This window comes from Gopherus flavomarginatus, chromosome 10 (genome assembly GCF_025201925.1).
Source record: "Gopherus flavomarginatus isolate rGopFla2 chromosome 10, rGopFla2.mat.asm, whole genome shotgun sequence".
Classification (NCBI taxonomy): domain Eukaryota; kingdom Metazoa; phylum Chordata; order Testudines; family Testudinidae; genus Gopherus; species Gopherus flavomarginatus.
The window spans coordinates 4,216,683-4,360,861 of NC_066626.1; the positions used below are offsets into that span (position 1 = coordinate 4,216,683).

General features: G+C 44.9%; 1 protein-coding gene and 1 long non-coding RNA gene across 5 annotated transcripts; one reads left to right on the top strand and one right to left on the bottom strand.

The window, feature by feature from the left end:
- Positions 1 to 44,377: 44,377 nt before the first annotated feature.
- NDUFA10 (NADH:ubiquinone oxidoreductase subunit A10) lies at positions 44,378 to 106,623 on the bottom strand. Of its 4 annotated transcripts, none has more exons than XR_007776496.1 (11): positions 106,513 to 106,623; positions 102,651 to 102,819; positions 101,784 to 101,999; positions 99,704 to 99,790; positions 92,634 to 92,755; positions 89,086 to 89,165; positions 83,091 to 83,145; positions 73,053 to 73,138; positions 59,995 to 60,103; positions 56,399 to 56,471; positions 54,434 to 54,993 (listed from the first exon to the last, which is right to left on the bottom strand). XR_007776496.1 is itself a non-coding variant. In XM_050969417.1 (11 exons), the coding sequence occupies exons 1-10, from the start codon at positions 106,591 to 106,593 to the stop codon at positions 56,469 to 56,471; spliced, it is 1,008 nt and encodes a 335-aa protein (XP_050825374.1). In that variant the 5' UTR covers positions 106,594 to 106,623; the 3' UTR covers positions 54,434 to 54,993; positions 56,420 to 56,468. The 4 variants fall into 4 exon arrangements, 3 of the variants coding, with proteins under 3 accessions (XP_050825371.1, XP_050825374.1, XP_050825373.1); XM_050969417.1 differs by having other exon boundaries at positions 56,420 to 56,471; XM_050969414.1 differs by lacking the exons at positions 54,434 to 54,993; positions 56,399 to 56,471 and adding an exon at positions 44,378 to 44,825.
- A 70-nt stretch (positions 106,624 to 106,693) lies between these two features.
- LOC127058941 (uncharacterized) lies at positions 106,694 to 118,534 on the top strand. The gene is made up of 3 exons (XR_007776502.1): positions 106,694 to 106,754; positions 118,170 to 118,282; positions 118,408 to 118,534. It is a non-coding gene; the product is annotated as an uncharacterized LOC127058941 (long non-coding RNA).
- Positions 118,535 to 144,179: the final 25,645 nt, after the last annotated feature.

Genomic DNA, 144,179 nt, shown 5'->3' on the forward strand with positions numbered 1-144,179 from the left:
ACTGACGAGCTGCTAAATTCTTTTTTTCTCACTGCTAAATGAGATTAACCTCTAGTTACCTATGGATAGGAACCAATTTTGCTGGAGTACCGACAGAAAAAAATTAGTGGGTGCTTAGCGCCTACCAGCAGCCAAGCACCCCCCATCCCCGGCCCCCAGCGCCTCTCACTTGCCCTTGGCCTTGCTGATGAGCTCCTCCTCCTCCCTCCGAGCACCTCCTGCCTGCGGTGATCAGCTGTTCCGCACCAGGCAGGAGGCGCTGGGAGGGGCAGGGATGGGGCGCTTGGGGGGGAGAAGAGGTGGGGAAGAGGTTGGGCAGGGATGGAGCGTGGGAGGGAGGAGGTGGTGGTGGGGCCTTGGGGAAGGGACAGAGCAGAGGAAGGTGTGGAGCAGGTCAGGAAGAGGCAGGGGGGTGGAGCAGGGGCAGGAAGAGGCATGGGGTGGAAGTTTGAGGGAAGGGGTGGAGGGGAGGTTGAGGGGGAATTGAGCACCCCTCAGGTAGAGAGGAAGTCAGTGCCTGTGCTCTCCACGACACCCAGTGGAGAGCCAATACAACAAACACAACCCAAAGGAGTTGCTGAAACACTAGGAAAAGTCAAAGGCCTAGGCTGGGGCACTCCCTCTGCTCTGCTAATTTACTGGTGCTGGAATTACGTTGCCTGAACTTTTCCACCAATTGTCCTCAATGCCTATAAGAGCCACAACCCAGCAATGCTGAGACAAACAGCGCTCTGATGCGAGGTTGATTCAGTGGAGTATTTGGGCAGGGCTTCCTGGGAGGAGGCAAAAGGGCCAGCTTGAGAGGGTCCCCCAATCGAGTGGCATTGGGACCTGGCACATGGGGTCCCAAGTCCACTCAGGTTTGGCCTGGCTGCCATGACAGAAGAGAGGCCAGGCCAGGCTTGAGGAGTGCTACGAGGCCTGGAACTGGGAGCTGGGCCCAGCCCCACAGGATGGGAGCTGTCCCTGCAGGGTGAGTGTGGGGTGAGCCTGCTCTGCAGCTCACTTCCCACCACCCACATTTCCCCTAATTTTTTGGGAAGAGTAAGGGGACCGCTGAACATCTCTGTGTGGCCCTGGATCCAGGATAGATCCAGAGACACTCTTGGGATTGGATGTGACTGGCAGCAAAGCTTTCTGCTCGCGTAGGTATTTGTAATCTCATTCCAGTGGAAACAAGTCAGAATTCAGGACTGGTTTTCAAATGCATCTGATCAAAGGGCAACTGCGCTTTAGGATCTGTCTACACTGCAATCGGGAGATGTGACTGCAGCACAAGTACACACACCCTAACTAGCCTTGATCTAGCCAGCCTGCTAAAACTAGTAGCAAACCTATGGCAGCTTGATCTTAGGAGCTTGTGTGTTCAGGAGCTTAGCAGGAGCATGCCCTCCCACCCCCTCGCAATCAGTGGGAGCACAGAACTCCTCTGGGGCTGAGGCAGATAGAGCGAGCTCCACTGGCCATGGGGACGCAGTGGGGACAACCAGCTCCTTCAGCTGCAGGGGATGGAGGGAGGAGAGCCAGCTCCTTTGGCCATGGGGAGGGGGAAGGAAGGACAGCCAGCTCTTCGGGGCGTGGAAAAGAGCCAGCTCCTCTGGCTGCAGGGAGCACAGAAAGTCCTCCTCCAAAAGTGGCCAAATTTGTATGCCTGTGCATGCCCCTGTCGGTTAGCCCGTGCAGTTGCAGCCACACTGCTATTTTTAGAAAGTTAAATGGATCTAAGCTGGCTCCAGTTTTCCTACACGTGCTGCAATCACACCTCCCGATTGCTCCGCAGACATACCTCAGTCTGCTGGTATGACCTGTGTTTCCTCTCCCCGGAGGTGGGTTGCACATGCCCAGATGCTCCGCTAGTGATTTGAACTCTGAAACTCTCTGGGCTGGAAGGGTCAGAACACACTGCTTGCATGGAGTGTCCTGCAGAAAAGTTCCGGCTGTGCAGTTCTCCAGCCTTAGCCCCTGCAGTGGAGTGGGTACGCGGTCCTCAAGAACTTGCAAGGAACCAAGGCTAACCACCCAACTCCAAGGGGTCCCTTGGGGGGGGGGTAACCCTAGATTTCTGGTAGGCTAAAGCTAACCTTGTATGGCTGCTACACCTGTGCTTGGTTCTGCTGGCCCCATCCCTGCAGTGGCTATTTATCTTATCTTTGTCTCACCATAGCACCTAGGAGCTGTAGACCAGGGCCCTATTTTGCTGGGTGCTATGCAGACACGGAACAAAAATCTGGCCCTGCCCCAAAGAGCTGAGCATTGATGTACGAGGAAAAGACAACAGGTGGCGACAGACAGGCATGGGAGGACAAGGACATGATGAGACAAGACTGGGCAGCATGATGGGTGGTGGTGTCAGTACTGGCTTCTCTCTCAGGAGGTGGAGGCTGCCTGGGAGTAGGCTGCGGCCTCTCCTCAGGCTGATGGATGGCTAAATTAACCATACAGACAGATGTACTCCTACGCCAGGTGGCGGTTGCTCGCTCCACCGCTCATGCACATAGCTAAGTTAAGCACATCCCCTCTGACATATGAACGGGCTACCCACAGTCAGTGTGCAAAGCCGTCAAAGCCACATCTGGCACACAGCAATGTGCTGCTAGCCATTGCACCAGTGGGCTAGCTACCAGAGCTCTTCCGTGCCAGCCAGTTACCCTTCCACTGAGTCCAAGTGCATTCAGGGGAAATAGAGGTCTGTGCTGAATATCTACCCACTAGCACAAGAACACTTGTTTAAATTATCTTCCCCTCCGTGTATATTCCATAGGGGGCTTAATTCCCAATTTAGTCTCGCCATAGACAAAAAGGGACAGTATTACGGGCACCAGAATGAAGGGAGAGCATCTCCCACATGAGAAGAAAATAGAGGCACTATTTTTTTTTCTGAAGACAAATTAAAATGATGTATCCTTCCCTGGAGGCACATGTACATGTACAACATTCACAAGAGTGAGGCACATGCATCCTGGGTAAAGCAGCTCTCTATTACGACACCTCACTCCGAGACAAAGGGTTATCCTGAGATGATTCTCAGCAATCAGTGAAGCCCTCCGGGCAGATCTAGGTAAGAATTATAGGTCTGTCTTTTCCACAGTTTCATTAAAACACCTCCTGAATACTTCCAGGGCTGCAGTAAATCTCCACACAGAGCATTTGGTTTAAAAAAACCTGTACTGGTATCATTAATTAGTTAATGTTTGTAAAGAACAGAGGATGGACAAGCACTATGAGGTGAGAATTACGGCAAGTAAAGGAGTTTGGCACCCAGCTCCCAGTGAAAATCATCAGAGAAGTCCAAGGCTACAAAAATAAACGTTAGCTAGGGAGACTGCAGGCATGGCGATCAGAGAGATTTTGGCAGGGGCAGAGATGCTATTGAAGAGAGGAAGCAGCGGTATCACCAACCAAAGCAGCCAAAAATCAGGAGGCGGGCCCAAATCATGACATTTTAAAGAAATACCTTTGAGGTTCTTGTTATTGGCCTCCTGTTAGTCTTTAAGGTGCCACCGGACTCCTTGTTGCTTTTGTGGATACAGACTAACATGTCTACCTCCTGATACTTGACACTCAGGTGATGTTCATAAGCTTTTCTCATGACCATGAGAGCTAGAAACATCTTTTTATAAAAAAATGAAAGGGAAGATTCTCCTGTAATCACATGACTGCAGGTGCTGGGGCTTTACCAAATAAAGCAAATATCGCAAGACTTGGGATCAGATCAAATCAAACATAGTGCAATAACCAGAGCTTAAAACTAACCTCGAACAAGTCAGGAAACACTTGTGATTCCTTTGGCATTTTGATCTCAACAGGAGGTGCTGACTCAGCCTCATCCGAATATGCCTAACACCACAACATCCCCCATTGCAAGATTTATCCTTCACAAAACAGGTAAACAGACAGGAAAGCAAGTCATGGAGAGGTCCACTAGGAACAAAAGACCAAGCCCCAGGGCTATGTAGAGGCACCAAAGGGTAAGCATCTCGGTGGCAGACTCCTGCGCAGAGCAATAACTCGCTGGCTCTGCACTGTGTCCTCTCTCAGACAGGGAAACAATAGACACCTCTGCAAAAATATTCCCCATCAACAGCTGGTAATCCACCTCTGACCCTCAACCCACATTCACCCCATTCAAGTTGGGCATCTCCGAACGTGAAATTCCTTCAGCACCAGCGCTCATTAAACTTGATGTCTGCAATCTCTCACAAATAAGCGGCACCGCTGACTATAATTCAATTACTAAGTTCCGTTAGTCAGCTGCATTGGCTTGCTCTGTAAAGTTTATATATATGGGAATGGGTGAAAAGCTAAGCCTAAACAAACTGCTGGTTTTTGATCCCTTCAAGCCCAACCTGAACACAGTAAGTTCTATCTGTCCAACAGAGCTACTTCTTTTTGGATCCCTCTATATCAGACTACAAATTGTGACACCACAGGGCAAACCTGATTTTCAGAGGGTGAGCACCCAAAACTCCAGCTGAAAGCACTCAGAGGTGTAGGTGTCAGCTCCTCTGAAAATAAGACCCCATTGCACTGTACGACTGTGACCCAGGACTCTCAATGCCAACTGGCAAGGGGTTACAGAAATCTCATGAGTCAGCATGTACATTCTGCTCCATGAAGCAATGTCATGTGAGGTCTCAAATTAAAGCTGGCCTCACACAGGCTATTAATATATGTATGAAATGTTTGTACAGATACTATGTACATATATACATTGAAACTGTTCTTACAGTCTGTGCAAGGTATTAGTTATCATTAAGGCTACATTTTAGTCACGGGTATTTTTAATAAAAGTCACGGGCAGTAAATAAAACTTCACAGCCCGTGACCTGTCCATAACTCTACTATGTACCCCTTACTAAATTTAGCGGCCTGGGGGTGCCACAGGTGCTGGGGAAGGGCAGCCCAAGGGGTGCCGTGGGTGCTGGAGGTGGCGTGGCCCAGGACCCCTGCAGGTGCTCAGCAGGGGAGGGGAGGAAGTTGGCAAGGCTGGCAAGTTCCCTATCTGGCTCCCACAACTCCCTGGAAGCTGTGACATCCCCCCACTCAGCTCGTAGGTGCAGGCATGGCCAGGAAGCTCTGCACGCTGCCTCCGCCCCAAGTGCTGGCTCCGCAGCTCCCATTGGTTGCGGTAACTGCAGGTGAAGGCAGTGTGCAGAGCTGCCTGGCCACTGCCTCTGCGCACTGCCTTCACCTGCAGTTACCGCGACCAATGGGAGCTGCGGAGCCAACACTTGGGGTGAGGCAGCGTGCAGAGTTTCCTGGCCATGCCTGCACCTAGGAGCTGAACGAGGGAAATATCACTGCTTCTGTGGAGCCCTCCAAGGTAAACGCTGCCTGGAACCCACCTCACCCCGTCACATGCCCCAACCCCCTGCTCCCTCCCACACCCAAACTCCTACTGATGCTGGGGAGAGTGGGGGGTGCAGTGGGCCAAGACTGCCCCAGCAATGGCCAGTGCCACTGGCCCAGGGGCTGCCTGAGCTGCTCAGATGGTCCCTGGGCCAGGTGCACCAGCCACAGCAGAAGTCACAGAGGTTATGGAAAGTCACGGTGACCTCCATGACAAACTTACAGCCTTAGTTCTCATCAGCAGAGGTGAAAAACAGGTTTTTGGTCAGACAAGAGATGTTCATTCACCTAGCTTTGTTGAGATGTAAATTATGCATTGTAAGCTTACACAATGGATACCCATTTACATATGAAATCAGTAATGAGATGTGAAGTCAACAGGGACATAACACACAGGAAAAAACAAGCCACAGGCGGTTGTCCTGGCTGTGTGCGAAGACAATGAACTTTAGGGAGGTGTATTTAGGAAGCAAAGGAGACACTCCAGCACCCTGCACCTAGGAAGTAAACCATGTGTTAACATTCATGAAAACAGGATCTCAGCCAGCCTGGGTTGAAAATGCAGCAGAGGGCTTTTGGTGACATAAACTTCTTGCTTCAACTGTTAGTTAAGTTTAGTCTCTAGAAAAGGATATTATGATTTGGTGTCATCTATAACCCTTTGTTTCCAGTATCCTTACTCACTATCACGTGAATCTTTGATAATAAATCTATTCTTGTTTTCACTATAAATACATCTAAGTGCTGATACATTAAGCAAAGTGCTGATCCTGAGTTGAATCATAGAAGCTGGTATGTATGGGGTTCCTTTGGGAACAGCAGTCATGGCAATTCTGTGAGAAGCCAGTGTCAGGGGCTGGATATCCTGGGGAATGCTTCAAAGGGGCTCAGGGACTGAGGTGCACTTATTATTATGCTGCAAGGTGTTGACAGGGCTGGCACAGCCCAGGGAAGAGTGCCTGAGTGGCTAACAGGCTGGTGGTGTTAGCGAGCTAACACCCAGCCAGGCTCAAGCAAGACTCCCTTATGCTGGAGGCAGAGGGTAACAAGTCGACTCAGATTCTGGGTTTCTTGAGAACTCTCATAGCTACATGAGCAAGGGCCTGCTAGCTGATTTGCCTGTGACAGGACCAGTCTCTAGAGCTGCATCCCTGGAGTACAGGCTGGTGGAAGTGTTGGGGTTTGGGTTCAAGTTAGCCAGAGGGGAAGGGATAGCTCAGTGGTTTGAGCACTGGTCTGCTAAACCCAGCGTTGTGAGCTCAATCCTTGAGGGGGCCACTTAGGGATCTGGGGCAAAAATTGGTCCTGCTGGTAAAGGCAGGGGACTGGACTCAATGACCTTTCAAGGTCCCTTCCAGTTCTAGGAGATTGGTATATCTCCAATTATTACCAGTCATTGTGGTCCAAACTGGAATATCAGTCTGAAACCAAACAAATCCTAATTAAGTCACACTCATATACATCATCAATTTAGGGACTGATCACTCATAAGCTGAGTAGTAATTCACTCTTCAAGCAGACCTGGCCTGCATGTGGAGAACTGCATTATTAGGGCAGAAGCCACCAGATGATGCTGTTACAAACAGTCTTACAATTTCTTTTCCTTCATATGAGAACAGTGGGAAGTCTTGGAAGAAATGCTGTATTGTTGTTAGTTTTGTGATGTTTGGGGAAAGTGGTTGCAAACAGCAAGAATTTCTGCTTTAATCTCTCTAACAAGAGTTGATTCTTAGCACAGAGTTGTTCACTGGGGATGGGACTCTGGTGTTTGACTGAGATTCCTGAATGAGGAGTTTCCCTGCATGCCATTGGTGACCAGCTCTGTTCCAGGACTGGTGTACATACTATAAATAAACTAGAGATACTAAGGATATAACCTAAGCTATCTTAGGTGTCTGTGTACAAATTCAAAGAGCCTGGGAAACAAGTAGGAAGAATTGGAAGTCCTGGCACCAGGAGTGGCGCCAGGGTTTCTGGTGCCCTAGGCAGAATTCAGGGGGTGGCATTTTGTGCGCTCCCCAGGGGGCACGTGGCAGTTCCAGTTCCACTCCCATCATGCCGCCAAAGAAGGACTCTCCACTGAAATGCCTCAGGCGACAGCGGCAGTCATTGAGCTGCTCAGTTGCCTGCCACTGTTTTCCGCAGCACGTCGGCAGAAGGTCCTTCTTCGGCAGCACGACGGGAGCGGAACCGGAAGCTCCTGTGTGCCCCGTGAGGAACACACAAAATGCTGCCCCCTGAATCCTGGCGCTTAGGCGACCACCTAGGGTCACCTAATGGAAGCGCCGACCCTGCCTGGCACAGTCAAGGAACTGTGATGTGATTAGAATAACAGAGACTTGGTGATGTAACTCACATGACTGGAGCACTGTCATGGATGGGAATAAATTGTTCAGGAAGGACAGGCAAGGGAGAAAAGGTGGTGGAGTTGCACTGTATGTAAGAAAGCAGTATGATTGCTCAGAGCTCCAGTATGAAACTGGAGAAAAGCCTGTTGAGAGTCTTTGGGTTAAGGTTAGAGGTGTCTCCTATAAACCACCAGACCAGGAGGATGAGGTGGACGAGGCTTTCGTCAGACAACTAACAGAAGTTTCCAGATCACAGGCCCTGGTTCTGATGGAGCACTTCAATCAATACCGCAGTGCACAGACAATCCAGGAAATTTTTGGGAAGTGTTGGGGACAACTTCCTGGAGCAAGTATTGGAGGAACCAATTAGGGGCCATGCTACTCTTGACCTGCTCCTCACAAACAGGGAAGAATTGGTAGGGGAAGCAGAAGTGGGTGGCAACCTGGACAGCAGTGACCATGAGATGATCGAGTTCAGGATCCTGACAAAAGGAAAAAAGAAAAGCAGCAGAATATGGATCCTGGACTTCAGAAAAGCAGATATTGACTGCCTCAGGGAACCGATGGGCAGGATTTCCTGGGAGCCTAATATGATGGGGAAAGAAGTCCAGGAGAGCTGGCTGTATTTTAAAGAAGTCTTATTGAGGGCTCAGGAACAAATCATCCCGATGTGCAAAAAGAATAACAAATATGGCAGGCTACCAGATTGGCTTAACAGTGAAATCTTCAGTGAGCTTAAAGAGAAAAAGGAAGCTTACAAGACGTGGAAACTTGGCAGGAGAGAGATCACTTGATTATTGCCTGTTAGGTTCGCTCCCTCCGGGACACCTGGCACTGGCCACTGTATGCAGACAGGATGCTGGGCTGGATGGACCCTTGGTCTGACCCAGTATGGTCACTATTATGTTCTTATGTTCTTATGACTTGGGAGGAGTATAAAAATATTGCTCAAGCATGCGGAGGTGTAATCAGGAAGGCCAAAGCACAACTGGAGTTCCAGTTAGCGAGGGATGTGAAAGATAACAAGAAGGGTTTCTACAGGTATGTTATCAACAAAAAGAAGGTCAGGGAAAGTGTGGGACCTCTACTGAACTGGGGAGGCAACCTAGTGACATGATGTGGAAAAAGCTGAAGTACTCAATGCTTTTTTTGCCTCTGTTTTCACAGACAAGGTTAGCTCCTAGACTGCTCAACTGGGCAGCACAGTATGGTGAAGAGGTGAGCAGCCCGCTGTGGTGAAAGAACAGGTTAAGGACTGTTTAGAAAAGCTGGACATGCACAAGTCCATGGGGCCGGATGCAATACATCTGAGGGTCCTGAGGGAGTTGGCTAATGTGATTGCAGAGCCATTAGCCATTATCTTTGAAAACTTGTGATTGGGGGAGGTCCCAGATGATTGAAAAAAGGCAAATGTAGTGCCCATCTTTAAAAAAGGGAAGAAGGAGAACCTGGGGAACTACAGACCTGTCAGCCTCACCTCTGTCCCTGGAAAAATCATGGAGCAGTTCCTCAAGGAATCAATTTTGAAGCACTTGGAGGAGAGGAAGGTGATCAGAAAAAGTCAACATGGATTCACCAAGGGCAAGTCGTACCTGACCAACTTGATTGCCTTCTATGATGAGATAACTGGCTCTGGGGATGAAGGGAAAGCGGTGGATGTGATGTACCTTGACTTTAGCAAAGTTTTTGATACAGTGTCCCACAGTATTCTTTCCAGTAAGTTAAAGAAGTATGGATTGGATGAATGGACTATAAGGTGGATAGAAAGCTGGTTAGATTGTTGGGCTCAATGGGTAGTGATCAACGGCTCAATGTCTAGTTGGCAGCCGGTATCAAGCAAAGTGCCTCAGGGGTCGGAACCAGGGGTCGGTCCTGGGGTTGGTTTTGTTCAATATCTTCGTTAATGATCTGAAGAAAAGGATCTGGGGATTACAAGTGAACAAGAAGCTGGACATTAGTCAACAGTGTGCCATTGTTGTCAAGAAGGCTAATGGCATATTGGGCTGCATTAGTAGGAGCGTTGCCAGCAGATCGAGGGAAGTGATTATTCCCCTCTATTCAGAACTGGTGAGGCCACATCTGGAGTATTGCGTCCAGTTTTGGAGGCCCCACTACAGAAAGGATGTGGACAAATTGGGGAGAGTCCAGCAGAGGGCAACAAAAATGATTAGGGGGCTGGGGCACATGACTTATGAGGAGAGGCTGAGGGAACTGGGCTTATTAAGTCTGCAGAAGAGAAGAGTGAGGGGGGATTTGATAGCAGCCTTCAACTACCTGAAGAGAGGTTCCAAAGAGGATGGAGTTCGGCTGTTCTCAGTAGTGGCAGATGACAGAACAAGGAGTAATGGTCTCAAGTTGCAATGTGGGAGGTCTAGGTTGGATATTAGGAAAAACTATTTCACCAGGAGAGTTGTGAAGCACTGGAATGGGTAACCATCTTTAGAGGTTTTTAAGGTCTGGCTTGACAAAGCCCTGGCTGGGATGATTTAGCTGGATTGGTCCTGCTTTGAGCAGGGGGTTGGACTAGATGACCTCCTGAGGTCTCTTCCAACCCTAATCGTCTATGATCTATGATATACCCATATTTCTCCTCCAGTGGGAACCTGACATGCAAGTTCCCAACATCTGCTCCTGCTTGGCAAAGAGATGACAGCATTACTCAGCATCAGCACAGATCATAGAATCTAGCACTTAGTAATTTGGGACAGTCTGGTACTATTTGAAATTACTAGTTATTTAACCGTAGCTGGCTTAGCAATGACCTCAGGAAGAAGCCAGACAGTTGGAGTGATCCAAGATAGCACAGAGTTGGGTATTTAGATTTTGGTACCCAGTCTGCTGGCAGGCCCTGCATTGTAGTTTGCTCTTTCCGATTTCAAGAGTGGTACTTTGGCAATTATGCTGAAGAATTGGAAGGCACTGAGTAGTTGCTGGAACATTGTTCCAGGAAGCACAATTCATTTATCAAAGTGCTTGCAGCTCCTGGTTCAAGGCAGGTGAAGTAATAATAAATATAGAGAGCAAAGAAATTAAATCTTAATCCAGAGCAGTTTAATAAATAAAAGGCTATTAAAAAATTAGTGCAGATCTTTGGCTTGTGCCAGCTCCTACTTCTTTAGAAGCAGCTTTAGGTGCTGGTAGTGAGCATTCAGATCTCCCCGGAACACCCTGAACAGCTCAGATTACCAGATGGAACCTTTGTAATTTACATTGCAAAATCAAAACCTTGCAAATTTCAAACTGTGATCCAATTTCAGAACAGTTTTTCTAGGCAATATTTCTCCTGACATCACAAATTCTCCAGAACATTTGTGCTTCTTGCAGTTGTTTTGTTCAAGTTTTAAAATTTCATCTGTGATAAACACTCATGACTTTGCCCTCCAAAATGTCATTTCAGAGCTGCCTGTATTTCTACTTGCGTATATGGTCCTATCACAATATACTTATCAGAGATTTTGTTCCCCAGTCTGCACATAGGGTTTAATGCCAATATGGAGCAAAAACTCAGAGATAGAAAAGCTCCCTGAGGCCATTCCTTGTAGCACCCTCTGGCATTCCATGCCCTACCTGCAGACATTCTTCTTCTCAAACTAATTTTTACTTAAAAAACAATATAAAGCAAAAATCAAACAAACAAAAAAATCCTGCATGCACATTTGCATTTGCTGTTTTGATGGCGGTACTGACAGCTCTGACAATGAACAGAATAAGCATAGCAAAGGAAACAGCAGCATAAACATCTCCAAGCAGGTCGTGGAGGGATAAGGTATAGCAGTGAGCAGTTTGATAGTTCAGGTCCCATGCCCACTCACCACTTGCCTCCTCAGCTGAAACTCTAATGGTGCTGCCTGAAGCCGTGAGTTCTGTATGGTGGACATTTGCCCACTAAGAGATTGATAGGGACTCATTTAACATAGGCCACTGAACAGCCATCAGTAGCTAACCATATGGGGACATTCCCAAGCCGGGTTGCATTCGTACTGACTGTGATGGGGTGTACCACCCTCACAGTGGGCCTGAAGGGGATAATGAGAGCCTGTGGTTGCAATCAGCCCTGCACTGCTACACCTCAGTCGGTGTCCAGGTTGGGGTTGACTAGAAAGGACAGCAGATGGATGGCTGTCATGCAGCAGGAGAAGGCTGGCCTGCCTACTGAATCCTCGGAGCCTTGTGACCAACTGGGGAGAAGGGGCCAGCTGATGGAGAAGCTGGCTATTCTCTACAACAGGCCTACGCTACACTCCAAGGAGAAGAGCTGGATGCTTGAGAAGAAAGCCAGAAGGACTGTTTGGAATACAGCCCTGCTGCTGCTACAGGGAGCGACTCGGAGGGAGCGCCTCAGTCACTACCTAGGAAGCAGCCCCAAGGAGCCACCAATCCACAGTGGCATTCACGGGTCTGTGGGAGGGGATGACAAGCTGGAAAGGACAGGAGCCACCCAGGGAAGTGCTGGGGGGTTGAAGGAAGAGTCCATACCCCTCTAACCAGGGTCCCTGGGCTGGACACAGAGGAGGGTGGGCCTGGGTTCAATTATCTACTCCAGCCCCAGACCAGAAGTACAGGCTTCAAGACTGAGATTGGCCAAGAACAGTGGGTCCCAGATTGGAGCAGAGGGACTGGCATAGAGTCCATGAGACTCTGAGTTTGCCTGGTTTGTTGGACTATTGGAAGGGTGGGACTATAGGGGACTCCCCGCTAAATGCCGAGTTGAAAGAAGCAACAGAGCATTGCAGGGGGCATTAAAGGAAGAGAGCCTGTTATGGCTTGCCTGGCCACCAGGAGGTGCTCTGGCCAGGAGTCACACGCTTACATGGACCGTCTAGAGGTTAAAACTTCCATGCAATTTTCATATGTGTGCAGCATAAATAAATACAGTCCTGTTGTAAAATTAGTGCTGACACAAAGAACCCACCTGATTGTTTATTAAAATGCACTGGAAGATAATTGCATCGCAGCCTTTTGATTCTCCAGGGTTTGTGCTGGGATGCAGGAATGCAACATCGAAAGATAGGAAATAAAAGGGTGCGGGACACTAAAAACATCTTTGAAGATCAGGCAACAGATGACACACTCTCAACTATAGCAAAACGCTCAATGCCAAAAACATCCATAGAAAGGCTAATATCCCCTAGAGACAACCAATAGAGAAACAGTCAGTGCTGTTTGTATTCCTATGGAGAACAAACACCTCCAAATCTATCAGTCCTCTAGATTATTCCATGTATAACCAGAACCCTCTCCTAAGACAATTGTCTCATTCACATACAGCAAGGGTCCTTGAAATAGAGGGTAGGGGACACCGCTGCGTAGTTGTTAAACACATCTCTGTGTAATGAGTGTAAACAGATGTAATACATTATAGAATTATGTAATATGAGGGTTGGAAGGGACTACAAGAGGTCATCTAGTCCAACCCCCTGCTCAAGCAGCACCACTCCCCAGAGAGATTTTTACCCCAGTTGGCCCCGTCAAGGATTGGGCTCACAACCCTGGGTTTAGCAGGTCAGTGCTCAAGCCTCCCCTCCTCAGGAACAGGCAGTGACATTCTTGCACAGGTTAAGGACCACTGGGGATGCCCAAACATAAAGACTTTCCTTAAATGCCTTCATTAAAAGGAGGATGGATTTGAAGACAGCTTTTCTGATTGGGAGGGAAGCTGCAAGAGAGAGGTTCAAGGAGCAAGGATCAGTTTAAGAGCAGAATCTTCCCAAAGTTCAGAAGGGTTTGGCTCATTAGTGAGATAAGGACCAGCCCCCAAAATTAGGCTCTGATTCCAGCTCATCTTTAGTCACTATTGAGTCTCAATAGGCCAACATTCACCTGCAGATGTACAGTGAGAAAGGAGAGTGACTGGGTCAGCCCACCAGCAGTGAGCTTCCAGACATGAATGCCAAAGATCAAGTGTTTTCTACACTTCCTTGCATCGGTTCACGTCCAGAATGGATCCACTGAAGAGTTCTTCAACACCTGGTGCCCAATGCTAGACCCTGTGATACTCCTCATGTGACGGAAAGAAACACTTGCTCCCAACCTCACTGAAAATAGGGGGCCTGCCACTGGTGTGCAGTACAGTTTAAGGGGGAGGGATAGCTCAGTGGTTTGAGCACTGGCCTGCTAAACCCATGAGTTCAATCCTTGAGGGGGCCACTTAGGGATCTGGGGCAAAAATTGGTCCTGCTAGTGAAGGCAGGGGGCTGGACTTGATGACCCTTCAAGGTCCCTTCCAGTTCTAGGAGACTGGTATATCTCCAATTATTATTATTTTATTTATTATTTACTACAGTGAGAATCGTGGCTGCAACCAGCCCTGTGACACGCAGGGCCTGGCAGAGCTTGTCCTCCCCTACCCCACAAACGGTTCCACCGCCGTTTGTACTTTTTGTAAGCAGTCAGACTTGGTGCAGGGACTTATGGAAGATGGAATTCAGCCTCCAACCCCTGGAAAGGGTGCAAGGTGCTCCTCTATGGCTACTCAGCATCCCTTTTAGGTTTGGCTCAATGAAGCCGAGTAAGAGAAGACCCATTGAGCACCATTCCGCAGCCCATCTCCAACCGCCCCCATGGATTGGCCTGGAGAACCTCCTTTACAGTGCACAGTAGGTGCAGCTACTGTTCTGAGTGATTGTTCCCCTGACAGCATTTTCTCTGTGCAGTTCTATGGCTGGGGTAAGAGGTACATTCATTCAACCCTGTTTAGATGTTTTGCATGTTGCCAACAGTGAATATAGCACCCTGCCCATTTGCACACTTGATTACTGCTGTATTTGCACAGCTTATTACTGCCCTAGTCATACAGTAAATCACCACTGTTTTGTTGCTATCTTAACGTGTGAATTTAAAATATTTATCACACACACACACACTGATGTTACACAAATGTTTGGGACCATTTTAAGCTATCTGCCTTTATTTCATTTGGTCCATTTAGAAAATGACTTTATTTAGTAACTAGAAGCAACATGAAAAATACAGAACACCACCCGCACTACGCCTACAGGTCAGCAACCCTAAAGTAAGGGTCTTGTGTAGGGCTTGCTTGCTTGAGATCAGATATTGTCTGCAGTGTAGTGGGGGAGATGCCCCATTTTTTTAAAAAGAAGCTCAGAATTGGAGAATAAGAAACACCTAATTGCCTCATTATCTGGTTGCACACAAACTGGTTCCCACGAGCTGTGTAGGTTTGGGAAGCTGCACCGTAGAACGGTACTTACATGACATATTGTATCCACCTGAAAACTGACATTGCAGCCTTTGGTGGGTGGAACAATATGTGAATTCCAAGGGGAAGGTGTGTTGGAAAGGAAGAAATGGGGCTGCTCCTGCATTTAGGAAGAGCAGGATTTTCTAAATGGGTTAGCACCCGTGGTTTGCATTTCTCAGGTCTGTCTGAGACTATAGTATTCCGAGTCCAACTGCATATCTTCTTCTTATTAGAAGAAGGTCTGCCTTGCAAATTGTCAAATGTGGGTGCCTATAGTTTGACTCCAAAATCCAGATGTAAGCATCTAAATAGAAAGAGGCCTGGCTGCTGAGTAGAGTTGCCAACTTTCTAATCGACAAAACCGAACACCATAGCTTGGCTCCTTCACCCAAGGCCCCGCCCCCACTCACTACATTCCCTCTCCCTCCCTGGCTCGCTCTCCCCCACCCTCACTCACTGAGCTGGGGCAGGAGGGTGGGGTGCAGGAGGAGGTAAGGGCTCTAGCTGGGGGTGCAGACTCTGGGGTGGGGCCAGGGATGAGGGGTTTGGAGTGCAGGAGGGGTCTCCAGGCTGGGGGCTGGAGACAAGGGATTCTGAGTGCGGAAGGGAGCTGCAGGTTGAGACAGGAAATTAAGGTGTGTGAGAGGGTATGGGTTCTGGGCTAGGGGGGTAGGCTCTGGGCTGGGGCCCAAGATGAGGGGTTCAGGAGGGGCCTCTGGACTGGGGCAGGAGGTTGGGGTTCAGGATGGGTGAGGGCTCCAGCCGAGGATGCAGCCTCTGGGCTGGGGCCAGGGATGCGAGGTTTAGGGTGCAGGATGGAGCTCCGGGTTTGGGAGGGCTCAGAGCTGAAGCACGGGCTTACCTCGGGTATCTCCCAGTAGTGGCACAGGAGGCTAAGGCAGGCTCCTGCCTGTCTTGGTTCTGCACTGCACCCTGGAGGTGGCCAGCAGGTCCAACTCCTAGGTGGTGGGGTGAGGAGGCTCCGTGCGCTGCTCCCGCTCTCAGGCACCACTCCCCCAGCTCCCAATGGCTGTGGTTCCTGGCCAATGGGAGTGCAGAGCCAGTGCTCAGGGTGGGGTCTGGGCATGGAGACCCATGGACCCTCTGCTTAGGGGCGCGGTGCGGTGCCAGGAGAGGCAGGGACTAACCTGCCTTAGACCCGTAGCACCACCGACCGGACTTTTAACAGCCTAGTTGGCAGTGCTGGCTGGAGCCACCAAGGTCCCTTTTCTGGCTGAAAACAGGACACCTGGCAACTCTATTGCTGAGCACCTGCAGGGCCAGTGCAGCTAGTGCAGGAGCTAAGCACCTCTGAAAATCAGACCACTTTTATTTAGGAACCTAAACATTGATATAGGCACATTTTATTTACTGCTGTAAACTGTCTCTGAACATCATTGGGACCAGGAAGAGCCTCCATGCTGCACCCAACCTACAGTTCCCATGGTGCCTTGGGGAAGAGAAAGACTTCTGCAGGAGGAGCTGTGGTGGACTCCCTCTTGGTGGGGAGCTGAGATCCTGGCCAGAGGAGTGGAGATTGCTGTGTGGAGCTCTGTCAAAGCCAGCAGCTGGGTCTGAGAAACTGCTGGGGCTTTAAGCAAGCAGGTAGCCCCGGAGGCTATTGCTGGCCTTCACGGGAGCCAGGGCAGAGACTGATGCGGTGCCCAGAACTGGCTGAGGTGGGCTTGCATGAAGGCAGTGAGAGTCACCACCCCCTTGTTTGTTTGACAAAGTGCATGCGGGGAAGGGGGACAGCAAGAGGTGTCCTTGAGCCTGGGCGGAGAGGGAGTGCTGTTATCATCTAACCAGAACCCAGGGTTACTGACCTCTGCTGATAACGACTCCCATCTCCAGCATGGAATGACCCCATGGGAGAATCGCTCTCCCCTTGTTGCATTGGCTGGTCTGCTTTACTGGACCCACAGCGTGCTGTCCTAGGCTTCAAAATCTTCACAAGCGCCAACGCAAGTGTCTAGAACTCTGGCAGTCAGAGGAGTGCACACTCTGGGGTGGGGTAACTGGCATGAGGGGGCAGTTGGTTACATTTTATTTACTGCTGTAAACTGCCTTTTATTAATCAATTTACTGAAATGCCCCCTGCTGATTTACAGGGGTTGTGACATTTTAATTAAGCTCAGTCTGTTACCTCATGGTTTTCTAGGTGGATAAGTAAAGGTGTGTCTAAGGTAGTCTAAGAGGATATTGGTTGTCTGTTGGTTATAACTGATACTTCTGAGCTAGACCCATTGCATCGATCAGCTCAGGTTTACTCCTGGAGGATCCTTTAGGATCAGTTTCCTTTACAAGTAAAAGGACTGCAGCAGAGGGGTGGACAGAGGATTCCCACCTACCCAGCATCACCACTGGGATACTCAGGATCTCCTTTACTGTTAGGGTGACCAGATGTCCCGTTTTTATAGCAACAGTCTCATTTGTGGGGATTTTTTCTTATATAGGTGCCTATTACCTCTCACCCCCGTCCTGTTTTTTCACAGTTGCTATCTGGTCACCCTATTTACTGTTGAGGGGAGTGTTGCCTACTCCCAAGTAACCCAGGGAGGCAACGGTGGGAGGGAGCTTACACGGAGTTACGAGCTGAAATTTAGGTGCCTGGGTTTGATCATTTTGATCAGAATTTTTCACTGCCTAACCTACATTAATTTAGGAATAAACTAGCCCCACTTAATTCCTCTTTCACAGCCCTGCTAATAAAACTTGGTTCACTGATATAAATACCCCAAATCTTACAGTAGTTTTGGATTTTCATATTTGTTTGCTTTATTTTGCTTCATTGTTGGGCTTTTTTATTATTATTTATTTGTTTATTAATTTGTAAGTTAGGAATTGCAGAAGCTAAGGTTTCATCTCCACTATTAAGCTCAGCACATCACATATGTGGGGGTCTCTTTTCCTTTTATTTTCCTGGTTAAATGTGTACTTAGTTTACTGTTTTTATCATCAAACATACACTACGTGGGTGGTATATGTCTGCATACCCAGGCCTAACCCAGTAGCTCTGTGCCCCCCGTGGCTAGTCCATATGTAGCAGCTGATGAGCCTGCTACTGGATTTGAGTTACGGTGTCTGGTTCTGTTGTTCAGGCAGTTAAAGCCTTAAGCATTTCAATCTGGGGACATGGACTCACTTCAAATACCAGAAGGCAAATAAAAAAGAATCCAAAGTGTGTGTCTCTCTCAGAATGGTGGGGGTGGAGTCCGACTCATGTTTCTTGGATGCCTGGGGTTGGCCACACCGAATTGGGGAACTGTTAGAAGCATAAGAAAGTAACATCCCACCACGCACAAATTTATACATGGGAACCAGGTCTAGGCCCAAAGCAAACCCCTGGATAATTCCCCTGCCCCCCGGCCTCTAGAGAAATGCAGCTAGGCCAGAGTTGCCATGTTTGGGTCCCAATCTCAGCACTTCCTTTTTGGGCCTCACATTGGAAGCTGGTTTTAGATCTTTGTTGGAGGGCTGAGAGAGTCAAAGGGCACCTGGGCATTGGAGCTGGAGGTGTTACTGGACATACCAAAGGCCGTGGTGGATTCTCCATCGCTGAAAATTTGTAAATCAAGAGTGGATGTTTCTCTGAAAGATGTGCCCTAGGAATTATTGTCGGGCAGATCTCTGGCCTGTGTTATACAGAAGGTCAGAATAGATTATCACAATGGTCCCTTCTGGCCTTGGAATCTACGAATACCTGCACTAGTTCTAGGGGAGCAAGCATGCTAAAAATAAAAGAGTAACTATGGTGGCATAAGTGGTAAACCCTAGTGTATCTCTAGGGTTTCAGAGAGGAGTGTATTCAGGGTGGCTGCCCATCCAGCCTCCTGTGCTGCCATGGCTATGCTTTTGTTTTTTGCTGACTAGCTCAGTCAGCTGCAAATTATACCTCCAACTCCAGCGTAGATGGACCCAAACACCCTGGCGTCTAGCTTTGCCTCTAGTGCTACGAACGACATTTATCACAGCCATTTTGGCAAAAGGTCTGTTTGACTCATCAGTTGAGACTGAGCCATTATTCTTTTTCCTTTAGAAGTGGAATTGCAATAGCGAGAAATATATGAATTCCATTATGTCTATGAATTTTCTAGCACTTTGGGGAGCTACAGGTGAAACAAAAAACAAAAATCTCCACAACTCTCAATCCCTGAAGGCTAAATGTAGTGAATTAAACACAAGGCTTTTACCTGGGTGCTTCAGAGAAAAAAATATACCCATGAGCAAATATATTCCTACACAAGGCAAATATCCCAGAGTGAATTGGCTACATCAGAATACTCTTAAAGCGTTTTTAGGAGCGGTTTTCAAAACAAGGGTTTATTCATAAATAAGGAACCTGTACTGAGTTTTTCTTAAGGGGCTCCAGCATCCCAGAGGCCTCCTTAAGCATAAATAAGAACATGTGCTGCTATATGATAATGGGAAGGTGTCACAGATTATAGCATGCTTTCTTCTAACACTGAAGGAAAACAGTATAATTTCCAAGCTGTTTCTTTTTCTCTGCTTCACTGTAGAGCTGCTGCCTAGATCCTTCCCAATCCCCACTTTGCATGGCTTTCTGTAGATGTAAAGAAACAGTACACATATTTTCGGACATGCTGAGAGAACATCTGTAAGGCAGTCTATGCTTTTAGCTCCGCTGGTCGGTGCCGTAAGCAGAAGGTCTCAGGTTCAACCCTCCTGAAAGTCATGTGGGAGAACCCAGCATGGGGCCTTCAGATCTCTGAGTTCTGAGGCAATCGGTGGGATCTGCAACCGATGTTATGATTATAGCTACAGACTTGACTCACGCTGGGGCAACTCTTGAATTTCATACTCAGCTTTATACGCAGGCAAAACGTTCAGCACACTTCGCTCAGATTTTTGGCTTAAAAGAGAAAAAACACTTCATTCCTGAAATATGCCATTCGCACAGAACTCCAAGAGTTCTGATTTGGATGGGACAGCAAAATTCCGAGAACCCAGCAGGCCACAGTAACTTCTTTAACAGCGATTGGAAGGGGTACAAACCGAAACAGTGTTTTTAGAGATTGCAAGTATCCCATTATGGGCCAAACCCCCAACTGGTGTAAATCCATGCAGCTCTACTAGAGCCAATCGTATCCATTGGGACTGCTCCATTGAAGTTGAAGGGTGAGCTCTCCAGCTGCTGTAAAACAGCATAGGTACCCTGAAACCCATGGAGCTACGCTCATTTACACCAGCCGAGTATCTGGCTGCATGTTATCGCATACCAACAGGGTCTTTGGGAGAGGCTATAACCAGAAAGTTGCATCCAGGAGTTTTGTGAGTTGCAGCTGTTGTGCAACTGATCTCGGCTCCCCTAGGACTCTCAGAATTGCCTTTCCTGATGCTCCATGCACTGAGCTGCAACAAGTCTTAGCCAGATAGGAACGGGCCTTTTCTCCTGGAGTAGTCCAGAGGAATGAAAGCAAGCAGGACAGACAGTCAGCAAATGCTCTGCTTTCATTCAGACTCCATCACTAGTTCACTGAGGGTACTTCTACACTGCAGAAAACACGGCAGCGAGTCTCAGAACTCAGGACAACTGACTCAGGCTTGCAGGGTTCATGCTCAGGGGCTAAAAATAGCAGTGTCAGGTCCCCCTCGGCTCACAGAATCACTGCTACAGGGACTTTTTATTTTTAAAGTGTAGACGTACTTTTAGTGGCCAGGAGTTACTTCATCTTCTACCTCAGTTTCCCCATCTATAAAACCTTTCTGACAGGTGTGAGGACTAGCTAATGTCTATACCACATGTGGACAACTTCGGTGCTAAGTATTATGGCCAAAATCTTCAGAGTGAAAGCCCACAGTGAGGCATCAAAATCCATGTGTAGGCGCCTACAGAAGTGGCCTTCTTGTCAGAGGTGAACCGATAGCAGCAGCGAGGAATACACGCACAAGTAAGGACAACTTGCCTGGGGAAAGGCTTGCAGGACCCAGGCCCCAGTTTGAGGGGAAAGCAAGCAAACCTGTGAGGTCTGTGTACATTTTTCCAAGAGGCCTCACGTTCATTTGAGCTTCACAGACCTTCCATGAGCGTTTAGGCAAACCTGGGGTGGGTTTCAAGTTTGTAACCAAACTAGATGAGGTAAGTCAGTATATTTGCTTTAATCCCTAGTTTACAGATAGAAAAACCAAGGCGCAGAGAGACTAAAAGACATGAAGACCCAGACGAATTAAGGTATAAACACATCTGAGGATCTGGCCCAAGTGACTTGGCTACCGTCACACAAGCGGTCTGCAGCCAAGCCGAGAATACTGTAGGCTGCAAGGCTCCAGACTTGCTGCTTGCAGCCCAAGAAAGACCATCCATCTTTCCAGAGTTGCCTTTTCCTCGGATTTCACTGCAAATATTTCACACAGCTCCACCATATTCCCAGTTCATCAATGTTTTGCCTGTCGTTTTTATTCACTAAAATGCTCTTTAAAATGTAAAGTAAACCAAAGCCTTTCGGATCCTGTTCCCAATTAGGCCCAAATATTCCCCCAAACATGGGGAAATTCTCTCTGTAAAGTACTTTTATCATAGTATCTGAGCGCCTCCCAGTCTTCAGTGAATTTATACTCCCAACACCCCTGTGATGAAGGGCCGCACTATGGTCCCCATGTCAGAGGGAGAACTGAGATACAGAGGCAAATCCCTTGAGGAGCCAGTCCTGAGTGGCTCGCTCCAGGTCACTCGGAAAGTCTGTAGTGGACAAAGGAACTAAATTCTGGGCTCCTAAGTCACAGGCTAGTGCCCCCAATGCTGCTGAGACCCCAGCCACTCCAACCTTCTACTCATGCCACCAGCATCCTGCAGAAGATGGGGCAAGCCTGTCCTATGTCAGACACTCAGGTGCAGTGGAACAATGAATTTTATGTGTGGCCAAAATGGCTGTACAATGGCCATTCCTGCAAACATCTACCTAGGGGAAAGATACAGTTCTACTGTGGCCTTAAGAATAGAGGATTTTTAAGCAGGGGCAATTTTTAAAGTGACTCTATACTAATTGCTGAGTTCTGTTCCCAACATGCAGCACAGACCCTTACCGTGGACAGACCCGAAGGGGACTTCAAGGGAACTGGGCATTGGATCACTGGGCTGGGTAGCTGGCATGGGCTGTTTTGATGCATCCTGCTGCCCTCAATCATTTGAAGAGCACGTCTAGGCAGACCACATCAGACACGATCAATTCCTTCTATTTTCCATGGCAAAAACCTGGTGACTGCTGGGCTTCCCATCCCATTCACTAGCCTGGATAAGCTAGCGAGCAAGAATCTACAGGTATATTCCACACTCCCCATGGCCCGAGGAGAGGAGGGCTGCAGAATGTCATGCAGCAGGAATTTGCTCCCAGTCCACATCACACCTGCCCGCAGGCCTGATGGAATCTCATGCACTGCACGGTGTTGACGTAATTGAGCAGTTTACCCCTCAGTGAGTCCTCCTGGGGCACCGGCCACAAGGGCAGGGAGACTGTACTAACCATTTTAGTCACCCTTGGGCTGGGGGAATGGCCCCTTACACAGGTTGGGTAAAGAAGGAAAGTTCCGTTTGTATATGGATTGTTCAGTTAAGTGAACCGTTCCAGACCCAGCCTTTTGGGTGCTGTGCATAGTTATGTTGCCACGGCTGACAGGCATCAGTTATGCTGGGGGCTTGTGTACGTCATTTCATAGACCAAACACTAAGGCTAGTTGTAGCGCAAGTTGATCCCTGCCTGGCCCTCCTAGGGGACATCAGGATTAGAGATTTCATTCCTTTCTGGTTCAAGGCATCCCACAGAAGGAAGTGGTGAATTTTGGCTGGGTTTTAGGTTGTCACTGCAACTAATTTCCAAGAAGATTCCCTGGAATAAAACCACCCAATTCGCTTTGGCCCTTCTCATGATGAATTCCTACAAATATTCTAGGGAAGTAGTTGGCTGGCAGAGATGTTCACCAAACAGGGAAATCAACGTGAACGCTAAAGAATAATTATGGAAAGCAAATCTGAAGTTTAGAAATAGGAATATTCACAGTCAGGCTTCTGGTGTCAGAGTTACAGGTGCAACCATTTCTACCAGGTCTTGTCAGCAGCAAAAAGGGCCATTCAGTTCTGTAGGGGTTCCTTCTAAAGCCAAACAACACCAGCTCAAGCCCCCAGCCAGAAATCTGGGAAATATATATATACCATCTTATGTGCCCTTGGTAGGCAATACTTCCCCCCTCATAAGCATTGAGTGCAGGGGTTTAAAACCAAGAGAACTTTACTAGGTGGGGAGGGAGAGGGAAAAGCACACGGACAACAGAATGAATTTGGGAAAACAAGCAATTAATAAATGAACAGTTTTAGGTAAGACTCCCCCGGCCACCTTGGGTGTCTCGGCAACAGTCCCAACAACCTCACTCCTTCTCTGATAGTTGTAAGTGGCTGATGCATTCTACCATATCCCTGCTCCCTACTCATTGTTTGTTGTCCTAGAGTGGTAGAGTCCAAGGATTCTAGCAGGTCAGTGGCATCTGGGATGCCATGGGGGCTCTCCCATGTAACCCAGCTGAGGTGATTTCAGCTTTAATTGCTGGGAAGGGAAGCTTAAACCAGAATCTCATAGGTAGGCTCATCGGTCAGGTAAGCTCTTTACCATTCACTGTTTTGCTGCATTCGCTACTTAACTCTTTAGAGAGAAATAAGTGGTATATAGGATCCTTAACAGAGTACTCACCCACAAAGAGTCCCATGGGAGCAGAACCAGAGCCTACTGTTGCCAAGATCCCTTACCCAATCATGCCCAATTACAGTTTCAGTCAGGGTGACTCCTCATCCCCGGCACATTTGGTGCAGTTCTCTGACCCCTTCATTTCCCGTCAGGGGCAACAGCATTTTATTGCCCCCAGGCTCAAAACTTAAGTGTATGTTAACCAAAAATGCATCAAATTGTCACATAGGTGCGGCCCCCTCAGTCATTTCCCCTTGTTCCCCAACAGATGGCAGCAGAGAGCTCCCTGCCCTGTGTAGTCTCCCTTCATCTGGCGTTCCCAAGCAGTTTTGAACCATTCTTCTCCCTGTATGTTAGGGTGCCAGACAGCAAGTGTGAAAAATCGGGACAGAGGGTGGGGGGTAATAGGTGCCTATATAAGAAAAAGCTCCAAATATCGGGACCGTCCCTATAAAATCGGGACATGTGGTCACCCTACTGTATGTCAACAGGTGTCAATAGTGAGCTCTCTACTCTTGAAGGCTTCAGGCTACAGGACATTACATATGTCATACCAATGCCATGGTTAGGTCACCAACAGTGGGAATTAAACCTAGGACATCTGGTTCTCAATGCCTGAGTCTCTCCTGTCTGAGCTAAAAACACTTGTGTCTGTTAGCCAAGCTGGGAGCAGACACATCAATCTCTAGGTGGCCTAGATACCACCAGAGAGAGGAAGAATGCTATACCAACTGGGCACAGTTTTTGTGCATGAATATAACATGTGAACAGAAGCCAGACCACATGACCTGTATCAAATCAAACCAACACAGCTCAAATTTCAATTAATGAGCACTCAAAAAGAACAGCTCACCGGCAGTCCAGGGAGCAAAACGGATTCATAAACATTATTTGGTGAATAGCTATGGAGGAATTAGTATTTAAATTAGATCAGCCCCAAGCAAGACCCCACCGAACTAGGCGCTACGCAAACCTGAAGGAAAGACACAATTCCTGACACAGAAAGCTTAAATCTGAGCAGAAAAATGGAGTCAGTGACTTGCTAAGAACGATTTACTGTCCCATAATAAATCTCATAGCCATGGTTTTAATTTTCCTCTTCTGCTTTTGCAATCTCAAACCAAAGCTTAGCGACTTCTTAGCCACTGCTCCTTGCCTTTCTACTAATGGTGAGCTCAGACCAGGCTGGCTCAAGAGAGCTGGCTGTATTCCCCTCACCTGAGAAGGGAGCAGGGAAGAGGCAGGAAGGGGAAGTTTACGCGGAAATGGTTGAATCATTAGTGGATTGTGGTTTACTCTAAGGTGCCCAAACCCCACTGAACAGCAGGGGGAATTGGGATCAGATTTTCAACAGCACCTAAGTGACTTCGCGGGTACTTTGAAAATCCCAGCCCATGGAGATAATCTTCACAGGAACTAATATTCATAATCACATATATATATAACTGGCACCAACACTTTTCCATGCATCTACAATTTACATGAGCTAGATTACTGTAAAGCTCACCTACAATTCTTTACTGGCATTTTGCCTAACCATTGTTGTGACTCCTTCCACTAGGTCACTGGTTACTCAGTAGTATTTCCAAAGAGTTTTTGAGGGCAGCCTTGTTATCTTGAGCATCCTACACAGCTATGACTTTAGAAAGGGAAGAACTAGCTGAGGTCATATAAGCCAGCCCTAAATCACTACAGGGTTGTTTTTTTTAAAGCTGGTCAAATAAAATGTTTTGAAAAAGCATATTAAAGCCCTGGCTGGTTTCTCCAGAGAGCGATCAAGATAATTTTCCTTGGCCAGAGCGTGGTAGCAGGGTCAGGCTGTCAGCTTCTATTAAGATTCAGATTTGCGTCATTGCATGCAAAGTGCTTGGCTGTATTGCTTCTCATTAGATTGCTGTAGGATAAATCTAATCATTAACTTACTACACTTGGCTGATTTTAAGGTTAGAAACCTAGCTCTCCAGCTGCCCCAGCGGGACTGTAACTACACTGAGTTCCCATTAGGAATGACAGCTTTACAGGAACATTACCTGTATTTCTCTGTAATGGCAAACAAGCTGATGTCTGACAAGATCAACCTTGCAAAGGAGCTGCCGTGGTTTGCCACCGCAGGAGCCAGTGGGGTCCGTCTTCAATGCACACTTAACACAGACTCTTACCCATGGTTTAGCCCAATCTCCCCTAATAGCCACACACAAGCACTTTTACCCGGCTCAGTATGGCATTGAATCTGGGCTTGCTTGCTCAGATGGGGGTGTACGTTTGGAGCTCAGGATACAGCGGAAGCCTGGGTCACAGAGCTCAGGTTGTGATAGTCCTCCAAGGCCTTCCCACCATTTCCCCAGGACTGTAGTTCCTGCCTTTCCACCTCCTCACTTCCTGTGCAACTCTCCAGTTCAAATACACCTGGTTGGTGGTCATGCCCCTCAGTGTGCACAGCCTGTCCCATTCCCTCACAGCTCGCTTGTCCCGTGATGCTGCCCAGGAGCTCCTCATCCCAGGAGGCTGCCAGTTGGCCAGAGGAGCACACCCAGGGACCGCTGCTGTGGGTCCAGTCATTGCCACGCTTGCAGGAGATGCACCCAAGAATCAGCTGCTCTACAACCGCATTGCTGAGAGGCTGGAGGAGGAGAAGACGAAGTTGTCTGCACCTCTGTGCCCAGAGAGAAATGAAAGACTGCTAGGGCATATGTTGCAAGGCAAAGGACCCCAGTGACAAATCTGGATTCCCTCATTCACCTGCCCCTACTAAGAGTAATTGGACCAGGTGCTCAGTCCTGCCCCAAGCCCGGTGCCCAGTGCCTGGCTTGATGGGCTTTTAAAGTGAATCAATCTGATTTTTAGACTGGGAGAGAAGGACCGGCACAGCCAGAGGAGACCTGGGCAGCTGAGGGAGCAGGAACAGCCCCCAGACCAGATCATGCAGCCAGGCAGACTGGAGGATGCCCTCCAGCCCATAGACCTGTCTGGGGAAGGGCTTGGGGAACAGAACAGAGAGGAAGCAGCTTCAGAGGCAGAGTCACAGCTGGGTAAGAAGCCCCCACCAATTCTGTTATAGCCTGGCGGGGAGGTCCAGCAGAAGTCGAAGCATCTTGCCTGTTTATGACCAATGGAATTATTGTCATGGAGGATAGTAAGTGTGATGGAGTGGACTTTGCTTCAGTTGAGAGCAGAAGTCACGCCCTTACCATGGCCCCCTTTCTCCCCCCTATAATGTGTGATCGAAGATGGATTCCAAGTGGGAGGGAAATTACGTGCACCCAGTGATTTACTCTAGCTGGGGTTGACCTGCTGACTGCTAAATGAAGACATTTCTGTACAAGGAGTCAGTGCATGGCCCAGTAGGGTGTAAATCTACAGCACTCGGGTGTGCTGCAAGCTAAGTGTCTGTGCAGACCCTGCTGCTCTGCACCGAAAGTTCCCCAGTGTACTTTGACTGACTCCTGTTTGAAGCAGCAGTACGCAAAAAAGGTGCAGGTGTCTGGGCTGGGGGTATGGAGACCCGATATCCAGATTTCATAGGCAAAGTCCTGATTTTGGGGTCTTTGTCTTATACAGGCTCCTATTATCCCCCACTCCTATCCCGATTTTTCACATTTGCAGTCTGGTCACCCTAGGCGTGGAGACCCTGCGGCTGGGCTCTGGGAGGGAAGGGTTCAGGTGTCTGGGCTGGGGGGCACCCCGTGAATGGGCTCTGTGGTGGGGAGGGGGCAGAGAAACAGGAACTGGGTTGTCCTAGTGGTTTCTTTAACTCTCAACTCTTGGGGGGATTTTTATTTGTGTCTATATTGTTACAGACATACTTACTGACTGATATTTCAAAATAAATTACCAAAATAATTGAAACTGGCACAATTATATTGCGTTATTTTGACAAATAAAATATGCAGAGTTTTGCAGAATTATAAAATATTGTGCACAGAATTTTTAATTTTGATGGGGCAGAATTCCCCCAGGAGTAAGATTACATATCTCTTTACATGTCACTAAAATCCAACCCATCAGTTTGTCCCAGTCCTTAACTTGTTGGTCTTTTCCTGTCCTTATCTTTGTCTTGGGTACTAGCATTTCAGGTACGGGGCTGTGAAGTCACCTCTGAGGTTTGTACTAGGGTATATCCTGTCCTTTTTTGGGGAACACGCCTGTACTGGCCTATTAGCGTGACACTTCACCTGAGTGCTATGGTAAAAAAAACCTCTTATGTCCTGAGCCTGATGGCTTTCCTATTTACTGCAGGTAAAACTTACTTCAGCTAATGCAGGGTATTATGGGATACAGAATTATAAAAGATATAGGCTAATTTGCGCTATATAATTGTTTTTAATATTATATGTTTAATGCATACTAATATAGATGGTGCAAATACTACATATAATTATGCGCTAGTCAGCATATATTGGGCAACAGATGCAGCAGATTCTGAACGGGCAACTGTGCAGAGTTAAATAAAAGTCTACCGCGAAGATAAAAATATCAATGTGTGGCCTTGCTGTGACGCAGAATGCTTAAAAAGGAGAAACTTTTCTGTCTTTCCATGGACATAAAAAACCCCACGCTTGGCCGTGGCAGGGCCTTCCACCTCTGTTGGCCTGAGGCAACCACCGAAGACCCCAAATTACGGGAGGAAAGGAAAGGAAAAGGATGAGGGATGACCTGCTCTAAGAAATGCAGAATTTCAGCTATAGGCTGGACCAGCCCATGAATTCCAGAAGCACCAGCTGGCGTGGGAGAAGGAGTGGTAGGAGATGGACCAACAGCGCACTCCTAGTTCAGTTTCAGAGTGGCTTATTTTGGTTTAATTTAAGTGGATTCCTAAACAGTTCAAGATAAACTGAAATAAGCCTGGTTTAAGCTGAAATCAGGGCTGCCACGCTGCCTTTTGCCTCGCTTTCACTAAACCAGTTTAAAAGTCACACCTTAAGTTAAACCAGTGCCTCTTTCTGTATCGATCAGGCCTTAGGCACCGGTTTAAGCTAAACCAAAACAAGCCACTTTTAAAGCAAAATCAGAGTGTTCAAACAGGGGTGTGCATCAGTTTAACTGGATGGGTTTTCAAAACAATGTCATCGATACCCGGTGCAACGTCTGGGAGTAAACAAGTCCATAGGCTCCCTACAGAACTTCGGAAGGGAAAGGTAGATCCTCACACTCATCCACTAAGCCCCAGGCAGAAGGGGAAGCCAAGTACATATGTCACAGTCACTGTCACAGGTTGCCGCAATGGCACTCGGAAATGAAATTTCACACTTGGGTTTCTGTTTGATGACATTGACAGAAAACCAGGCCACATGCTCCCCTGTGAAGCGGCTCTGACAGACCCAGGTGAGCTGCTCTGAGCTGGGGGCTTGATGGCGAAAGTGGAGGGCTGTATTTTGTGGCAGGGATACAGCAGACATTGCACAATACAGCGCTGTATTTCCTATGCTGTAAGTATTTCTGACAACGGGTTCCTGACACTAGAACTTCAGTCTTCAGGCCTGCTCCAAAGCCCATTGAAAATCTTCCCCCATGATTGTTACATTCACTTACGTGCATTGATATAGATGTAGCATTATGAATATCTTCCTGTTAGCAGCTGGCTAGTCCCCTGATCTTTAAAGAAACACACACATACTACACACCCCAGAAATTAACTGAACAAACATTTCAAGCCGGGACAATCAGGTTAGTGCTTGAAATGCTGACGCTTTCCGAGGTATTAGTCTGTCTGGCCTGATCGCTTTCATGGAAGGTTTAAAAATAAGCGCTTACTTCTGGCAAAGCATAATGCACCATGTCAGATCCATTATACAAACCTAGTTATTTACTGCTTCCCCAGCTGAAGCACAGTAATCCTCTGTTCCTAACTGCCTGCTGAATAAATGGCCTTCGTTTTTACATAAGTACCAGGCAGATATCCTTCCCACGACAGCAGATTTACTACCACAAATCTCTGATCATTAACAGCTCACAGGTTCTGAGCCTTCCAGAAATTCTCAGCAGCATGGAAAGTAGGTCCATACGCAGACGCTCTTGGGAATGTAGCAGCAAGAATTGCCACTCTGCATTCTCCAGTCTTATAGAACTGATGCTTGTCCTACTTTCACACACCACTTCCTGAACCAGTCCCAGGTTTGGCTCTGGTTAAATACAAAGCTTAGGGCCTGATCCTCTGCCAGTATAAATCTGCATAGCTCCTGGAGCTATGTGATTTTATGCCAGCTAAGGGTCTGTCCCCTGGTCTCTAGTTTTTAAATCAAAGAACTGGTGTTCAAGACATCTGAAGTTTATTCCCAGCTCTGTCACAGATCTCTTGTGTGATGTTGCCCACTGGCATCCTTCTCCATTAGATTGACATAACATGCTTACCTGCAACAGATGATGTGAGACTAACAATTGAGCTTTGCCACGTGTACCAAGTGTCTGATAAAAGACAGTCTCGAACAAACTGTGCACTCGGCCCGTGGTGAAATACGACCCATTGCAACCTCAGGAAGTTCTTTCTGATGTGTTTTAATGTATCTACTTTATGAGTGAGCCCACCACAACCACCACCTTCTTCTGCATCTCCTCTTCTCCTCTAGCAACAGATATACATTTAAAAACAGTGGGCCAGATTCTCAGATGGTGTAAATTGGTGTTGGCGTTAATGGAGATACTGTGATGTACACCAGCTGGGGATCTGACCCATTGGCTCCAATGGAAGAACAGCAATTTACACTAGCCTGGGATGTAGACATTGCATTTTTCCTCAGAGGAGCTTTGAGCAATTAACAAAGAGTAGTTCTCCCAACCCCCTCTGACATGAGGAAATAGTCATACTCCCCTTGTACAGACGGGAAAACAGACATTAACCAGTTAAATGCCCTTGCCAATTTCAAGCAGCAAATTGACTGCACAGCCAGGTATAGAACCCAGATGACTTCCAGCCCTTTACTTCCCCCCACAGATTCTATCTGAGGTCTCAAGCACTTGGAGTGTTGGGAAAAAGCCCAACAATGACCCAGCAAAAGGCGATGTTACATTCTCAGCACCTTTCTATTGCATTTACCGATCAGTAGACTTGGTCCTGCTGACATTAATTTAAACCTGTTTAGCTGAACTCAAAGTGGGTCTGGGCCTGGATTTTCAGTACAATTTTTTCCCGTATTTTTTCTCTTTAAAGATATCCTGCATTTAACAAATATACTTGAACAGACTTTTGTTCCAACACCAAAGGACAGTGACTGGGATTCTCCTGCTCTTCAGTGTTGATAGGCCATTCTTGAGTTCATGCTATAAAATAGCATTTAGCAATTACTCTGTCGTTTTTCCCTTGGGAGACAATGGGCCACAAGAAGACCTTAGGCATTTTATTGTTTTTAAAACCTTCAATATTATACAAGGTCAAAAAAAATCCACCAATATTTTTTTAAAGGAAAATGCCCTTTTGATTAAAAAAACCCAAAACTTTTTAATGAAAAGTTTTTGTTTTTCAACCAAAAATTTCCGAATTTTGTGATGTTTTTAAAAATTGTTTCAGTGCAGGGGGGGGGAAATCACTTTCTTGCTTTATTACTCCTGTTTTAGGGGTATGAAAAGTTTCAAAAAAGGAAAGAGAGAGAGAGAGAGTCTTTTTTCTCTTGCAAAGTAAAACAATTTGTAATGGTATAATCCTTCTGCCAGGAGGTGTTAGCAGCAACAAAGACAGGATACAATATCTAGGGGTTCCCTTTCAGCATTACAGAACAGAACCAGCTCACGATCTCATGCAGGAACCTGGAGAACCTAAACAACCACCCACTAGGTGCCTTGAAGAATCAATGCTTCTCCACTTGCAAGTTTTGAGTCGATGTGTAAAAAAAATCTTGTAGTAAGGGGAGAGGAAACACAACATTAGGCTGGGAAAATACTGCAACAATGACTTAGAAAGTATGCTAAATGAAGTAAGGGGGCCCACCCCACCATACCTGGGGGGGGTTTGCTTCAGTTTCTCACCTTATGATGTGAAAGTTGAGTGGACAACTCCCCCTTTCCTCTTGCTGCTACCCCCTGTCCAGACCCATAGCACAATGACCACCTAGCCCAGTGATAAATTATCACAGTGCTGGGGCTGTTGGGTAGAGGGTGCCCTGCAGCCAATACACTGCCTTCTGTTGTGAGGCTGTGTCCTGAGCCTCCACCACCTAGCCCTGTCCACAGTGATTTCAACAGGCAGTGCAGAACTTCATTCCTGCTGCCTCCTCCACATTCTCTCACTGCAGCACCATCTGCCTAGACCTGCTCACAGAATATCAGGGGTGGAAGGGACCTCAGGAAGTCATCTAGTCCAACCCCTGCTCAAAGCAGGGCCAATCCCCAGACAGATTTTTACTCCAGTTCCCTAAATGGCCCCCTCAAGGATTGAACTCACAACCCTGGGTTTAGCAGGCCAATGCTCAAACCACTGAGCTATCCCTACCCCCCAGTGGGCAATTGGATTTGTTCTTGTAAGGTCACAGTCGCCTGAGGGAAGTGTGTTCCTCTCCACCATTGCTACTCTCCCACCCCCAGACCTGCAGGGTGTCTACTGCACAGTGGCAACATGGAGACTCTTTTCTGGGCAGGGATGTGCACCCACCTGCCTCCCCACTTCTGCACATTTTAGGCCTTCGGGCAGGGTTGAGCCATCACAGCTACTGGAGGGAGAGTTCAGAGGTGACTTGGTCACAATCTTTAAATATCTACCTGGGGAGAAGATTGCTGGTAGGAGAGCTCTCGTTACTCTATCACACAAAGGCATAATACGATACAATGGCTGGAACAAATTCAGATTAGAAATAAGGCACAATTTTAACAATGCGGTAATTAATCACCAGAGCCACTTATGTAGGGATGTGATAAATTGTCCGTCACTTGGAGACTTGAAATCCAGACTGGGTTCCTTGCTAAGAGAGAGGCGGGAGTAGTTCACCCCCTACTGCTAGGGCTTGTGATTGGAGGAGCCGCTTGGTGACATTCTCCGGCCTGCATTACGGAGAAAAGCAGACGACATGATCACAGTCGTTCCTTCTGGCTTGAAAAATATCTGGAGCACAGGGAAGCAGTTGGAGCACAATATGTTTGATGATTCACAACCTGGCAGTAAATTATTTGAAAAAGTGCAGTTCCTATGAATATTTTGCAAAACACTTTCAAATCCTCAGGAGGAAGGTGTCAGCGTCGTACGTGCAAAGAGGAATTAATTAAGCCTTTCCGTACCACCATCTTATAGGTCAGCAGCCTAGAGATGGGGAAACAGACCTTGGTACTTCTGCACGGTGATAAAAACCCCACAGCAACAAGTCTCTGAATCCAGGGCCGCTCAGGCTGCGGGGCTAGAATTGTAGCGTAGCTATTTGGGTTTGGGCTGGAGCCTGGGCTCTGAGACCACCTCTACTCCCTGTCCCCGGGGTCCCAGAGCCAGGGCTCCAGTCTGAGTGCAAACGTCCACACTGCAGTTTTACAGCTCCACAGTCTGAGCCCTGTGAGTCCGAGTCAGCTGAACTGGGCCTGCTGCGGGGCTTTTATGGCTGTACAGCCCCACAGATGTCTAGGGCAGCATTTTCAAGTGTCTGTTATTTCTGGTGCCCAGCCTGAGTTTGTCAGAGTTGTGACCCAACAACTGAATTACTGGAGCATTAGACCCTGGGTATTTCATAGGTCCCAAGGCCAGAAGGGACCATCATGATCATTTAGCCTGACTTCCTGTATAACCCAGGCCACGGAATTCCACCAAGTGATGCCTGCGGTGGAAAGAATTGTTCTTCCCACTATCAAGCCAATAACCTGGAAGTGCACGACAACAGCATGGCTTGACAGAGCCATCCAAACTTGAATTGGACAGGGAAAGCGATGGGGCATCCCCCATTAGCGACTGTTAATCTGTGCCAGTGGTTAATTACCCTCACCGCTAACACTAGGTGGTGTATCTATTCGTATTTCAGGTTGGGCACCCAGGGTGGCCTTAGTGGGCACTTCGGGCCTTAATGACTCACACTTTGCCAGAGCTGCATAAAACACATAGGCAGCCCGACTCCCCTAGCCCTGTTCTAAGCACCAAACCCCACTCCCTCCTCATAAACCAAAAGGATTTATATTGCAGGAGACTATGCTGTCATTCAGTTCAAAGTGCTCTCCAGTTTAAACTCTTTCTTTAAGGGTAATTTGTTTCAGTTCTGAAGCAGCTGCTGCTAATTATGCCGCTAGGAAATATTATGCATTAACATTACTCAACTCCCTTTGGCCAGGTTGCCATGAAATGCTATTCCATTCGAAAGATCCAGCCCCAAATGTTTTCTGATCTCCAGATAAAATCCTACGTAAACAAGGGAGAGGCAGTGTCATGGCATGCACTATGGTGAAAGAGGTGACATCACAGGGCTGGCTCAGCTCACTGACTGTTCAACAGAACAAACACCACACCCCAAAAGACCCACGGACCGTTAAACCTTCACAGTGGTTAGACAGCTGGCGTGCTCTGATCACTGTCTGTCATGCTGACCAACGCGGTCTCATGATTTCCTTGTTCTCTCCAATTTGTCTGTCTGTCTCCATCTGTTGTCTCTTGTCGTATCCTATGTACAGCACCTAGCACAACAGGGTCCTACTCTATGGCTGGGGCTCCTGGGCACCACAGTTATACAAAGAAATAATAAATAATAATAATAATAATAATGCCATTCCACTAGTGAGCTTAAAAATCTGAAGACAGGCATCTTCCTTCCTTAACCAAAACAGGCTACGATCCCTGGTGCTGAAAATTCAGGCACGCCCTCACCCTGAAAACAAGAAATATTTTTAGTGGAAAACATTAACTCTTCATTATGCTCTTAGCAAAGTCGGAGTCATGAAGTGAAGCACTTGTTAAGTGCTTGGCTGGATCGGGGCCTTATTTACTTGTTCATCAGCACCTCAGTGAACAGGTGTAACTCACTGAATCATGGATCAGTGTGTGTCACATGTCACCTTCCGAGGTTGTGAGCCTGTTACAGCCCTCAGCAACAGATCCTGCCTCTTTAACTTAATCTCTTCGCGCGGGCCAGCCCTAGTTCAATCCCCAGTGTCATTCAATATGGCGGCTGGAGAGGAAAGTCTTTAACGTTCTTGAATAAGAGGACTTTTCCCTACAGTTTAGGAGACGGTCATGTGCATGTATATTCTGCTCAAGGAGGTGACGCTACCCATGCTTATGGGCAGGAACATGGTTTCTACCACATGGAACAAGGAGCTGGTGAAAGGGATATGAAAACTTTGGCCTCAAACCAGCAAGTGAGTCACCACAGGCTGACCCCTCTGGCCATACAGAGCTCAGGAGGGGTTTGCCTGCTTGGAGCAGCTTGCAGGACAGGGGCAGTAGCTTTCTCATGCGGCCTTCAGAGCCCCTCTGTCCTTTGGTGCCACCAGTCCTCCCACTGAGCGAGATTGGCATAATATAGCACAGACACAACTGCGACATACCAGGCTTCAATCCAGATCAATGAGTAGCTGTGTTACCCCTGCCCTGTAACCTGGCCTGCCTTTTACACTGCTTTGCTGCTGTAGCCTCCAGCCTGGGCTGCTCACAAACAGCCTCCAGCCCGTCAGTCAGTCTCGGATGCATCTGTGTGTGTGCTGCAGCCAGCCAGCCACACCTCGGCTCTTACCAGCCTTGGTTATACTGCAGGGTGACCCCAAGTCACTCCCCATCCCAGATTTCCCCCCAGAACTGTATGGCCTGTACTGCCCAGCCCTCTCCTGGACAATACAAGTTTATATAAAATCCGTTATTTCTTTAATAGAAATAACATGCACACAACTTGCCACCCAAATAGAGTTTCCCAGAGTTTTCAATTAAAAAGACTGGATTAGATAAAACAGTGAAACAAGTTTGTTAACTACAGATAGAGAGATTTCAGAGAGTGCAAGTAATGAGGCAGAAAAGTTAGCAACAAAAAAAGAAAGATAAAATGCAACTGGTGCCTAACAAACTATGTTAAAGGTTTTCTCACCACATGCTCTCAGCAGTCTTACTGACCAAGCTTCTTAGGTCAGGACCCCTTCTCCCAGACTTCAACATATGCTGCCTTTGTTGCTTCTCATGCCATGAATGCAATAGGCAGCAGGGGGTATCTTGGTGTGTTTGCACCTCCTTTATATAGTTTCAGTCCCTCTTTTGAAAAACATTCTCAGTTGGGGACCAAGAGACAAAAGATCTATATGGAAGGATGTTCCCTGATGCTTTTTTCTCACCTTTTGAGCCTCCTTTTTCTCCCCTTTCTGCCTATTTACTGCATACATGCAAATTAAGCAGAGCACACACTCCTTTGTTTGAGACATCTGTTTGCCAACCTCAGTTTGGCACCTGTGATAATAACTCCACACAGTGGAATCTTATAACTCCCCATACAATGTTGCCACACATTTTATTAGGACAATATTGACCAGCAAATGATGAGTTTTCAAATGATACCTCACAAGGCATACTTTGTAGAATGATTATCACAACAGTGGGTAGGGTGTGGACACGGGGGTACATTCTGTCACAGTCACCTGTCCTTTGGTGCCACCTGTCTTCCCGTGGATTACACGGATATAACACAACACAGACACTATACATCTCATATTATAATAGAGCTTACGGGCCCCATTGTGCTAGGTGATCTATAGATACGTGGGCAATAGGCCTGGCCACCAAGAGCTTACAGTCTAAACCGACAAGAGTGGGAAGGGAAACAGAAGGGGAGTGACTTACATGTGGTCAACGGCAGAGCCAGGAATAGAACCCAGGTCTTCTAGCCCAGGGCCTACCCACTGGACCACACTGCCTCTTTTCCTGCAGTTCTTGTAATTATCTGGGAAGTAGATTTCAATGCATCATATTCAGAGAGGAAAAAAATAGTATAAGAAATGGACACTGTCTCTGGAGGCAGGAAACACAGGGCTGCTGGAGATGCTGGCTGAGGGCAGATCGAGTTAGGGGGATGTGCATTTGGGGAGTTTTCCTGATTTGTTTTGTATGAAGCATTTGCACAGACTCAGCTCCAGCATCCGTCCAGGTGACATCCTAGCCCCAAAGGGGTGTATAAAGAGAATTCTTTGGCAAATCCAGGGAACAAACACGTGAAGTAGATGTTACGAAGTGTTCCTGGGTGGGCTATTTGGCACCTGCCAAATCTGAGCACAGGCACGGGGACTTCCTCTCTATCCGGGGGGAAGTTTGACACCGCCCCCCCCGGCTGCAGGCCCTGCCCCCACTCCACCACTTCCCACAAGCCTCCACCCCTGCTCTGACTCTTCCCATTCCACTCCCCACCCCGTGTGTGCCCTGTCCCCTGCTTCTCCCCTTGCCTCCCAGCACCTCCTGCATGCCACGGAACAGCTGATTGCAGCAGTGGGAGAGAGGGGGCAGAGTTGATCAGCTAGGCTACCAGTGGGCAAGAGGTGCTGGGGGAAGGGGGGGAACATGGCTGCCGGTGGGTGCTAAGCACCCGCTAATTCTTTTCCGTGGGTGCTCCAGAGTTGGAGTCTGCGCCTATGACACTACAGCCAGAGGAGAAGCAAATTCCTTGGATGAGCCCTGTGTCACACCAAGCGAAGACAACTGAAAATCCGTGCTCCAAGAGCTGCAAAAGCCTCATGTGTGGTTACAGAGCAGGGAAGAGAACTGGCACTGGGATTGGGCTACAGCACCATTAGCTGTTCGGTTGCTGGTTCAAATCCAAGCAATGGCAGGAGGTGTTGGAAGCTGTTCGGAGCTGACAGCTGGTCAGCGGCCTATGGAAAGCATGCTGGGCCGTGTTCCTAATGGACTTAACAATAGGCCATCTCAGCAGTAAGAATCACCTCGGCACCAAACTCCACAGGGCTCTTACAAATGAGAGTGGCAGAGCTGGGAGCCGACACTGCTAGCGCCCAGTGTGGATCGGGTTTGAGGACTTCAGCTGCCCATGCTATAAAACTCAGTACTGAATTCACTGGGAAATCCAAAGGCAGAGAAACAGGACCCAGCCTGACAATCCTAACCCAGCACCACCCTCCTCTAGAAAAACAGGACTGCAGTGACACCTAGTGGGTGCTGGGGAAGAGCCACATTTACTCCTGGAAGGCAATGGTAAGAGCTGCCCCGACACAGGTTTGCTTTCAGTCATGAGTACTGACCAGGACAAAAGCCCTGCTCTCTCATCTTCTGTCAGATCAAGGTAGGCGAGTTGGGGGGAAAAGGGCGGGTGCTTTGCAACCGTGAGCACTAAAAGCAGGAACATCCATCCAGCATGGAGGCAAGCATGTTGCTTGGCACTGTGCCACTAAATCCACAGCCAATGGAGATATACCTGTCTCCTAGAACTGGAAGGGACCCCAAAGGGTCATCAAGTCCAACCCCCTGCCTTCACTAGCAGGACCAAGTACTGATTTTGCCCCAGATCCCTAAGTGGCCCCCTCAAGGATTGAACTTACAAGCCTGGGTTTAGCAGGCCAATGTGCAAACCACTTAGCTGTCTGACCCAGCAGCAGCAAACATGGGCATGAAGGAGAGAATTCAGCTTTCAGGCACATTGACCAAAGGACACAGGCCTTAGCTCCTTCCCAGACGCGTTGTCTGGGATTATCTCTCCAGGGCAGTGCTGTGTACCAAATGCACCGGCATTTGCAGGAGAGGGGCAGGGGTTTGTGTCTTTCCTTTAGGGAGACAGCATACGTGGGGCTGGTTAGGGAGCCTTGCTATCTCTGGCCGTGCTCTGGACACACTAAGCTAGCGGTCCCCAAACCTTTTTCGTCTGGCACGGGCCATGGTGGCAGATGAGCATCCGCCAAAATGCCGCCAAATTTTGGCGTCATCCAGAGGCATCACTGCCGAAATGCTGCTGAATTTTGCTAATAGAGATGGCGTCGTCTTGTGCACTCCCAGAGTGTGGGTATTGGCTGACCCCTGACATCGTGTTAAGGTGGAGGGCGGAGGGTGGCAGAGATGCACAAAGAAAGAAGCCCACCAGCGACAGAACCAGCAGGAGATCTAGGCACTGGGAGGTTAAGCGCAGGCTACAGCCTGTTGTGATCTTGCTGTGAATATGCTTTTGGAAAGCAAAAAATTTCAGCTGGCAGCTCAGCGAAGCAGAACCTGCCCATGTTGTGCTCCCCAGGTGCCTCTCGAGCAAACACCACGATGCTATCTGCCTAATAACTAGAGGCGGAACCTGCCGTCTTATCAGGGTTAAAAGGGTCAGATCAAACTAAGTGGTTCTTGCTGACGGCTTGTGAGGGGGAAATGGTTTCCCTTTTCTCAGAAGAGCTCCCTAGCGTGTGGCACCTGTGCTCATTTTGCTAGCACGATAGCCATCTCCAGCCTGTGAAGCAATAACTGCTGCTCTGCACCCTGCCAAGCAGCTGCTGGAGGGGCAGGGTGGGGTCCTACACGCAATACTTAAAGCTAGGATTCAGGTAGTAGCCGTGTTAGTCTGTAGCCGCGAAAAGAACAGGAGGACTTGTGGCACCTTAGAGACTAACACATTTATTTGAGGATAAGCTTTCTTGGGCTACAGCCCACTTCATCAGATGCATAGAATGGAACATACAGAGAACATGAAAAAGTGGAAATTGCCATACCAACTCTAAGAGGCTAATTAATTAAGATGAACAATTAATTATCAGCAGGAGGCAAAAAAAACTTCCTGGCAATGCCCTCACAGTGCTCCCAGCTGGAGGGAACCTACTCTGCAGATAAGGATACTCTCATCTTCCACAGACCAGACAGGTCTTAGCCCCCAGATGATTTGTTCAGGTCAATCAGGGTGAGGATGTATGTGACTGGGAGACCCTGCCACCACCTGGAATTCTGCAGGCCCTTACAAAGACACTTGTGTACTTCTTTTAAAGCTAAGTATTTTATTGCATAGGGTCTTGTTACACTAGAAGATCTTGCAGTGCTCCTTTGGAAAGCTGTGCTCATGTAACAGATTGGTACCACTGAAGGATATTGGTAAATTCCTCTGCATTCCCATAGCACATATTATCCCAATGCTTTAGACCAGTGGTCCCCAAACTTTTTACATTACTCCCCCACCCTCCTTGCCTGTAATGTGATCTGTCCACTGGCCCTGGGAACGGTGGTGGGAGCCTGGGCCAGGAGCAGGGCCGTGGTTGGGGGCTGAGGCAGAGCCCGGAGTTGTGGCTGGGCTGGGAGCCAGGGGCTGAACCAGGGCTGTGGCTGTTAGTGTGGGCCAAGCCAAGGCCGGGCCATGGCTGAGTGGTGCTCCCTCCTCACCCCCTATGGGGGCTAGCCCAGGCCCTGTTGCACCCCCCTGTGATGAGGTGTGGGTACTGCATCTAGTGCAGGGTGGGGGCTCCCCATCCTCCTTGCATGCAAGGGGGTGTTCCCAAGCCACGAAATAAGTTCATTGCACTGTTTTAGGTCCCAGAGTTACAAGGCCTAAGAACCAGCGTTCATAGGATTGCCCTTATCCGTAGGGTGATCAGGCCTAATAGCTAGAGTCCACTGGCTTGCCCTTATCTGTAGGGCAGTAAGACCTAGTGGCCAGAGTCAATTGGGGTTGCTCTTATCTGCAGGGCAGTAAGACCTAGTGGCCAGACTCAAGGACAATGAGCCTCACCTAGGGGTGTGTGGCAGCCAGAATAGGGGGACCTGAGCCCCCTATACTTCATTGGGTCCCAGCCCAGGGCCTGGTCAGTGGCAAGGGACTCCGCCACAGAGTCAATGGGGATCCAATTGCAACACGTGGACAGTTGTCAGCCCTGCGGCTGGTGTCCCCCATGGGCTACTTCCTACTCTGTTCCTTGTAGTCGTGGTCCAGACATCTTGAGACTCATCGGTACAGATGGCTCCTAGAGATCCTGGGTTCTCCTGGATGTCTGCATCTCCGCCTGGGTCTCGGCGTTCCTGGCTCCCGCTGTCGGTGCTTCCTGGGCTGGAGCCTGTACTATGCAAGCGTCCTTGTCCTTCAGCTGTCTGTCCAGACTGAACTGAGCTGCTCCTCTTTATACTACTGCTGCACTTGGAGCATGCTCAGTATGGCTTGGTGGGCATGGCTTCCTCAGCCCACAATGTTGATCTCTCTCAGTCTAGTGCAGGTGAGTACACCCCATCATTCCCCAAATATTCTTCCTTGCCCCCCTAGGGGGGTGCACCCCACTGTTTGGGGCTCACTGCTTTAGACAGTAGTTTTACCACCTTTCATATATGGAGAAATCCAACAGAGAATAAAGGCCTGATTTTCAGAACTGCAGAGCACCCGTAACTCCAGCTGAGATCAATGAGAGCTGTGGATGCTTAACAGCTCTGAAAATCAGGTCCAAAATTATCTGCCCAAGATCCCACATAACCCAAAGAAAAGAACAGAAAAAGAAGGAAGCCCTGATTCCACATGGTTTTAAGTAACTTCTATGTCTTAAAACCAGGTCTCATGTAGCTAGGCTGTATGCAATCGTCTCCCATGAAGTGTAATCACAGCACATTAATCCTGAGCGTAAAAGACTCTCCTAATAACAGATGGCCAAAAAATGGTGTGGTTCTCCCAACAGGAGGAGTTGAGACCTCTGACCTCAGTACACTTGTGGTTTTACCCCCCAAGGCTTGAACTGAGAGCTCCCTATTTACCACTCCCCTACTTAGCCTCTGCTACACTTGTTTCTATCAACCCATGCACAAATGGTGTTTTGCCAATTCCTTTGTAAAGAACATCCCTAGCCCTCTAGGATGTGTTGTGGGTCTAAATTACATTCTCTCTGGGCAGGTCTACGCTACCGCTGTAACTTACGTTGCTCAGCGTGGTGAAAAAGACACGTCCCCGAGCGACGCAAGTTACACCGACTGAAGCGCTGTCCACACCATCGCTCTGCCTGCAGGAGATGCTCTCCCATCCGCACAGAGCATCTTCACCAGACATGCTACGGCAGAGCAGCTTCTCTTGTAGACCTGCCCCCGAGCAAGCCTTTCTGCAGAGAGGCATGGTTTGAATTCGGTCTGTGGTTGGGGTACCGCAGGTTTGTTTTCTGTTCTATTTCAGCAGAGGAGAGTTTATCACTGCATTTGCTCTCACCAAAAAAGCTGTGTGGTTAACATCAAAACCATCTCATCAGAAAACAACAGGAGGCACCTTAAGACAGGGAGCAGAGTAACTCATTGGATCCCATAGCCATGGCCCTAAGCCAAGTGTCATTGCTCATTCTCTAAAAGGGAAACAGTTTTTTAGGAAGGAGGGAAGATGTGGAATTCAAACGTCAAGCTGTTATACAGTGTTTGCTCTATGGTTCAATGCCGCAAGATTTCAACTCTCCATCAGCTGACACGGAAACTACTAATGGACAGTTCAAGTGCGAAAACACAAGCCAGTTGTCAACTGCAGGGCTGGTTGGAGTGGGAGGGTTTACTGGGAACCCAGAACTCCATAAACCCATGTGAACTAAGGTCATGTCTACACTACCACTTACGTTGGTATAATTTATGTTGCTCAGGGGTGTGAATAAGCCAACCACTGAGCAAGGTATGTTACACTGACCTAAGCACCAGTGTGGACAGTGCTATGTTGGCAGGATAGTGTCTCCTGCCGACATAATTACTCCACCCCGAGTACTGGGAGAGGTCTCTGATGGGAGTTGCACTGCAATAAGCTCTCTAGTGTAGCCATAGCCTTTTGTTTTAAAATTGGACAGGGACTGGCATCAACTCAGATTTTTAAACAGACAGAAAGGCCCATTGCGATCATCTAGTCTGAACTCCTGGAGAACACAGGCTAGGGAACTTCACTCAGCGATTGGTTCGGTTCATATCTGTAGCATTTTGGAGATCTTAAACTCCAATGGCATTTGCACTCTGTGACTGGCAAGAAGTCTTGGTGACAGCGCAGACTAAAGCTGATATTGCACAGACGCTGGATAATACACAACAAACTAACAGATGGTGTCTTGATGGCTGTAGATACTTAACCTTTTCAAATCTACTAAAAGGCAGGACAGAGTTGACTAGGGAACTGTAAGTTGATGTTGGCATGACACTGAATGCTAATCCATGGAATTAAAATCTAAATACCTTTTTCAGTGTTGGTTCAGAGGGAATTCTTTTCCCAGTAAGGACAAAGTAACAGCAAAGAGAGAGACGTCAGAATCAGGAGGAGGGACATTGCTTTTCTTATATATTTAGTTTACAGTCTTTGAAGCTCCAGTGAAATCTGGAGAGGTTTGTGTCATAATGTGAGCTGTGTGCGCATTTTCTTCTGATTGGAATTACGTTCTATCTAAAGCAGGGCTTGGGGGATATGCACTTCTTCAAACAAGACTCTTGGAATTTTAGGGGAAGATTTGTTTCTTTGCTTCTGACCGCTCCACACCACAGAAAGACAGAGCACCCACCCTGGAAAATTAAACAAAGCACCTTTTCCAGCATTCCAAATACCAGAACTTCACATTCCAGCCGAGGAGCTTACACCACACTTGCACACGCAATGCCAAATAAGTTACCGACGTCCACAGAACACAGAGGACTAGCTTACGGAAACAGTGTTGGACCGCTCAAAAAAGGACTTGTAAGGTCATAGAAAGCCCAGCAGATGTCATCTCTCCTCCACCCCTCCTTAATGATTGCTTGTAGGGTGGCACTCAAAGCACGGAAGGAAAAGCTAGTAAAATACATCCCTAGCACACTCACTGCTCAGCTTGCATCTCATCTGCAAGGCTAATACAAGGTCCAGGTGGCAAGAGCGGCCTCAAAACTGGCCCATGCTGATGTGAGAGCTGGCACACAGCCATCTGGATAGGTGTGAGGACTACGGAAGTGTGTGACTGTGTTGCCAATTCCTGCTGCACTCTTTGGCCACTACACCTGCCTATCTCCTGCGGCAGTCAAGTTTCTGAGTGGTACCTGCATATGCACATTTCCAGAGGGGGAAATGCCAAGCTCCAGCCTTGAGGTTGGAGGATCCGTTGAGGCCCACAGCCTGAGAGCTCTGCAGTGCTCCAGGCCGGTCTGGAACAGGGAACTGTGGCCCAGGTGGTTGGACACATGCATTTGTCACTAAGGACTTTCCTGCTTTACTTGCACATCTGACATTATGCTGGAACTGCAGAAGCTGATCTGAAAGCCACAGCATGAACGGGGCATTAGTAATACACTACCAAATGGAGCAAAACAGCTGATTTTTGATCAGCCCAAGGAAATAGGCCGGAAGTGGGCTTGCCTATCTCAACATCTAACTGGGCCCCCAAGGCCGTTTTCAAAGAAGCCTTTTCACAGTAGGGTTGGTGCAGGAAAAGGGCCAGACGTGGTTGCTTAGACAAAAGCATTGCTCTAAATGTTGGAGTGCCTGGCAGCACTTTCATTCAATGATTAAAGTACTTGGCCCCTAGCTGGAAATGCAGAATTACAAAAGCCTGAATCTGGGCAGCGCTGCTAGAACTAATGCCAAGAAGTCTAATTTTTATGATTGGTAACTAAAGCCAAATGAATCATTTATTTAAAAGAACTCTGGAACTTAGATTTTTAGAGACATGTAAAATAATGATGACTTTTACTTTGCCTTTTACACTCCAACATTTTGATTTATGGTTTTATATTAGAGAAAGAAATTCATACTCAGCCGCTGGCAATTATGATGAAATCTTTACAGCTGTAAGTGCAACGAATACTTTGTTGTTTAAATGTGACCGCTACTCATTTCCCCTCACTCTTGGTGGCTTTTTTTTTTTTTTAAAATGTATATATACTTGTTTGCTTTGATGTCAATACCTATGAAAGACCAATTTACAGAAATACAGCTGCAGCAGAATGGTGTGTCTAACAGAACTGTTTGCGATGGAGATGGAAATATAAATTGGAAAAATCATAAGGATACAGGTTTTATTTCTTTTCAGTCAAACAATCACAATCCTGTATAATACGAAGCCCCAGTTTTGATGGTGATTCCATGTTGATCTTAGAAAGGCTACCACTGCAGTGTCAGATTATTACAATTATTGGGGATCATTCTAAAACAAAAATGAGCTGAATCCACAAGGAGGCAAGAAGTTTCCTTGAATTAAATATTACGGGGGGGGGTTGTCTTACTTTGAGGCCATTCTCTTACACTCTATTTTCCGAATCATTTACACGGTGTCCTTTGTGCTCCATATACAGTAAATGGTGAGCAAAGAGATTGAAAGCAGCTTCTTCATCATTCAAGTTCTGTGGTCATTTGGTGTTAGGGCTTCAAAGTGCGGCAGGTTTCATTTCAGCCAGATCCACTTGTCCCCCACCTCGGAGTTGTAACCTTTGTCAAAATTGCGACCAGGAAGCTAGAAAAAACAAACAACCTCAGTCAGGGCTAGGCCATTTATGATAAACCATTTTTTCTTCTTCTTCTGCACTTCACCCCCGAACACCTTTGGCCATGTTTTCAATTTAAAAAAAGACTAGTGATTTTTGGGTGCCCAATTTTCAGCACTTTCTAAAAAACCTCTTTAAAGTAACTTCAATTTCAACTTCAACTTCTCCACAATGAGAAGTTGCTTTAAAAACCAGTGGCCAATATGTCTCTTGGTTGACAGCTTCAGAAACCTGGACACCTTCCTATGATAGCCTAATGAGTAGTTGTAATGAGAGGGGATCCTAAACGTTTAAAGGGTTCATTGTCGTTTGACTCACAGAAATGGAGTAGAGTGTAGCTACTAATCCCAAAATAAACGAAAATGAAAATACAACGATGGCCCAGTCAATTATTACAGGAAAACTAATCCATTTAACACACATTAATATTCAGCCTTTTTATGCAGATCTAACTTGAATTCAGTAAAACAGAAAACTTTTTCAAGGGGTCAGTATTTTCACTGCATTTAACGGACAGCTGTTTCCTAATTTTCATGGCAGCTAAAGTTCCTCATACCATTTATTCAGGTCTCAACGACTTCATCTGAAAATAAAGCGAAGACAACCTTCGGTTGGGACACAACACAATCTTATTACCATATGCTACTTATACACAGTGTAATGCATTCCCAAATAGAATTATGTATTACTTAACACACCATCTCTTTAAATGGAAACCAGTCTTCTGGATAGATTTTAGACAGCTTTCCCCTTAACATTCTAGAAAGTTCAGTTCTGCCCAAGCATATCACGTCCCCTTCATGTGAGATCCCAATGGACTCTCCAGCTGGCATGATCCAACTTTTTAGGTAGTTCTGGTGAGAGACTCATCTAAAAACAGCTCTGGCTGACAATTTCTGTGGTATAGCCCAGGTCCAACCCTCTGGGATGTGTCAGCCTAACACCGAAAGGGAAAGGGAAACTGATCAGGACTTGAAGTTGACAGGTAAGAGGAATGAGTGGAGAGAACCATGTGAAAACCAAGCAACAGGAGGGATGGGCAGAGAAAAGGGGAGAGGCCAGGACTGCTAGGAAAGGGAAGCAACTGTGGGATCCATGTCTGAGGTGGACAGGGGGTTAGCAGACCTTCTGAGTGTGAGAAAGCGCATGGAAAATTCAAGTGCAATATTAAAAAAGACAATCCCTTGATGGACAGTCTCATGCAATTTCTCAGTACACACACAACTCTTCTACTTCAAGAACTACTTCCTGCATGGCGGCGGAAGGAAAGAAGCGCAGGCAGCCTTGCTGAGCAATGCCAGGACAGCACAGTCCTGCGTCCTGTTCATGTGCACAGGCAGGGAACCAAAGCATTACCCAGCCTACATTTTCAGTATTCAGGAACAGCACAAAACCACCTCACGGGACACCGTGAGAAATCCCACTACAATACAGAATTCAATTTCAAGCTACTAAGATTCTGGGGGGAGGCAGTGGGGTGTTTCTTTTGAGTATCAGCATTTTTAAAGGATTACAAATCACAGTGTCTAATGCCAAGCCTACACTGGGAAAGGTTATCCTGCCAACTGGCAAAAAGGTGTCTGGCTGTCAAACCTTATTTCACTTCCCCAATGAAAGATGGTACATCAACAAATGCACTTTTATGCCGCTATAACTGCGGCTATCTTAGGCCTATGGTCAGTATAGAAACATAAGAAAAGTTACACCTCTATCCAATATTAATAAACTAGTGGAAGTTTTAATGTAGACCCAGTGTAAACTATCAGAGGGGTCGCCGTGTTAGTCTGGATCTGTAAAAGCAGCAATGAGTCCTGTGGCACCTTATAGACTAACAGACGTTTTGGAGCATGAGCTTTTGTGGGTGAATACCCACTTCGTCAGATGCATGTAGTGGAAATTTCCAGGGGCAGGTATATATATGCAGGCAAGCTAGAGATAATGAAGTTAGTTCAATCAGGGAGGATGAGGCCCTGTTCTAGCAGTTGAGGTGTGAAAACCAAGGGAGGAGAAACTGGTTTTGTAGTTGACTAGCCATTCACAGTCTTTGTTTAATCCTGAGCTGATGGTGTCAAATTTGCAGATGAACTGAAGCTCAGCAGTTTCTGTTTGAAGTCTGGTCCTGAAGTTTTTTTTGCTGCAGGATGGCAACCTTAAGGTCTGCTATAGTGTGGCCAGGGAGGTTGAAGTGTTCTCCTACAGGTTTTTGTATATTGCCATTCCTAATATCTGATTTGTGTCCACTTATCCTTTTCCGTAGGGACTGTCCAGTTTGGCTGATGTACATAGCAGAGGGGCATTGCTGGCATATGATGGCATAGATTACATTGGTGGATGTGCAGGTGAATGAACCGGTGATGGCGTGGCTGATCTGGTTAGGTCTTGTGATGGTGTCGCTGGTGTAGATATGTGGGCAGATCTGGCATTGAGGTTTGTTGCATGGATTGGTTCCTGAGCTAGAGTTACTATGGTGCAGTGTGCAGTTACTGGTGAGAATATGTTTCAGGTTGGCAGGTTGTCTGTGGGCGAGTGTAAACTGACCCACCCAGTAGAGAGACAAGGTGGGTGAGGTAAAATCTGATTGGACCAGCTTCTGTTGATGAGAGAGAGATAAGCTTTCAAAAACTTACACAGGAGCTCTTCTTCAGGTCTTGGGACCAACACATCTAGAATACTGCATGTATTCAGTAGACACATACTGAGGCCTGAGTTTACAAGCTGATCCATATGAGTGAAACCAGACATAAAATAACTACTTTGGCAACAAATCCCCCAAATTCAGTGAGACGTCAAACAGAGGGAAATACATTTCAGCCTTTTTTAAACTCTGAGCTGTTGTTAATTTCTCTGAAGGAGGCACGGGCAATGGTCTAAGAATGCCAGAAGTTCTCAGGGTCCTCTTTGCAGGATCCATCAGATAACAAAAGCCATCTCTCTCTCTAAAGAGTTGGTACATAACTAACATCAAATATACAAAGCACATCACAGGTCCGTAAGATGATGCTCAGCACGTGAAGAAAACGAAACACTGTAAAAATCTACTGTGACCTCAATGATTTTTTAAAAAATGCCAAACATTGATCTGCGATGTACAAACTCTTCCCTGCCTCGTTTCCCCACACAGACAGTGGTGATACAGCAAGAACCACAGGCTTATCGTTTTTCTTGTTTAAAGAACAAATGAAGTCTGAAGAAAGAACTATTTAAAGTAAGTGCACCCGTTCATAGCATGGGAAGAGGGGTGCAATTAGGTATTGATGTGGTCAATAGATAAATATTCTGTGGCGTAGCAAACTATTTAACAAAAATGGCCTCATCCTGGATTAAGGTCAGAAAGCAAGCAACATCTGTTACGACAGAGATCAAGTGAGTCACAAAACGTTTCCGTGTTTTGAACACAAACACACCCACCCACCCCACCTAGTAGAAACTATTACAAGTCACCCTTGATCAGATTCTCTAAGGTTTTTAATTTAAAAAAGTTGCTTTTTAATGTCTCGTCTAAATATCAGATGCAATCACGTAGTCCTGTTAACAGCAACTCCTGCTGACTGAAGAGTAGATCTGTGATAGCATAAGTCATTTGTTTCCATCTCTGCAACACAAATTTACAGTGGAAAGCTGGAGAAAAAAAAATCTATTAAGGCATCAGGCCTGCTGTGTCCAGCCTGCATCTATTAATTCTAGCATAAAAATTGCTCTCCCCAGCTTTGTTAAGGTAGATTTAAAGAAATTCCCAGATGATGATAATCAGATTATTAAAGCAATGGGGGAAGAGGGGAGAGGCGGGAAGGGGGGGGTCATCTCTGGGGGGAGAAAACATGAATTTTATTATTTCATTTCTCAGTAAATATCCACTCTAAAAAAACCCATACTGTATTCTCCACCACAATTCAAATTACCCAGTACAAAGATGCCATGTGTTTTTTGTTAGAGATATAAAGTACATGAAAGCCATTGTTATAATACAGGTGTCGGCAACCTTTCAGAAGTGGTGTGCCGAGTCTTCATTTATTCACTCTAATTTAAGGTTTTGTGTGCCAGTAACTCATTTTAACGTTTTTAGAAGGTCTCTTTTTATAAGTCTATAATATATAACTAAACTATTGTCGTATGTAAAGTAAATAAGGTTTTTAAAACGTTTAAGAAGCTTCATTTAAAAGTAAATTAAAATGCAGAGTCCCCCAGATCGGTGGCCAGGACCCGGGCAGCGTGAGTACCACTGAAAATCAGCTCGCATGCCGCTTTCAGCACCCGTGCCATAGGTTGCCTACCCCTGTTATAATATGTATTCATCAAAGGAGGGTTATTCAGTCAGACTTTTGGCAAAGACATTTGTTAAAATACAGAGCCAAGATTATATAAATTTGGGGACATATTACTAAACAGGCTCTTAAATTGCTAACAACTCAAAGGGAAACGAATAGAATTAAATGAAGCCACATATGTAGTAAGCCATGCCATGTAGCAACAGCTCTGAAAACAAACCTGCAGCAATGAAGTGGATGCAAGGGGACTTATCTGAAAAAGTGATGTAATTCCAAAATTATTATAGAAATATATATGGTTTGTTCTGAGCACACTTCACAGAGGATGCCACCTTCCTCTGAATGCAGAATAATCGAGAAAATCTTTTCCAGTGATTCTAGTGAAGTCCTTTTAGGTCATTTAAACATGCATTTAAAAATAACTAGTGGGTAAGTACAGTTTAGTCAAAAGTCAACTTTTTCTCTTTATGTAAAAGGCAGAAGCAGAGCAGGATTTGTACTTGAAACACACTGCATCTCAGTCCCATTATCCCCTCCCCCCACACTGGGCTCCTAGGAGGGGGTTGCACCTTACCTACCCACACCTTTTTGGTCAGAGGTGGGGGAGGATCGCCCTGACTACCCGCTACATCCTCTTTTGTTAGGAGTTAGAAAAGTTTTAAGTCTCATGGAGAACAAGCAGAGTTTCTCAGAGAGTAGTAATGAAAATCAGTTAATCCACACCATTAATGAGAGTGGCTGGCCTTTTCACGGTACTGCTCTGTGCTTGAGAAAACTGGTCAATTTCACTAAGGCTTGAATTAGACTAAAGGGAAGATGCAGCTGACTGGCAAGTAAAAATCAGAGCAGGCATCTCCTCATACAAATAAGAGGGAAACATTTAGGGCCAGGATCCTGTCCCAATTAAATCTGTTTTGTGATGACATGAATGGCCAACCAAAGAATCCCCAGTTTAGAGGATTTCTCCAGTGGGGCAGGAGCTGAACCTATGGTGTGTCGCCAGGGAAAGGGGCGTAGCTGGAACACTGCTATCTCTGCCTATCCCCAACTATTTAATTACCCCTGGGAACAAAGGCAACCTGAAGTGCCATGATTAGGAAGGGAGGAGAGGTATGAAACGCAGAAAAAGCCACCTGTGTCCCTTTAATTCCTCCTGGGCCTTGCACTGCACACAGCATGGCCAGATCTGTGGACTGTGTCATTACTAAGGTTCCCAAGTAGAAAAGGATTGTGGGGTGCAGTTTATCTTCATATACAAATCCCAGAACCCACCTTCTGATAAAGTAAACAAAGCCAAGTTATCTGTAGTACTGCAACAACATCTAGCGGGCTTGGCCAGATGCTGTGCCAACACAGAAAACAAGCGTCTGCCTTAAAGGGCTTCCAATCAAACACGAGATGGGATGACAGACACACGTGACCAATGGAAACACCCAACGGATCATTCTAATACATCTCCCTTGCGAAGCAGAAATGTGCCTTCCAGCACAGACAGTGCTGAGTAATGCAAAACAGAACTGTGAGACTGGGTCAGACCAATGGTCCATCTAGCCCAGTATCCTGTCTTCCGACAGTAGCCAGTGCCAGGTGCCCCAGAGGGAATGAATAGAACAGGTAATCACCAAGTGATCCATCCCCAACAAAGCCTTTTCTACTATCCTGGCAGAGAGAAGTACGACACCAGGAATCAAGCCTGGATCTCCTATGTAACTCTGCACTGAATTAATCAAACTTGACCACAGGGCCCATCTTAACAAGAGTATGTGACACATCAACTCCTCAAACTGAACTGCTGCTCCGAAGACAGAAGTGACTCATACAAAGGAATTAATTTGCTCAGATTTTTAAAAAGCAAATTACATAAAAAATAAAAGATCACTTTACTAATTAACTTAAAAACTATCACAGAAGTGTGTGTCAAGACCATGAATATGATGAAATGCCTCTTTAAAATGGTATAGAATAACGAACAGCTTCAATGAGGTGTTTACTGTACACTACAGTTGCATTACACAGATCCTCCAAAAAACTGAAAATCAGAAAAGCGTAGCCAGAGCTGCCTGAGAGTTTAAACAATCTGGAAATATCTAAATCCATCATGGAGTTTGGAGCCTGTCTTATTCTCCGGAATTTCTGGACCAAAGAGAAGAACTATTCTCCTTCCCCCAACTCCTTGGCTGCTTTCATTAACTGCTGTGCTTAACAACTAGGACAGGTCCATAAATATCAGGTTTTGAACACTGTTGATCAAAGAGTATTTAAAAACACAAGACATCACTCTGCAAAGCACGGAGGCTTTTACCAATCTCCAAGCCTTTTCATTTGCTGACCATTTATAGTAAGTACCATAGCAGCACCTGTCATTGCTGCTATTAGTTAAGGTCTAGTGCTGTTTCCATTAGAAGCCTGGTTTTCAGAGGTTTATAGCTAAGGTGGTTTATTTTAGCTGGCTGTAAATTAAAGTGCAAGCTTTTCACTTCAGATACCGTTTCTTCTTAGAACGCTTTAAACATTGGTTGTGCTGGACTTTTTGGGGTAGGCTTGGTATTACTTGCTCCAGTGCAAAATTATCTAACAGAAAATAAAAAATCCGTGAGCTAGATACACACGCTTCAGAAGAATAGCACACTAATTAGGATGCTAATTTTTAAGGCGCTGCTACAGTTCCTGATTTTGGCAGAACTCCCAACGAAGTCAAGGGGTTTTTTAGCCTGAATAATGAGTGCTGACCTAATATTAAAGTAATCTATTCTTCACTGAAGTAAAAAAAAGTTACAATATGAACAGATGAGCCACTGTCCTGCTAAGCTGACAGGCTCATTATTAGAATAGTTATTAATGATCTCTGGTTTCCTCTAGGTTCTTAATGCATAAAATGTGTCAAGATTCTCATCAGTGATTTGATTTTGGGGGTCCAACTCAACAACATCTTAAAGGGCCCTGATTTTCAGTCACCTCTATTGCTAGCTTCGTACGCTTGGCCTAATACATGTGTACATAGGCATGAAAAGGGTGATCTAAGCTGCAGTTATGATGCCAATATAAGCAAGAGTAATGTCAGGGCAATCCAAACATTTTCTATATTTTTGCTAAAAAATAAAGAAAATGAAATGCATACAATTTTTTTTCTAAGTAACACGGATGTTTGCCACACTTCTTTTGCTGACATGTTCTGAAATTTTACATAGATACATGTATGTAACTGCATATAAACTGAGCTGTACTGTAAAGATTTTGGTCATCAATTGGAAATTATGAGACTTCTCTGCTGGCATATCCAAAATGCTGAAAAACAACATATATGGTACCAGCAGCATAAGAGTACAATGCCAGGTGAAATATTTTCCATCCAATGCTCATATTGGGTCAACTGTCAGAAAACTACTTGAGGCCCTTTAAGGGTGCTGAGAAGAGTCATTAACAATGACATCTCTGGGACTCCTTGTTTGTTTTCTTTCACCAATTAACTTACCAAACGTGCTCAAATTAATAGTTGATTTCTCCAACTATCAGCACTATAGACAACTTAGAGCAGAGCTGTGTTCTTGCTTTTACAACATTGCAATCATAAAGATTCAGGCAGCAGATTTTAGCTGATTAAGAGAGAGATTAGTAACAAAATTATACACTTCTGTAACGACAAATCTCTACACCATCTATTCAAGGCACTCACATGCAAGGCAGGACAGAATCCACCCTGCTCTCTCTTTGTAGAACAGTGTTAATAGTAAACATTGACTTTAGGTCAGTAAGACAATACCTAGCTCTTACTCAGCTCTTACCAGTAGATCTCAAAGCACTTTACAATGGAGAGCAGTATCATTATCCCCATTTTACAGGTGGGGAAACTGACGCACAGGGAAGTGCAGTGTCTTGCTGCAGGTCGCCCATCAGGCCAGTGGCAGAGTGGGGAGCAGACCCAGATCCCCACATGACGCCACAGGAAGACGCTATAGAGCCAAATGACTAGTGCCAGGCTGAATAAAGTATAACTGGGTATTTATTTTTCTGATCAGTCGGTACTAAAATGCATCTGAAGCCTCTTGCCTTTAGGCTTACTTATGGTTAGTGTCACATTAACGTATTTTAGCAAGGTAGCAGCAGGCTTTAGAAATGCCAATTTTAACCCCAGAAAGTTAGCTCTATACATAATTCAGTTTGTGTGTTGTCGGAAGTGCTTCTTGTCAGTGAGAGCTCCAAAACAATGTTCCCCACAAACCAAGGAATTCAGAAATTAGAACTGACCCTTCAGTTTTAGGCTATGCAAAACCCAGCATACAAACTATGCAATATTTTAAATTCCTGGAGAGCCCTGCAGAATCCAGCCTTACAGAGCAAGTCAGGAATAACCAAAGGGAAAATAACGAGGCCAGTGTCCTTTGGACAGTAAAGAATCTAAAAAAAGGCAGCCTGAAGTCTTTCCCCATTCCAAGAAATAGAGTCCTGTCTAAGAGATACTACGATCATAACCAAATCTTGTCCTCCCCGATTCTGCTGAAGGCCTCCTGGGTGGCCCAAAGGAGGGGCGTGGGAGCTCTCTGACCCCAGAAGTGAAATAGCCAAGGTTTTAATCTTTAACAAAACTTTCTTCGCAGCTATTTGTTTGAGTTAAATAGGCATATCTGAGGAATCACCTCTCCCCTCACCATACTGCCACAGCAGTGGTCAGTAGAAACACTCAAGCTGTATCTCCTTTGTTATAAAGAGGCACTCTGTGAGAGCTACAGAATTCTGAAACTTGCTTGGTCCAATATAGCCTGAATTTGGTGACTTTACAGGCATGTTGCAAAAGACATCCGCTCACCAGTGTCGTTGGAGGGGGCTGACTGCACGCTTCTTCCAACGATGAAGAGAGATTGGTTTTTCTTTTAGGTTTCTTGCTGACCGGGTTCCTGTTCGAAATGATTATTTTAATGGTGCTGGCATTTTATTGTATTAGTAATGATGTCCCAAAAAAGTTCTGAAGCAGTCTGCCAAGCCTTCAAACTCATCATTTACACTGGTTTCACTTCCTTTGTACTCTACTTTATAATCCTACTATTTCTTTAGCTGTCTAAAGATTCTTCCAGGGAAAACAAGGCAGGTAAGATTTAAACTTCTAAAGCAAAAAGCAACAAAGAACAAACAAATCTTTTATGTTACATTTTACAAGTAGTGAAAGAAAAGCACAGAACACCCATTTTCCCCCTCTGCAGGTCAGCTTTAAAGATAGTTTGGTAGTTCATTGGAAATCTACTAGTTTTTGTTTGTTAGACTCTTAAGGATATTTTATCAGACAACAGTCTTTTCACATAATATGCACAAACATTAAATTTGATGTCAAGAACAATTTTATTTACTGGAATCTGCTAAAAAAATAATGTTGAAGACACAAATATTTCACAAAGCAGAACACTTAGAAATCAGAGCCTTTTTCTTGTTTATTGCACGTCTGTCTTTATTAAACTTTTCTTCTCAGCTCTGAGAACAGACAGTGCTCTGTATTAAAGCTGTCAAATATCTCCATTAAAATAAAAAATGGAAAGGGAGACCTTGATCCAGAAAAATGAAAACAACTTAAGATGGCAAAGGAAAAAATAGCAGGGGAGAGAAAACAGAAGATGGTGTTGCCATAGCAGCTGTCTTTGATAAAGTCATACATAAGGAGGGAGGGAGTTACCCTAACAATAATTAGCCTTCTTAATTTTGGAAAAACAGAGAGAGGCTAAACTGAAACACAATTTACAATGTAATTACTTACATTAAAGAAAGAGCTGCAGTGTTCTGAAAACATGACAATGTTTGGCTTGGAAAGAATTTTTTCTTTTCAATGTTCTGAGGACATTTTCTGTGTAGGTAACATGCTGTTTGTCTCAATCACCATATCTAAAATCTGAGACCAATGGCCAAAATGTTTATTACTCCACAGTACAATTATTTTGGTGTTAACCCTACATTTATTATTCTGCCACAATCTCCTTGTTGCACACCCTGACTCTGGAATCCCCAGCATCTAAAGTATTTTCTCTGTGGTGTCCTTGTATTTATTGTAAAGAGAGGATTAGTATGGAAGCCCTGAGCCTCTGTACTAATGAAGAAGGATGGGACGATTGGAGGCCTGCCTGGGTGTTTATTTCCACTCTAGGCATCATCCCCATCCCAACCAGAGCTGCCAGCAAGTGTCCGAGTAGCACTTCACACACAGTGAGGGCCCATGCTGTATCTTCTTTTAGTTAACTCACTTCTTGGGCTAGTATTATTATACAATAAAAATACATCTCTTTATAGAAGTCTTATCTGTGGGGTTTGGGTTTTTTTTCTGGGGAGGGAGGAGTAGGCATTCAGTGAAACTGAAAGGCGGGAAATTCAAAACTGATCAAAAGAAATACTTGTTCACCCATGTAATTAGACTGTGGAACTCATTGCCACAGGATGTAATTGAACAAGATCCTAAGAGGGAACGGACATTTGTATGGATGACAAGAATATCCACAGTTATGTCAGTTAATACTTAAATAAATGGGAAGGGATATTAAACTTCACGTTTCAGGGCTTAAGCCAGATCTCTAATAGGGATCAAGACAAGAGTTACAGGGAGACAAGTTATCCTACATTCGTCTGCTGAATGGTTTCTCAGACCCTCCTCTAAAGGAGCTAGTTTAGGTACTGTAGGAGACAGGACACTGGACTAGACAGACCACAGGTCTGATCTTCTAATGCAATAGCTATGTTTTCTTCTTGTTCATAGACGAATGAGAAGGGAGACGTCCATCTATTGTAATTATAACATACATTCCAGAAAAGAGACAAATTGCTGGGCTGCATGGTTATTAATTCAGAGCTGCACTTTCAGAGAAATCCCAAGTGAACTTGACACACTGAAAATGATTTTCCATGCTGTTTACAGCCCTGAACAATGTACAGGGAGCAGTGGACTTCAGTACCAGCCTCAGACTCAAGGATGACTAGTGATAATTAGCCCCCACTAATTTTATTTGGCTCTCAATTAACAGCAATATCAAAGGTTTTCTAAGAGTGTGTGTAGGGGAAACACTGACTAGTCTTCCTTTGATCTGCAGTGAGAAGAGAAGAATTATCCAGCTCTGGTTTCTGAGGTACAAATGCTGCTTGCATTAACGTTTCCCTTCAAATAATTATCTGCCTAATTTTGGGAGAAGAGAGAGGACACGTCTGGAGGGATGAGAAAAGAAGTCCCTAGAAGGTTCCAGCAGGACTCTCTGATTCAGTTTGGGAGCGTGAACTGTAGTGTTATTTGATTTCTTCCCCTCTGTGGATACCTCTAAGTAATCTAGCATTACCCTCAGGAAGGCTGAGGACTTTGGCGTATTCTCTGTCAGAAGCTGTCTATCACTGGAAAGAGAGAAGGGGCACTTGTTAAAGAATTCTCAAGTCTTCTGCTGCTTCCTGTCAGAATTAACATGCTAATCTTCCAGTGATCTACATGACTTGACACAAAGTTATTTCTTTTACTGAGTTTCCTTTTACCTCCCAACACACATCTTTAAATTTTATAAAAAGCTGCTGAACCAAGCCAGATACTTACTTAAAAGTAAAAGAAAGATGCAGCAAGTCTTGTTTCAGAGAGATCATTTAACAACAACAAAAAAGAAAAAAAATTGAAGGAAGGAAGTTATATATAAGGGTAGAATCCCAATCAATGGAGGTTTTTAAGATCTGGTTGGACAAAACACCAATTGGGGTGGTCTAGGTTTATTTGGTCCTGCCTTAGTGCAGGGGGCTGGACTTGATGACTTCTCAAGCTCCCGTCCAGACCTATATTTCTATGACCGTTTGAAGGTAAAAACAAAAATCTTATGCAGCTGCCTCACTACCGTAAAAAAACAAGGTAGCTATGCCTTAAACCTTGTTCTTAGGAAGGTGTTTTTACAGGTCCTCAAACCTAATGAGAATTTGAACGAAAAATAATTTGTCTATAATTTAAGAAACCTTGAAACTGCCATTATTAAACAGCAAAACAACATGCATGCGCTGGTCTGGAAAGCCTAGAGGTTAGTGATCTATTTGTAAGCCTTGGGACTGATGATTAGATCCAGGGTTGTGATTTTGCCTGAACCCTTGAGGGTGGGGAAGAGAAGCACTGGGGGAAAAAAAACCAGCCACATGTGAAAGATTTATGAAACATAGGACACATACTGTGCAACTCCCTTTGTAAGTGTATTATTTCCACTAAGTGACTAGGCCTACAAGCTCAGACTTTCTGTAGCACTGTGCTCTGTTATGCCCCCTCCATGACACTGGCTCTAGGCTTCCCTAGCCACTCATGGCTCTTGTGTGGCCCCCTAACTCCAGGGGTGTTTCCTAGCGTAGGAGGAGCTGGTTGGCTGGAGGAGGAGATGCTTCTAATGCCGCACCTCTGCAGGAACAGGCCTGTGAGGGAAGGAGGGACGCTACCCAGGAGCAGACAGGTTTCAGATGGGAGTGGGAGGAGGAAGGAGGCAGCTGCTGGGTCACATTTGCAGGAGGGAAGTGGGGAGGAAGGAAAAAAAAAAGAGCTCAGCGGTTGAAGGCCAGATTGTGGGCAGATACATCATTTGGGTAGGAATCCTTCTTTAGAGAGGCCACGTGAGAGAACAGAAGGGTTACGACTATCATTTAAACACATTGGCCAAGCAAAAAGAAAAAGACGAAGAGAAAAAGCAGTAGGATATGGCCTCAGTACAGGAAAGTACTTAAGCACAGTCTCAGCTGGAGGGTTTTGGTCCCTTAGACTATCATGCCTTCCTTGATTGGCATCATGGAGAAATGGTGTGACTTGAGCTTCCTGTCTTCCTTTCCGGAAGGCTTGCATGGTTCTTCCTCCCAAAAATCCTTCCATCATATCTGGGAAGTGGATCTCACTATTTGAAAGCCAATTTCCAACTCAGACAGGGCACTCTTGCCTTGTTGCCAAACACAAGATTGTCAGCTACACAAGTTAGGAAAAAAGCGTATCTAGAACTAGCATCCCTAGTTCCCAATATGCTGCACTGCGGTCAGCTACTGAGGCAGCTCAACGCACACCTACTATTCTGAACTCCATCACAATGTGATCCTTTAGCAAGGAAAGCCTGTTTCTTAGGCAGAACAGGCACAGTAGGTACAGATGGATACTGCACTGTTGAGAGCGCACATACCAGAGCAACACCCTTAAATATGCAATGATGCACACAAAGGTTTCTGTTTCATGTTGAAACACAAGAATCCTAATAATTCTTCGAACAAATATACTTAGTCATCAAGTCCAACGTTTCAGATTCATGCTGGAAATCATGCCAAAAGCTACCATAAAAGGTATTTAATTCTGGAAATATTTTTTCCTCAAACTTATTAGGGAGTATTCAAAGCCACCAACTGACTTGAACTTATGCAACTGCGAGAAGCCTTCTGCTATTCTAACTCAATTTACAAGCTGTAGAGAATGCTTTCTAATAGAGATCTCAGAAGATGTGGAACTGTATGAACCCAGAGCACTTCTCTCTACAGCCAGGTATGTACAGACTGAGGAAGAGCAGAGAAGGGGTAATATTTATTGGAAATTCTAAACCTAATGCACAGATTCCCCTTCCCCCCCTAATAGTTTGCACTCTTCAAATGGGTCTCAAAGACCAGAATTTTACATTAATTATACATACCACAAGTGATTTTTCTAACCCTGCTAGTGCACTAATTAAACTGTTTTGACTCTGCAGATCATAGTTTACTACAACTTCCAAATACACTTTCCTTGGACTTTTACCTGCCCTAGTTTCCCCAAGCAGTCAGCAGAGAAAACGTTTCCATGCAATCTAAAAAGATAGAGACACCAGCATCAGCTGGCTGTTCAATTAGTACAAACTAAGAATTTACAGAACCAAGTCCTACAGAAATTCTGCAGAGTACCTTGAAGAGCAAGTGATGTTAATTTTCGCTAAGTCCCACAAGACCCAACACGGATCATACCACAGACTGACTGCATAAAAGGTAGGAAGCCAATTACAAGCCATTATCTCCAAAACCTGCATGGCAAGCAGCTAATTTGTTTGGGAGTCTCTGGGTATGTCTACACTGAAATTAGATGCAAGCCGTCTGACTCAGGCTTACGAGACTCTGTCTAAGGGAACCCTTGCAGGGTCCTAGAGCCCACGTTCCAGCCTGAGCTCAAATGTTTACACCTCAGTTAAAGGGCCCCTTAGAGCTGAGCCCGAGTCAGCTGCCACAGGCCAGCCATATCGTGTGTGGGCTGCAGGAAAGGTGCAGCATATTGCACGTTTATAGGAACATGTTTATTTAAAGCAACAACATTTCACTGAACCAATGAAATATTCACATCCTCAGCATCTACTTTTCGAAAGCAACAAGTACTTCATAGTTGTATCAAAAAAGGTGTTTCAACAGAGATTCAATTTTCTCTTTGGACTTTGAGTATTTTAGATTTATCAGAGGGCAGAAAGGTGAATATAAAAAGGATTTATCTTTTAGTCCAAATTTAGAGAAAAAAGAGTCAGCTTATAGCCCTAATAATTTGCTTCATTATTTCCCCTAAATAGGAGCTAGATTTTAAGAAAAGTTGGGTTCTATACAAAGCTAGTACATATGATAAGAGGCCCCTCTCCTGGAAAAACATCAGCGTATTATGCATAAAATTGACATAACTGAGTTATGCAGTGTGGCTGCAGTGGTGCTTGTCCTGGGATAATAGGGAGACAAGGTGGGTGAGGTAACAGCATTTATGGGATCAACTTCTGTTGGTGAGAAAGAAGCTTTTGAGCTACACAAAGCACTTTATACGCGGGCTCACACCTTTACAGGGTTGGGGCCAGATTCTGGAATATCTTCTCCATTCCCCAAACTTTTCCTGTCCACAACATTTTCACCCCCTACAGATATTGCTTACCGATCTGTATTGGTAATATAGTTTATCAAATTCATTGCCTCCAACTGTGATTTCTGGGATGTAGCGAGGGATAGTTGTAGGGTTCACCACTTTATGTTTGTCCTCCATACTAAAAAAAGAAAGAAATAAAGAAAAAAAAAACAGTTATGTCTATCCTTCTTGGAAATAAATCAATCAACTTTGCAATTCAGAGACATACATTAATGCAAAACAGAAATGCATTAATAATCTGGATGCAAAGGACAATAAAGAAGTCATTACTTCAGGAAAAGCAAATGCAAAAAAATTGATTTTTTTAAATATTTTAACTATATTTCTGCAGATGCAGGGTTCTCTTTTGGCTATATTGTATGCATGAACAGACTGCCTGCTGCACTCTTCCCTACCCCATTTCAGTATAGCCCTTTTCCCATTTGGCCTTTATTTGAAAGAAAGGCTAACTCTTCTAATGGTAGCTCTGCAGTTGCTGGAAGCCTGGTGTGTCAGAAAGCTGCAGCTACTTGCTTCTATGAAACATTTCAATGTTGTAACTCAGTAACAGATATAAATAAAACAGATGGATTTTTTGTACTCTGTTAATGTTTTGCAAACACCGTCCATGCTCTGGCATTTCATTTTCAGTGGAAGGATGCTTTTCTCATCAATCTTAATCTATATTTCCATCTTTAGTGAAATGGACAAATCACACATCTATGGCTCTGTCCCAGACACAATTTGAGCTTAACAGAACAGCTTCATATTGTTCTTTTTTTTTAATCCAGTTTGCTTAAATTGTGTAAATTAAGTTTAGCCCAGCTCATGAAACTAACAGATCTTACTCACACTTTCTTGAGAATGTATTAAATGATTTTGAATGCATTTAATACATTCTCATTTCTTAAGGGCTCAAGAACAAGTGAAGGAATAGGTCTCTTCTTCCATTACAAGGCTATAAATATTCTTCTATTACTTTTTCAGTAACAGTTTGTATTAAAATGTTTTTAAATGGACCTGGCAACATACCAGGTGATACATGTGCACAGCAACAAGAACACAACACAACAAGAACTGGCCCAATGGTAGCTCTTGACATGGTCACATACAACACCCGCTTCAATTACTGGCAATCTCCCAACCGGTGGGATCTGAGGCTAGAGTAGAGGAAATATGCTCAATGTGTAGAGGGAATGCTACCATTCTTCACAGCAAAACTCTGTTTTACCGCTGTGTGGAGCTACAGTGTTCCTTAGGTTGGCTCAGATGATGTTTGTCAATCCTTCTCTAGCCTCTCTCAACAAGATGTCATGGCAAAGGGTCATGGGAAAGAAAACAACAAGAGGGGAGACTAGAAAGACAAGTGCCAATGACAGCAATATGTTTTTGAGCTATCCACAACTGCCCAATTGTGATGGAATGCACCCCATATTCGCAACCTATACACCATTGTAATAATCTTTGTGCAAAATATGCCTTGTGACGTATCACTTGAAAAGTAGTCACTCTCTGGTCAATAACATCATGATGAAACGTGTGTAGCAACATTATATATAAAGTTATGAACTCTTCCTGAATGATGTTGGTAGCATATATTCAAACTCATGTAGCCCCAGTTAGGCTAGACTGGTCAAGCAGGTCTTAAAGAAATGTGTGTTTACCTCAATTTACATGTAAGTTGTAAACAGAATCCTCAGATAGTGAGAGGGAGAAGACAGGAGACACGGAAAATCTGCATTTCAGCACAGGTGAGAAGAAACTGCGTGCAACCTCTTTCACCACCAGACACCACGTTGCCTTCTTTACTGTCTGAATGAACTTTAACTAGGGGTAATCCTCAGTACAATGTATTTCAAAGGGTGACTGAACTATGAAAGTGAGGGGCAAAACACCCCAAGTTCTCTCTCCCTCTCCATCTCTCTCTCTCCACCTTAGATGACAAAAGAAACAAGTGCTGGACTTTGGAGAATTTGGTCAACAATGTTAGTGGGAATGGACTTCACCTTGACCCAAGTCTAGTTTGTTGTTAAGTTTATAAAACATTTTATCTTTATTTCTCTTGTAACCATTTCTCACTTTAATGCCTTATACAGGTACTCACTTAAGCTCTCCCTTTACAGTTAAATAAACTTGTTTTATTCGTTAATTAAAACAAATCCAGTGTCGTCTTTAAACAGAATTGTGTAGGTAATGCCACTTAGAGTAGCAAACTGCTGTATATAGATCCACTCAGAGAGGCACTGGATCTAATTTATCTGGACTGTCCAAGAGAGGGACACATGTTTTATGGGGGAAACCCAGGACTGGCAGCATGTTGGGGTCACCTTGCAGGCAGCAACCAAGGCTGCTAGAAGCCAGAGTGCAGCTGGTGAGTTGCAGGGGGGTGGAGGGGGGCACAGAATTGCTGGACTGGGACTGTGGCTCTACAGACACTCGGTGTTACAAGCATGCTGTCCGCGAGTGGCCCAGGTGGGAGCTACAGCAGCAAAGCACTGTGAAGCACCCAAGTTGCAGGGCAGGAGATGATACAGCCCCTCACTGGTCAGGATTGCACCCCAGAATGTCATACAAATGAACTCCTAACAAGTCCTCTTTCCCATATGAGGAGAAGGATAGGGCTGGGGGAAAGATTAGGTGCTAATTGGACAAGACACTCGGAAGAAGACAGAAGCAAGAGAAGTTACTGACTTTTGTAGAAGTGGCCCGGTTTTTGGAACTTCATATCTCAAAAAATCGTTATGCCCATAAACTGGATAGTGCATCCTGGGGATATAGATAACACTGTTCTGAGTAGCATAACCCTGCATTTCCATACTTTAATAGCTGCTCCAGGTGTTTTGAAAGTTTTGAAGTTGAAACAGTTTTAAAATATATATTGCATTAATTTACTCTCTTGCTATATTCCTACATCAAGTTCATCACTTTGTCATGTTTCATCATAAGATTCATATAAAAAATTGCCAAGTAGACAAGTGAACCTAAACAGAAAAAAAATATTAGATTCATGCCCATCTCCCCAAGAGTCCTATCTGAAATGTTTTAGTTAATTAACCCTCAATGTTACACGCAACAAGCAGTAACGGAATTTCAACTGGAAACATGATTTTGAAGTCAGTCATGTCCCTTTACCAGAATAGGAATTGCTGTGCTATTAGGATTTTGCTGCAGTTCACCTCTGACTACCACAGATATAAGCAGCAATCCACCACAAAAGGGATACTCTATGGCAACACTAAGCATATTCAAAAACCTAACATTGACTTGAAGAGCTTAAGAAACTGCTAGAAAAGCACAACTATTTAGATGAAGAAACTATATACAGAGGAACAGTGCCATCTATATAAAGTCTGAGGAAATCACACCAATCATGGCATTGCAATTGACAATGAATTCAAGAACAGAGGTACACAAACACAGCTGTGCTTTTGGTTTTCAGGGATTGTCATTTCTTTAGAAACATTTACACCAGCATGCAAAGGAGTAAACACGGTGCAGAAAAGGGTAACTCAATTACAATTACTACTGTTAATCATTTGTATTATAGTAGTGCTCCAAGAGTTCAAATCAGGACCTCGCTGTGCTCAATGCTGTTTAGAACATAGGAGAACACAGTCTCTGCTTACTTAGCTACCTAATTCACAACTGAATATAAACCCAAATGGTTTGTGAGTTAAGATATAAATCTACACGCCACTCTATTACAGATAGATAATGTAAAAAGAACTCTGAACTGACAACCTGAATATTATTCCAAGATCAAAAAATGAATAAAAAAAATGCTCATTTTTCAAAGTTAGGATGAAATAATGTCAAAGAAATTCTCCTACAATTGAAAAAACTGTTCATACTACTTGCTATAAAACTGTGGTTTCCCCTTAATCAGAGATCAATTTTTTCCCTTCCAATTTAGTATATTGGGGCAGGAGAGGACTGGTACTTTGTTTTTTGGGATTTTTTTTTTAGAACAGGTTTGGGGGTTTAAAACCCTATCTGCAAAATAACGTTTACAAGGAAAACCAGAGGAATCCTAGGTGTAACAAGGAAGATAGGTTTCCAAAGCCAGCACCATCCACAAGTTACAGGACAGGAAGATGGGCCCTCCAGCCAAGACAAATATGGGTCTATTAGGAGCCACGCTGCCAATGACTCTCCCCACACCTGCACCTTCATCTACCCCAAGAGAAGCAGAAACTGAAGACAGAGTAAGTTCTGCCTGGAAGAACAGTATAAAAATCGCATGTGATTCCCACTGTGAATTCCACTGGCTCAGCAAAGAGCATTTCTGTCCTTGCCATATGTTAAATCTGGTCCATATAGGTTCTGTAGAACAGCAACAAGCCATTAAAGTGGAATTAACTTAGCCTCCTCCCATGGAGAAGGGATCTCTCCAAGTAGTGATTCTTTTCACATCTATGCCCAGCCCCTCTTAAGGGAAGTCTGCCAGCTCTATAGAATGTAAACTCTCTGAGGCAGGGGCCATCTTTTTGGTCTGCATTTGTACAGAACTTACCAAAATTAGGTCTCTGAGACCCATGATTAGGTCTCTGAAGCACCTGTTTACAAGACATCAAACCATGGCTATTGACATCAATAGGACTTTGCACATGGTTAGCGTTAGGCATGGTGCTTAAGTACCTTTCTGCCCTGGGGCCTAAAAGCTCTGGCTTTATATCATCCTCCAATTTATCAACAGCAGTGTCTCATTCTAACAGCAGCACTAACCCTCGGCCAAACCACAGCAGACATCCTGGGCTTTGCAGGTTAGCTTCCCAGAGGGAGCAACACTCAGTCTGGGAATATTTCAGCTGTAATTTATTTACACACGAGTCCAGCAACAGAGGATACTCCTTTGTCGGCCCCAGAGTGGGCTATCGCAATGGGCTCTACAAGGGACTAGGCATTAACTCCAGTCAGAAGCTAAAGCTAGAGCAGAATCCAACAGCCCACATGTTAAGTAAGTAGGTCACTGGGAGCCCATGACACGAATGCTCATAAGATGCACTTCAGACCCATTGGTTTCAGGAGTTTAAAGGTGTTAGTGCTGCCCTAAATGGCATGGGATCTGCCCACTTGAGAGAGAACCTCTCTCTGTTTCAGGCAGCAATCACACTCGGGCTTCCCTTTGGGTGTGATTCAAAGCCTGTTGAAGTCAATGGGAGTCTTGGAATATAGGAATGGGAGATACTGGTAAAGCATTCTCTGAGAGGGCCCTTGACTTCTGATCCCCTTTCCCCACCCACACTGAAATAGTCAGGATCTTTTACCTTCAGGCTATGGTGCAGAGGCCCGTCATTCCCACACCCAACAAGAGTTTGGGATGGAAAGAGGACAGGGAGGTAAGATTTTATTACACAGGGTTTGTTTTGTGTGGAAATGGTCCGCCCTTTTGTTTAACTTATTTATTATTTGCATATTATTTGTTGGGAATCATTAAGAAAGAGATAGATGATAAAACTGAAAATATCGTATTGCTGCTATATAAATCCCTGGTATGCCCACATCTTGAATACTGTGTGCACATGTGGTCACACCATCTCAAAAAATATACATTGGAATTGGAAAAGATACAGAAAAGTGCAACAAAAATGACTAAGGGTATGGAACGGCTGCCGTATGAGGAGAGATTAATAAGACTGGGACTTTTCAGCTTGGAAAAGAAATGACTAAGGCGGGATATGTTTGAGGTCTATAAAATCATGACTGGTGTGGACAAAGTAAATCAGGAAGTGTTATTTCCTCCTCCTCATAACACAAGAACTAGGTTCCACCAAACGAAATTAATAGGCAGCAGGTTTAAAACAAATAAAAGAAAGCATCTTTTCACACAATGCACAGTCAACCTGTGGAAATCCTTGCCAGAAGATATTTGTGAAGGCTAAGACTATACCAGGGTTCAAAAAATAACTTGATAAATTCATGGAGGATAGGTCCATCAATGGCTATTAGCCAGGATGGGCAGATGGTGTCCCTAGCCTATGGTTGCCAGAAGCTGAGAATGGGCAACTGGGGATGGATCACTTGATGATTCCCTGTTCTGTTCATTCCCTCTGGATACTGGGCTGGATGGACCTTTGGTCTCACCCAGTATGGCTGTTTTTATTCATAACAGCCATGTTGTGCTGGCCTTTGCACAAACTCAGTTAAAGACAGTCCCTGCCCCAAAGAGCTTGCAATCTAAGAATTCAAGTCAGATAAAGGTGAGAGGGGAAATGGAGGCACAGAGGTGGGAAGTGACTTGCTCAAGGTCTTCCTTCAGGCCACTACCAGAGCTGGGAATAGAACCCAGGTCTCGTTTCCCAGTCCTGTGCCCTAGCCACCAGCTCTGCTGCGTCCATGTATTTTAGTAAATGACAGGGAGCCTAGAACAGACTTCCTTCATATTAAATTAAACTAAAGAGACTAGTGTTGCTCTATACAAGCTGGAAGGAATTTGGTGCGAATTATTGTGATGTAAAATTATAAAATGCATTGTGCTGTATTTGAGAATTAACTTTATGGACAGGACTATATGATGGTGTTGTCTGCAATAGCAGGGGACTGGACTTGGTGATCCAAGAGGTCACTTTGAGACTTATAACCTATGTAACTCCACGACAGAATGAGGCTTTAACTTAATAGCTTATCCCTTTTAATGTCCACACGGGGGCAGCATGTGCACGAACATGGACAGCAGCTCACCCAGCACAGGAGAAATATATAAGTAGATTCTTCCATAACAAATAAAAGCTTTTAACACTTGGCAAGTCACACATAAGTAGGGCTTGTGCAACCAGGGCAGGCTCCTTGAGTTCTGCTGAGGGAAAAACTCCATAGTTTTTTAACTCTGGGAATTCAAGAAAGGAGCATGCTGTAGATTACAGGATGTAAGGGATTTATTAATATCATTGGTGGCTAGAGCTATATATACAGCTGTATTATTAACTGGTTTATTATATACATTATATTTTAAATGTTGATCATACTTTAGTTATTGCCAATTTTAAATGCTCACAGTATGCATGGACACATAGGGATGAGCGCAGGGTCAGCTTTAGGAACTGCAGGGCCCGATTCAAATACCCAGGGCTTCGGTGGCACTTCAGTGGTGGGGGGTGCACTCCGGGTCTTCGGCGGCACTGAGGGACCGCCCTCCACCACTGAAGACCCAGAGCGGACCCCATGCCGCTGAAGACCCGGAGCGGACTGCCACCAGGTGAGTAAAAAAAAATTAGAAAGGCACCTAAGGCACGAGGCCCGATTCTGGGGAATTGGGGGAATCAGCCTAAAGCCGACCCTAGATGAGAGGAGGTGGTGGCTGAGTGGGAGGCGCAGGGCCACATAAAGACAGGGGGAAGAGATGGCTGAGTGGGGGGTGCAGGGACACATGGGGACAGGGGCAGGTGTGATTGACTGAATGAGAGAGGCTAGAGGTCAGCTCACTAACAATCCCTCCCCACCACCAAAAAAACCTGTTCCAGCCAACCACCCTCCAAGTTCACACGCAGGCTCCTGCCCAGCAATTACTGCCTTCTCCCTCAGGACCTCCATTACCCCTGACTCCCACAAGCCTTTGCACTGCTTCTGAGGGGTGCAGGAAATATGTTTCTGTATTGTAGTTTACATGAATTATTACTCAGATCTGTATTAATATGCCTAGTAAGGAATCTATTTGTCAAAAAGCATTTCCTGAATCTTTTTTGTTGTCTGTATTGTTCCAGACATACTTGCTGACAGATATTTTGAAGTAAATTACCAAAATAATTGAAACTGGTGTGATCATACTGTGTTATTTTTGACAAAAAAAATATAGAATTTTAAAATATTGAGTGCAGAATTTTTATATTTTTGGCACAGAATTCCCACAGGAATAAACCACACTGCTCAGTGTTGTGAAATATTAAATTCACACCCCTGAAAGACATACTTCATAGAATCATTGACTTTAAAGTCAGGAGGGCCATTATGAGAATCTACTCTGACCTCCTGCACAACACAGGGCACAGAACCTCACCCACCCACTTCTGTATCAAACCCTTAATCTATGTCTGAGCTATTGGAGTCCTCAAATCACGGTTTAAAGACTTCAAGATGCAGAGCCCCACGCTGCAGAAGACGATGACCCCCCCCCCCACCCGCCCAGATCCTCTGCCAATATGCCCTGGAGGAAAATTGCTTTCCGACCCCAAATATGGTGATCAGCTAAACCCTGAGCATGTAGGCAAGACTCATCGACCAGACACCTCAAAACGAATTCTCTGTAGTAACTCAGATCCCACCCCATCTAACACCTCTTCACAGGTCATTGGGCATATTTACTGCTAATAGTCAAAGATCAATTAATTGCCAAAATTAGGCTATTCCCCTCCACAAACTTATCAAGCTTAGTCTTGAAGCCAGATATGTCTTTTGCCCCCACTGCTCCCCTTGGAAGACTGTTCCAGAACTTCACTCCTCTGATGGTTAGAAACCTTTGTCTAATTTCAAGTCTAAACTTTCTGATGGCCAGTTTATATCCATTTGTTCTTGTGTCCACATTGGTACTGAGCTTAAATAATGCCTCTCCGTCCCTGGTATTTATCCCTCTGATATATTTATAGAGAGCAATCATCCCTCTCCTCAGCCTTCTTTTGGTTAGGCTAAACAAGCCAAGTTCTTTGAGTCTCCTTTCATAAGACAGGTTTTCCATTTCTCAGATCATCCTAGCAGCCCTTCTCTGTACCTGTTCCAGTTTGAATTTATCCTTCTTAAACATGGGAGACCAGAACTGCACACAGCATTCCAGATGAGGTCTCACCAGTGCTTTGTATAACAGTACTAACACCTCCTTATCTCTAATAGAAATACCTCGCCTGATACATCCCAAGACCGCATTAGCTTTTTTCACAGCCAGATCACACTGGTGGCTCATAATCATCCTGTGATCAATCAATACTCTGAGATCTTTCTTCTTCTCTGTTACTTCCAAGTGATATGTCCCCAATTTATAAACAAAATTCTTGTTATTAATCCCTAAATGCATGACCTTGCACTTTTCACTATTAAATTTCATCCTATTACTATTACTCCAGTTTACAAGGTCATCCAGCTCTTCCTGTATGATATCCTGGTCCTTCTATGTGCTGGCAATACCTCCCAGCTTTGTGTCATCCACAAACTTTATTAGCACATTCCCACTTTTTGTGCCAAGGTCAGTAATAAAAAAATTAAATAAAATTGGTCCCCAAATTGATCCCTGAGGAACTCCACTAGTAACCTCCCTCCAGCCTAACAGTTCACCTTTCAGTATGACCCATTGTAGTCTCCCCTTTAACAAGTTCCTTATCTACTTTTCAATTTTCATATTGATGACCATCTTTTCCAATTTAGTTGTTAATTCCCCATATGGAACCGTATCAGATGCCTTACTGAAACTGAGGTAAATTAGATCCACTGCATTTCCTTTGTCTAAAAGATTGGTTACCTTCTCAAAGAAGGAGATCAGATTGGTTTTGCACGATCTACCTTTTGTAAAACCATGTTGTATTTTCTCCCAATTACCACTGACCTCAATGTCCTTAACTACTTTCTACTTCAAAATGTTTTTTCCAAGACTTTGCGTACTACAAATGTCAAACTACTTAAGCCAACCACAGCCCTATCATCGACATCAGTAGGTTGGTCGATGGAAGAAATCTTCCTAGCTACTGTCTCTTGGAGAAGTGGATTTACTACAGCAATAGAAGAACCTGTTCCATCACTGTAGTGTCTTTTACAGTGCTATAGTGGTGCAGCTCTAGCATTTCTAGTGCAGACACAGTCACCGTTTCAAACAGTCCATCAGCCTAGATTCTACAACACACAATGTTTTTGTGGATGACTTAAAGGGAAAGCAGTTTAAAAAAAAAACAAAAGGGGAAGCTCCCGGAAAAGTGTCAGCATGATCATTTATAAACTAGCAAATTACTTTTTACTTAGGCCTGGTCTACACTAGGAATTTACTTTAGTATAGCTAGGTCTCTCCGGAGTGTGGATTTTTCACACTATTAAGAGATGTAGTTATACTGACCCAACCCCCTGTGTAGACAGCACTAGGTCGATGGAAGAAATCTTCGGGAGCCTCTCCAGGAGCTAGATTAACTATGCCGACAAGAGAACCTCTCTCATCAGCACCGCAGCTGTGCTGCTGTAGCACTGTAAGAGTAGACAATCTTAAGAGATGCAGCATGTTGCACAAACACTGAACACTCTTGTAAATGGAATTTAAAAACAAAAGATTGTCTTCATGAAGGCAGACAGTATGATTTTTAGTAAGCCACAGAGGACAGTAAAACTCATATACAGAATATTTCTGTTAGTAACTGGTTGTGATATCGTAACTGTACAGCCAGAGTTGTTTGCCATGAACAATTAAGAACAAATCAAGTACCTTGAATGAAAGCACGGACATATAAGGAAACTCTTTCTTTCCTACCTTCAATAAAGAACCATTAAGCAATGTAATTTGCTGCCTTTCATATTGTGAAGCGGTCCTCACAATAAAACTTAAAACATTATCCATTTTATTTGAATGCTTACCTTTAATTCCCTCCTACGCTTTGTGCAATAACAATTACCCGTTATCACTTTTAGTATGAAGGAATAGATTTAGTGCTTTCCATTAACAAAAACTAACATTATGGTACTTTGCATCTTTCAAAACAAAACAAAACTCGCTTTTGAAAGCTGTCCTGGATGCAAGTGGCCAGCTGATTTTGTTTTGAAATACTGTGTGAAAATTCTAATTAGATGTATAAAGGCCACTCAAGTCATTTTTAGATTTGGTCTTTTACTCTTCATTGCTTATAAATCTACTGTAGACGTTTGAACGTTTTTCCCTTTAAAATGATTGTCTCTTTCAATTTACATGCAGATGACACAGAAGTAGCAATTTTCTTTAAAGAGCACCTTCATCTACCCAGATATGTGCCTTTGTGAATCTACAGTGGTAGTTTGTTAACTGCTGCAGCCAATATAGGGAGAATGCTATGCTGTGTGCTTATGTAAGAGCTACAAAAGCAGTAACTTGAAGGAGGAGAATTTTTAGTGTGGAAACAGCAAATTTATTTCTTTTAAAAAGGACAATCTAAACATCGAGAATATAGGACTTTCATCATATAACTACGTGAAAAGGCAAAAGTCATCTTCCTCATAATGAAATAGTATCCTCCAACATCGGTATGCATTTGAACTAAGGGCACAGGATAAGGGCTAACAATCTACAATGTTTAAAGGATATAATCTCTTGAGAGGGTATTAGTATTCATCATTGACCATTTAAAATCAATATTTAGAAAAAAATGCAAAGATATGCTCTAGAAATTATTTTAGGGCAGTTCTCGGCCTGTGTTATACCGGATGTCAGACTGGACGATCACAATGGTCTCGCCTGGTCTTGGAATCTATGACACTATGAATAAGAGGATGAAATTCAGAAAGGAAAAATATCAAGAAAAATCTGTCCATGGATCTACTTGCCTGTGGAATAGTATTCCCAAGAGAACTGGACCAATTCACTATTTAAATCTATACTGGCAGAAAACACTAGTAAATTTACCCCAGGGCAATTCTGCACATGAAAGGAGAGGGACTAGATGATCTGTTAGAGTGTTTCCAGCTCTAGAGTTGGTTCGCAGGTAGCAAAAATCAGCGCAAAATGGCTGTCATTTCAAAAATAAACTGAGGTATTAAACTGAATTTGTGCCCACGTTTAACCGAACTAAGGGCAATTTCCCTGGAGAGGGTTGTGTTTGCCAGCATGTGCAGTCAGAGAGTCACAACTCTTATGCACCTATAGATATGACCCTACCATGCTATATCTCCCTTTTCGACAACTGACAGAGCCTGGAACCAGCCGTCCACTCTCAGACAGAACTCCCACTGAAGTCAGTGAGAGCACTCCTTGAGTAGGAAGGGCACCAAGAGGACCAAAGTTAGTCAGCAAAGCAGTCAATCCCCTGCTCCTATCTCAGCATACGTGCACTGGATCTCTCTTCGGACAAACGGAATGTCCAGGCAGTTAACTGGATCTGTCAGGTACTCTTTGCACTAGTATCAATACCTCCCACTCTACTGAAGATCTTAAATGTAGATATGCACTGACAATCTGGCCTAAAAAAGAAGGATCCCATTGACAGAATCAGAAGAGAGAAGACTTTTCTGAAATAATCTATCTCTATTGATCCAATTAAACAGAAGCCTTTTAAAAAATGTCCTGAAAGAGCAATATTCTAAAATCTTGGAATAATTGAGCATGAATGACACCAAACCTGCAATATTCTAAAACACAGATTAGATTAAGGCTCTTTATCTAGGATTATTTACTGGAAAAACAGTATTGATTAATGGTGTTCCTGTCAACCATCCAAGTTGGCATAAGCTGCATTTCTTTTCCTACATTCCTTTTAGATTCCTTGTTGGTTGCTCTCCCTGAATAGCAGAGATCTGAAAACGGAACTGGAAGTGCAGCACACAAGGTCTTAACAGGGCTCCCCCCTGACCTCCAAACCTTTAAGATTGGGTCCATTATAATTTAACAGCAACATATCTCAGCAAGCTTTAGTATACCGTCACCACCCAACAAAAGGCGACAGTGAAAGATACAGGGTAGCTAACTGCAAATTGCAGCACTTGTTTTTTAAGTTTTCAGGCTCTCATCTTGGCATGGTTACTGTTTAGGGACAAGAGTACTTGCACATTAAACACAATTTCGCAAAGCTCAAAAAGCCACAGTTCATGGCAAAGCTCTTATATTATGAAATAAGAATAGGATTCTGTGGTTTAGGGATTGATTAACGGGGTATGGTACCTTCATCTGTGGGTCTCTGGCTGAATCTAGTTCAAGTTGATAGTAACCAAAAAGCCACCACCATCCGATGTCTGGCTTACTAAAGTTGGTGGTCCCCAGACCAGACTAGTGGCAACCATCCTCTCATAAAAGGCTACCTATACTATGGATTTCTGCTATCATTGTTTACCTCTGACAAAGTATAAAACTAAGTCTTGGTGCAAATATGCATTTTATTTTTAAATGCAAAGACAATAAAAGTTTCCCCTCTGCGGCAACACTGAATAGGATTAGGTTTACTTACTAAAGCCTCAAGTGATGGAAACTAACATCATCTTGTTCCAGCCAAGGTCCCTTATCAAACTTCAGATATTCAATATCTTCAATTACCTGAAAGAGGGGCATACGTTACAATTACAAGAGTTTATTAAAATTTATATCCTCAGTCAAGAAAAATAAAAGTCAGTCAAGCAAACAATACATACAACTAAACAACAAAGCCATCCCAATATGTGATTTGCTATCACCTTCCAACAGTAATGCAAAATGTTAGTAACAATCACACGTTCAGAACACCCCAAAGGCAGTGACAGGAGTCCTTGAGGAGCTCTTGCTGAGTTCACTTACTGATGCTTTACGTCCCTAAGGAGGACTAGGTGGGGAATACTTAGAGTGGTGGTAGGGGCTTTGTTTGTGCTGCTCTCAAAACACTCCACGGTGACTGACTATGATGTTGACTAGATGCACACGTAGTCCAGACTGCAGCTGTTACAGAGACATCCCTTAAGACAGGATCTATTAACGGATATTTTCTATGTCCTTGTAAGGAGGAGAGGATGGAAGATGATAAAATACTGGTAGGATCTGATGAGAAACACTCAAATGAAAAAGAGGCCCATTCAATTACATTATGTAATTCAGGGGTGGCCAACCTGAGCCTGAGAAGGAGCCAGAATTTACTAATGTACATTGTCAAAGAACCACAGTAATACATCAGCTCCCCACCAGCTCTTCCCCCACCCCCCAGCGCCTCCCCCTCCCTCCCCACACAGCTGTTCCATGGCGTGCAGGAGGCTCTGGGGGAGAGCAGGGAGGAGCGAGGGCATGGCAGGCTCAGCGGAGGGGGTGGAGTGGGGGCAGGGCCGGGGGCAGATCCAGGGGTTGAGCAGTGAGCACCCCCAGCATATTGGAAAGTTGGTGCCTGTAGCTCCAGCCCCCGAGTCAGTGCCTATAGAAGGATCTGCATATTAAACATCTGAAGAGCCGCATATGGTTCTGGAGCCACAGGTTGGCCACCCCTGATGTAACGGCAGACAGCTAAAAAAAGTGACAATTTTTAAAGTGCTTATATACCAATGCCAGAAGTCTAAATAATAAGATGAGAGCACTACAGTACCTCGTATTAAATGAGATATTGATATAATAGACATCACAGAAACTTGGTGGAATGAAAATAATCAATGAGATACAGTAATATCAGTTTATAAAATATACCAGCAGGACAAAACAGGTCATGCTAGTGGGGGAGTGGCACTATATGTGGGAAAAAGCATAGAATCAAATGAAGTCAAAATCTTAAATGAATCAAACTGTACCATAGAATCTCTACAGATAGTAATTCCATGCTCGAAGAAGAAGAATATAGTAGCAGAGATATATTACTGACCATTTGACCAGGATGGTGACAGTGACAGCGAAATGCTCAGGAAGATTAGGGAGGCTATACAAACAAAAAAAAAATCAGTAATAATGGGGGATTTCAACTATCCCCACATACACGGGGTACATGTCACCTCAGAATGGGATGCAGAGATAAAGTTTCTGACACTTTAAATGACTGCTTCTTGGAGCAGCTAGTCCTGGAACTCGCAAGCGGAAAGGCAGTTACTGATTTAGTCTTAAGTGGAGCACAGGATTTGGTCCAAGAGGTGCATATAGCTGGACTGCTTGGTAATAATGATCATAATATAATCAAATTTTAACATCCCTGCAGCAAGGAAACCACCACAGCAGTCCAACACTGTAGCATTTAATTTCAGAAAGGAGGACTACACAAAAATGTGGAAGTTAGTCAAACAAGGGACGTTGTGAAGACCAAGACTATAACAGGATTCAAAAAGGAACTACATAAATTCATGGAGGATAGGCCCATCAGTGGCTATTAGTCAGGATGGGCAGGGATGGCATCCCTAGCCTCTGTTTGTCAGAAGCTGGGAATGGGTAACTGAGGATGGATCACATGATGATTACCTATTCTATTCATTCCCTCTTGGGCACCTAGCATCGGCCGCTCTTGGCAGACAGGATACTGGGCTAGATGGACCTTTAATCTGACCCAGTATGGCTGTTCTTATGAGGTGGGGATTAACAGCTGGGGAAAATTTGGGAGGATGCAGTGAAGAGGGTTGTTCCTAACAGGCCTTTCAGGAATACCCTTTAGATAAGTGGCTTTCAACCTTTCCAGACTAATGTACCCCTTTCAGGAATCTGATTTGTCTTGTATAACCCCAAGTTTCATCTCACTTAAAAACTACTTGCTTACAAAATCAGACATAAAAATACAAACATGTCACAGTATACAATTATTGAAAAACGGTTTGCTCTCTCATTTTTACCATATAATTATAAAATAAATCAATTGGAATATAAATATTATACTTAAATTTCCGTGTATAGTATATGGCAGCGGTAGGCAAACTATGGCTCGGCTGCCGAAGGCGGCACGCGAGCTGATTTTCAATGGCTCTCACACTGCCCGGTCCTGGCCATCTGTACGGGCGACTCTGCATTTTAATTTAATTTTAAATGAAGTTTCTTAAACATTTTAAAAGCCTTATTTACTTTACATACAACAACAGTTTAGTTCTATATTATAGACTTATAGAAAGAGACCTTCTAAAAACGTTAAAATGTATTAGTGGCACGTAAAACCTTAAATTAGAGTGACGAAATGAAGATTCGGCACAGCACTTCTGAAAGGTTGCCGACCCCTGGTATATAGAGAAGTATAAACATGTCATTGTCTGTATGAAATTTTAGTTTGTACTGACTTTGCTAGTGCTTTTTGTGTAGCCTGTTATAAAACTAGACAAATATCTAGATGAGTTGATGTATCAACTGGTAGACCTCTGTGTCCCTCCAAGGGTACATGCACCCCTGACTGAGAACCATTGCTTTAGATGAAACAGTTAGCAATATATCTACAAGGCCAGAACCTGAGCGGGTATAATTGTTATAGCTCCACTGACTTGAAGGGATCGATAATCTACAGCAGCAGAGTTTCCAGCCCACTTGTATTTATCTATCTATTTTCTGACACTTACTTACACAACAGACAGTTCTATTCTATGCTACATAGTATGACACACTATGTCCATATGAGCTGTATGGTAATCACTTCCCTGTATCTCACAGAGCATCAAATGCTTCTTGGCATTTAAACAGAAAGGGCTGGCACAGATATCCATTGTTTATATTACAAAAGGCTGTTTATTACCTAAACAATTCTGCTTTGTTCCTCACGTTAAGCAGGAACAAGAGTTAATTTACACAGGTCTGACTAACTGAATGATCATCATTTGACTGAGCACTGTCGTGTACATTTCTCTTAAGACCATCTAGTTGATGTAAACGTAGCTGGTTGATGTGCAATAATAGTCTCAAAACCTGACAAAATCTAAAGAAAACCCTGAATCCTCTATGCCCACTGTTGATCTGTTACTAACTGCAATACTGGCAAGAAAAGGGGCTAAATTAACTGCGCCAAAAAGTCTATGATGTCTATGATTTATAAAGCATGTACCTTAGCATTATATAATATCCTATATTTCACTGCCTTTCGTTTCACTAAATATTTCTTGGGGAATGGTATGGCAAGTTAGTTTCAATGCCCCTTCCTTATTCTTAATGTTAGATTCCAAATACTCAAATTAGATACCATATGTTTCACTTGACAAATGCGAAAGCAATTATTTTTCACGCCGAGGTAACCCTTTAATCACTGTCATTTAATGGCTGGTGAAAGCGCCCTCGCATTAATTTTTAAAAACATCATGAATCAGCATGTGTGAAATCAATTAGTATTCTAATCAGCTGCATTTACTCAAGTGACTTTAGGAAAGAGCATCTTTTCAGCAGCTTCTTATCCATATCACATCATTGTATTACTGTGGGTGGGTGACAGTGCGCATGTGCATGTATTTTTGTCTACAGAATCTACAGACTACAAAGGATTTTGTCAGTCTTCCACCACCTTTTAAGGAAAATTTCACTTTGATAGGCAACAACCTCAAAAAGGGAAAATATAGCATAAGTTCCTTCTAAGCAGAATTAATATCCATGTTTGTGGTTCCCACTTGGCATCTAACTTGCTAAATTGTATGCTATTCTTGCAGTCCGTGATTGCAAATAATAAATTCCTACTCTACTCCAGATCTGCTCAAATCCAGAATAAAATAGGCGTGACATGGGTCATCAACACACTCCCTTGCCATGTACTGTGATGACATAATACCACTGGCCTGGAGGAATATCTGCTTGAGCAAGAAGAGCTTTAGACTACTTTAAACCCCGATTTACAGGATTAAAACAAAACTGTCAGCAATGGGATTTGCTAAAAGTTACGAGGAAGGAATAGAAGGGAAATAATTTTTTTTCTCCTAAAACCTCTCCACTTCCCTATCGAGCCTGTGACTACCTCCACAGCCATACAACCTGGGATCATCTTTTGATTCCTCCCACCCCTCCCACACAAACAGGTCCTGTCAAATCTTGCTGCATCTTCCTCTGCAACATGCTGAAAATCCAACTGTTTCTTTCATCAACACCCTGATTATTTCCTCTCGTTTATTACAGCCTCCACCTCCCTTGCATATCTGCATATCTTTCCTTAGTGTGCTCAAAACTACTGAACATGTTATTCCTTGCCTGTTGATCTGACCCCATCACAATCCTTCTTGAATCTCTTCGCTTACACCACATTGTCCAACACCTCAGATTTAAGACCTTTTTCTTTTGCGTTTACGGGTCATCTGACCTCCTCTCATATTCTCCAGCCCCACCTCCATCAATGACATCTATCTTGTTACCCTATTAATCTCAATGCTACCTTTTTTATCCTGCTCTGTGGGTGCTCTACCCATTGTGGCTCACTAAGGGTTTGTCTACACTGGCATTTCGTCGTCAAAACTTTTGTTGTTCAGGGGTATTTAAGAAAAAACATCCCCAAACAAGAGAAGTTTTACCGACGAAAAGAACCGGTGTGAAAAGCACTTTGTGGGCAGTTCTAAGCAAGCTTTCAATGACTGCTATTACACATCTTTATCTCTACAATAATTATTTTGACAATCATTTAATAACCACCAACATGAGATGCAAATCATTGCTTAGAAATGTGTATTCTGGGGAAATGGTTAACACACTCCATTATCATACGCACACTGAAACAACCAGCCTTGTTTGTGATTTTGAAATCAAGCTGCCTGACAAGCTCCTCAATCAACCACTTAAATCAGATTTTCTTAAATAGCCTTTGCTTATTCAGTGTTAGGGAATCTGGTTACAACACAGTAGTACCCAACACACATCTGTATTACCAACATAAAATGGACTAAAATGTGCAGCAAAGTGTAGTAACAGGGATAATGAAGCCCAAGGCTTTCACACAACTCAATACCACAGTTGAACAGTTCAGACCCCACTACACCAGCAGTTCTCAATTAGCACACAGCTGCAGCCCAGCTGTGTGCTAAAAAAATTCAAAATTTGCTGCTCTGACCTAAAGGGGGCGGGGCTGGCTGAGGGGCCCACAGCGTCTACCAACCTGCTGGAGCGCTCCTGACACCAGGGGGAAGGAGAGTGGGTCTCTGGGCAGGTTTGGGGGAGAGAGGTGTTCTGGACAGTGAGGGGGTGGGAGGTGCTGGGAACTAGGGGTTTGTGGTGGTGCTGTAGCACCCCAAGGTTTTAGGCTGCCCAGCCCCACAGCTCCGCTCTTGGCTCCTTTATGGAGGGGTCTCTGGGCGGGGAGGGGAAGAGGGAGGGCGCACTGGACATAGGGAGTGGGGGGGGTGGGCTTTGAGAGGGGCACTGCGGTTCTCAACCTGCGGCCCACAATGATAAACAGGTTGAGAACCACTGCTCTACACCTAACTGTGTTGAGCATGACCATGAGGTAACTAGCTTCCCCAACCCAAGATTTTAATAGAGTTGACAGGACAAAAATAATGCCAGTTTGCTCATCCCACCAAAACTAATCAATAAGAGAGGGGAGATTGGACCAAATTATTAGACTTTACCATCTGGATTAAACAGTTAAACATGCATCACCTGGGATGAGGTTTCATTTGACACTTTTTTCCATGAGATGCAGCTAAAACCCTAGGCTGCAATACCTGTGAATCAGATACATCTACCAATTGGAGGTAGGTATTACATCATATGCCTCCCATTCTCTGCCTTGTACTGCTCCTGGTCAAAACACAAACTCACGTCATTCCGCAATTCAGAAAGTGGAATTTATACACATATTAGCTAACATGAATTAATAGGAATTACAGAGTGATTCAAACAGAAATTGGGTGGCACAAAAATTTTCCTGCTGCCTGACAGAGTCTATTCAGCTACAGTTCACAATTAGTTTTCTCTGGAGACTCCAAAGGCAATTGATTTCAGGATTTCCATGGTTCATTTGTACTCTGATGCTGCATTATGTCATTATCAATGAGCGAGGCACAGTGACAGCAGGAGACTTTAAACAAAGGTTTTAAAGCCGTTTAATGCTAAAAGGCAAAAATCCTAGTATAAAAACTTCACAAACGTTGCAACATGGTAGCTAGGTCAGGAGCCTCTTTTGCTATTAACTGCTGATCTACATTTAAATATGTTCAGTTAAGCGCCTCGTTGCAGACCAGGTGGAGAAGAGGAACTCAAGATCCTTGTATGGGGAAGTAAGAACCGGCAGCATGGTATTAATATACCAACCTGAATGCTATGAAAATCACCCCCAAGGCAAATTTAGGTGTGCTGCTCATCATAGAAAAACACTCTGAAATTACCACCCAGCATTGAAAAACAATGCTTTTATTACATAAGATTGCACAGACTGCAAAGTTGTGCAAAACACTTGTGGATAAGCTATTTTCATAGCTAAAACAAATCAGGTTGGCATCCTCCCAGTTGTACAGAGGTGGAAAACAGACATATTGGATTTGAGTGCTGCACTGAATTCAAATGTACATCCCATTACATCCAGGTTCTTATAGCCCATTCCCTTCAAAAATGCACCACTTTTCATTAAAAATAAAATCAGATTAATGAATTGCTCCAACATGAATTCACATTATTACATTTTTTGTTGATGTTTTCAGCTTTATCAAGAGGCAGAACTCTGAAAATTACGAAGCTACAACTTTGCTTTGCTGTCTGATTGCTCAGCAATCACATAAAGCTGAAATTCACATCTCTCTCACATCCTTGAAGTATACTGTCACCACCAGAAAGTAACCGTCATGAGGCTTCATTTTTGATCAGAACAAGACATAGCATAATGGAATATTATGGTTGAACTTGCCCATGTTAATTACTTAACTCTTTTGTTTAACCATTTCAGGACTGGTCCTCAAATGTGTATTTACCCACTGATCACCAAACGGAAGGTGGGCTTTCCACAACAGCAGGAAATTCATTATAGTTATGAGATGTCTGAATTCTTCTACTTTTAGGGGTATATCTATACTGCACCTGGGATGGCATTTCCCAGCATGGGTAGACAGAAATATGCAAGCTCTATTTGAGCTAGAGTGCTAAAAATAGCAATGTGGCCACAGCACCACAAATACGCACGCAGGGAGTCAGGCAGGTTTGTACTTAGGTATTTGGCACAAGCCACTGTGGCCACACGGCTATTCTTAGCGCATTAGCTCAAGCGGAGCTGGTGAGCGTCTGCCTACCCATGCTGGAAAACACAACCTCAACTGCTGCATAGACATACCCAAAAGGTGAAGGAGCAAGATCCTTTTCACATGATGGCAGAAACTGTTTTATTAACCTGTATGTTTATGTACAGCTGTTGTCAGCAGGGGTTTTAGCACATTTTCTAAGACCAATATGCATCCCTGTGTCTAATTTTTTTATGAAATGTTGATAAAAACCTCCAACTCCACACTTGCCATGGAAACCTGGATAGAACATTCCCCACCCCTGATGCATCAACAGAGCTGTCCCTGAAACAGTTTCATCAGTAGCGAAGTCTGGGTTTAACTAGGAAGATTATTTTGCTAGTAGATCCTTGAACCAATTAGGTCCCCATCTCCCTCAGGAGGTCACCGTTCTGTAAATCCTCTCTTCCCAACCCTCCTCTTTCAGAAGTAAGCAATATGCTACCATGTAGGGGTCTGGGTCTCATCTCTCAGGCCCTGGGAAAGATTCTTTGCACCTCTCTCTTTCTCTAGCAGATGAGAGGAGTTGAGTTAGAAAGGCTCCTGACGAAAACACAAGGAAGGTCACTATAACATCAGGCCTTCAAAGCAACAAGTATGAGGGGAATCGGGTTCAGTTACATTGGGGGAAGGAAAAAAAAAAAAAGATCTCACAAAACTAAGTGATTGAGCAACAAAATGGCAAATGAAATTTAATGTGGATAAATGTAAAGTAATGCACATTGGATAAAACAACCCCAACTATACATACAACATGATGGGGACTAATTTAGCTACAGCGAGTGAGGAAAAAGATCTTGGAGTCATCGTGGACAGTTCTCTGAAGATGTTCATGCAGTATGCAGAGGCGGTCAAAAAAGCAAACAGGATGTTAGGAATCATTAAAAAGGGGATAGAGAATAAGACTGAGAATATATATTGCCCTTATATAAATCCATGGTATGCCCACATCTTGAATACTGTGTACAGATGTGGTCTCCTCACCTCAAAAAAGATATTCTAGCACTAGAAAAGGTTCAGAAAAGGGCAACTAAAATGATTGGGGTTTGGAGAGGGTCCCATATGAGGAAAGATTAAAGAGGCTAGGTCTCTTCAGCCTGGAAAAGAGGAGACTAAGGGGGGATATGATAGAGGTATATAAAATCATGAGTGATGTTGAGAAAGTGGAAAAAGAAAAGTTATTTACTTATTCTCATAATACAAGAACTAGGGGTCACCAAATGAAATTAATAGACAGCAGGTTTAAAACAAATAAAAGGAAGTTCTTCTTCACACAGCGCACAGTTAACTTGTGGAACTCCTTACCTGAGGGGGTTGTTAAGGCTAGGACTATAACAGTGTTTAAAAGAGAACTGGATAAATTCATGGTGGTTAAGTCCATAAACGGCTATTAGCCAGGATGGGTAAAGAATGGTGCCCCTAGCCTCTGTTCGTCAGAGGATGGAGATGGATGGCAGGAGAGAGATCACTTGACCATTGCCTGTTAGGTTCACTCTCTGTGGGGCACCTGGCATTGGCCACGGTCGGTAGACAGATACTGGGCTAGATGGACCTTTGGTCTGACCCGATACGGCCGTTCTTATGGGTAATGTAGATCTTGGGAGATGTGCAGAACCTTATCACTTGTATAAAATTTGATTGTACTTTTAAGGAGTTGTGTACTGAAAATGAAAGATGATCCTTTGATGAGGGATCAAAACTACTACAAACTTTTCCAAAGCTATAGAAGACAGTGAGCAGGCATTAGAAACTAGACACAACTCTAGATACAAATCAACAAACAAGAGGTGAAAGGCCTTAATTATCCCATTATGAATCCTCTACAAATTTCTCTGACTTCTCCCCACACTGTGATCAAGTGGACTTCATTTTTCCAGGATAAAGTTACAGTGAGTCAACCCCAGGTAAATCAAATTGGATACTGTAAACTGGCCTATTATCCTGCAATTTGGTTGATTCTCCCCATGTCCACACTGATCTGCACCAATCCATTTGGAGAGAAAACTGCAATTCGCAGATACCATATGCAACTGTCGATACAGATCAAGTGACTGGCCTTTTAGCAGTCTCAACATTTGTACTTGCATGACTACTTCCCAGCAGCTGGCTCTTAGAGTTATCACAAACATTTTTCTCAGATCAAAGAATCTGTGGGATGGTAAAAGGAGTCAAACTTTAGATCCACTGGTAGTTGTCTAGCAAAGTTATAAAATATTCCCTTTAATTTTTAAATGAAACTAGTTCCAAGACTAGAATGGATTATTTTATATTGCTGTTACTCTAAAAGACATGACTAAATTGCAAATCCAAGATTAACTACAAAAGATGGTCAGAACAATGCATTTCAAAAACCAGATTTCCTTAATCAAAGCTTTATGATATCAACTCCATGCAGCAAGCCCTTTTACCTTCTCTACATCCTGCGCCTCGCTCGCTGTGTACTGCAAAACCTCAGAGGTCTCACTGCAAAATAAAAGAAATAATATTAAAATTACTGGATATAGCTACCTTGCCCCCCAGAAAAAAAAAGACCTCAATTATTCATGCTGAAATGAAATTAAGATGTAATACATCAAGATAAATGGAATAATTTCAAATTAAGATTTTTTGGTGGAGGAGTTATTTGGAGAAGCTGTTGCAGTAGAACGCTCCTTGTATTGCTCAATGTTTCTTTCCTGCAATGAAAGCATTTAATATTCCAAATGTCAGAATTAACTGAAAACTATCTTAGTACAGCTGAACGTAGGAGTTTGCTAATACAAGACTTGTCCTAATTATGCACTTCTGCTCCTATTCAGTCCAGACAACCACTCTCCAAATTATTAGCAGCTGTCTGACCCAAAATTCAGTGAGAGTCTTGCATTTTACTATAACCACTACATTTGCAGATTATTTCTGGAGAGGATTAAATTGTTTATCTTTAATTTACCAAGATAAAAGGTAACAAACAATATGACATTAAAGCTGGGTCCATACTTATGGATGGAAAAATGCCCACGACACCAACTGCAAGCACCCTGGCTCAAGGACCATCTTTCTGTGTTTGTACAGAACCTAGCACAATCAGGTCTGGTGCCTAACTGGCACTTCTGGGCACTACCGCAACAGAAGTAACAAACTTGGTTGCATTCGCTCCTGTGATTCACAAACACTTCTTGCAGTGTTCCAACTCCATGCTTGTCCCACTCCGTCCCGTCCCCCCCAGCTCCTCCCAAGTAAACTCCTGTGCATTCAAAAGACACCATTGTGCTTTTTATGGGAACAAATAGCAATATTGGACCCTTTTATTTTCCTTCTAGGTTCTTTAAAGATGGAAGTTCACAGCCCCGGCAATTTTTAAGTTTGGCATTTTATTTAATTTGCAGCTAAAAGTAGTTGAGAAAAATCACCTTTTGCTTAGGAGAACAACCTACAAGTCCAAAGTGGAAGTAAAATCTGGCAATCTGAAGCTTACCGCTGGCAGCAGTCATGTTACCAGTAAGTGACAATGCAGGACAGCAGCAGCATGGAGGCCAAAATCAGTTTGAAGCCTGAGTTAATAGTGGTCCATCTTGGTTAATAAGAAACATATGCTCTTTATTCCAAAAGGATCCCAAAGCACTTCACTGCACTGATACACAGTCAATTTCTGGCTAGAGAGCCACTGCCCATGGCACTTTAATGTTTAAACAGTTTTCTGGTTACAAGAAGTGATTTCATTATTTTGTTCTTTTTACTCATTTTGTACAATAATGATGGTTCTTCAAGACGTGTGGCCTTATGGGTGCTCCACAACCAACCCTCTACCCCTCTACTTCGGAGTTCTTATCAAGGATTCTGTGGTTAAGAAGGAACCAAAGGGAGTTCGCCCACACGTGCTGGTTAACCTCATGGAGGGGCACGAGGGGAGACAGAGCACATGCAGGCTGAACGGAAACTGATACCAAAGTTCTCCGATCAGCAGTGCAAGGATGCAAGCACATCTACAATGGAGCACCCACAGGGATGCTACTTGAAGAAAAAGCTGTAGAATTCTTGAAATCCTCAATTCCAACATTCATCTCCCTACAGTCAACTGGCAGAGGAACAAAACTGCCTTACTTCCCTCCCCCCGCCCCACCCAAAGGGGACTGTTATCACAATGCAGCACAGGTGTTTGCATCTTCAGTTTCAAGTTTCACTAAACAAAGGATAGTGGGTTTTTTGGACCAAATACAGAGTTCTCAACTGGCAATTGCATTAGAGAGTGGATCAAGCTACTTGATACTTCGCAGGCTTTCACAAAGAGGAAGCAGCTGCTCAGTGATAGCAGAAATAGATATGAAGATTAAGAACAGATTTGCAATTTTAGGCTTCTGACCAGGAAAAGACCACCAAAAAGATTGAAGTGGTCTGTTCAACATGGAGAGTACCTATCCCCGCATTTACGAGACTATCAGATGATGCACGGAGAGGTTCTGGTATCTCCAGTATGACATCAACCTCCTGTTTTCATCTAACACAAACTACTGATGAATTCCATCACCGTGTGAAACTTATGTGTCGTACATATCAAAACTTTTAACATCATAGGGACAGATGTGTCCTCTTTTGAAACCGAGTACAAAATTCAGTTTGACAGGCTGTTATAAACCCATACACTGGAGATGCCGAGCAGAGTGATTGCTTAACAAGTGTATTAAACCACATACAGATGAAGAGTTGAAATCACAGCAGAACCAGCTAGACCAGGATTTAACCTGAATGACATAACATGGTATGTTTCAGAGGCTCGATTTGATCCAAAGAATATGCAACGTTTTTCTCCTCACTGGTGAATTAAAACAATTCTGCCCGCAGGAATGGGAGTACTAAGGTTTCCCATCCTCTCTCTTCAGCCTTTAGTTCCAACTTTGTTCTGACAGCTGTGCACTAGCCGCTAATCAATGGGGGTGAACTCACCAAGGGAGGCAGCTGACCTTAGCTGCATCAACACCACAAGCCCCAGATGACAGTCAGGCTTCAAGACGATGACATGAAATTATTTAGTTCAATTGCTGGCAGCACAATTACCCTCATTTATCTTGGGAGTCACGGCAAGAAAACAAGAGATGGACTATACATCTTAAGGTTTGTTCTGACTTATATCAATGAGACTAGATAACAGGTGTAAATACAAGCCAACCAGTATTCCCTCTAATTTTTCCCACGCATGTGTGGAATGAATTTTGGTATATGCATCAATATGGAGGTGATGTGTCACACATCACCTCCATATTGATGCATATACCAAAATTCATGTGGTGGGAGTGGGGCCGAGGATTCAGAGTGTAAGAGAGGGGCTCAGGGCTGGAGCAGAGGATTAGGATACGGGAGGTGGGGCTCCGGGGTGGGGCCGGGGATGAGGGGCTCAGGGCTGAGGCAAAGCGTTGGGGTGTGGAGCCGGGGCTCCAGCTGGGGGTGCGGGCTCTGTGGTGGGGCTGAGGAGGAGCTGTCTGGGGTCTACAGCAGGGAGAGAGGACTCCCCCCAGCTCTCTCCCCCCACAGCAGCATCTGGGCTAGGGGGGAGAGGCGCTTCTCCCGGCTGTGGCAGGTCCGTGCCAGGGCTGGGGCGCCTCTCCTCCAGTTGAGGTAGGTCCATGCTGCGGGAGAGAAGCCTCCTCCCGCTGCAGCCCTCAGCCCTTGCGCAGGGCTTAATAGTTGGCCACGCAGCTTAGAGGGAACTTAGAAGCCAAGCCCCAGCTTGATGATACTTACCTTGTTTTAATTCAAATCCGGGTTAGCTTTGTGACCTTTGAAAGTTACCCTTTCTCACCAGAGTCATCACACCACGACATGCCATGAACGACCTGCTCTATACTTAAAAGTTAGACCAATATAGATAATGTGCTCAGGGGTGCGAAAAATTCATCCACAGTTAAGTCTACCTAAGTAGCTGGGTCTAGGTCAAGAGAAGAATTTTTCTGTCCAACTAGCTACCACTGCTCAGAGACAGATTAGTTATAGTGATGGAAAAACCCCTTCCGTCAATGCAGGAAGCGTCCACACTACAGAGTGGTAACTGCAGCACCATAAGAGCACCTGTAGTGTAGAAATGGCCTATGTTAATTGCCCCAAAGACACCTACTTTCACGCAAATTTAGCCCACAAGATAGTTTTTTGATGGGTGTCTCCTATAAGAACTGGAACAGCGACAAATGGTCTCCACAGTATTGCTCAGAGTTACCATACTGCAATCTCAAATTCAGTTCCTAGATCCTTCCTTCCTTCCAGGACAGAGCTAGGAGTGTTGCAGAGAAGAGCACATCCAATCTAACAGGTTAAGGAGGAGTGAATGTCAATTAAAAGAAGCTCCACAAAAAAATCAACTAAAAAGAGTCTTTTCTGGCCACAGAAGACTGCTAAGAAAGTGGTTGACACAGGGGATAGGAGGATAGAGAGTTAAAGGAAGAGATAGATGTGAAAATCCCCCTCTATTTTTTTAATTATCAGTTGTCCAAAAAAATAGAAATTAAAAAAACAGACAACTATAGAGCTACCACATGAGAAGTTTGTTTTGCGTTTTTATTTTTTTTGGGGGGGAGGGGGCAAGTATTCTTTCCCAACAAATCTGGCAGGTGATCGATCATATTAGCACACCTCCGCTCCTCCCCATCTTGCAATGCCCCTTCCCTCACAAACACAGACTACAATAAAGAGCTAAAGCTACTGGACACCACTCTACGAAACTGCTCTCTTCACCTCTATAGGCTAGCCACAATATCTTGTCAACCCGATAAGCAGCCAAGATGCTAATACCCACAGTGTATCACTAGAAGAGAGGCAAGGAACACATCTCTCATAGCTGGAATAAAGAGTACAGCAATCTCCAATCCTGGGATTTATTCCTTGCTTTATCATTGACATACTGCTTGGGTGTGAGCAAACCAGTAACTCTCTGCATTATTGTGCACCCTTCTGTAAAATGCGATAATACTTCTCCACCCAACTGCGGAGTTGTGAGGCTGTTTACAATGTGCTCTGAGATACTGAGACGAAAAGCATTGAATTATGGATTCGATAAATTATGGGTCCATAAATCTTGTAATATATTCAATGCTTCTACCACATAAGGATTTGAGTTCAGTCTTGAAATCCAGTTGAGTTACAATTCAAGTGACCATTAGCAACTACTCTGCCCCCCCAAAATAAATTTATGCCTTTAGAAAGCTAGTGGAAACTAAAAGTTCAGATAAAATCTTTCATCTTTCTTAAGCCCACTAAAGCAAGTCTAAGGGGAAAAACAGTTTAAGAGAGAGTTGGCAGTTTTTCAAAGACACATTATTAAGGGCACAAGAGTGAACTATCCCGCTGAGTAGGAAAGATCCGAAGTATGGCAAGAGACCATGAGATCTTGAATGATCTGAAACTCAGAAAAAAACAAGAGTCCCACAGAAAGTGGAAACTAGGTCAAATCACAAAGGATGAATATAAACAAATAGCACAAGTATGAAGGGACAAAATTAGGAAGACCAAGGCACAAAATGAGATTAAACTACCTAGAGCCAAACAGTAACAAGAAAACATTCTACAAATGCAATAGAAGCAACAGAAAGACCAAGGACAGCCTAGCCCTGTTACTCATTGAGGGGGGGAAAAACATTAACAGAAAATATGGAAATGGTGAAAGTGCTAAAATGACATTTTTGTTTCAGTTTTCACCAAAAAGGTTAGAAGCAATTGAACATCTAACGTAGTGAAACTCGAGATAGTCCAGAGAAGAGCAACAAAAATGATTAAGAGGCCTAGAAAACATGACCTACATGGGAAGATCGAAAAAATTGGTTTGTTTAATCTGGAGAAGAGAAGACAGAGAGGGGAAATAACCTTTTATGTACTTGAAAACTGTTGTTGTTACAAGGAGCAGGGGAATTGTTCTCCTTAACCTCTGAGGATAGGACAAGAAGCAATGGGCTTAAATTGCAGCAAGGGCAGTTAGACATTAGGAAAAACTTCTTAACTGTCAGGGTAGTTAAGCACTGGAATAAATTGCCTAGAGAGGTTGTGGAATCTCCATTATTAGAGATTTTTAAGAGCAGGGTCGACAAACACCTGTTGGGGTGATGTAGTTAATATTTAGGCCTGACATGAGTAAAGGGGACTGGACTAGATGACCTATTGAGGTCCCTTCTAGTCCTATGATTCTATGATGTTGGTAGCCAGGGTTCCCTGACATGAAGGGTAACTGCAGTGAATAATTTCAAAGGGTAAATTTCAGCACTAGCATAGGGACCCAACTGTGTAGGTGCATAACTTACTACATCCACAGTTTAATATGGTAACAAAACACAAGGAAAATTTTTACATACAAGCAGTTTGAATCAAGTGTACATGTGGCGATTCTAGCTCTACATGCACAAATAGTTTTGCATAAATGTGTCACACAAAATGGCTTAAACTGCTAACCTGATCTCTGGCAGGAAAGATTTCTTGTAGATATCTTCAATGCTCTGGAGGTATGCAGGAGACACCTTTTTCTCATGGGGCTAAACAAAGAAAACAAAAGGCTGTGAAACGTGGGTGTTTGTTTTCTTTTTACACTGGTACAGATTCCAGAGATCCCAAGTAGAAGCCATGGCTCCCACACCATCTGTTGAAGCACAGCTCCTGCATTAAACAGCCAAACTGTCATTTACATCCACATGCATTTATGAAGACTTCAAAATTACGAGTAACATACGGAGTATTTGGGATTACAGAATATTGCATTAACATATCGAACACTACATATGTGGCAAAGGGAATAAGTTGCAGCTGCTGCAGAATCATAGCTTTTCACTGTACTTTTCTGTATGTTCTCCATACAGCTGAATGTATTTGTTTTGCAATTCCTTTAATAACGATACAGATAAACAGGATTCTCCTGGTACAGGAGAGAGTCTGGAAAGACAGAAAAAGGCAAGCACTGCTGAAGAAGGCACAAAGGGCTGGTCTATACTACGGGGGAAAATCGATCTCAGATACGCAACTTCAGCTACGTGAATAACGTAGCTGAAGTCGAAGTATCTAAGATCGAATTACTCACCATCCTCACGGGGTGGGATCAATGTCCGTGGCTCCCCGTGTCGATTCCACAACTCTGTTCGGGTTGCTGGAGTTCCGGAATCGATATAAGCGTGCTCGGGGATCGATATATCGCGTCTAGATGAGACGCGATATATCGATCCCCGAGCAATCGATTGCTACCCACCGATACGGTGGGTAGTAAAGACGTAGCCAAAGAGACATTTCTCTAACTGGTTGAGATGAAAGGTGGGAGAATCTCAATTTTTCTAAGCTTACACAAACAGAATTACCAACCAAGAACAGGCTCCAGACAGATTAATTTCCAAATAGATGACTAATCCTACTCACCTACACATTTAAGGAAGTTATGTGTAGTCAGCGGGTTAAAAAAAAAGAAAAAGAAAAAAGGATTGCCCACATCGATCCTTTCAGCACATTAATCAGAATGGGCCAACTATCCATCATTTCTTCTCTCGAGGATTGATTACATGATTACAGCATGCACCCCAAATATAATTCTCCCTAATTTTTAGGCAAGCAGATAAGCATCAGTGCACGCAATACAACGCCGAAGAACTTTTTCTTATAAGTTAAGTGGACTGCAAATCTACCGTCAAGTGGTTACTCATCAACAGCAAGCATCAGTTTCTCTATATAGCTCTTTCATCACGATTTCCTGCTTCCCTTAAGAGCAGATCTGTTCTGCTCTTTCCCTACCCGTTTACAACCTGATCCTGCCAGTGAAGTACAGAATGCCCCTACCTGCACATCAGAGATGGAGTGCAGCACCTTGGGGAATCAGGCTCCTCAGTTAGTTGGGCACACAGAGGTACTTTTCTATTCCAAGACTCTAATTACTGTTCAGTCAATGCCAACTACAAGCCATTAACGTAAACAGACAGAAGAGACCCAGGGGCTGCTGCTAACGAACAATGATATATTAATAAATATATTCACCCTTCAAGGCCTCTACCTCTGAGAAAATATTATTGTAGGAGCAGTTTGTGTCAGAATAAAAAGGACTGCAGGGTCAAGAAGACCACTTCTATCTTCCCCAAGATGAGCAGAGGGAGGTAAAAATTAGAAACCTCTCACGGGGTTTCATGAGGTATTCAAAAAAGCAGCTTAATTTAAACGGAGTAGCTCTCCTCTAGTTAAGAAATGATCCATTACTACTGTTGCATAAAGTAAGATCCTGTTCTTTAAGCAAAAGAGTAATGTCCAGTCATGGTTTGAATATCTGTCGGGCATTTTATTACATTAAAGAAGTGCAAGATTGTGATATACAAAACAACTCAGGCCAGTGAGAAACCTGTCTTAGCAGAATTTTATCACAGTAAAGTTACAAAAAACTGCCTAGTATCAGAGCGGTAGCCGTGTTAGTCTGGATCTGTAAAAGCAGCAGAGAGTCCTGTGGCACCTTACAGACTAACAGACGTTTTGAAGCATGAGCATCCGACGAAGTGGGTATTCACCCACGAAAGCTCATGCTCCAAAACGTCTGTTAGTCTAAAAGGTGCCACAATACTCTTTGCTGCTTTTACAAAAAACTGCCTGTGTGTGGTTGTTTGTTTTTTTTTCTTCCCACTACATATACACCTTTCCTGAACAATGGTCAACTTTGCTTTGACACGAGCACAGCAATTTCCAAGCACAAAGCTGTCCTCCCAGATATTCTAACATACACACAAAGGGCTTTGGAAAACAGATGTGGTCAAATGTTTGTAGATATCTGAATAAAAGGCTTTTTTTTTATTATTATTAGACTTCTCATGGTTAAATTCCTCACTCAAATCCAATTTCCTGTAACCTCTGAACAAGGTGCAGGGTAAACATCATTTTGCTCTTGTATCACACCTGGGAGCAGTTATTGATACATGGCCCAATATCATTGGGAGAGGAGGAAAGGGAGAGGAAAACTAGTTCAGATTATCTGTTAAAGAACACTCCACAGCTCTCCTGCTCTCAGACTGTTACTGACCCAATTTTCTGGAACCATTAGAGGGGTAATTTTAAAACATGTTGCTACAGAATACCAGAAGTCAAAGCATTCAAGAAAACTTTCAGCACCATATGTTATCAAAAGGCAGATTCTCTCTCTTCTCCCAAAAACTATTCTACTTTTAAAAGATTTTGAAAAGAAAGGGAGAACATCCTTGAGTTTCACAGAATATCCTAGTTTCAGGAGAGTTCAGGCACCAAAATTTCAGACTAGGAAGTGAATCATTTCTATGTTACAATGAATATGAAATAATAGCCAAGTCTCTGTGTACTCTGCAATGAGCTGGACTTAAGAACCAGCCTGTGGTTTCTGCAGCATGTGGAAACCTCTACTGCAATTTCATTTAAATATTAAAAAAAAGATTTTTACTGAATCACAGATGAAAGTTAATAGCAATCAGTACAGTAGCTCCGTTCGTTTTACACCGACCATATGCTGACAATATATAACTGCACGCTAAGGGTTGTCAGAAGGGGAGGTTGCAGTTGAGTGGAGAGGCCGCTAAGACTTTTGGGATAAACCCAGTCAGAGCAGGATGTTTGTACTAAAATGATTAGCAGTGAAGGCCAGGAATTCCAATAGAAGTCAGGCATCTAATTCCCCTGGGCTCCTTGGAAAATTCCAGCCGAAAGAGTTTCCAATGCAGACATTTTAAGTCAGACAACTTTCTGTCGCAGCAGTAGTTCCCCGTGGAGATAGTCAAGAGTAATTCACCTGTCTGAGCTGACATGTCAGGCCAAGCGCATGCCCAGGAAGAAAGAACCTCACTGATGGGACTCCGAACGTTTCTGAAGGTTTTCTTCACAAGAGGATGAAACACAATTTAAAAAAAAAATAAAAAATAAAACTTGAGATTCTGGAGCACAATTCTGCAGCAGAGGGTTCATGCACAAGGCCCTGATCACGACATTTTAACACAAAAAAGCAAGTTAACAGCTAGAATTACCTTTCCTTTCTCTTGGATCCTTTTCTGTATCTCTGAGACTGGTACATCAATATAGATCACCAAATGAGGTGGCAGGAATTCACAGATACTGATGCCCTTGACTTCATTATAGTGATTAACACCTGAAAAAAAACAAAACAAGAGCAGGGAATTCCTTAATCGGAGAATACAGACAGTTAAGTATTTCTATGTATGTAATGAAGCTCAAGAACAAACAATAGAAAAGAAACAGTTTAATTTTGATCACCATCATCCCACCCACCAGGTAAATGATCAATACAGCCTCTTGAAAGGATTCTGTCAGCATTTGTAACTGCATTTTATTTTCAGAGAAGTCTGTCTGCTCAATAGAAGTGTTTATGAAGTCTTATCTTCCTGCAAAGATTTCAGCCGGAATACACAGTTCAGGTTGGGGTTTTCCCCCAGGCAAGGGGATTTAGCAAATTTAAAGTTGAAAGAGCCTTACAGAAATAGAAAATAAGCAACAAATATTAGTCTTTCATATGCCACTATTACATTATAGGGTAGTTTACTTCTGACTTAAATGTTGCCAGAGTCACTGAGGTCATTGTTGTTAACAGGAACAGTCTCAGCCTAACAAGCCACAAATTCCAGTTCCCTTTAATTATTTTGCATTAGCCCTTTTGCCTCCAACCCTCCCTCCTTTCATGAACTTGCAGAAAAGTGACCCTTCCCCCAACCGGCACAGGTAGGTTCTTATAGAAACAGCAGAGGGCATGGGCAGAGGCAGCTGTGGACACTGCCTGAAGGCAGCAGGCTGCTACTTCCAATAGCCACAGTATGAAGAGAGTTGCACCCACTGAGAACATGGAGGCGGGGCAAAGGGGGTTCTAGAGAGAATCATTGATTCTCAGGAGTCTAGGAAGAAAAGGAGGAATAACCACGTCACGTCACTCCACAAAAAAAACAAACCTATCCAGTCTTAAAGAAATCTGAGTGGAAGCATGAGAGGCACATCTGTTCTCCCACAATACACACACACAAACACACACACCAGCAAGGGATGTCTCGGATGAACGAGAATATTGTTGGGGTGCCCAGCATCTGAGTGCACTGATCTGTGAGCTCAGTGCTCCCTCCCACTACAGTCCGTGGAGCCCCCAGACACTCTACTACAGTGGTTCTCAACTTATCACGCATTGTTGGCTGCATATGCATCCCACAATGTGTTACCTGGGCCACAGCACCGGCTGGCTGCCCCGGACCCTGGAGTTTGCGGGGCCAGGCAGCTGCCCAGGCCCCAACCCAACTGTGCTGGGGCAGCCTGGTCCACTCTGCGCCAGGCAGGCGGGAACCTCTCGGACCCCAGCACACAAGCCTGCCTTCATCACACAGCTGAGCTGGTTTGCAGCTTTGAGCTAATCGGGGAGCATGCAGTCCACGGGCCGCTGGGTTGAGAACTGCTGCTCTACTGCTACTTTCCCAACAGCTCTGGGCTCTCTCATAGGGAAAGACGTTAACCTGGGTAATCACCACCAGATCTAGGCACCTGAGCTAGCTTAGTCCAGATGTAAGCATTCCCACACAGCCATACTGTGCCCTCAGAGTTTCTACACTTCTCCATGTAGCTCTGGGGACATAGCCCAGGGTTCTTTGTGCAAAGAAGCTTTAGGCTTCTTTCCAAGGCAATTGTGGAAGAATTTCTCTGTACCTTGCAAAGAATTGTGGGAAGGCATGGGAGAATTATCTACATTTGAATGATCTTGCCTGCATCCTCACAGCAAAATTGGTGGATTCCAGCCAGAGTTGAAGTGGAACCCAGGCTCTAACACGCAGACTCAGTCAAGTAAATTAGCCTGGGCTTAAAACACCTCCAAACTTGTTTTTCCTGCGTGGATGGTGGGGGTGGAGGATGACTAGTTAAAACCCAGATTCAGCTTGCAGTAAAGAAAGACCCCCTGGGTATGTCTCCACTGCAATTAAACACTCCGGCTGGCCTGGGTCAGCTGACTCAGGCTTGTGGAGCTTGGGCTACAGCACTGTTTAACTGCAGTGTAGATATTCAGGCTCGGGCTGGAGTCTGGGACCCTCCCCCTTCACTCAAACCATGACCGAGGTCTTTGGGCACAACCAGAAATAACCATCCATGAACAGATTTCTATGAAAATCTTTTCTTCTGTAGTAGTTTTTTCAACTGTAGCCTAGAATTCCTCCGTTAAATTCATCTTTAGTGCCTTTCCAATGAAGTCTGTGGAAATTGAGGGTGAATTTGGCTACATATATTTTATTGTGTTCTAATCCAAATAGTTGGAGAGATTTCCAGATTTGCAAGATGATCTTTAGCATCACCGATAAAACACTGTCATTGTCTCTACTGGGATGTCCATATTTATGGTTGGTACAGTGTATGTTGTTTGAGGATATCAGTATTGCTGGGTGTTTTGTAACAGGTTAGTTATTTCCTAAAAAACAAGATTTATGCACAAGGATGTGTTCCTAAACAAGATGTTATTGTTCTAAGGTTGACTAACTTTCTATTATAAGCCTTATTTTAAAACACACCTTTCTCCACAAAATTCTTCCAAATAAATCCATTCTGCATTAAATTTCTCCTCTGTGGTTGTGACACTAAGCACCCCTGTATTCACACCTTACAAGCTATTGTAATAATATGCCTTGTGAGGTATCACTTCGTATCATGTATGCACGTGGTGGGTATAAAGCGATATGGACACATGCAGGAATGTTAATTAAAATATTTTTAAGCCAGGTATGTAAGGTAAATTGTTAAACAGGTCAATCCTAAAAAATGGGCTTGGCTACATTTGCAAGTTAGAGCGCATTAAAGCAGTCCCGGGAGCCCTAACTCACGACTCGTCCACACTGGCAAGGCACTTAGAATGCCTGGACTCTGCAGCTGGAGCGCTCCTGGTAATTCACCTCCATGAGAAGCACAACACTTGCTGCACCTCGGCTAAAATGCCCCAGCATCAATGTGAACAAGGTGTTGTATTACGGCGCTGTGATCGGCCTCCGGAAACGTCCCATAATCCCCTTAAGTCAAGTAGCCACTCTTCCCATTGTTTTGGAATTGGCTGCAGGAATGCGGATATGCCCTTTCAAAGCTCTGGGACAAAACAACCATTAGTGTGGAATGTTGCTTGCTGCGAATGTGGGAGAGAGAGGTGGGGGGAGCGAGGTCTGCTGCTGTCTGAACTTACAAGACAGCATGCTGACATACTCTCAGCCCTCCAAAAACCCACTCTTTCTCCCCCCACATACACACAACACGCTCTTTGTCCACGCCACCTCACCCCCCCATTTGAAAAACACGTTGCAGCCCCTTGCATGCTAGGATAGCTACCACAACGCACTGCTCTCTGTGGCACTGCAAGAGCTGCTAATGCACACTGGTGTGGCCACTTGAATCTGACAGTGTGGACACACTGCAGTGCTTTCCCCACTGCACTCTCCGAGGGCTGGTTTAACTCACAGCGTTCTACATCTGCAAGTGTAGCCATGCCCAAAGGAACGTGTGTCTTCCTCAATTTTACATATAAGCAGCAAACAGGAATCAAGCTAATGAGGGATGGAGGCAAACCTCACACTAGCAAGTGGCATCTACACCTAACAGGAGAGAGAAGCTTGGTCTCAAAGAATTCATTTCAAAGGTTTACTGATCTATAAAGATAGGGGGCTGAACCTCAAGTGGTAAGCAACTGAATCAACTAATTGCATACAACATTACTGTAATGTAAGCGTACAGAGTGAGGTTTTCTTTCAGAGATAATGCCACACTGGTGATTCATATCACTGTGAAATGTATATATTAACACTACAGAAGGAATTATGGATACTCAATATTATGTTTTAAAGCATGTGGTTGAAGAAAGGAAAGAACAGTTCCCACCCAGACAGGAGGGAATGTCATAGCTATGTAAATTAAGCTAGGTGTGACCAGAAACAATGGAAGCTGCATTTACATGGAGATCAGCAGGGGCATAGGACACTCACAGGAAGAGAAAAGCACCCTGAGTATTATCATGCCTCTTGAAACAATTGAACTTTTGGTGATATAAACAAGGGCAGAAGCCATTGTTGGCATCCATCACTAGACAGATACAAGAAAATATAGCTCTTACAAGCTGAGAACGATGGGTCCTTCAACTCTCACTATATATTAAAAACAGTAAGACGCTGATTCAAAGAGAGCCATTTAAGTATACAGAGCAGTGTTTCTCAAACTTGGGGTCCTGACCAAAAAGGAGATTGCAAGCCTATTGTGGGAGGGTCACAGCATTGCAACTCTTACTCTTGTGCTGCCTTCAGAGGTGGGCGGCCAGAGAGTGGCTGCTGCTGGCCAGGCACTCAGCTCTGAAGGCTGTACTGCCACCAGCAGCAGCACAGAAGTAAGGGCAGCATATTGAACAGCTGCCAGGGTCTAAGATGGATGCCCTGTCCCCCTCAAACCTGAAGAGTTACGCACTGCTGTGGGTGAAACATGCACAGTAAGTTTTTCCCCCCCAAAGCTTCTCAGACACACACATGTGCACCAGAATACATTCCGTGCCTCCCCGTTTCAGAGCCTCTGGTCTAGTACACAGTCACTTTGGGGTGTGACCTGCATGCATGGGAACTATGATAGCAAAACATTGTGAGGCACTCAGTGTTACAGGTAAGAAGTGACAACTCTGCACTGGTCTGGACTGAACCCTATAATGTAACAGTGGTCTCTTGCAACAAGTGATTTTGTTTTTAACTAAATCCAACATGAATCAGACAAGACATCTGAAACATACAAGGTAAGACAGACAAGGGTTTTTCACTTTCTGAAAAATGTTTAACTGTTCCAAAATATCACCCCAGAAACAAACTCCAAATGGGCTTATCTACCTGTACTTGACAAAAACCACCATGCAAGAACAACTGATTTTGGGGAAGGTTTTACGCTTCATTTCAGAGTCATTTCTACAGACTTCTGAATCTTTCAGCAGCCCATGAGCTCCCCCTTGAAGCTTCTAAGGACCATTCTCAGCTGGGATGAAATACTCCTGCATGGCTCAAGAAGCTGCCTCACTTCTCACGGACTCAAACTTTAAAACCAGAAGGGACCATCAAGATCATCTAGTCTGACCAACAGCACATTGCTGGCCATGGAACCTCACCCACCCACTCCTGTAATAGATCCCTAACCTCTGGCTGAGTTACTGAAATACTCAAATCATGATTTAAAGACTTCAAGTGACAGAGAATCCTCTACTTACATTAGTTTAAACCTCCAAGTGACCCATGCTCCACAGGAAGGTGAAAACCCCTCAGGGTCTCTGCCAATCTGACCCAGGGGAAAATTCCTTCCCGACCCAAAACATGGCAATTGGTTAGACCCTGAGAACGTGGGCAAAACCCACCAGACACACCTCTGGGAAAGAATTATCTGTAGTAACTCAGAGTCCTCCTCATCTAATGTCCCATCACCGGGCGCTGGAGATTTTTGCTGCTAGCAGTCACAGACTGCCTACAATGAGCACGCACGCAGTCTCATCTTACCATCCCCTCCATAAACTTATCAAGCTCAGTCTTGACACCAGTTAGGTTTTTTTTCCCCTCACTGCTCCCCTTGGAAGGCTGTTCCAGAACTTCAATCCTCTGATGGTTAGAAACCATCTAATTTCAAGACTAAACCTGCTGATGTCCACTTTATAGCCATTTATTCTTTTGTCCACATTGGTGCTTAACTTAAATAACTCCTCCCACTCCCTAGTATTTATCCCTCTGATGTATTTACAGAGAGCAATCATATCTCCCCTCAGTCTTCGTTTGGTTAAGCTAAAAAAACCAAGCTCTTTAAATCTCCTCCAATAAGGCAGGTTTTCCAGTCCTCCAATCATCCTAGTAGCTCTTCTCTGCACCTGTTCCAGTTTGAATTCATCTTTCTTAGACACAATATTCCAGATGAAGTCTCACCAGTGCCTTGTATAATGATGCTAATGCTTCCCTGTCTCTACTGGTACTACTGCACCTGATGCATCCTAACACTGCATTAGCCTTTTTCACAGCTGAATCACATTGGCAGCTCATAGTCATCCTGTGATCAGCCAATACATTCAAGTCTTTCTCCTCCTCTATCCCTTCCAACTGATAAATCCTCATCTTATAGCAAAAATTCTTGCTGTTAGTTCAACTTCTGAGTTGAAGCATCTCAATAATTCCACTAGGGGCAGGGAAGGCAGGCACCAGATGCAGCATGGTCAAGTCCACCAAGCAGAGAGCTGGGAGCCAGGAACACCTGAGCTTTATTCTCATCTGTGCAACAGTGTGGATTTAATAATATTGTACTGTATCTTTCTCCTGCCTGCTGATCACCAAGTTAGCTCTTCGTCCTAATCTGCCCCATTTTCCCTTGCAGATTTACTCAAGGACTATTTCCATAGCAATAGATTATGATTTAATGAAAGAATAAAAAAATTACGGTATCACTAAATCCAGGCAAGTTTAAGGGGATAACCACAGGAGAACTATACCCTGTATACACTCAGATGTTGTGATAAGAAGTGTGAAAGGAAATGTAGAAGAACACCACACCACAGATTAAGAGGCTTGGGTAATCATTAAAAAGACTGTAGAAGCAACTTTGTTTGATCTGTTAAGAATACCTTTAAACAGCATCACAAGATGGCTTGCCTTTTAAATGGAATTGGGCTTAGCCCTAATCAGCTGTCTCCTAGCTGACCTTATGTGGCCAGAGATCAGGTAACAGCTTGAAGATCACGTGGTCCTCATTAGAGGTAGCAAGAGACAATTAGGGGGAGAGTTGCAAGGAGCAGGAGTGCTTCTGCAGATATTCCCGAATCAGAGAAAAGAACATAATTGATAGGAGGAACTTGTGCTCAACAACTTTAATGTTAAAGAAATAAAACTGAAGAAAAGGGACTGGAATTCTGCAGCTAGAGAGTTACTTGGTGCACAGGTTAGTAGCATGGCCCACTGGCTAAGTGGCACCTTCAGACATTAAGGATTCAGACTTACTGCCTTTCCATCTGTTTACATGGCCACCATATTCCTCAGACAGTGTTACAAATTACATTTCGTTTTTGCAGATAAGGACTTACATCTTTTGTGGATATAGCCTTGTTGAAACATCGCCTCCATGAACACAAAGTCGCTGTAAACGGAGCGTTCCATCACTACACCTTGTCCTATGATTACAAACAGGTTCTAATCATGAAAGGCTCGATAAAACCATGCTGCAACAACATCTCAAGTCATCTCTATTTGATAATAAGCAACAGTCAGGCTCTTACAGTTACATAATCTTGGAACATACTCTTCTCTGGACAAGTTAACGTACCAAAAGAGTAAAGATTTCATCCCTCAACATAATACCAGGCATACATTATCAATATCAAACAAACATACATTTCCAACACTACTGAACGTACCAATTGATCAATTCTATACAAGCTTTTATAGCACACCTATCACCCTGATATCCACATACCTTCCAGTGGTGCAATAAGCAACACATCACGAGAAGACCCCATCTGAAATGTAGTTTGTTAATGTGAAGGCAAGGATAAATATGAGTCAACAGTGTGATACTGTAGCAAAAAAAGCAAACGTGATTCTGGGATGCATTAACAGGTGTGTTGTAAACAAGACACGAGAAGTCATTCTTCCGCTCTACTCTGTGCTGGTTAGGCCTCAACTCAAGTATTGTGTCCAGTTCTGGGCACCGCATTTCAAGAAAGATGTGGAGAAATTGGAGAGGGTCCAGAGAAGAGCAACAAGAATGATTAAAGGTCTTGAGAACATGATCTACGAAGGAAGGCTGAAAGAACTGGGTTTATTTAGTTTGGAAAAGAGAAGACTGAGACGGGACATGATAGCAGTTTTCAGGTATCTAAAAGGGTGTCATCAGGAGGAGGGAGAAAACTTGTTCACCTTAGCCTCTAATGATAGAACAAGAAGCAATGGGCTTAAACTGCAGCAAGGGAGATTTAGGTTGGACGTTAGGAAAAAGTTCCTAACTGTCAGGGTAGTTAAACACGGGAATAAATTGCCTAGGGAGGTTGTGGAATCTCCATCTCTGGAGATATTTAAGAGTAGGTTAGATAAATGTCTAACAGGGATGGTCTATCAGTATTTGGTCCTGCCATGAGGGTAGGGGACTGGACTCGATGATCTCTCGAGGTCCCTTCCAGTCCTAGAGTCTATATTATTGTTCCTCCTTATAGGAAAGATACACTCAGAAACTACAGTGAGGGCTACCCTAGAAATACATGTAACAAACATAGCAGGTGCAAGATGGTTGAGTTAATGCTGCTGCTGGAACCTTAAAGTATAGTTAGGGTACAAAAGTGGCTATGGAAATAGCAACTTCTTACCTAACCAATCTGTTCCTCTCATTTGCTTACTTTATACTGATTACAATAAGATTGTTAATTTTTATCTCTGTTAACGAGGCAAATCTGACACAGCTATAGAAGAGAGAGACAGATTTTTTTTCTGGCTTACACATCAGCACAGAATCTGTAATCTTGGTGATGTGTGAGCCAGAAACACCACAGCTTAACTTTCAGGTTCCGGGTCAAGCTTGCAGGACGGAATGTTAGAAAAATCACTTTCCCGCCCCCTAAGCTTCCAGATCAATTCTGCTTAGACACAGAGTGGCCACAGGTATGGACCCTTACAAGGCAATGTGCATTTTTATCCTGAAAGATGACTGTACAATTTGAGTTATGTATTTTTGGACTTTGATTTTAACTGTGCCACCTTAATGATTATATTCAAAAAGCCACTTTAACAGGTCTAAGTGCAGTTCCCTTTAGAAAATTCCGCCAAGCCGACCTGACAGATTACCAACCTGACTCTGCTCTCCTCCTGAAAGAGCTAATGAAGCTCACCATCACAGTGTGATGCCTTTTAGATAGGCATAATAAAAAATAGCACCGTTTACATTCAGAATGTTTTCTTAACAACCGAACTGTTACTTCGTTTTTTAATAATTCAGATGGTTTCTTATTTTTAAACACTACTTTATAAAAAGGACTATTCAAAAACTAATGGAATAATGAGATTTTATATTTTAAAATATAGCTATGGGAGGCAGTCAAACTGTTAAAGGCAGTTTAATCATTTTAACAACTCTAGAATCCAAATTCACCAATTAATTTAGAAACAAAACTTAACCTGTAGACAGGAGGAGCTCCAGTGCATCGGAATACTGTAAAACACGGTTACTGTACAACCAGGCTTGTAGGCGATATGAATTTCCATCAGGACATTTAGGATCATCGTAAAATTTCTCTAGACTACAAAGGCCATTAAATTTCTCATCCAATAGCGTTCCATCTCCTGTAACCCTGTCCAAATAATGCACATCTGCTTCTGGGAAATACTGCATACCTGAGTCAAAGAGGAATCAAGATCATAAAATAGTTTGCTTTGGTTTAAATTGGACATTTCCCATTCATTTTAGTTATTTTTAAAACTATAGTTTAAAGTGAAGTTATTTTATTTACAGATTTATAACTCATCTCCACAAGCTATAAGCAAAATATTACTACATAATGTTCTCCAATGAATTGCATCATGCCATCATGATTAGAGATGCACAACCAAGTTAAAAACAATGTCTTTCAGTTTCTTCTTCCTTCTTCAAAATGGCCTCTAAACTGTTGTTCTGAGCAGCCGTTTCCCTGTCCACCCTTCTTATAACCCCAATCTATTGCTGAGAGAACATCCTCACTGCAGTGTAACCTAAGACAACCTACTGAGAAAACTCCCACTGACTTCCTTAGGGCCAGGATTTCTTCCACCAACACCCCTACAACTGCTCACATATTTGGAAAATGTGACATCCACAAATCCCAGTTTGCCATATATTTGGTATTCTCATTGCCAGTCAAACCACTATATTAACTGCAGCAGCGAAGAACTATTCAAGCCACCCCAAACCACTGATACTTGATGAATCAGTGCCTTTGCTTGTACAAGGATTGCAATGTGTTATGTTCCATAAAATATTATAGAGGACAGAAAAAGAGTCAGCCATACCTAGCTTTTCTGCTATTTGTTGTGCAAGTTTGCCCTTCCCAGAAGATAAGTTGCCATCCACAGTAAAGATTTTGCTGTATTTATTGAATTTTTTAGTAGCTCTCTCTCCCAACATATAAGCCAACCAGCCATACCGCAACTTCTGTTGAGCGCTCACGTGAATATTTGCCTGCAAGAAAACACAACAACCAAGCTAATGTATTCAAGTTGTTGATTTTAACATAATATTTATATTAATACAACCAGGCCCCAATCAGGATCAATGCCTATATTAGTGTGTATAGCGCCTAACACAATTAAATGCATCATTCCCGCCCTGGAGCGTTTAGGACCTGATCTTGTAATCAGAACCATGAGAGTACAACCATCTGCCCTGCAGATCTGACTGTAGAATCACGATCTATTAAATGATTAAATTTGTTTAACTGTAGCGTAATCCAGGAAGTGAAGAAAATAGTATCTAATAGAAATCATGAGTGATATAAAGTGAGTGAATATGTTACCACAAAATAGAACTTGGCTAGAAGAAAAGGATTGATATCTCTAGTCTAAAAAGTGCCAAAGATCTTTAATGACTTATTTTAAGGGACAATTTATTTACTATTAATTTTATACATATCTACGTCCACTACTCAGGTCAGAAGAGACCATCCTGATCATATTGTCGAATCTTCTGCTTACCAGACCATAGAACCTCACACAGTAATTTCTGCATCTGTTGAGCATAGCATATATTTCAGAAAGACATACAGATTTGTTTTAAAGATTTCAAGCAATGGAGAAACCACCACATCCTTAGGTAAGCTCTTCTAATGGTCAATTGCCTTCACTGTTAAACATTTGCTCCCAATTTCTACTCCAAAATTGTGAAGCTCCAACTTCCAACCATTGGGATCTCCTTATGTGCCTTTTTCTGCTAGGATTAAAGGGCCATCTATTACCAAAAATTGCTTCTCCACTTTGACACCTGCAGACAATGATCAAATCACCTCTTGACCTTTCTTTGGATAAACTAAAGAGCCTGAGTTTCTTTAGTCTCTCATTGTAAGGCAGGTTTTCAGATCTCTAATGATTCTTGGAGTTCTTGTCTGAACTCATTCCAATTCCCTTTTGAAGTGTGGACATCAAGACTGGACACAGCATTCTAGTAATGCTCTCACTGGTACTACATACAAAGTCTGTGGGTATCCACTTTATATCCATGGACCATTTCTGCAGATAGCAGTGCGGCTGCGAATACAAGTTTTGTATCCACGCAGGGCTCTGACTGTAAGAGCCAGGCAGGCAGCTCTGAGGAACTGCAGCACAGATCCGCCACCTGCCCTGGGCAGGAGTCTGGGGCACAGGGACACTGGGCAGGGGGCTGCTCGGGCCCCCTGCCCAAGGTAGGTGGAGGGTCTGCCGTGGCTCCGCCCAGCTGCCCACCCAGCTCTTATCATGGCCAGGCTGTGGCTCTGAGCCACCGCCCAGGCCAGGTCTGGGAGAACCACACTGGCAGCTGTGGGGAGCCTGGGTCTCTCCACCTGTCCTAGGCAGGAGGCTGGGACACTGCCCGTGGGCTGCTCAGGCTCCCCAGGGCAGGTGGAAGCTCTGCCATGGCTCCCCACAGCTGCCAGCGTGGCTCTCCCAGACCTGGCTCCGGTCAGGGTGGGGGGGGCGGCTCGGAGCCGCAGTCTGGTCACAGTAAGAGCTGGGTGGGCAGCTGTGGGGAGCCTGGGTCTCTCCACCTGCCCTGGGTGGGGGGCCTGAGAAGCCCCCAGGCAATTCCACAGGTCTGCTCCTCCCAGGCCAGCATGAAGCCCAGCCATAGAGCTGTTGTGGACCCTTCACCTGCCCGCGGTGCGGTGGGGAGGGGGGCCTGAGGGCAGTCCCCAGCCATAACCCTGCCCCCCAGGCTCCCCACCCAGCCAAAGGCAGGTGGAGGGTCCGTGACTCCGCAATGACTCCCTAGAGCTGCCCGGGGCTCTCACCAACCGGACTCCAGCAAGATGATGCGTGGGAGCCTCAGCCCAGCCCCCAGTGTAGAGCCCTGCAAATCCATGTATATTTGTAAATAATTTTCACCGATAGCAGATTGGCTGCGGATACACATTTGTGTATCCACTCAGAGCTCTAGTAATACAAACTCCATATTCCCACTTACTATTCCCCTGTTTATACATCAAAGGATCATCTTTACCCTGAGCTACAGCACTTCACTGGGTGCTCTTGTTCAATTCGTTATCTACCACGACCATAAGCACTTTTCAGAATCAATGCATTCCAGGATACAGTACCCTTTATCTTGTAAGTGTGACCTACACTTTTTGTTTCCAGAGGTCCAACATTTCATATGGCTGTTCTAAAACATGTATTCTTCAACCAACCCCTTTTCTAATGAATCTAGATACTCTGTATAACTGACACAGTCCCCATCATTGTTTACCACTCATTCGATAAAAAGAACATCTGCACATTTTACCAACGATTTTAAATTTCTCCCAGGCCACTAAAAAGAGCTATTGAACAGAATCAGCAGGACCTGCTAAAAATACTCATATTGGATGATGATTCCCCACATACGTTTACTTTGTAATTTGTCAGTTAACTAGTTTCCATCCAGTCCACATAATATGAGCTACATTGCTATGCTAATGCTATGTAAGCGATCATTTTCTATGCAACACCATGTCCACGTTCAGAAATTTACAATTAGACTGAAGGGATCAACCCACAGAGTCTCATAGTGTTCTGCGTATCCCACACCGAGCTTAGTAAAACATCACTAGTTTTCTCATCATCATCATCAGAAAGATTGTGTATTTAGACTGGTAAAAATGAACAGCATGTTTACATTTAAGAGCTGAGTCTTGCAGAGTTCAGGCTAGTCTCTAAGAATAAAGAAAATAAATAGCACTTCGCTACTCTATAGAACCTCCACCCAAAGCTTTCTAAGCGCCTTCCAAACATGGGTGAATCAAGCCTCAAATGTTTGGAATAGTACCATAGTAATGTATCAGGGGCCCTGTTTTACAGATAAAAAACTTGGTTGGAGTGGTGGAATGACTTGTGAAAAGAAATCAGTGTTAGAGCAAAGAGCAGAATGCTGATTCTCTGACTCCCAGCCTGGTGCCTTAATAACAAAACCATTCTTCCTGTCCAGGTAATCTGCTAATGATTACATGTAACATGTAGCCAATTCTTAGAAAACACAAGGAATGTCTTCAGATTTGTAATGATTTCCAGGTTAGAATATGAATTAAGTTCACCTAGATGTGTGTGAGCATATTTTATCTATATCTATATAGCCTGGGTGCCAAACATGAATTTTATAAAGGAGCCTTGTGTCACTTTTTTCACTCTGGTCTGAACCTTTGCGAAAGGTTGAGTTGCATCACTTCGGTGGTATCCAGTCACTTGTGACAGCAAGATGTGATACCGATCCTGTACCCTTCCCCAGGGTTATTACTAAACACAGCGTGAGGCAACATCTGAAGGACACAAGAAATCACAGAATTTAAGGCCAGAGAGAACTAGTCCCACCGCCTGGAGATCACAGATCACCGCCATGACCCAGCCGCTGCACATTAAACCCAGCCACCAAAATGAGACCCAAGTGTTACCGCCTACAAAAGGCCAGACTGTGACGTGCCACAGGAGGGGCCAAGCTGCACCAGCGCCCGAGGCCCCCCACCATGGCAGGAACCCGCCAGGGTCCGTGCCCGTGAGCCCTGGGGGACACTCCCCCCGCCCCCGCCCGCGCGGGGACCTGTCCGACCCTGAGCACCGGGCTGGGCCCGCCCGCGAGGCGCTGCGGAGCTAACGAGGGGCCCGCCCGCCCCGCTCGGGCAGGGGGAGCCGAGCCAGGCCCGCCCCGCCTCACCACTCGCAGGGCGCCGAGCCCCGGGCGGCCCCGAGCGGCCGCAGCCCCCGGGCGGGCGAGTCTCGCCAGGCGCAAGGACATCGCGGACCCAGCACAGCAGCTGGACGACGCTCTTCCGCCGCGACCAAGGCGACGCCGGAAGCGGAAGGACCCACAGGCGGGGACCTAAGCGGCTGCGGCGCGGAGATGACGTAAGAAGACCCGGTGCATAGGTGGCTGCGGCGAGCGCCTGAGTGGAGAGGGTGAGTTGTGGGCGAGGCGCCTGCTCCCAGACCCTCCCCCACCACGGGGAGTGCCCCGTTTGGCCGGGCGTGGGGAGCTCCGGGCCCCGCTGCGCCCCGTGGGCCGTGCGGGAGCATGGCCCCTCCCTGCGGGCTGGAAGGGTGGGCCAGGCCTCAGAAGACCCACGTTCAAGTCCTTGCTCTGCCACAGACTCCCCCTGAGACCTTGGCCAAAGCACCAGTCTCTCTGTGCCTCAGTTTCCCCAAGTGCCCCATGGGGACAGCGGCACTACTGCGCTGCTTCATGGGGGGCGGGGGGGTCAAGAGCAGGGCAGGCTCAGCTGCTACACTGATGTGGGGGATAAAGTACCTGTGAGACAGGGTGTAATAATCACCATGCACTCCCTATGGCAGGGGTAGGCAACCTATGGCACACATGCCAAAGGCAGCATGCAAGCTGATTTTCGGTGGCACTCACGCTGCCTGGGTCCAGCCACCAGTTCAAGGGGCTCTGCATTTTAATTTAATTTTAAATTAAGCTGCTTAAACATTTTAAAAACCTTATTTACTTTATATGCAACAACAGTTTAGTTATATATTATGGACTTAGAGAAAGAAACCTTTTAAAAACGTTAAAATGTTATTACTGGCACATGAAACCTTAAATTAGAGTGACTAAATGAAGACTTGGCACATCACTTCTGAAAGGTTGCCGACCCCTGCTCTGTGTCACCCCAGGAGAGATGAGCACTCCACTCCTCTTGCCAGGGAGGAGTAGTTCAGCTGTAGGGCCACCCATTATTTGTTAGCCCTGAGGACATGTGTGGCCCCGCACAGAACAAAGGGCAGACAAAGGACCTACCATGTCTTCTGAGAGGTTACTTTCTAAGGCCATTGTCCTGCAATCAGTTCCATAGGGGAGTGCCCCTCCCTCCCCCCTGTTCCCACCCAGATTCTGTTTGAAATCAGTGGTGCTCTGCATGAGTACAGGAGTCTGCCTGCCGTAGGGGTCACGTGAGGACAGCGCAGCTGCTGCGCATAGGGAGCCCCGTCCGCTCAGTGCGGCCGCTGGTCCCTGCATGTCGTTGTCACCGTCTCCTCTTTCTCTCGCCCTCTGCGCCGTCCAGGCTCGCCGCCCCGCCTCACCGCCACCTCCTCAGCCGGAGCCGCCGCCCTTGATGTGGGTCGGGGCCGGGAAGGGAGAAGATGCCGCCGTCCAAGTCCCGCAAGATCGCGATCCTGGGCTACCGGAGCATGGGGAAATCTTCATTGACTATTCTGATTGTGGAAGGCCAGTTGGTTGATTCATATGATCCAGCCATAGAAAACACTTCTACAAAACTGATCACAGTAAATGGGCAAGAATATCATCTTCAACTAGTAGACACAGCTGGTCAAGATGAGTACTCCATATTTCCTCAGACATATTCCATAGACATTAATGGCTACATTCTCATTTATTCAGTCACATCAATAAAAAGTTTTGAAGTGATTAAAGTTATCCATGGCAAGTTATTGGATATGGTGGGAAAAGTCGAAATACCCATTGCTCTAGGCAGCTGTAACCAATGTTAATTCTCAAACTATTTCCGCAGTTTAACACTTAAAGTGCAGACATGCTACTCCAAACAACACAGACACCTTGTACACAGTATTAAAGAAAAATAAAGCTATGGCAATCACCATAGGTTAATTATTCAAGTCTGACACCATACTTAATACAATTCAGCTCACTGGGTTTTGTTTTTTGGTGTGACAATCTACACAATGATTGCCAGACAGTAAAAAGAAATGGGTCAGGTTATCTGTCAGGGGTAGGTACAGTCAACACAAGACAGAGCTACATGCCCATTTCTTTATCATTACTGTCCATTCCTGTTTCGGTGGCAAATTTCTGTGTAGTGTGATGCCACTTTGTGATTCCACAAACAGTGGAAACTCAGTCAAATTACAAAGGATGAATATAAACAAATAACACAAGTATGTAGGGACAAAATTAGAAAAGCCAAGGCACAAAATGAGATCAAACTACCTAGGGACATAAAAGGAAACAAGAAAACATTCTACAAATACATTAGAAGCAAGAGGAAGACCAAGGACAGAGTAAGCCCGTTACTCAATGGGAGGTGAAAGACAATAACAGAAAATGTGGAAATGGCAGAGGTGCTTAATTCTTTGTTTCGGTTTTCAGCAAGAAGGTTGGTGACAATTGGACATCTAACATAGTGAAAATGAGGTAGGATCAGAGTCGAAAATAGGGAAAGAACAAGTCAAAAGTGACTTAGACAAGTTAGATATCTTCAAATCACCAGGACCTGATGAAATGCACCCTAGAATACTCAAGGAGCTGACTGAGGAGATATCTGAGCCACTAGCAGTTATCTTTGAAAAGTCATGGAAGATGGGAGACATTCCAGAAGACTGGAAAAGGGCAAATATAGTGTTCATCTATAAAAAGGGAAATAAGGACAACCCGGGGAATTACAGACCAGCCAGCCTAACTTCTGTACCCGGAAAGATCATGGAGCAATAATTAAGCAATCAGTTTGCAAACACCTAGAAAATAATAATGTGATAACAGTTGCCATGGATTTGTCAAGAACAAATCGTGTCAAACCAACCTGATAGCTTTCTTTGACAAGGTAACAAGCCTTGTGGATGGGGGGAAGCAGTAGATGTGGTATATCTTGACTTTAGTAAGGCTTTTGATATGGTCTTGCATGACCTTCTCATAAACAAACAAGGGAAATGCAACCTAGATGGAGCTACTGTAAGGTGGGTGCATAACTGGTTGGGAAATTGTTCCTGGAGAGTAGTTAGTGGTTCACAGTCAGGCTGGAAGGGCATAACGAGTGGGGTCCCCCAGGGATCAGTTCTGGGTCCGGTTCTGTTCAATATCTTCATCAATAATTTAGATAATGGCATACAGAGTACACTTAGAAAGTTTGTGGACGATACCAAGCTGGGAGGGGTTGCAAGTGCTTTGGAGGATAGAATTATAATTCAAAATGACAAACCGGAGAAATGGTCTGAAGTAAATAGAATGAAATTCAATAAGGACAAATGCAAAGTACTCCTCTTAGGAAGGAACAATCAGTTGTACACATACAAAATGGGAAATGACTACCTAGGAAGGAGTACTGCGGAAAGGGACCTGGGGGTCATACTGGATCACAAGCTAAATATGAGTCAACAGTGTAACGCTGTTGTAAAAAAAGCAAACATCATTCTCGACTGTATTAGCAGGAGTATTGTAAGCAAGACACAAGAAGTAATTCTTCTGTTCTACTCCACGCTGATTAGGCCTCAACTGGAGAATTGTGTCCAGTTCTGGGTGCCACATTTCAGGAAAGATGTGGACAAATTGGAGAAAGTCCAGAGAAGAGCGAAAAAAACTATTAAAGCTCTAGAAAACATGATCTGTGAGGGAAGACTGAAAAAATTGGGTTTGTTTAGTCTGGAGAAGAGAAGACTGAGAGAGGACATGATAAGAGTTTTCAAGTACATAAAAGGTTGTTACAAGGAGGAGGGGGGGAAATTGTTCTTCTTAACCTCTAAGGATAGGACAAGAAGCAATGGGCTTAAATTGCAGCAAGAGCAGTTTACGTTGGACATTAGGAAAAACTTCCTAACTGTCAGGGTGGTTAAACACTGGAATAAATTGCCTAGGGAGGTGGTGGAATCTCCATCATTGGGGATTTTTAAAAGCAGGGTGGACAAACACCTGTCAGGGATGGTCTAGATCAGTGGTCCCCAACCTTTTTGTGGCCAGTAGCACATTCATGTTTTCAGAAGAGTGTGGCGGGCGCCAACAATTTTTCAAGGCTTATTCTGTATTTATACATTAAATATTACGAAAAACATCATATTTAATATAACATAATATATGAATCCAGAGAGAAGAGAGAAGCCAGAATGAAGCTACGAGGACAGAGAACACTGGCACCTGCAGCCCCGGAGTTCTCTGTCCCCAGCAGGTGCGGGGCCGCAGCTTGTCTCGCCTGCTGGGCACTAGGCAGGCCCCCGCGCCTGCTGGGAACAGAGAACACCATGCTCGCAGCCTGAGTTCTCTGTCCTTATCAGGTGCCAGGCCATGGCTTCTCTCCCCTGCTGGGCACTAGGCGGGCGCACATATATGCCCCGGCGGGCACCCCGGCGCTCGCGGGCACCACGTTGGGGACCACTGGTCTAGATAATACTTAGTCCTGCCTTGAGTGCAGGGGACTGAACTAGATGACCTTTCAAGGTCCCTTCCAGTCCTATGATTCTATCTTTGCCATATATCTCCTTTCTCCTAGGATTAGGCCCTTTCTGCTCACCTCCCCGCCCCCCGTAGCCGGAGGAGCTGGCTTTTCTCCCTTCCCCCACCCCTCGCCCAGAAGAGCTGGCTCGTCCCCCGCAGCAGGAGGACCTGGTTCTCCCCAGACCTAGGAACTGCCATCCCCTGGCCCAGCCCTGGAGGAGCTCGCTCGCCCCAGAGGAGTTCTGTGCCCCCGCTGATGGGTGGGGCCTGTGGCCCTGCTTGCCCCGCTTGCGCATGCCCTGTCTGCATTCACACTTGCCAGTCCTTTTTTGTCTTTAGAGGCATGAACAGCTGTGAACTATCCAGGAAAGGGCTGGACATTACAGAGCACATGGTTTTGGGAAAAATTGAGATTGGGACTGGGTTGGGCTCACCTTGCTGGTTCTAACCAAGGCTGGTGGAAGCCAAAGTGGGGCTGTGGACAGGCTGCTGGGGTCAGAGCTGCTGAACCAGAGCTCCTGTCTAAGCCCACAGACACTTCAGGGTGTGACTTGCATGTTTGCAGGCTGGTTGGGAGCATCCCAGGTTGGGAGCTACAGCAGCAAAGCATCATGAGGCACTCGGGTTTGCAGGGCAAGTGGTGACACAACCCTTTACTGGTCTGGATTGTCCTCCAAACCCTGTCACGTGCTCTGAAAGTGGAACTAAATGGGAACTCAGGGGGTGGGGGGAGTTTATAAATAAGAGGAGTTGGAGCCAGATGACAGGGCTGAGCAGTGTGAGGAGCACAAGGGGCTGTTGTAACTATTGTGGTCCAGTGACTTTGCCCATTTTGTTGGGTTTTGAGTTTCTCCCCAACTTAGAAATACCTATATTTGCAAGTGTTGCTGTCTAATGGAACTTCAGGAGGAGAAGTTATAATGATATAATATTATGTATATGGTACTATCTCATGGACACCGGGCTTTGTATGAACTGGTCTAGCAGAGATAATGTTTGCAGTGTTGACATAGCCACGTTGGTCCCAGAATATGAGAGAAAAGGTAGGTGAGGTAGTATCTTTTACTGGATCAACTTCTGTTGGGCCTCCCCTACCTTGTCTCTATCAGAGATAATGTAAAGCTTGGTAATATTATGTACTGTATAATCCTTCTAATTTCCCCATCACTTTAGTATCCAAGAACTGGCTCTACGGACCATTGACTTTAACTGCTTTAGAGTCGTTAGTTTTCTGGAAACTCAGATCTTTCACTGTAGATTAACTGTTTTTCCTGTTTAGTCTTCTGTGATGTGATGTACCCTAACACGGAGCGTGTTGTGTCTGTCGTGTCTCTTTACATTAGCCCACATGTGATGAGATGTGAAGGATGCAGTCACTGTGCTGCTGCCGCTTCCCATCGCCAGGGATCAGCTGGATGGTCTGGAAAGATCAAAGAAATGTCACGTTAGAGGCTGTGAAAATCGCTATTATCCATGAAAAGATTAGCTAAGAATACCAAGGGACCTTCAGAACAGTTAGGGTCCAGTTCAGACAGTGTACTGCACCAGTGCAGGTGGTGCCAAGATCTCCAAACCTGTACTTTCCATAAGTTTTTCCAGGGACGAAAGGCTGAAATTCAACCCTGTCTGTTTTCCAGCTGTTAAAAGCACCTCTTGTAGCCCAGAATTTGCTCCCACTCCTGGTATAAACTTTTCTCGCCACACACACTGGTCTTCGGGGGGGGAAAGATAGCTCAATGGTTTGAGCATTGGCTTGCCAAACCCAGCATTGTAAGCTCAGTCCTTGAGGGGACCATTTAGGGATCTGGGGCAAAAATCTGCCAGGGATGGTACTTAGTCCTGCTGTGAAGGCAGAGCACTGGACTCAATAACCTTCCAGACCTACACTTCTATGATTCATCATTTTGAGTCATGCTTACCATTAAACAGGTGCAACTTCCATCTTCAGTAGGAATTGTATGAATAGATCTAAGGGCAGTGTGTGGTCTCAGTTTTGTAAGCACTGTTTTTTGTGCCTTTTGATTATTTTCTTTCAGATGAGCTGTAAAACTGAGGTCTTCACCATTTGTGTCCACTAACAATTCCATGTCACTTCCACAAAAGGAGTGATCTGCCCAGATTCCAGTTAGTGTAAATACATTCTTTCTACCTGAACTGCCCTACAGGTATAACAAGATACAATATTATTTTCCAGTTCTAATCTCTTGCATGGGGTTGCTAGGCGTCAGTAAAAAGCTGCCACCTTCCAGCCAGGTGGTGAGGATTCTTTCATTTCTTTGTATGTATTGAGCAAAATCTTACCCACCACTTCATGAGTGTATTGGTGAATCGTGCCCCCCGCAGCAATAGGCAGGACTAGAAAACACTACTTAAGTGAGCAGTAGTTTTAAATGACCAGTAGGTTGGAGGATGAGACAATGCCCCAGCTGGTGCCCCCCAACCTTCAAGGGACATGCTTTGCTGTCTTGGGATGTCAAGTACTAGGTACGGCTGGGCAGGAAATGGTTTTCCTATCCTGTGAGAATTTGCAAGATTTTGAAAAATGTTCCCATCGTGAATCAGGACTGTAATAGGATGGCTTGCCCGAGGGGCTGGAGAGCCTGGAGCTAAGCCAACCGTGATTAAAGGATGAGCCCCACCTGAGAGGTATCTGGTCATTCCTGGAGCCAGGTTTAAGTGCTGGTTTAAGATGGGCAGTGAGGACCGGGGAGGGGGAGGGGAATGCACCTACTGCAGGATAATATTTAGTTTTTTCATCCATAGATCTGAAAGCCAGGTCATTTTCTCCATTTCACGGGGGGCGGAACTGAGGTGGGAATTGACTTGAATGACCACCTAGCAGTGTAATAGTAGCACTCAGACTAGACCAGAGGTGGGCAAACTACAACCTGTGGGCCACATACAGCCTGCGGGACTGTCCTGCCTGGCCCCCAACCTCCTGGCCCAGGAGGCTAGCCCCCGGCCTCTGCCCTGCTGTCCCCCTTCCCCGCAGCCTCAGCTCGCTTGCTCCGCCGCCGGCACAGTGCTCTGGGCGGTGGGGCTGTGAGCTCTTGGGGCACTGCAGTTGCAGAGCTCGGCCTGACCTGGTCTCTTTGCTGCATGGTGGCATCAGTGGTGGTGTGGCTGGCTTCAGCTGGGCAGGAAAGCTGTAGTGCCACCAGCCACCGGTGATCCAGGCAGCGCGGTAAGGGGGCAGGGAGCAGGGGGGGTTGGATAGAGGGCAGGGGAGTTTGGGGTGGTGGTCAGGGGGCCGGGGTGTGGATAGGGTTGGGGGGAAACAGGGATTGAATGGGGGTAGGAGTCCCGGGGGGCAGTCAGGAAGGAGGAGGGGTTGGATGGAGTGGCAGGGGCAGTCACGGGAAGGGGTTCTGGGGGCAGTCAGGGGACAGGGAGAAGGGGTGGTTGGATGGGGCAGGGGTTCCAGGGGGGCCGTCAGGAATGAGAAGAGGGGTTGGATGATGTGGCATGGGTCTGGGGGCAGTCAGGGGACAGGGGTCCCAGAGGGACTGTCAGAGAACAGGGGGTTTGGATGGGGCAGGAGTCCGGAGGGGGGGAGGCACATAGGAGGTGGGGGCCAGGCCCTGACCCCCTCCCCATACTGGCCCTCCATACAATTTACAAAACCCGATGTGCTCCTCAGGCCAAAAAGTTTGCCCACCCCTGCACTAGATCCTTAAACTTCTTACCTGCTAGTCTATCACTACAGCCACTCAACCACACTACCTTAACAGAGCTCACTTTTGTGAGGGACAGAGTTCATCTGTACTTGCAAAGAGCTGCATTTGCTGGGCTTCTCTAACAAAGTTCTCCAGTAAATCTTTTTTGAGCTCAGATTGGGGGATGGTGGGGACAGGGCCAAAAATGTTGTCAGAATAGTTTACAAAAACTGTCTTAGATTGTCTTTAGTTAAGACTATAGCCCAAATATGTGTAACAAACAAGTCCTTGCTGTAAAAAAGGGGAAGGAACATGTTAGTCTGATCCCCATGGGGCTTGCTACTCAAACAGTAAAGGCAATAAAACCAAAAAAGCCACCTCCCACACTGGAAGGCTGGGAAACATGGTGGACTAAAATATGAAATGTGTGGGCTACAGACTCTTTAGATAAAGGAGAAGTGCAGACTTCACTTATAGTATAAGGAGACACCCCTCAGTATATTAAACAGTATCCGATACCTCAGGATGCAAAACAATCACTGAAACAGGTCATAGAAGAACTGGAAAAGTGAAAACTAATCCGGAGATGCTCAGCGCCCAATGCAGCCCCCATTTTGCTTGTAAAAAAGCCAGATGGAACATGGAAATTAACTATCAAGGTTAAATAAAACCACTAAGAGCTCCCCCACCATTCTATCTGCTTATCTTGAGCTGCTGGAGGTAGTGTCCCTCAAAATGAAGTGGTTTACTGTACTTAATGTGGCAAATGTTTTTTGAAGCTTACCTTTAACCTCAGAATCCCAGTATCGAATGGCTTTTGTATTCCAGGGTACTGAATATTGCTGGAATGTTCTGCCTATGGGGTACTGCGATGCCCCCATGATATTCACATTGCTGTAAGGAATATGATGGGAAAGGAAGGATTGTTGCAAATGAGTGAAGTAGTTCAGTGTGGCAATAAGACCTTGGTAGTAAGCAAAACAGAAGAGGAGCATGCAGGGTTACTGTGTTGCTGCCAAGCATACACTTGAAACTTAACCCTTCTAAATTCCAGATCAAACAGAGAGAGGTGCAGTCTCTCGGAATCAGACTCAGTGCAGGGGGAAGATCAGTAGATAAGGAGAGAGAGAAGTGTATTGTAAACATTCCAGTGCCAGTGGATACTAAATTCTTGCAGTCTCTTTTGGATCTCACTAATTTTTGCCGAGAATTTATGGTGAGATATGCAGAAAGAGCAGGACCCTTGTATGAGGTACTTAAAAGACCACACTGGACCTGGACAGAAGAAGCAACTTGTTTATGGGAAAGCTTAAAAAGGGGATTAATGGAAGCGCCTACTTTGGCTGCCCCTAACAATGAGTTCCCCTTTGTGTTGTATCCTGGTGTTAAAAATTTCTGTTTTGTCAGCTGGATCACTCAGGATACTGGTGCTGGGAAAAAAAACAGGACATATTATAGCCAAGCTTTAACAGCTCCAGAAAGTGAACTGGGAATCTGTGAGCAAAACTGCCCTTGCTGCCTACTGGATGCTGCAAAAGGCACAGGCAATTATTGGAGCACGTAAAGTAATTGTTAAAAGTCATCATGCTCTGGAACAATTAGTAAGTCAGGAAACTTATCCAAGGGGCATGTGAAAGTGCATAAGGCTATACAATGGGTTTTTGCTCCCAACACAAAAAATGCTCAATTGGTTACCCGAAAAGAGCCTGAAATATCTGGGGACTAACTTTAACGGGTCAGATACATCTCTGTGAGCCTTGTCTTTAAGGCAACCCTGGTTGAACAGGTAATTGGGGGAAAAATCTGGTTTGTGAATGGTAGCTCCTATTATAAGGAAGGAAAGCAAAAATAATTATTGGTACTGATTCAGACTATGTTTGCAAAGGCACAACCATTTAGCTTCCATGTTGAGTAGTATAAGAGCCCTACCATCAATTAAACGGTAACCCCACCCCTTGGTCCTTTAAGAAAATGTATTTTAACTAAAAGAAAACAAAATTAGCCAAAAGCAGCCCAGTTGTACAGACAACCTAATCCCCCAACCCAAGATCACAAAAGGGAATGTTAGGGAAGGGGTAACTAAAACCCTTAAATATCTATCAATTCAGAATTGTGGTGATCGAATCAACCTGCTAACTATAGACTTTTGAAGTCAGTTTGTAACAAAAAATTAGGATGGTATAAAGCCTCTGTTTTTTGGAGACTGTCCTCTTTCAACAGAAATTATGTTGAATTGAATTGCTGTTGGACTGCAAGAGGAGGTATGCTCCCTGCTTTTAACTCTGAAAATATATATTATATAATGTCACTCTTTGGCCATGCTGTCCTTAGTAAGTAATAGTACCTATCTTTATTGCAGTGTGATCTGTTTAGCCTGGAACCAGTAACTTTAAGTTGCATTTCACCACCAGGCTAAGGTAAAAACCAAACCAAAAATAAAAACCAAACCAAAACCAAAAACAAAAAACATTTTTTAACCACAGTTGTGCTTAATACTGTTAAATTAAAAAAAAAAAACAACTTTCAGGTATTACTCAGGTTGCATAGGGATTTGGGGGTAATACTAACTAACATTTTTGCTTGTTCTTTAACCCATAGGCCCAAACACACATGGTGGGGGGAACAGAACAACTACATGCCAGCAACCCTTTATCATGTGGTGGAAACTAACTTTCTGCAATTGTTTTTTAAAGGGTGTGTGTGTTTAATAGCTGTAATGTTTAAATTGTGAGTGAAGGGCTGTTCAAGATATACAGTAGGTTGTTCTTTTTTTTAAAGTATATTGCTATGGGGTTTTATGGCTACAAACTGCTGATAGTATTTTGTTGCAAACTTGGTTATAAACTCCTGGGGTTTTATGGCTGCAAATGGATGGTATGGTGTTTTTTAAACCAACAGAGTGTTTTTCTGTGCAAAATGGTTTTTAAAAGTTGTTTTTTTAAAATCAGTTTGGTTTTTATTCTGCAAAAAAAAGAGATTTTTTTTTAAATGGGGTGGTTTGTCTTCTTAAAAGAGTTGGCTTTAATGTTTAAATTGTTAGTGATTCAGGGGCCTAAGCTAGAGATAAGTGTGTGTTTAAAAATTATTTTGTTGCAAAATGTTGGTTTGGTGTTTTAAACTGCTCTGTGTGTGTGAGAGAGAGAGTTTGTGCAAAACAGATGTGCTTTTTTAAAAGTATATTGCTGTTTTTTTTCCCAAGTATGTTGCTGCAAACTATTGGTTTGGTGTGTTTCAAACTAAAGAGGGTTTCAGTGCAAAATGTGTTTTTAGATGGATTTTAAAAGCTGGTTTTTAAAGCAGTTTGGTTTTTACTTTGAAAAATGAGATATGTTTTTCAAAATGTTTGTGGGAGTTTTTTTATTTAGTTTTTTAAAGTGGTAGAAATGAAGCAAAACCTGTGTTTGTTGTACAGCCTGAAATGGATTATTTTGTTTAAAGCTCTAACTTTTTAAATAGAATAACAGGCTAATGAGTATTTTATTTTTAAGTTTACAAGATTGTTTTATGTGTTTTAAAATAATGTTGTCTGCTCCACAGTACGGTCACAACATGAGGGACCTTTAGATGAGAGGAAAAACATGCTCAAAAGAAGTGGAAAGAGACCACTGAAAACTCACCAGCATCAGTGACTGATAGCTGGATGAAGCCCAGTAAATATATTTTGCTTATTGGTTTGGTTGTTTTATGGGGTTGTGTATTTTAAGTAAATACATAGGTGTGGGGGAGAAAGATGGTAAAGTTAAGTTTTGTAAAATGTTTTTGTCCCCCTAAACAGGCATGGGCAGCTATCCTGCAATGCTGTAGTCGGAGCTACAGGGACACCTCCACCAGAACCACCAAAGAACCAGGAATCTGCTTTGAGACCTTTAACAACGACAACACAAAACAGCACAAGAGTGCAGATGAAGACTCCAGTAAAAACCAACCACGCAAACACAACTCCGGTTCCTCAGTGGCCACCTCCACACCAAGCCCTGAGAAAACTGTGAGCGAAAATGCCCACGTTCACAAACCTGGAGCACGTGCTCTAAGGTTGTGAATAAAAAACCAAGGACTGACAAACCATTCTCCCAACACCATGAGCTCGTCACAGCTCCCCCATATTCTAGTATTTGGGGAAAGTATGATGCTTCATTCAGAAACTGATGGATACTGCATGCAGGGGGTTCTAAAACAGTAGTTCTCAAACTTTTATACTGGTGACCCCTTTCACATAGCAAACCTCTGAATGCGACCTCCCCCTTATAAATTAAAAACACTTTTAGATATATTTAACACCATTATAAATGCTGATACAAAGAGGGGCTTGGGGTGGAGGCTGACAGCTCGCGACCCCCCCCATGTAATAACCTCCTGACCCCATGAAGGGTCTCAACCCCCATTTTGAGAACCCCCATTCTAAAAGAACGGTGTTCTAAAAGGATTTGGGCAAAATATGATGCTTTGTTCAGAATATTGATGGACGCTGTATCCTCAGGAGTTCTAAAAGAAAGGAGGGCTGGAAACTACATCAAAAATGCAAAGGCTCTTGTGGGTGACTTTTTGAAAAATACTGCAGTTTTTCCAAAGGTTGGCTCTGAGCAGGCATGACTATTCGTGGAAGGGCCTGGGTAAAAGGGGCACCCTCAAGGGTACACATCAGGTAAGGCGTAAACAAAAGAGGGGACAGCGCTTGGGGGATAAACAGATGGCCGGTATCGGGACTACAGATTGGAGACTTTGGCTTGCAGAAAGAGCTTGAGTATTACTGTCAGCAGAATGGCAAAATTTCGAGACAGACCTGTATCCTATACAGAAAAGAGATTATGAAAATGGCAGAGATGGGAGAGACAGAGAGAGGCCCTGGCAAATTCACCAAAATAAAACTGTGTCTAGATCCTTTCTGGTACATAACGCTGGCATCTGTCTGCATGGCTATGTACAGGTTTATGTTTCTGGAGCCTAACACGGTAGCTCTTCTCCTTCCAGACAAGTACCACAGACAGAAAAAGAGATATTCAACTCCTCCATCTATTCAGTGGCTATTGCATACCTCTCGCACAGAAAATATACAGATACAGCCAGGGGTGAAAGTAACTTACAGGCCTTACTGGTACTGCCTGAGTCCTGAGGGGGGCATGGACTCTAAAGATTTAAAGGCTCTGGGGCACCAGCTGTGGCTGGGAGACCCAGAGCCTTTAAATCAACCAGAGGCTCCCAGCTGAAGAGGTGGCTGGGAGCTGCCCAGGGCTTAGGGGCAAATTAAAGGGCACGGGGCTCCGGCCGCTGGGGGGAACCCCAAGCTTTGCGGTGCTGGGGCAGGGATTTAAAGGGCTCAGAGCTCCTGCTGCTGAAGGGAGCCCCGAGCCCTTTAAATCCTGGCCTCAGCCCGGCTGCCAGAGCCGCGGCTGGGATTTAAAGGGCTCTCGGCTGCCTGCAGTGGCGGGGAGCTCTGAGCCCTTTAAATCTCAGCCGCAGTCAGGATTTAAAGGGCACTGGGCTGCCCGCAGTCACAGGGAGCTCTGAGCCCTTTAAATCCTGGCCCCAGCTTGGCCGCCGGAGCCGCGGCCGGGATTGAAAGGGCTCTGGGCTTACCCTTTCGTAAACAAAACCAAAGACTACCCTATTGGACACCCTGATATAGTTTATTTTTTTTTCTGTAGGGCCTTCTTATATTATTAAGCAGTAAATCACAATACATAACAATTCTTAATGTTACCGTACCGATTCCCAAGTGGGGGCCCCTTGCAGATATCAAGGAATGTCTTGGGACTTATTTGTTTGTTTGTTTTTTACATATGTTTCTTTCATGCTTAAAGTTTTGGGGTTGTTTTTTAAATAAAATGGGTATATCACAACCATAGTAAGCATCCTACAAATACCTATAGCTGTTAAATGTTTGATTTTCTTTAGAGCAAAAGCTTGTTCTAAAGTATGGTGGAGATTTATGAACCCTGGAAACATTTCAGTTTGGGTTTAGATCCTTGTTTATTTTTGTAAATTATATTATTTTAAACTTTTAATGACTTTGAGTTGCTAGAAAGAGTGACCCATAGCATTCTACCAACTCCTGAGATTTTGTTTAAACTGTCCAATAGAGTTCTACCAACTCCTGGGGTTTTCTTTCGTTTCCTATTAACCAGAGCTCACCATCCTCACCCACCCACCTCCTTTACTGTGGGTATACACCCATCAAATTTAATTACTGATCACTAACACGATTAACCTTAATGGCAACAAGGGTGGGTAATCACAGTCACCCTGGCTATTCAGTGGGGGGGGAGGGGTGTTAAAACTTCAGTTCAACAGGGTGTATCAGCTCTATTGTACTCAAACGTGTCTGAACCATCCCTGCTTTTTTTTGTCAACACATTTTTAGGGTCCCCCTCCCCACAAGGTTCTACAATGTATCTTTTGGGGAAGGATAGCTCAGTGGTTTGAGCATTGGCCTGCTTAAAGTCAGGGTTGTGAGCTCAATTCTTGAGGGGGCCATTTGGGGATTGGTCCTGCTTTGAGCAGGGGGTTGGACTAGATGACCTCCTGAGGTCCCTTCCAACCCTGATATTCTATGAACATACGTTTCAGTTTTTTGCTGTAAATTGGTCTCTTTTACACAAAAAGACAAGAGCTAGGTTCTCACAAACTATATTTTTTTATTTAAAAGACACACAGCTCCTTCAAAACAAGCCAAGATGCTCCATTCAAACTTTTAGCTCACTTAAGGGCCACAGAGACCTTCTAACAAAAACATAGATAGTCAGAAAGCCCTTTTCAATCGATTTTTTTTTAATTTACAGCTACCAAGTTTTATATCGCATATTTGTCCCTGTCACGGAGTGTGAGGGAGTCAGGGCCTTGCACCCCTTTTCCTGGGACTCACAGTGACTCTCAGCCAGCCAGTAAAACAGAAGGTTTATTGGACAACAGGAACACAGGCTACAGCAGAGCTTGTAGGTACAGCCAGAACCCCTCAATCGAGTCCCTCTGGAGATTCAGGAAGCTTAGTCCCCAGCTTGGGATTCCCTGAATTCCAACCACCCAGCCCCAAACTGAAACTGAACTAACCTAATTCCCTCCAGCCGGCCCCTTCCTTTGTCCAGCTTCTACAGCAAAGGTGCTGACACCCCTCCCCCCTACCTGGATCAGGTTACAGGCTTAGGTCCTGTCCCTCACCTACAGTCATCCCCTGCTCTCCCATCCCCCACACAGACAGTCCCTACTCCATCACATTGCCCTCACCATTCTCTAACTTAATCCTTTTAGATTTCTTACAAATAGTCTTTTTCTTAAGCAGAGTTCTGTAACTTTTTGTGCAGACCAGATGGTCAATATAACGTGTAACCCTTCTTCCCCTCTGAGTTGGCAGCAACAAGGGCCGGGTTCAGTATCCAGGGGTTCCGTTTCAATAACACAATGCATAACCGGCTCGAGCCCCCAACCAGTGACCTGGGACACTTACATACCACACACACCCCGGGCACCTCTAGGAGGCAATATTTCCCCTCTTGCAAGCACAGAGTCTGAGTGTAGCAAAATACTTTTAATAAAGGAGGGAAACAATGCAGCATCACATTGGAGAAACACCACAAACAGGATTATAACACAAACCATAAGCAAAAAACCCACCTCCAAGTATGTTTGGCAATGTCCTTTCCCCCTTTGGGTCTTAAGTCCAATCACCCCAAAGTCCAACAACCCAAAAGTCTCTGGTCAGTGCCACCCCAGAGTTCAAAAGTTTATCTGCAGAGTTTTACCCCCCTCAGCGTGGGTGGAAATGGGAGGGGAGGCCCACACAGGGTGGTAAGGGGCACTTTACGTGGTCCAAGGCCAACTGCTCCACCTCTCTGTGGAGTTCTGCTGCAGCCTTCACCACGACCAGGTCTACTACACCAGCTGTGCCGCTCCTCCAGCCAGCCCGCGAACCACTCCAGCCGTGCCCGCAAACCGCTCCACTCCACTCACTGTTCCATGGGCTCCTCCAACATGCTGCAAACTGCTCCGCCCTGCCAGCCGCTTAGCGATAGGTCTTCAGGCTCCCCTACTATTTAACACAGCACTCAGTGATCTCAGCTCAGCTCTTAGCGATTTCAGCTTGTAGTAGGTGAACCCCGGTGCTGGTGCACCATTGGCCCAACATGAATTCAGCTCAGCAGCCTTTAGATGGACTCCTAATGGAATCAAAATTAGCTCTACTCTTTAACAGTGGAGAGAGGAGGATGTGCATTTGGTGTTCCAGGTCCTCAAAAGGGGCCCATCCCATCAGGTACACACACCAGTCCCCCACTTCTCTCAATTCACTGGGTTTTGGAACCCATGTCCCTTGTCTAGCAACTGTTACTTAATTTATATTGAGACATCTCTATCATAAAGCAGTCTCGTAGTTCCTCATTCACATAATCAGAGTGAGAACACTTTATTCTTCCTGCCCCAATAACAAAGAAATTGGGGATCCCAGAGCTGTCAAAATAACCATCCCAGGCTGCCGTGGGCTGTGCTGGGTGAGGTGGGTGTGCCAATGCAAATACCTGAAATTCCTTTCCACATTCCCTGAAATTCTTTCCACACTCCCCATAATTCACCACCGGATGTCAGGGTAGAGCTCATCCTGACTCTGCTTACAAACGTTGTAAGCAGGCATCTTCCAGTTTGGTCATTTTCTTTAAAACATGATCAGGGTGTCCACGGATTTGCACAGCATTTATCAAGGTCACCCTTTGCGCTAAATGTTCTTGAGTTAAGCACAAACATTATTTGGCATAACCTATGGCAATAACAGTTTTTAACAAGCTTTCCAAACACAGCTCAGCACACAGGCCCCAGAGCTTCCAGTTTATATGCACTGAAGTCCAAGTCACACAGTCATGGTGCTGCTGGCCTGGTGCATCTATGACACAGCCCTCACAATCTTCAAAAAGCTTTTCCCTGAGACAGTGATTAAGAACAGCAAAAACAGCAACGTGTACAGTAGTCCACATGACTTGTTTATGCTCAAAACTTGGCACTGGCTCAGTTAGTTCCATGCCAAGCCGCCTCCTAAACTCCTCATAGCCATCATCCTCGGAGTCCTCTTCAACAATTTGTATCAGCGTTAAGCAAAAACAAGGTGGACCTGGTTCATCTTCGCTGTTTGATGCAACGCTGTCCCGTACCTCTGGGTCCTCTAGAAAGGCATTGTTGAGCTGTTGAGAGATTTTCAGAAAAGAAACAAGAAATTTTTAGATTTTCACAACCCTGATTCCTAACCCCATTACACACACACACACACAAATCCTCTAACGTTATTTCTAAATTGTTCATTTACCTGAGTGACATCTTTTCCATTCTCCTTGTCCACCGGTGACTCCCCTGAGCTGTGTATTCATTTATATACATTCAAGTAAACTATCATGTAATCCTATATCTATCTATCTATATATATTCTATAAAAGTATAAACCCGATGACAAATATAATCTATAATCCTGACCAAAGTCTATGTTATTGACCACCAACTAAGTGCAAGAGGTGGCTCCCTTTATAATACTACCCAAAGGTCATCAAAGCACAATTAGGGCATGAGGGCAGGGGACTGGACTCGATGACCTCTCGAGGTCCCTTCCAGCCCTTGAATCTATGAATTATGAACCCCACTGCTCAATCATGGCGCTGGACCTAACATTCCCAAGCCCACCATAAAGGATTAAACACAATTGGAAAATAAAATCTATCCATTGGTCATACAAGGGACTGTGCAGACTAAAGGACAGTTGGGGCATGGATGTATGGATGGTAAAGTAAGGTGACTACATAACAGTGTTTAACCCACTGGGTCATCTTCAGTCCATGCATTATGCTTTTCTAGGATGATGGGGAAACACCCTCCCCATAAAAACACAAAAAGTGGGAGAAAGTAGTTGAAAGAGAGAACCTGAAGCATGGTCCTCGTGCAAGTCCTGAGGCCTGAACCAAAGTCAGCAAAAGTTATGCTATGAGCAACAGTCAGGCCCTGTCAAGAGCAGATGCTTGCCGACAAGTCAGCGTCCAGTCCGTGAACTCAGCACTAGTATTGCTAGCATTGCTAAAACACACTGAATATGTAAATGCATCCCAGCCGGCCAGCACAAGAACACCCTGGCCAAGCACCTAATGAAATGGTTTGACAAAAGTGATGAACAGAGATATTTGTTGGAAACATCATGAGGCAAGGTACAAAGACGTGGTGTATAGGGATGTTTTGTCTGAAACATCAGGAGAAGAGTACAAGGGGAGGTAACAAACGTCATAAAGCACGTAACGTGATACGTAAGTTGTTTATCCCAGAGTGTTTGTCTCAATCTACAAATGTTGGAATACCTCACTTTAACCCTTTGTCTGGCCTAGGGGGCAGTGGAAAGTCCTGCCCCTGACTGAGCTGGTCCATTGTCACGGGCATACATATGTTAGTGTACCTGTAACCACTGAGCTGGGGCATTAGCACCATGCTTCATTGGCAATAAACCTGATCGAGTGCCGTCGCTTCTAAAGGAGTCTGTGGTTATTGTGCTGTTTGATCGGAGCCTGTTGTATGGTCTATCTGTCCAGACAACACTCACACAGCTGGAACCTTTGTCAGCCAGGCAGATGTTGCCTTGGGAAAGCCTGGGCAAAATGAGAACTGGCATCCACTCTGCCAAACTCCACTGCTGTGTTCCAGAGAAGAGCTCAGTTCTTGCACTAGGATCTAGCTATGTCAAGTTATCCCATACTGTGATCTCTGCGCTTTTGGGGAGGTTGTTTTTTTCCTTTACTCTTCTTTTTCCATGGATGTATTTCACCCTCTCCTCCATTAACCTTTTCCATCACTTGGCCAGAAAGATGTACAGGGCCCCACCAATACAAAACTAACCATTCACCACTCATCATTGGGAAGCAGTAGTGTTGCCTTCCTTGCAGTCCTGAATTCCTAACATCAGATGGTGCTGTGCAAAGGTATAAACAGCAGCATTCCTTGCATGACCCAAAATGGAGTCCTATAGCCCCTATCAGGCATAGTGGCCTCTTCTTGCTCCAGGGAAATCTGCTACAAAGAGATCGCTGCAGTAAGAATAACCAACTCGCCACCTTCTGTGATAAGACCAATATGGCCAATCTCCAGTTTTCAAAACTCATGTGGCGGACCTCAAAAAATCATGAGATTGCCTTAAAAATCAGATATTTTTAAAATAATGATTGTGTGGTTTCTTTTTCTTTGCCATCTGCTTTTTGAGCCTTTAGCTTACTCTTGGGTCTATTATGAACTTGTGTCTGGAGCCAACAAGGACTAGAAACTTATTTTAAAAACAAAACCTGAGATTGCCGTGTAACCAGATGACTCCAGAAGCTGGGGGTTGAGGAAAATCACCAAAATATCACGAGAGTTGGCAGGGCAATTGGACGAAGGAAGGAAGAAACCAGCTCTGCAGGACGGGTCTCCGTCTGTCTTCCACTAGGGACTCGACATCAGTAGGGGGTTGTCCTACAAGAATCAACCGTTTAACAGATTTTCCCCTTGGGTTGCCATAGAGAACATGACATTTCAACCATCTCTGTTCCCCTAGTCTCAAGGGGCGAAATTCACCAGCAAAAGATCTATGCATCACTAAAATATTACCCACATTATGAACCCTGTCAGGGGGAGGGAAAGCTGTTGCATTAGAGAGGGCTGCCAGTTGGAATCCTGCATTAGACTTTGAACCCTTCCCGTGCTCCTGAGGACACAACCTGGCCCGTAACTAACAGATGCTGGGAAATGTTTCTTCTGTATTCTGTTAGCCATTGACTATCGCAGACCAAGTATTCTTCTTCTGATCCACAGAACTTCTCAAGTGTACAAAGTCCCAGACTAAGAGGCGATGCAACTGGAGTGCAGTTCCCTTTTGAGCAGGAAGAGTTCAGCCTCTCTCACAGCCCATGGTTGTCACTGATTAGAGGCCTTACTTCGCTCTGGAAAAGTCAGCCCTTAAAGCTCTTGGGAAGTGTGAGGGCTGTGGCAGGTCCCCAGCGCTGCATTGGGAAGGGGCTTGCAGACTCCATGTGATGACACTGCCATGGTGCCATTTCTTTAAGAAGCAAACCGGTCTGGACTGAAATGTATTGTAAGCCTAAAGCTGTCCTTTTTTTTTTTTTAAACTGTAAAGGTTTGATCTGCCTGGCAGCACAACAGCAGATGTTGGGCAGTGGTGAATGAATTCATGACTTATTCATCTGAGCTTCACAGAGTGCATTTCACAGCTCATTCCTTCCTGCTTCTGGAGCATCCTTGCAAATGAGAAAGTTGTGAGCTAATCATCTGCACACACCAGGATGGCTTTCCTTGCTTTCCTATGGGATGGAAGGGAGGCAGGGTCTTCCTTGGTTCCATACAGTGGAAGCAACTGGGAATGGCAGCACTTCTGATGTGTCCCTCCATTTCTCTCTGCTTGCATAACAACTGCTCTGTTATGCCCACTTCAATCATTCAAGCATATGCAATGCTGCCTCTGTTGTCTGGAGGGCCGACCTGGGCTGACATCCCTGCTGTTCCTGAACTTCTTTGAAAGACAGCTATTCATAACATCAGCAGATGTCAGCCAGTTGGCTATCACCAACCTCCTTTTCCCCTCCCCTCTGCCGCTACAGTGGAGACATGCATTTCCAGACATTATATCAAGACACAGGGACCTGCATTTAGGCAGACTCTCTCAAAGAGGAACACCACAGCATGTAACTCCAATGAAGTCTCCAGGCTCATCTTGCCTATAGGAGCTCACTGTACAGTTGCTTGCCAATTCCTCTTTCGAATGTGGTGGGAGCTTGGCAAGGGGAAGGTACTTAGGTGGAGGCCTGAGAGGTAGGTAACTTGGGTTCTATGCTCATCTTTACAATGGGCCAGCCATGTGACCTTGGGCAAATCACTTTACCTCTCTGTGCATCTGTTTCTTCTCCCATCCTTTCTCTGTCTTCTCTGTTTAGGTGGTAAGATCTTCAGGGCAGAGAATGCCACTCATACTATATATTTGTACAGCATTAGCACAGTGGACCTTGATCTCAGTTGGTGACTCTAGGCGTTACTATAATATAAATGGTAATAACAACAATAATTCTAATTTTGCAGTGATCTGATGCCAGATACTTGCTTAAAGGCTATCTCTCTGCTCTCTAGGACTTTTTCCAGTAGATTACTCTGGAGGCTACTATGCATTTTCTGGAGGGAATAAGGGAATTAGTAAATAAAGAGTTGGAGTGGATGGGTCATTACACAAAGTAAAACCTATTTCCCCATGCTAATTTTTCCCCCTACTGTTACTCACACCTTATGGTCAACTGTTGGAAATGGGCCATCCTAATTATCACTACAGAAGTTTTTTTCTCTTGCTAATAGCCCACCTTAATTGTTTACTCTTGTTATAGTTAGTATGGCGGCGCCCATTTTTTCATGTCCTCTGTGTATATATATCTTCCTACTGTATTTTCCACTGCATGCATCCGATGAAGTGGGTTTTAGCTCAAATAAATTTGTTAGTCTCTAAGGTGCCACAAGTACTCCTCATTCTTTTTACTAAATAGTTGATCACTATAAAGCAAACTTTCTAATCTTTTAACCGTTCTTGTGGGTCTTCTCTGAACCTTCTCCAATTTAGCAACATTTTTCTTGAATTGTGAACACAAAAACTCTACCCGCTATTCCAGCAGTGGTCACACCAGTGCCAAATACAGAGGTAAAATAAATCAGTACTCCTACTAAAGATTTCCCTGTTTATGCATCCAAGTTTTGGCCACAGCATCACACTAGGATCCCGTGTTCAGCTGATTATCCATCATGACCCCAAGTCTTTTTCTGTCACTGCTTCCCAGTATAGAGTCCCCCATCCTGTAAGTATGGCCTACATTCTTTGTTCCTAGATGTATAAATTCAAATGTAGCTGTATTAAAACATATATTGTTTTCCAAGTGATCTAGATCACTCTGTATCAGTGAGCTATCACCATTATTTACCACTCCTCCAATTTTTGTGTCATCTGCAAACTTTATGACTATATGTTTTCTTCCGTCATTGATCAAAATGTTAACTAGCATAGAATCAAGAACTGATTCATGTGGGACTCCATTGGAAACACACCGCCTTATGAGTCTCCATTTACAATTACCTTTTGAGACCTATCAATTATCCAGCTTTTAATCCATTTAATATGTGCCATATTAATTTTATATTACTGGAGTTTTTTAATCAAAATGTTGTGAGGTACCATGTCAAACACCTTACACAAGTCCAAGTCAACACTATTACTTTTATCAACCAAACTTGTCATCTCATCAAAAAAGAGATCAAATTAGTTTGACAAGATCTATTTTCCATAAACCTAGGTCGATTGGCATTAATTATATTACTGACCTTTAATTCTATATCAGTGTATCTGAGCACCTCATAATCTTTAACATATTTATCTTCACAACACCCCTATGAGGCAGGGCACTGCTCTTATGTCCATTTTACAAATCAGGAACACAGACAGAGAGAGATTAAATGAGGACCAAGGTCATATCAGATGTTTGTGGCAAAGCAAGGACTTCAACCTGCGTTCCCAATTAGCACCTTTACCACTGGGCCATTCTTCCCATTTAGAAATGCTAGGGGGCATGTCCTACCGATGGAGGCCCCAGTCTCAGCCTCAAGGATCTAGGCATGTAAAGGGGATCTTCAAAGGTCCAAACAGGAATTAGTGCCCAGGTCATACTGATTTCCAGTGGGAGCTGGGCACTGAACTCCCATCTACAATCTCCCTCCAGCTCAGTGGGAGTTGGGTACTTCCTGAAAGGTCTGAGGCCAAGTTCCTACACTGATTGTTAGCTGAGATTACTGTGGTTTCCCTTCCCCATTTGACAGAGATTCGGAGAGCAGTTTCCAGAGCTGAACTGAATCATTGTCTTAAGTTATGTAATTGAAACGCTTGTGGTCTAGCTACATTTCTGATCCTTAATATCTGAACATCTAGTCTAGCTAGGTCACAGACTAATGTATTACCAAACTTTTCATAAAACACTTGTAAGCAGAGTCAGGATGAGCTCTACCCTGACATCTGGTGGTGAATTATGGGAAGTGTGGAAAGAATTTCAGGATGTGTGAATTCTCAGGTATTTGCATGGGCACACCCAGCATAGCCCAAGGCAGCCTGGGATGGTTATTTTGACAGCTCTGGGATCCCCAATGTCTTTGTTATTGGGGCAGGATAAATAAAGTGTTGCCACCTGATTATGTGAATGAGGAACTACGAGACTGCTTTATGACAGAGATGTCTCAATATAACTTAAGTGACACTTGCTAGACAAGGGACATGGGTTCCAATACCCAGTGAATTGAGAGAGGTTGGGGACTGGTGTGTATGTACACCTGATGGTATAGGGCCCCTTTTGAGAGCCTTGAACACCAATTGCACATTCTCCTTTCTCCACTGTAAAAGAGTAGAGCTAATATTGATTCTATTAGGAATCCATCTAGAGACTGCTGAGCTGAATTCATGTTGGGCCAATGGTGCACCAGCACCAGGGCTCCACTACTAAGAGCTGAAATCACTGAGTGCTTTGTTAACTAGTGAGGAAGCCTAAAGATCTATCATTAAGTGGCTGGCAGAGTGGAGCAGTTTGCAGTGTGTTGGAGCAGCCCATGGAACAGTGAGCAGAGTGAAGCGGTTTGCAGGGACAGCTGGAGAAGTGGCACAGCTGGTGTAGTGGAGCTGGTCATGGTGAAGGCTGCAGCAGAACTCCATGGAGAGGCGGAGCAGTTGGTCCTGGCCCATGTAAGGTGCCGCTTAACACCCTGTGTGGACTCCCCCCCCCACATTTCCACCCAGGCTGGGGGGGGTAAAACCCTGCAAATAAACTTTTGAATTCTGGGGTGGCACTGACCAGAGACTTTTGGGTTCTTGGACTTTGGGGTGATTGGGCTTAAGACCCTAAGGGGGAAAGGACACTGCCAAATGTACTTGGAGGTGGGTTTTTGCTTTTGTTTTGTGTTATAAGCCTGTTTGTGGTGTTTCTCCAATGGGATGCCACATTGTTTCCTTCCTTTATTAAAAGGATTTTGCTACACTCAGACTTCGTGCTTGCGAGATGGGAAGCATTGCCTCCTAGAGGCGTCTGGGGGGTGTGGTATGTAAGTGTCCCAGGTCACTGGGTGGGGGCTCGAGCCGGTTATGCATTGTGTTATTGAAACGGAACCCCTGGATACTGAACCCGGCCCTTGTTGCTGCCAACTCAGAGGGGCAGAAGGGTTACAGATACATATTGCCACATGGCAAGGACCTGAACTGTGTGAAACCAAGTGGGGATTGTGATGGGATTGTGATGGGTGGGCACCTCACACCAGCTCTGACAGGATTAACAAGGTCCTGAGAGCCCAGTTAGGTTGCCTGACAGCTGGGGATCTCCAGGCATCTCTGTCCAAATGGGCCACAGTCAATTAGGATATCACGTCTTCAAATGTAACTTCATTGGCAGGTGAAGCAGAAAAAACTGAGCTGTCAGGAGGAAACTCTTCTTAAAACCTAACTTGAGAGAAAAAGATATATGAAAATATTGGCCACATCCATGTTTCCTTCTAGATAAATGTTCCTTTTCAGAATGCTTCAGTGTGGAGATCCTGCTAACTCCTCTTCCTCCTCAAGATCTCCTTCGACAAGAACAAATAGTTCACCTGCCCTCAAGGATCGAAGATTTTGTCCCTCTAGTAATGTACCTTGCCTCTAGCAGAGACCAATAGCTGAGGTTTCAGAAGGAAGCAAGAGCTTCTAACCCAATAGAGTAATGCTGTACATACAGAGTGAGAGAGGAGAAGGGAAATGCCTTTCTGCCCCTGGAAGCAATCCGCTTTACTCTGATGTCTGAGATCTAAGAGTAGTATCTCAGCTGGCTTTAAAAATGAGACAGAAACTGTTGGCAAAGAAGTGAGTTGATGCTAGTCCCCTAAAAGCCACACTAGTCCCCTAGTCACTGAGCCATCCTTCTTCTCTAGCTCATTTTTCCAATGTGGCTTCTATAAAGATTATTCAGTAAGCAAGGGGAGGCCACAAGAGCTGTCACACGCCCCTCTCCAACAGTGTGGGTGCATCATTTCAGGTACCTGGAGCAGTTGGTTGAGAGGTAAAAACCATCGGGGGGGTAAAGGGGTGCAAGGCTGAGGACACCTTGGCCAGTGGGTCCTACCCTGTGCCGGGGCCCCACTGCTAGTCCTGTCTGGGCTGGGGAGGATGGGACTTCCTCTTCCCATACAAGGAGCAGCTGGGGTTGGGGCAGACCTGTGACGAAGTGGGGGGTTTTCTTGGGGTTTTCTGTGTTTTCCAATGGGTTGCATGCACAGGGGGTGGGACTCAGTGTCCCCGGGTGTTATTGGTTTAACGAGGTGAAGGGAGAGGGAGTTTGTTGTTACAGAGGACTGGAGAGGAAACTCGGGACCCCGGCCGATGGCCTGGAGGATGGAGACCCCAGCAACTGGTGACCTGGTGACCCAGAGACCTGGCTCAGGAGACACAGCTGGTTCTGGCCAGTGGAAGGACAATGGGCTGTGAAGAGAGGACCCCGGTGACCTGACCAGCCGGTTCCAGCCAGAGGGGCCAGAGGAGGGCTGAGAGGAGAGGAGGCCCAGGCCTTCCTGTTTACGACCCTGTTTACCTGTAGAGAAGACAATGGACAGAGGTGAGGCTTGGGGCCAGGGATATCGGAGGCCCAGCTGGGAAGCAGGGGGGTCGGGGCTGGAGAGGGGGAGCAGGCAGAGCCCACCTGGCTGCAGGGGGACTGGGATGCTGTGCTGAGGGAGGCCAGGCTTGAGGCCCTGAGAGTTTCCTGTGCTGTGTTCGACTCTCAATAAACCCTCCTGTTTTATGCTGGCTGAGAGTCATTCTGGTCTAGAGAACAGGGTTGCATCAACCCCTTTGGGGGGTGAGGAGGCCCGAGGGGTCCAGAGCGCATGGACTCTCTAAGGGGGCCCACAGCGAGAAACAGGTGTGCTAAGGCTCAGAGAGGTGTGGCTCCAGGAGGTGGAGGGGCCTGAACACAAGAGAGAGTGGATCCCCGAGAAGGGCTGTCGCACTGAAAGGGGCACCCCCCACAATCCATACGGGGCCAAGAGTGGGCACGATCTGTGAGTCCGTGACAAGACCCATCCCCAGAAACCTCACCCAGCTTCAGGAAGCTCTGCATCACACCTCCCCACTTCCTGCCCTCATCACTCCTCGGCCACACACCCAGACTCCCACATCCCGATAGCCCCATACAGAAACCTCTTACCCCACACCTGCATCCTCCCACACTGAACCCCTCCACACTTGGTGTAATAACCTTAGTCCCAGATTTGGACCTTAGCGTCCAAAATATGGGGGTTAGCATGAAAACCTCCAAGCTTAGTTACCAGCTTGGACCTGGTACCTGCTGCCACCACCCAAAAAATTAGAGTGTTTTGGGGCACTCTGGTCCCCCTGAAAAACCTTTCCTGGGGACCCCAAGACCCAAATCCCTTGAGTCTCACAACAAAGGGAAATAATCCTTTTTCCCTTCCCCCCTCCAGGTGCTCCTGGAGAGATACACAGACACAAGCTCTGTGAAACTACACAGAGAGACTCCCCCTCTCTGTTCCCAATCCTGAAAACAAAAAGTACTTTCCTATTCCCCCAGAGGGAATGCAAAGTCAGGCTAGCAATCCAACACACAAATCTCCCCTTGATGTCTTCCTCCCACCAATTCCCTGGTGAGTACAGACTCAATTTCCCTGAAGTAAAGAAAAACTCCAACAGGTCTTAAAAGAAAGCTTTATATAAAAAGAAAGAAAAATAAGTACAAATGTTCTCTCTGTATTAAATGATACAACACAGGGTCAATTGCTTAAAAGAATATTGAATAAACAGCCTTATTCAAAAAGAATACAAATCAAAGCACTCCAGCACTTATATTCATGCAAATACCAAAGAAAAGAAACCATATAACTTACTATCTGATTTCTTTGTCCTTACACTTAGAAACAGAAGACTAGAAAGTAGAACTACTTCTCCAAAGCTCAGAGCAAGCAGGCAGCCAGAAAACAAAGACCCTAGACACTCAATTCCCTCCACCCAAAGTTGAAAAAATCCGGTTTCCTGATTGGTCCTCTGGTCAGGTGCTTCAGGTGAAAGAGACATTAACCCTTAGCTATCTGTTTATGACACGCCCCCCAAATTGCAGACAGTGGGGAAGCTCACTGGCGGCGATTTCCTTCTAGAACTTGAAAATAAACAGATTAATACAACACATACACCTTTACATATACTCCTAAGTATATAACTAACAGACTTCTACATTTTAAGAACACTTTTTAACTACTGAATTCTGGGAAACTCTCACGGGAGAGTGCATCAGCAACTTTATTAGAAGCTCCTGTGATGTGTTGAATTTCAAAATCAAAATCTTGGAGAGCTAAACTCCAACGAAGAAGTTTCTTGTTGTTCCCCTTGGCAGTATGAAGCCACTTTAGTGCAGCATGGTCAGTTTGTAGTTGGAACCGCCGTCCCCAAACATATGGGCGTAGCTTTTCCAGGGCGTACACAATGGCATAGCATTCCTTTTCACTGACTGACCAGTGACTTTCCCTCTCAGGACAGTTTCTTGCTGAGAAACACGACAGGATGGAAGTTGTGATCTGTTGCTTCCTGCATGAGCACTGCTCCTATACCACGCTCAGATGCATCCGTGGTTACTAGGAATGGCTTGTCAAAATCCGGGGCCCTGAGCACAGGGTCAGACATGAGCGTTGCCTTAAGTTGGGTAAAGGCCTTTTGACACTCATCAGTCCACTTAACGGCATTTGGCTGGGTCTTTTTGGTCAGGTCGGTCAGTGGGGCAGCGATTTGGCTGTAGTGGGGTACAAATCGCCTGTAGTATCCGGCCAAGCCTAAGAAGGATTGGACCTGCTTCTTGGACCGTGGGACAGGCCACTTTTGGATAGCATCCACCTTGGCCTGTAGGGGGTTTATGGTTCCTCGACCCACCTGGTGCCCCAGGTAAGTCACTCTGTTTTGGCCTATTTGACACTTTTTGGCCTTAACAGTTAGTCCTGCCTGCCTGATGCGCTCAAAGACCTTTTCCAGGTGTAGTAGGTGTTCGGGCCAGGAGTCTGAAAAAATGGCCACATCATCGAGGTAGGCAACTGCAAATTCTCCCAGTCCAGCTAGTAGACCATCTACCAGCCTCTGGAAGGTGGCGGGTGCATTTCGAAGGCCGAAAGGAAGGACATTGAATTCATACACCCCCGCATGGGTGACGAATGCTGACCTCTCCTTGGCAGGTTCATCTAGCGGTACTTGCCAGTACCCCTTGGTTAAGTCTATTGTAGAGATGAACTGGGCACGTCCCAACTTCTCCAATAGCTCATCGGTACGTGGCATTGGATAGTTGTCCGGACGAGTTACAGCATTTAGCTTACGGTAGTCCACGCAAAAGCGTATTTCCCCATCTGGTTTGGGTACCAGAACCACTGGAGATGCCCATGCGCTGGTAGATGGGCGGATTACACCCATCTGTAGCATGTTCTGGATTTCCCGTTCTATAGCAGCTTGGGCATGAGGAGACACTCGGTAGGGTGGGGTTCTGATTGGGTGAGCATTACCTGTATCAATGGAGTGGTATGCCCGTTCAGTCCGTCCTGGGGTGGCTGAGAACAATGGGGCGAAGCTAGTGCACAGCTCCTTGATTTGTTGCCGCTGCAGACGTTCCAGGGTGGTTGAGAGGTTCACCTCTTCCACGCCACCGTCTTTTTTCCCGTCGTAGTAGACACCGTCAGGCCACTCAGCATCATCTCCCTGGACTGTAAACTGACAAACCTGTAAGTCTCTGGAATAGAAAGGCTTGAGAGAATTAACATGGTACACTTTAGGCTTGAGTGAGGAATTGGGAAATGCTATGAGGTAGTTTACAGCTCCCAGGCGCTCTTGGACCGTGAATGGCCCTTCCCATGATGCTTCCATCTTATGGGCCTGTTGCGCCTTCAAGACCATAACCTGGTCTCCTACCTTGAAGGAACGTTCTCTGGCATGTCTGTCATACCAGGCCTTTTGCTCTTCCTGAGCATCCTTTAGATTCTCTCTAGCAAGGGCTAAAGAGTGTCGGAGGGTGCTTTGTAGGTTGCTTACAAAGTCCAGAATGTTAGTTCCTGGAGAAGGCGTAAACCCCTCCCATTGCTGCTTCACCAACTGTAATGGCCCCTTAACCTCGTGACCATACACAAGTTCAAATGGTGAAAACCCTAAACTGGGATGTGGTACAGCCCTGTAGGCAAACAGCAACTGCTGCAACACTAGGTCCCAATTATTGGAGAATTCGTTGATGAATTTTCGTATCATGGCCCCCAAAGTTCCATTGAACCTTTCCACCAGGCCATTGGTTTGATGGTGGTATGGGGTGGCAACCAAGTGATTCACCCCATGAGTTTCCCACAGTTTTTCCATGGTCCCTGCCAGGAAATTAGACCCTGAATCTGTAAGGATGTCGGAGGGCCAACCTACCCTGGCAAAGATGTCTGTTAGGGCCAGGCACACAGTGTTAGCCCTGGTGTTGCCTAGAGCTACTGCTTCCGGCCATCGGGTAGCAAAGTCCACTAAAGTCAGTACGTACTGCTTTCCTCTGGGCGTCTTTTTTGGGAAAGGGCCCAGAATATCCACAGCTACTCGCTGAAATGGGACCTCAATTATGGGGAGTGGCTGGAGAGGGGCCTTGACCTGGTCTTGAGGCTTACCCACTCTTTGGCATACCTCACAAGACCGGACATACTTGGCAACGTCCTGGCCCATCCCCTCCCAGTGGAAGGACTTCCCCAACCGGTCCTTGGTTCTGTTCACCCCAGCATGGCCACTGGGATGATCATGGGCTAAGCTTAAGAGCTTCCCCCGGTACTTAGTTGGAACCACCAACTGTTTTTGCGGCTGCCATTCTTCCCGGTGTCCACCAGAAAGAATTTCCTTGTATAAAAGTCCTTGGTCTATAACAAACCGGGATCGATTAGAAGAGCTGAGAGGCGGTGGGGTGCTCCGTGCCGCCGCCCAAGCTTTCTGAAGGCTGTCATCTGCTTCCTGCTCAGTCTGGAACTGTTCCCTTGAGGCTGGGGTCACCAGTTCTTCCTCAGACTGTGGACTTGGGCTTGGTCCCTCTGGAAGTGATGTAGGTGATGGGGTTGTTTCCGTTGCTGGTGAACCGCTCTCCGCTGGTGCACCTGAGGGTATTTTAGGCTCTGGCTGAGCCTTTTGGGTATGGTTGTCTTTTGCTTCTGCCAGTTCTGGCTCGCTGGCGCCCTCTGGCGTTGAGTTTGAAGATGGGGTTGCACTTGCTGGTGCTGGTTGCTGTTCCAGTTCCGGGCCTGGGACTGGAGATGCTGTGGCTGTTTCAGTGGTAGGCATGGAATCTGGGTCCACTACCTCTGTCTGGGTTTCTGGTAACACAGACGGGGCCTCTGTGGACGGTTCAGGAACAGGAATGGGTCTGGAAGCTTGCCTGGTTTGGCTACGTGTAACCATTCCCACTCTCTTGGCCCGCCTCACCTGGTTGGCCAAGTCTTCCCCCAGTAGCATGGGGATAGGATAATTGTCATAGACTGCAAAAGTCCACATTCCTGACCAGCCTTTGTACTGGACAGGCAGTTGAGCTGTAGGCAAGTCTACAGCTTGTGACATGAAGGGGTAAATTGTAACTTTGGCCTTTGGGTTGATGAATTTGGGGTCAACGAAGGATTGGTGGATAGCTGACACTTGTGCCCCCGTGTCTCTCCACGCAGTAACCTTCTTTCCGCCCACTCTCAAATTTTCCCTTCGCTCCAAGGGTATTTGAGAGGCATCCGGGCCTGGGGATCTTTGGTGTGATGGTGGTGTAATGAATTGCACTCGCATGGTGTTCTTGGGACAGTTGGCCTTGATATGTCCCAGTTCATTACACTTAAAGCATCTTCCATCTGATGGGTCACTGGGCCGAGGTGAGTTACTGGAGACTGGTGAGGTTGAAGGGTAGGGGATCTGTGGCTTTACTTGGGTGGTATGTGGGGTCTTTGGCTGTCCTCGGTTGTAGGGTTTATGGTCTGTGTGCCCCCTGGGGTAATCGTTCCCCTTGACAGTAGCTTTCTTGCTTTCTGCCAGTTCCATCCATTTGGCTCCAATCTCCCCCGCCTCAGCGATATTCTTGGGGTTTCCATCTTGTATGTACCGCGTGATGTCTTCAGGAACACCATCCAAGAACTGCTCCATTTGTATGAGGAGGTTCAGTTCTTCCAAGGTTTGAATGTTGTTTCCTGTTAGCCAGGCCTCATAGTTTTTTGCGATGTAGTAGGCGTGTTTGGGAAATGACTCCTCTGGTTTCCACTTTTGGTTTCTGAAACGCCGACGGGCATGATCTGGGGTTATCCCCATCCTGTATCTGGCCTTGGTTTGAAAAAGTTTATAGTCATTCATTTGGTGCTTAGGCATTTCAGCTGCCACCTCTGCTAAAGGTCCACTGAGCTGTGACCTCAATTCTACCATGTACTGGTCTTCGGGAATGCTGTACCCAAGACAGGCTCTTTCAAAATTTTCCAAGAAGGCCTCGGTGTCATCACCTGCCTTGTAGGTGGGAAATTTCCTGTGCTGTGGAGCAATAATGGGCGCCGGGTTGTTAGGGTTGGCTGGCACATGCAGCCCAGCTTTTGCCAATTCCAGTTCATGTTTTCTCTGTTTTTCCTTCTCTTCATTCTCTTTTTGTTGTTTTTCCATTTCTTTTTGGTGCTTTTCCATTTCTCGGCGGTGGGCCACCTCTTCTTCTTCTAGTTTTCTTTTGTGTGCTGCCTCTTTGATTTGTTCTTCTCTTTCTTTCATCTCCATCTGTCGCCTGTGTTCAGCTTCTTTGATTTGTTCTTCGGCCGCAATTTTTGCCTTAGAAGTCATGATTCCTGTTTTCTGGTGTTGGGGTGCTCTCCGGTGTTTATCTTCTGAACTGCAGGTTCTCTGTTGCCTCCTGAAGTCTGCCTAGCAACAGTGCCTTTAGCTAATTTTCCTTTTCTCTCTCTAGCTAATGTTCAATGAAGGGAAACCAGAAAAACCACTTTATTTGCATGCCTATAAGTGCTGGTACGACTCTCAATGGGAGTGCTATTGTGTGACAAAAGACTGTTAATAGTCCTTAACGACTTCTGCTTAACATGCAAGCCACAAACTGCCAGAGAGAGCAGAAAAAAAAAATTCTCTCTGGTTCCCTTTTAAAACCAAACTGTTCCTCTCTGCTAAAAAGCCCTTAGCAGAGAAAAGAAAAATATAATATTCCTACTGGCTTCTGGATTCTAGTCCCACCAGCTGCACACCATGTAATAACCTTAGTCCCAGATTTGGACCTTAGCGTCCAAAATATGGGGGTTAGCATGAAAACCTCCAAGCTTAGTTACCAGCTTGGACCTGGTACCTGCTGCCACCACCCAAAAAATTAGAGTGTTTTGGGGCACTCTGGTCCCCCTGAAAAACCTTTCCTGGGGACCCCAAGACCCAAATCCCTTGAGTCTCACAACAAAGGGAAATAATCCTTTTTCCCTTCCCCCCTCCAGGTGCTCCTGGAGAGATACACAGACACAAGCTCTGTGAAACTACACAGAGAGACTCCCCCTCTCTGTTCCCAATCCTGAAAACAAAAAGTACTTTCCTATTCCCCCAGAGGGAATGCAAAGTCAGGCTAGCAATCCAACACACAAATCTCCCCTTGATGTCTTCCTCCCACCAATTCCCTGGTGAGTACAGACTCAATTTCCCTGAAGTAAAGAAAAACTCCAACAGGTCTTAAAAGAAAGCTTTATATAAAAAGAAAGAAAAATAAGTACAAATGTTCTCTCTGTATTAAATGATACAACACAGGGTCAATTGCTTAAAAGAATATTGAATAAACAGCCTTATTCAAAAAGAATACAAATCAAAGCACTCCAGCACTTATATTCATGCAAATACCAAAGAAAAGAAACCATATAACTTACTATCTGATTTCTTTGTCCTTACACTTAGAAACAGAAGACTAGAAAGTAGAACTACTTCTCCAAAGCTCAGAGCAAGCAGGCAGCCAGAAAACAAAGACCCTAGACACTCAATTCCCTCCACCCAAAGTTGAAAAAATCCGGTTTCCTGATTGGTCCTCTGGTCAGGTGCTTCAGGTGAAAGAGACATTAACCCTTAGCTATCTGTTTATGACACTTGGATCCTGCCAAGGTGAACCTGCTTGCCCCACACCCAGACTGGGGGCCAGGGCTGGGGATGTGTCTGAGATTCTGTCCCTCTTGCTTGCTATCTTGGTGTGCCTGGTGTGGAGGGGCAGGGTCCTGGGGTGTTTCTGGGGCAGGCCCGGCCCTTGCACTGTGTAGCCTCAGCACAGAGTCTGTGTCCTGGGGGACACTGCAGAGTGATCTCCCATCTCCGGGCAGCCAGTAGTCTGTGCTCCACACTGCTATGCAGAGCCTCCATATTTATTTATTAACAAATAAACTATGCAGAATTTTAAAGTAGTATGTGCGTCATTTTTATTTTTTGGTGGTGAATTTTTAATTTTTTGACTCAGAAGTAAGCTGTAAAATCTATTAGTTCAAAGGCAATGGCTTGACTAGGGAAAGCAGTCATGATTGACATCATGTTGGCTAATACAACACCAGCCATGGCTTTGTTCCTGGTGTAGAAAGCTTTTAACAGGTATTAACACTGTTAATGGTCGACCCTAGAATTCTTCACACGGTTGACCACAACTAGCTAATGTGCTAAAAGGTGTCTGCACAAAGGACAAAGCCATAACATGTTGTCAGTCATGACCTCTTCCTGGTTGTGATAGAGTGCTGAGGTCTAAAAGATGGATTAGCCCTCTGATCATTGTAGCATCAATTACTTTCCCTAGTGACAGCTGATTGAGGAAATAGGGATGAAATAGCTAATCAGATGGGGAGGCTGGGTAAATTAAGGAACTAACTGGCCCCTCAGATGACTATCTAGATAAAAAGCAGGAAGGAAATGTTATTGGTAGGGCAGGTCTGGGTTTGACCCTGCCCTAATCTGATTCATGTAAGGGAGACCTCTTTTCCTCCCAGGGCTTTGATGAACAGGGGCTGATGGTAATAGGTATTGCACTCTATAGGAGTTGGTGGAGAAGACTTGAATAAATTATATGGAGTGTACCCTAAAAGAAGAGGGGCTGGAGAATTATGCCCTATTACACTAGTCAAGACTAGGCCAATTGGACTATTCACACACACAAGTGATTCCACGAGAGAGGCCTGATTTAAGACAAGACACAACAAGGGAGTATGATAAACATTAGCCGGGGAAAACAAGAGGAGGGTAGAGATAATAGTCATAATAATACATGGTTAGATATGTTAAGTATCAGTATCTATTTTAGTACTTCTTCCTAACACTCTCTTTTGCTTGCTTGGTGTCTTTATTTGAATAGCAGTTTCAACTAAATGATGTCTTACTCTCTGCCTGTTCCTACAATAAATGAAGTCAAGTCTGGGGAGGGAGCACAGACAGGTGTAAACTTTGGGTAATGTTCACCAACAGAAATAAATACAAAACAAGAGGCAATGGGTTAGCGGAGCTACACCAGGAGGTAGTCTGGACTTAGGTAGCAAGAGCCACATAGCTCCTTACAACACACCACACTCTCAGCAATCAAAGAGACAGGAGCAGAGCTAGTTGGAAAATGTTGAGAAAAACAAATAATTTTTGTGTCTACATTTTCTGCTGAAAATTTCTATTTTTCAGGAAAAAATTGAATATCAGAGTATTTGGGCCAACAAAATAGAATATTTTTTATTTGGAAATACTGTGCTGCCTCATGGGAGTTGTAGTTCAGGTTGTTACTCCCACTGCTCCCGTTCTTCTCTAGGGACAGGGCTCTTTAGTTGGACTACATCTCTCATGAAACTCCACCAGAGAGGTCCTTTGGGGCCATCTGCCTGTCCCAAGTCAGGATAAAGGAGGAGGGTTGGGCGTGGGGCTAGCAACTCCACCCCGTAAAAAAATTAACCTGCTACAGAAACGCCAACAATAGAGACAACAGAGACTTTTACCCTGGAAAAAGAAGGGTCTTCAATTCGAAGATGCATGACACTGAGTGGTAAAAGCCGTGAAGAAGCCACTAAGCCGATTAACCTTCTTGCAACCAGGAGGATTACCATAGGCACATGGAATGTGAAAACCATGTACGAGTCAGGAAAGACGGCGCAGGTTGCCAGAAAAGAGGCCGTCCAAGAAACACCTGGCGACGTGACCTTCAGGCTGATAGCAAAAAAATGGGCTATACCTGGAACCAGTTAGAACAAATGGCCCAGGATAGAGGACTCTGAGATCTGTTGTTGGCGGCCCATACCCCGATTGAGGTGATGGGCATGAGTGAGTGGTGAATGACATCTCTCATGATGCACTACACTCTTCCTTTTGGGGAAGTGGGGCATCATGGGAGTCCCAAGCTGTGGTGCAGCATGAGAGATGTGGTTTGACCAGGGAGCCTGACCAATAGACTAATTGAAGAGACTATGGATTTAAGGTAACCAAACTACATCTTTCATAGGCAGTGCAGCAGCCTGTCTAAATCAAATTCATTTTTGTGTGTTCTTTATTTAATGAAAAATCTAAATTTCCCATGGAAAGCAGACACTTTTTATGAAAAAATGTAGTTGTATTTTCTATAGAAAAACAGTTTTGATGGAAAATTTCCCACTAGTCATATCTAGTATGTTAGTCACATAATGATAGTACTAATGGAGAGTGATCTGCACATTCATCCCAATAGAAGAGCTCCCACTACTGGCCTTGGAAAGGGATCGATCTGGTCTCACCATAATCTCCATTAGGAATTTTCTGATATTTAGCCCTTATGACAACAGCTAGGCCTAACGTCTCTTGCATCTCAGAAATGGTCATCGGTGTCTTGGGTTTGTAGGAAGGCCATTGAGTTTGGAGAAGGGTTGTGATTGGGAGAGAAGATAAAGGGCATGGGACCAGTCCCACACTCTCCATTCAACCTCCTGGGAGGCTCCCTCTGTTTTTTGCTGCTCCCTGGTCCCACTTTCCTGCCTCTGACCCAGCAGCAGGGCAGGTGGCATGGGTAGCTTGTGGCAGTGCAGCCCAGAGCAGCTCTGTGTTGAAGAGGCAGAAAGGGAGCATTCTTTGGGCAGTTCTGGAGGACTGGAGCAATCTAGGCTGGTGGAACAGTATCACAGAAAACAGATACAAAGATAGAGTTAAGCATGAATCCTTTTACATACTGAAGAAAATACACAGAAGGGAAAAGACCATAGTGATTGCCAGACTGGATCAGATCCGAGGCCCATCTAGCCCATGATCCTATCTCTGACAATGGCCAGTGCCAGATGCTTCAGATGAAGGTCAAGAACCAGGTGTGGGATAACCCACACCCATACTGGATCTGATCCTGGTCTCTAATAGTTAGAGATTGACTTAAGCCATGTAACATGATGTTTAATGTCTCTCCCAAAATGTTTTGGAACCAGGGCCGGCACTTCCATTTAGGCGACCTAGGTGGTCACCTAGGGCACCAGGATTTGCGAGGGCGGCATTTTGCCATCCTCTGAGGCAATTCTGCGGCAGGGGGGTCCTTCCGCGCTCTGGGTCTTCGGCGGCAATTCTGCGGCGGGTCCTTCACTTGCTCCGGGACCCACCGCTGAAGTGCCCCGAAGACTGGGAGCGCGGAAGGATCCCCCTGCCGCAGAATTGCCGCCAACAACCAGGGGTGCGGAAGGATCCCCATCTAGGGCGCCAAAAACCCCGGCGCCTCTGCTGTTTGGAACCATTAATTGTGATCATTCTGGATATCCATATAAATGTCCAATCTCTTTTTTGACCCTTGCTGAATTCTTGACCTTAAAGATTTCATGTGGCAATGAGTTCCACACTTCCACTTCATGTGGCAATGAGTTCTAATTACACTTTTTGTACAAAACAGTATTTCATTTGATCAGTTTTCAGTTTGCTACTTTTCAATTTCATCCAACATCCTCTTATTCTGAGGGAATGGGAAAAAAGGGAGAAAAGAACAGAAAACAGAATCATTTGTAAATTCTTCTTACTTAGTTGAAGGTTGATAACTAGGTAAATATATCGCAGGAAGAGAGATGCCATGCATCAAAATAGTGGTGTTACACCTCCTCGGCACTCTTCCCAGGCTATCTAGTGAGAAGTCTGTTTCCCCTTCCACTCAATGGTTAAGAGATAAAACACGGTGTTCACTATTCCCCTTTCCAACAGTTCTCTTTGAAGGCGGGGGGAGGCTTAAAAAAATCCTCTCACGAGTCTTAGATGCAGGATTTTAAAAAGTTGCCATCTGCGGGTGCTGGGGTGTGGATTGTTCTCTGAAATGTGCACTCCCTAGCTGTGTTCACCAGGGTGGGGTCTGTTCCTGCTTCCTCCACCCAAAAATGCCATTGACTGCAGTGTGAGCATGGTTGGGTCCCATATGCTGCAGAAACACACTGGATTTAGATGTTACAAAGTCAAATCACTCATCGGAAATGTACTGTACGGGAAGTCTCCAAAGAAAACCAGAGCCATTTCAGCACCCATCTAGCTCCCAAATGACC

What these genes read in the sequence shown, in the direction of transcription:
- NDUFA10 (XM_050969414.1), bottom strand. Translation starts at nt 106,593, where the DNA reads ATGTCCTTGCGCCTGGCGAGACTCGCCCGCCCGGGGGCTGCGGCCGCT. An exon ending in AGGCTATATCCACAAAAGAT is followed by an intron (nt 92,756 to 99,703) that starts GTAAGTCCTTAT and finishes GTTTTTTTTCAG; the next exon opens with GTGTTAATCACTATAATGAA. An exon ending in GGATCCAAGAGAAAGGAAAG is followed by an intron (nt 89,166 to 92,633) that starts GTAATTCTAGCT and finishes TTCTTTGTTTAG; the next exon opens with CCCCATGAGAAAAAGGTGTC.